The sequence below is a fragment of the Chelonoidis abingdonii genome, chromosome 2 (assembly GCF_003597395.2).
Source record: "Chelonoidis abingdonii isolate Lonesome George chromosome 2, CheloAbing_2.0, whole genome shotgun sequence".
Taxonomy (NCBI): Eukaryota; Metazoa; Chordata; order Testudines; family Testudinidae; genus Chelonoidis; species Chelonoidis abingdonii.
Genome location: NC_133770.1, coordinates 90,702,658 through 90,846,836, shown reverse-complemented (window position 1 = coordinate 90,846,836; position 144,179 = coordinate 90,702,658). Strand labels below are relative to the sequence as shown.

Here is a 144,179-nt window from a genome sequence, read left to right as displayed (position 1 = left end):
CTGCAATTTCATTTCTCGCCAGGGAAAGAAGATAACTTTAACTCAATTAAACAAGTGTAAAATTTCTCTTGTCCCCTGCTGGATTTGTAAAAAGATCTCTAAATGACTAGATGCAGAAGAGAGGAATTTGCATCCCAGAACAGACCAATGGTCCATATAATCCAGTAGTCTGGCTTTGAAAGTGACCACTGCTGGATGCATCAGAGGAAGGTATAAAACCTCATGAGGATTTAATTGATGTGGACGTTAAATATATTTTAGACAGAGAAAGTTCCTTTCTGATCCATGGATGGAGGTCAATTTATGTTCTGATTATAAGGATTGTTAGCCTGTGTAATTGTATTTTACTGGAAACAAAAATCCTCTCCTCTGAGAAATTTGCATGTGTTACTGTTGAGTCAGAAGCTGGAAGTAGGAAAAAGAAGTATACATTTGAATGGAGATTGTACGAGGAATATATATTCACCTTCCTGTTAGAGGAATATTGTATTTTCATTCTGGGTAAATCAAGAGATCCACTACACTGTGCAGTCAATTTAGTCTCACCCCAAAGGTTCCTGCAACAGGGATCTAGCACTAACAAAGGCAGGATTTTGGGCCAGGTACTGAAAATACCATCAATCCAGTATCAGAGGGGTAACCGTGTTAGTCTGGATCTGTAAAAGCAGCAAAAAGTCCTGTGGCATCTTATAGACTAAGGGCTGGTCTACACTACGGGAGAAAATTGATCTTAGATACGCAACTTCAGCTATGTGAATAACGTAGCTGAAGTCGAAGTATCTAAGATCAAATTACTGACCGTCCTCCCAGCACAGGATCGATGTCCGCGGCTCCCCCTGTCGATTCCGCAACTCCGTTCGGGTTGGTGGAGTTCCGGAATCGATATAAGCGCGTTTGGTGATCGATATATCGCGTCTAGATGAGATGCGATATATCAATCCCCGAGCAATCGATTGTTACCCATCGATACGGCAGGTAGTGAAGACGTAGCCTAACAGACGTATTGGAGCATGAGCTTTCATGGGTGAATACCCACTTCGCTGGATGCATCAATCCAGCTCACTGATATTAAAACATGGGGACTTTTGAGTCCTTGAATGTTACTCTGATTTTGCATTTTGTCTGCTTTAGCTTTGTTTTTTTGCTATTGCTTGGGGCAGGGGGAGACTGTGAAGGCAGCAGACTTGCTTCCCAGTGCATCACTGTGCATCTGGCATTCTCTGGAGATGCAAATAAGCCGTGCGGCTCTGTTCTCCTTTGAGCCATATCTCCTGTGTTCAACTTTGTGTAACACTCCCTCTTTGTTGGTCTTTCAGTCCTGTGTGGCCACAGCTGCAGTCTGTGAAGACAAGGTTTTCACATTCATTAATTTGCTTGTTCTTGTTACCATGGAGTATTTTACTTGGCCGGCATGAAGTGCTGTTAGCAAGTGCATTGAAGTCAAATTGATCAGAATGCCTGGGACAGTGTCCCTGAAAAGTAATTTTCATTTTTTTTCACAAATGAAAGAGCACTAGGGAAAGATTATTTCCTGTTGTGCATTACCTGCTGTCATCTCAGTAAGCAAAAGTTTGCACCTAACCCACCTCTAGAGGCTGGACTGTGGAGGGAGCAGAAGCTCTAAGATGGTGTTTTGAATCAGAGTTGGCCCAAGCTTGCTCAAAGCCGCAATGACAATCTAAACCCATTAGTATAAATGGGCTTAATTCTATGACATCACTCCTCAGTTTATGAGCACATTAATAGGGAAGATGAGTAGGAAAGGAGATGACTTGTCATGCTGTGACACTGTAGGGTTTGGATACCACCTGAATTAACAAATGTTAAAGGTCACAGAAGTTGACAAAGCTGCAATCTGATGTTTAGTGCAAACTCCAGCTAGCTTCAGACAGTTTTAAAATAAACCTATTAAATTATTAACATTGCTAAAAGCAGAATTCCTGTTATAGCTTTCTCTCCCACGCTGCCACATTCTCTCTTTGATCAGTTTGAGAAGAGCCATAATGTTTCTTTCTATTTATTATGCATGACTGTAGACAAAGAACAGTCATGTCCTCTCAGGCTGAATTACTTGTCTTTCGATTTAGTGGAAATCAACAAACTATGAGAGAACAGAAGTAAAGGCTCTAGGTGAGAGCACGGTGCATGTGTCTCTTCTCTTGCAGGCTACACTCAAACTGAATGCAAAATGGCAACCACCTGCAGGAGAATTCTAGGAAGATAAGAAGTGAGGGATACCACCTCTTTATGTAACCTGTTCACTAGCTTTCAGAGGGGACCATACTAAGGGACTCAACCACATATGGATCCTGACTTTTTTTTCCAGTGGATTACAAAATGTGGTGTGTGTGTAATGTCTGGTGCATATGACCAGTACTCTGTATGAATGGAATATTCCTTCCCAAATTAGGAAAAGTTTCCACCAGGAAATATATTCTGGCTGTGTGTGAGTGCTGTGGGTTATGCCGGGAAGCTTTCACTTTCATGAGAGATTCCTGATTTTTACACTCAGGTTTTGAATTTCACTTAAATTAGGGCTATGAAACAGCAAATTTATGCAAACTGTCTATCTTAAATGGCCTGACTGGTGACTACTTTCTTGAACTTGATGGGTCAAATTTTCAAAAAGCCCCTAACCTCTAGCCCTCATTTATGGCTGCTCAAATTGCTTGTGTCTGCCATTTTAGTGAATGACCAAAATGACAGAGAGTATCAATGGGCCTGATTTTCCTTTCACTTACACCAGTTTCACACCAGTATGGTTGATTTCAGTGGAGTCACTCCTGGTTTGCACTGGTCTAAATGAGAAGACTCAAGTTCTATGTGCCTAAAACCTATTGGTGCTCAGTGGAACATATCCTAAACTTGGCGCCCACCTCAAGTAGCCAGGTACTGACTGGACAGTTGTGGGACAGGCAAGGAATCCTTGCACCAAGCCATCAAATAGCTGCCTTATGGAGGCTACTTGTAGCCCAATAGCAGGAATAGCTCTGCACTTCCTGTATAGGAGAGGACCAGAGGATTAGCACAGCAACTGATCTTGTGCTCTGCACTACCCCCTGCAAGTTGTTATGCAGACATTTCACTGGGTGCATGCCCCCATTCTCCTTGTAAAGTGGAATTGCATCAGTTCTTCCATCTGGGGGCCATTCACAGGCCTCGAGGCAAGGCTAGGATTTGCCCCTGTTTATGTATGTAACTGGGTATTGTGAATTGGTCTCTTGGTATTCTTTTGATGTCCTGGCTGGTGTCTGCAATTCCTCCTGATTTAGCATCATTTGCATTATTTTCTAATATGTCATTTACTCCCTTCCCTAAATCAATAACTATCTACTTATCCAACCAAACTTTTCAATCTACTTACATGGCTTCCATCGGTACAGCCCAGTATCTGAGTTCCTAACACTTCACCCAACAGGGATCATTGTGGTACCTCCCTAGGCACTTCCTCCCGCTCCCCCACTTCATATACTGCCTTTGTTGACCGGGTTTTAGTCTATGTGACAGTGTTCACATCCAAAGCAATTTGAATGAATTCTGAGAGTAAGATTTTGTGAGATGGTAATAAACGCTTTACGAAATCCTACTATATTAGAGCTACTTTCCTCCCTCCTTTGTCCACCCATTTTGTAAATCTATTTACCCTCGCGCCTACCCCATGTTTATCTGGCAAAGGCTTTTCTTTCTAAATCCATTCTCGTGGTTGTATTAACTTCTAGAAATGTAGTGATATTCTTTCTCTTCATGTTTATTCCAAGGCAGTGGAGTGTGAGGGCTGTTGTATATATACACATATTAATTTTTTAATAAATATGCAGACTATGTTGCTAAGCAAGCTCCCGATCCTGTAAAGCAGGGGTCAGCAACCTTTCAGAAGTGGTGAGCTGAGTCTTCATTTATTCACTTTAATTTCAGATTTCATGTGCCGGTAATATATTTTAATGTTTTTTAGAAGGTCTCTCTATAAGTCTACATGTTATATAACTAAACTAATGTTGTATTGTAAAATAAACAAGGTTTTCAAAATGTTTGAAAAGGTTCATTTAAAATTAAATTAAAATGGTGATCTTATGCTGCCAGCCCTCTCAGCTCGCTGCTGGTCTTAGGTTCTGTTCACCTAGGCCGGCCGCAGGCTGGCAAGGGTCCAGCAGCCAGAACTCCAGACCGGCAGCAAGCTGTGCAGAGCCGGGACCCCAGACCGGCAGTAGGCTGAGCGGCTCAGCCCACTGCTGCTCAGGGGTTCCATCCACCAGCTCCTGCCAGCCGGGATCCCGGCTGCCGGACCCGCTCAGCCCACTGCCAGTCTCGGGTCCCGGCCCTGCCCATATACAGTGGGTACTTATTTTCTCCCTGGTTCTGGCCCATTCTCTTCCTCTCACTGCACTGAGCTGAGGGTGGGAGTGCACTGAGCACAGGGCTGGGGGTGAAGGGTCTGGCCACGAGCTAGAATGAGGGAGGGGGCTCAGGGTTGGGGCAGGAGGTTTGGGTGTTGGGCACTTACCTGAGTAGCTCCCATTTTGTATGAGGGGTGCAGGTGGGAATGTGGGGGGAGGGTGCAGAAGTCACGATGTGGGGGTGCATGGGGTGTGGAGGGGAGCTGGGTAGGTTGGGGTGTGTGAAAGAGGCAGGATGGAGAGGCAGAGGAGGGACAGGATCCCAGCACACTATGGGAAGAGGCAGGGAAACTAGGGGCATGAGAGGGGGTGCAGGTGTCAGGGTGGGGGGGGAGCTGGGTATGTGATGGGGTGTGTGTGAAGGAGTCAAGCAGAGTGCTGGGTGTGTATGAGGTGGGTACAGGGCTCAGTGCAGGGGTCTGGAGGATTTGTGGAGAACAGGGCTCAGGACTCAGGGCACAGGCCTGGGGGGTGTGCGGGGCTGCGGAGCTCAGGGCAGAGGGCTGGGTGTGTGTGAGGAGGGGTCAGGGTAGGGGGCTGGAGGGGATATGCCCCTATTCCACCCATCCCTCCCTTCCCCAAGGCCTTGCCCCCACTTCTTCTCTGCCTCCGCTGGGAGCAGCGAGCATGTTGACTCTGCTCCTTCCTGACCTCCTCCCTTGCAAGGGCCATCAGCTGATCCACTGGCAGGGAGGGAGGGATGGAGAGGCAGAGGAGGGACAGGAATCCAGCACACTACAGAAAGAGGCAGGGGAGCTGGCAGGATCAAGCTTCTGTCCAAAGGCACGCACAGCACATTTCATTGGGTGTGCACCCAGGGAGCCCTGCCCTAGTCCTGCCCTCCATGCCCTAGCCCTGCCCCTGCCCTGCCATCCACTCCCTCCTACTTCCTTCACCCTGACTGCCCCCCTCAGAACTCCCAACCCCCCTGCTCCTTGTCCCTTGACTACCTCCTCCTGGATCCCCTGCCCCTAACTGCCCCCCAGAACCCCACCCCCCCATCTAAGCCTCCCTGCTCCTTGTCCCCTGACTGCCCCCCAGGACACAACCCCCTACCTGTCCCTGACTGCCCCAACCCTTATCCACACCCCCGCCCTCAGACAGATCCCCGGGATGCCCATGCCTATCCAACTGCTTCCCACCCCCTGACAGAACCCCCAGAACTTCTGACCCATACAACCCCCCCTGTCTGCCCCAACTCCCCTTCACACCCCTGCCTCCTGACCCTCCTTGCTCCCTGTCCCCTGACTGCCCTGACCCCTATCCACCCCCTACCCCCTGACAGACCCTGAGACTCCCATGCCCCATCCAACCCCCTGGCTCCCTGACTGCCCCCTCCAGAGCCCCCCCACCCTAACTGTCCCCCCAGGACCCTTCTTGCTCCCTGTCTCTGACTGCCCTGACCCCTATCCACCTCCCTGCCCCCTGACAGACCCCAGAACTCCCATGCCCCATCGAACTCCCTCTGCTCCCTGACTGCCCCCTCCAGAGACCCCCCCACTCCTAACCACCCTGCCCGGGATCCCACCCCCTATCCAACCCACCCTGCTCCCTGTCTCCTGACTGCCCCCACCCCTTATCCAACCACCTGGCACCGGACCCCTTACCAGGAGGCTCCTAGCAGCATGTTCTGCTCCGCGCAGAGCCAGACACATTGTCCCGCAGGAGCATGCAGCCCCACCCCTCAAAGTGCTTCATGCACAGTGGCATGGCTCCAGGGGAGTGGGGAGCATGTCTGCCTCCCCGCGGCGCCAAACACTGCCCTGCAGGAGCACGCAGCCCCGGCTCCCAGAGTGCTGCGTGCGCGGTGGCATGGCTCCAGGGAAGGGGGGAAGGGGGGGGAAAGGTCGGCAGCTTGCTGCGCTTGGCCAGGCACTCCGGCCCAGGAGCGCGGACCCCGTGGCTTGCTGCACTGGGAGAGTGGAGCCATTTGCCCACCCCTGCATTAGGGTGTGCCTGGGCACACCCAGCACACCCTGTGCACATGCCAAAGTTTCTGCCTTCTGCCCCCATGGGATAGGGGGAGCAAAGGGCAGAGAAGAGCGGGCCAGGCCGGGCTGGGCAGGATTTTTAAGGGCATGCTGCTGCCTGCCGGGCTTTGGCACGCATGCCATAGGTTTCTGACCTCTGCTGTAAAGCATCCATAGATTATGTTAATAATACATGCACAAACAATCCCATTGAAGCCAATAGGGGGTATTCATGTGAGAGAGGATTTCTCTTGTAAGTGTTTCGGGATTGGGCCCTAATGTGCAGGGTAGTGAACCTAAGTTATGACAACATTCAGTATTAGTAAGCAAGGTAAATTTGGAGAAGATAGTGGAGAGAGAATGCTGGATAGTCATCCAATTGATACCATTTAAAACAATTAGTCAGGGGTCTCACGAAGTCAAGTGGTCCTAAAATATATCCTGCAGCCCTCCTCTCTCAGCTGTTCAGCTATCCTGTGCCTACAAGCAATTTAGAGTATTCTGACATGGAAGGTATGGTACAACTACAAGCACCTCATATGATATTGTGCATTTACGTTTGATGTTTAAAAATCTGTAAATATATATGCAAACAGGGTGTTGATCTCAGGGCCCTGACAAGTTGCCAGCGTCGCCCTTGGAGCCCAATTCTGGAGTCCCTTTTTTGGGACAAATTCTTTTGGAAGCGAACTGTGGTAGGCTGCTGAATCAGGCCCTGAAGAACTCCTTCAGTTTTTCATGAAAAGCCAATTTGCAAATATTTCAAGTCATGCTCATACCTGGTGTAATTCCTCTAATTTCAGTAAGGGTTATTTTGGCCTGTTATTTATCCAATAAAGCTGCAAATCTTTGTGAGAAGTAGCAGTGGGGAAATTTTCCATTTTAGGTGTTATTATTTTAAACACCATTTAAAGAAATCTACTGCTGGTGGAAAATATGAGCCTGGTAGCCCTGCAGATTGAAATCCTTAATTTATCCATTGGATGGGTTCAGTGTGGACAGTGGCAGTATAAACTTGCCCTCCTGATGTATCATAGAGACCTGGAAAGATGAATTTTAGGGGGCGAGGTCTTTCTTCATGCTCGTTCAGATCTTGGTTTCTCTGACTGTGTGGAAATTCCAGGTTAAATTTTTTTATTTGATTCCTGTTGGTTACTAGATTTAGAACATCGCATGGGTCTATTGATCTGCATGTTCTGGGGGCCACTGGGCCTTAACTGGAAGGCAATAAATGTGTGCAATGTATGTATGTGTACTATACATGCAGTTGTGCATGTGCAACTCAATTGAAGTCATTTGCATTGCACATAATTCAATGTAGAATTGTATACAAAATATATGTAGCAAATACATTTTATATAAAACCAATTTTTTTCTCAGTTATACCCGTATACTCCCATTGATTTTAATGGAGTTGTACTGGCATAACTGTGAAGAGAATTTGGCCTATATATATCTGTGTGCAGGATATAGGCCAAATTCTCTTTTCTCTTCTTGTGTGTATATATACACAAACCAAATTCTGCACTGATTTACTCTGTAATCCCATTCACTTCAAAGATTTTAAAGGGTGCAAGCACTTAATCTGCTTTATAGCTTGATTATAGTTGAATGACTCAAAATGATCAATTAAAGGTATTAAATCTTTTTGTAAAATGCCTAAAAATCCCCAGTCCTAGAGCGTTCCTTCCCAGAGACCTTGTATGTCAAGACTGAGTCTAGAACAAATATTTATGCCTCCATGATAATTTTAAACAACTGAAAATGTGCCTAACAGTAGGAATCCTGCCACTAAACAGTAGAAGACAGTATTGTTGTACTAAATAAGAGGAAACTGAGTTTAGTTCTCTGAAACGATCCATTGACTCAGACACTTAGGAATTTTTCAAGTTGAGTTGCTGGCTTTGAATGTTGTGGATATTTTGGTCATTTGAGATCTCATTTTAGCTGCATTAATTTTTCATTTCCCTTTGTACCCCTTTCTCTTTCTTTTGCGTAAAGGAGCCTAAAGAAAAGGTCACAAAAAGGCCTGACTTATATTTTCCAGGAGGTGGACTGGATTAGTGACAAAGCAACAAAAGGCTTCTACTAATTGACCATTCTATTTGGAAATATTTGAAAATTAGGAAAGGGGAAAGATATTCTTGCTTTTCAATAGCTGAATCCGAAATGATAGATTTCTGTCATGCCTGGATTGCTAGCATGAGTACGTACCATACTATACAGATGTCATGTTGCTAATACTCTTTGTTTTCAGAACTGAGGCATACTATATACTTGTTTTCTGTTTGCTGCTGATAGATGAAATTTAAGTCTTCAAATCAAGGTACGTCTTGCATTTCATATGACCTTACCCCTCGGATGGTTTCGTTTACGAATTTCAACAGGCTGTAGCTCTGATTATTATTATTTGAGACTGCCAAGACACTTAAACATTCAGGACTGCAATTGCTTATCACAATGAAAAAGGGCTGTGTTCAGCTTCCATTTCTTTAGTGCTGTGCTGTGTATCACAATGACAGGTGTTTGAATATGAGACTCAGGGGAACAAAAGGCAGTGTTTACTTGTGGTAGGTCACTGAGAATGGGAAATGGGACACTGAGAATACACAGTGCTGGAGGGATGAAGAGATCTTGCTATGTTGTCCTATGAGTATGTGGAAAATTCAAGTGTATTTTAGGAGTTGATGGGGGCACAAATGTTTTCTAAAACTGAAAATTTAACCATCAGCATAAACAAGGTCATAAAAATGCTCTTCAGATTGAAGGCCATATTTTCAACTGCTAGCCACCATTTTCTTGCATGCAAATCATTTGTATATGTTATTTTTGTGCATATAAATCATAGAACATACCTGTGCAAAACCAATTTGCCCTCAAGTTATACACACAAATGTTTTTTTTGCATGCAAAAGTGACAGTGCACACAAATGATTTGCACATGCATAGTTGTGTGAACACAAACTCAGGCCATATTACTGGTTTACAGAGGTTCTGTTTGTTGCCAGACAGACTCCACTGGCTTAAATGAATCTACGCCTGATTTACATCAGGGTGACCGAGAGCATAATCTGGTTTATAGAATCTTTACTACTGATGATAATGCATGAACTAGAAAAGATGCAATTTAACTCTCAAAATCTAGGTTGATTGTGCAGTGATGATGGTAGGAGAAGTGGGGCTGGTTCTCCAGGGCTTCTTCACCATGTGTCATGCTTCACATCAGTTATAAGAGGGTGTAAAGTGCCACCACATCAGGACAATGATTTATAACCCATTGGCACAGGTGTAAATGAAAACGGATACTGCAAGTCAGTCGAAAATTAGCCCTGCTACATTTTTTAATTGAAATCTGATCTAGAATCTCAGAGAAGCAATAATTACGGAAGCCCCCACTGCAATTTTCATAGTCGCTTTTCAGAGGCACTGTACAGTAAGATGGAGTTTAAAGTAAAGAACTTTCTTTTCAATAACTTTAACAAGGTAAGATCATGATGGCAAGAATACACAGAGGTTACAATGAGCCAGGAAAATTCAGAGTACAGCCTTTAAAATAAAAATCTGTAAAATATGCAGGGCCTGATTCCCTCTTGCATTTGCCAGTGCAGTAGACCAGGACTAAGACCTCTAGAGTTAACAGAGCTCACCCATGTAAAACTGCTGTGCGCCAGAGGCCTGGCATTTTCTTATGATTCACGGTTTTGAAGCCTGGACAGTCCTATAATTCTCCAGCCTTTGCAAAGGCAAACAGCTTGCCCTTGCCCATCCTTTGATCTTCCAGCCTAATATTTGTTTGGAGTCTGTGCCCTATTATTTGATTTACTTTGGTATTAATCTAGCATAATTATTCAGAGCCATATCTGATGATAATAAATGGTAAGTGTTAAACAAGAGAATGCTTTTATAAACTACGGAACAGTTTTTCCCATTACATCAACAATGAAGTCAAATGGGGTGCTAGAAAAGCAATTTGCAGGATAACTGTAAAAGATATTGTTACCTAGAGAAGGGCAAACACCATTAATTAGACACTGATCTGGGAAGTTATGGATCATCTCCAGCGGACAACAAAGGTGCCTTCTACAATGCACTCATTTGAGACATATCAGTAGCTGCCTTAGTAGTGTATAGCTCAGCCCCCTCCATTGGGCTAGGTGGTTTGCACTGCAGTTCCCCAGAAGAAAGAGAAAAACATTCTGAGGGAAATGAATCAAAGTCACTGAACGTGCTAGTAGGAATGTTGGTGGCCCTTTCTTTTGAATTATACTGCTATGGGCACTAGTTTTTAAAATTTTCCCTCATTTTCAATGAGAGAAAATTATGAGGGATATAAATTGAAGATACTGTGCAATTTTTCCTGTCTGTCATATCCATCCAGGGCCTAATCCTGAAGTCGGCAAAGAATGGGAGTGGGAGAGACACATATGATGATAAGTGTCATGTTTACTCCCCATCCTGCTTGGCACAGGTCCATATTAACAGTTACCCTTGTCAGCATGCATACACAATGTTTTGTTTTTTTTATGAAAATGGTGGCTGTGGATCAGAGTTTAGCCCCAGGATTCGGTATCAGGAAGTTTGCTCATGTTCACAGCTGTTTTCTCCCACATCACACCAAGTTCTTACCTTTTGGGCAAAGGTGAGGTTGCTCGAGGACACAGATGGTGGCAGGATTTGTTACCCCCTGGCATCCACACCTTTCTTTCTGATTTCATACACCCTTGCTGGTGTGCAAAATCTCTAAGTGTGCCTCTGAGCATCCCTTTACATAGGCTAATGCACAGTCATTTTGATCCAAAATTTCCATGGGATTATGTTTTCCTATGAACTTTCCTTTTCCACCCAGCACAGTGACACTGATTTGATTCCCGGGGGCTGATTCTGCTTTTGCAGGCTTTTTAATTCCACTTGGCCATTAACCTTGGCTAACAAAAAGAGGCTGGAGGCTGACCATCACACATGGCTTAGGAAAATACTACACAAAGATGAAATAATAAATGGAAGAGGAAGGGAGCTGACAGAACAGCATGTGTTAGAAAATATCATAAAAGAAAGAAGACTCAGGTGGTTGGGACATGTATCCTGTATGGCAGATGGGAGACACGCTAAGCAAACATCAAATTGGGTACATGAGGGAGGAAAGAAAAAGTAAGGAAGGCCAAAAAAGAACTGGTAGTAGCCATTGGCACAGGATATAGAATGTGCTGCATCATGTGGGAAGAAGTAGCACAAATAGTTGGCTAATAATGGGTTTCAAGGTTAGGATTAACTTTGTTTAGACAATTGAAAACTGTAACTAACACTGCAAACACTCTGGCAAAGTTTTTTTTAAAAAAAATAAATGTCACTTCTATAGCTAGGAAACATTTCCGCCTTTTGTTCCTGGATAGCACAATTGTTCCCTTTTGTTTCTCTGTATGCTCAGTAACGTTAGTACATAGGTATTTGCAATGAGAGTTTTCCCAAAGATTTTCTGTGATTTTTATTTTTCAGGTTAATAACAATGATTTTCAGTAATGGTTTAACTTTCGTATCTGAAGGATACTCAGAAGGATGCCGTGTTGCCTTTGTCATTTTGGATCTTTTATTTGAGTAACCGAGATGGGGACGGGCCTTGAATAACTTTTTGAAGAAAGAAAATTTGTATATCTCTGTTTGAGTGTGTGTGTGTGTGTGTGTTTAAAACTCCTAAAAATATTGGTTGACTTTGACGTAATGCTCCTGGAATGCAGCTTTCACCAACACAAATTGTAAAAAGCAAGGAAACAAGCAATTAAGACCTGCTCCAGAGCCCAATGATCTTTGGATTAGGCCCTTCATGCCCATCATTCTCCATCTCATCTGCCCTCCACTTCTCAAATTCAGCTCCCTTCCACCACTCACAGGCCATGCATCATTTGTAAAGGGACTGTTCTGTTCACAAGAACACACTCTTTTACTGTACAGCAGGTTGGGAACATGGTGTTTTATTCAGCTACATAACAAACAGAGTGGGTGAACCCCCCCACTAACTAAACAGTGAGCTAGAGAGGGGTACAGAATGGCTCCAACCCATAATACTCCAAGTCACCCAGTAAGCCCTGGATGACTACTTTACTACAATATCTTCATCTTAATCCTATCAGTAAAGTATCTACTGGAGTAGGATTGGAAATGTTCGTGATTATTTGGTCATTTCCCCATGGAAAGTTGTGGGCCAAGAGCAGATGGGAAGGTCATGGGCCAAATCTTACTAATGCTATAGATTGAAGTCAAGAAAAGGGCTAGTAGAAATGTCGGTGTCCCTGTGATATAGTACTCTTTCTTTTGCATTATTCAGTTATGGGCACTAAATTTTAAAATTTCCCCTAATTGTAAATGGTTTCTGTCCAGGAATTTCTCCCATAAGTCTCCAGATGTTATCAGATTCTCTTCCATTCAGTTCAATCTCTCTTCCACCCCATCCTTTCTTTCTTCCTAATTCATGTTGCTTTGCCCTTTCCTTAATTCCTTTTTTGGACTCTTTTTTATTGATTCCATGTATTATAGGCCTGATTCTACTCACAATGGGAATCTTTCAATTGATTTTAATCAGAGCTGGATCACGGCCTATATAGCAAGGCCCTGATTATGTAGTAAGCTCTGTGTAGGAGGACCCCTCTGCCCACACAGAGCTTCACTGATTTAATTGGGACTCTGTTAATGTGCATCTAGTTGCAAGACTGAGGAAATAATTCATAAAATGTGGAATAATATTTGTTTGAGTCCTTTGTGTATATATATTTAGTTGAGATTTTGCGCTATATCCTGGGCAAATAATAACCTACTGCCAGTATTGTTATGCTCCCATCTGTTTCATTGGTGATGTTGGTGATCAATGCCTGGGTTCTGTTTAAGTCTGTATAAATAAAGCAGTGGCCTTTATGCTCAGCTTTGCTGTGGTTCTCCTTTAATGAAAGATATGTACCAAGGGGGAGGAGGTGGAGGTGGGCCAATACAAAAGTGCCTTTCATAGGCACACAAATTCTTCAGGTCTTTTTTGAGATGCAATTCAATAACTTAGCTTTAACCTTGGGAAAACAAAAGGCTCTGCCATGGCAGAACAGAATTGCTTCTCTGCATGTCCCTCACATAGCTGAGAAAACACATGAATGGAAAGCAGTATATTTTAATCCATTTTTTGGTTGCATTATTGTGTGTGTCAGAAGGCTTGTTTGTTCACTGATGGCTATTTTGGTGTAAAAAGAGTAATGTTGTACTCGATAAAAAGAGAAGTAAGACCAGATTAGCAAACCTTGTGCTTCTGAAAGGATATCTGCGCGATTTCTGTGTTCTGAAAGTCCATTATCAAGTCCTTTTCCTCTATGAATTTAAATTCAAACTATCCACTACTTTTTAATATCAAACTTTGCTGTATACTATTGAAAGACAATCTATTTGAAAAAAAATCGATTTATAGAGATCTATTAACTGTAAGCAACATTTAACATTAAACATCATTGTAAGCAGGGCCGGCTCTAGGCACCAGCAAAACAAGCAGGTTCTTGGGGCAGCACATTTCTAGGGAGTGTCATTTTGGCCATCTTTTTTAACTCACTTCCTCCCCTCTCACAACCCTGCAGAAGCAGAGCCATGAAGCAGCTGGGGATCCAGCATGGGAGCTGAGAACCCATGGGACCCTGGGAGCTATAGTTCCTTGCCTAGCTCCCTGCCTATAGAACCAGCCCTGGAGCAGGGAAAGAACTACACTTCCCAGCAATCCCTTGGGATCTAGCAACAGGAAAGGAAGGGGTAGGGAGTGAGGTAGCTGAGCCATTATGTGAGTCGGAAGGGGTGGCGCTGTGAATGGGGAACAAGTGTGTCCAAGGAGAAGAAGGCTTTACCCCAGATGTCCCCTTTAGAAGACTTCCCCAGACTGCATTAGGGACACTGGTCTGATCTCACCTTGCAGCCCATAAAGAAGGAATTGGGTGGACTAAATGGACAGTGCACCTCTCTATCTGAAGCCTAGCAAGGGAGGTATGTGGATCCCACTAGAATTTAAAATGAAAAGTAAGGGAGGGAAGGCTGTGCTAGGGGACTTTGGCAGCTTTAGATACAGTGCCAGGCAGGTAGGAGGATTTCCACTTCTGAGCCTTGGAAGCAGAAATTGACTTTTCCTTTCCAGATTTAGCTGATATTCAGAAAGGGAATCTGGCACCTGCCTTCCAAATTTGAACACCCTCAAAATTCAGGAGTGCTCCATCTCAATTTGGGCAGCTGTTTCTTCATTTCTCCCAAATCAAATATACTGATCCACTGTAACTTGCTGAAGAAAAAGTAGGATAAGAAATGAAGAAACAAAAAATGTTTCCCAGTGGTTTTTAGGACTGGAATTGCTATTTTCAAAAAGTATTGCCCCCCCCCCCTTTTTAAGTTTTATTTGTTTACAAGGAAGACAGTGATATTGCCTTGGCAAATTCCACATAGAAAAAAAGAATAATAAAGGCATCTCAACTTTTCCTCATTTATGTAGGACAGTCTTATAATATGCATCCAGATATCCTCAAACCACACAAGCTGAAAATTGTTCCACTTTACTGAAGTTCTGTAACCATATGGGAACCAATCCTGTCTGTGTTCTGTGCACATCCAAAATTCCTGCTGAATGATCCACCTGGGAGCGAGTTACCAGTGACCCAGGGCTGGGACAGCAGGAGAGTGCAGGTTGGGGGGAGAGCCCAGGCCTGGAGTGGCAAGGGAGTGCAGGTGGGGGGGAGGCACGGTTGGGGGGGAAAGGAGGGAACCCAGTGCTGGGGCAGCTGGGGATGTGGGGTGGGGCAGGGCTGGGGAGGGCAGCCAAAATTTTTTTTGCTTGGGGTGGCAAAAAACCTAGAACTGGCCCTGATTGTAAGAGAAAACACTTGAAAGAAGTGAAATTCAAAGTTAAGGCTATAAGGCATGTTTGAACATCAGAATTGGTCAGTAACTAAAATAAGTTAAAAAATCCTAAGTCTAAAAGTGTGGAAATGCAGCTCTTATGCAGCACTTTATCTCTTATAGAGCACTTTACAAAGGTGGCATCATTGTCCTCTTATTAGAGGTGAGAAAATGGAGGAATGGTTTAAGTGAATGACTCAAAGTGAGTCAGTGGCAGAGGCAGGAATATGACCGAGGTCTTCACTGGATGTCATGACCCTGGAAGGTGTAGCAGTCCCTCAGGTAATTTAGGTAAGTCCAATGGTGGGCTTTGAAAATCAGGCATGAAGTCTTGAATTTAACCCAGTATTCGACCGGGGCCTAGTGAAGAGACTGGTGCACTGAACTGATATGTTCTCAGTGGTCTGTATTAACAGAGCAGATAGGCTGCTGAGTCATGAACAAACTGTAGCTTTCATAGGACCATCAATTTCATATTTAAGGACAGAGAATTTCAGTAAGCAAGGCTGGCAGTCATGAATGTGTGTGTAAGCAGGGGGATTTGTCCCACCATAGTAGGAGAATTTCTATATGTACACAGTATCCTGGCTGAACTGAGTGAGAAAAGGATCTGAGTCCCCACCCTGATTCACTTCACCCTGGTACCGGCCTGGCTTGACTTTCCTTCCCAGCCTTATGTGAACAGGACTCGCATCACACAGGGAGGACTGAGCCCAGGGATTCCTGGGTGTAGGGCTGGCTTTAGGAATTGCGGGGCCCGATTCAAACAGTTTTGACGGGGCCCCGGCAGGGATGACTTAAGAAAAAAAACCCATGTAAAAAAACATGTGGGGCTTGCACTCACTGGGCGGCGCTCCTAGTCTTCGGCGGCAGGTCTTTCACTTGCTCCGAGTTTTCGGTGGCACTGAAGGACCTGCCGCCGAAGTGCTGCTGAAGACCTGGAGCAAGTGAAGGACCCAGAGCGCTGCCAGGTGAATAAAAATTAAAAAGAAGCCTCTAGCCAGGGAAGGGATTCTCAACCATTTGCCCCACCCCCTAGCGGCTCTGCCACTGGCTGCGGGGCCCTCATAGGCGCGGGGCCCGATTTGGGGGAATTGGTGGAATTGGCCTAAAGCTGGCCCTGCCTGGGTGTTTACTACAGTCTTTCCGTGGGCATCTCTGGGCAAGGACGAGGGTGCCCCTACTGCAGGAGATGCCTAACTTACTCGTTCCCCTTTTAACTTGTGATCACTGCAGGGCCTCCCAGAGGATTCAGGGGGCCTGGGGCAAAGCAATTTTTGGAAGACCCTTCCATAAAAAAAAGTTGCAATACTATAGAATACTATATTCTCGTGGGGGCCCCTGTGGGGCCCAGGGCCTGGGGCAAATTTCCCCAGTTGCCCCCACCTCCGGGCAGCCCTGGATCACTGCAATTCACTTAAACACATATACAGTTTATTTACACCAAAACCTGTTTCTTTGCAGATCAAAGAGCACTTCACAGCGTAAGCACTGGGAGGAAATGGCTTGGGTGAGGTTCAATGCAGCTATCTCCACAGTGCAATAAACTTTTACAGTTACAACAAATTTACAAATCTGGTGTCTTCTTCTTGGACTTGGATGTGCTGCTGTGAGGGTGCTGGCATGACACTGCCCCAGGATAGGTCTGAGCTCTATGTGACAGAATCCATTCGCCACCTTCCAAATGGTTTGAACCCCACAGGTGACTCACCACTGGATGCCTATAGATCTGTGCATTGTGGTAACAAGCCCGAATGCTTCACTTCTTGACAACCCAGAAACAAAATGGGCTGGGGAACCTACTGCACTAACTAACTCTGGAGAGATATCTCTGTCTACCATATTAATTATTTCTGAAAGCTGTGACTTCTTTCCCTTTAACTTTAGTTTCCTGAAGTTCAAATTTCTTTAGCTAATAATGTGTGAGTCATATCTCTTATGCTGCACAATAATATCACACATGAATGCAATATTATAGGCTGGCATATCTGAAAAAGACATCATTTTCTGAAAGTTAATTCTGCCCCGTTGCAGCAGAGCGTTCCTTATCTTAATGTGGTAGGTATCTTCAGAGATGTACTCTGAACATATGTTGCCACAACAGACTGAGTATTTTGAATGATAACAGAATATTTTTTCCTTGAGGCCAGCAGGATTGTAATTATTTTAGTGTCTACTAAATGGCAGCCAGTGTCTGAACTAATCACTAATTGCTTAGCAACTTTGGATGCTTTAGGGCTTGGACTGTACCAAATCATGCGGAAATGGTGTTATTTAATTTTGCATTGCAAATATGGGTGTGAGTTTATTATGAACTCCTCCAGTTGCCTCATGATTGATGCTTCACCTCAACGCAGCTATGTGTGCTCCAGATAACAGCTAAGTAGTGTAATTATGCAAAAAAATTATTGTGCCAAATATTGAACTTTGATTAGAATGCAAAAAAAGATGTATTAAAAATGGCCTTTATTTAACAGAAATTGAAAAAAGAAAAGCCATATCTGAAAGCGTCACACACATTGTGTGGGGATCACTTGTCGGGTCTGGGAGGTAAATGGTATTTTATATCTCCAGCTTTGAAAGCATACTCTTTAGACTGTGTAAAGGTGCTTTGTTGGGAGCAGCAGGGCAGGGTTAATTAATCCGCAAGTCTCATGGCTAAGTCAGACCTGCTGATTTGAAAATATATTGTAAATTGTAGATTCTAATAGGACCAGTTCTGCAGCTGCTCACTGTGCTGAATGCCAATTGAAGTGAATGGAAGTTCTGTGCATGGAGAAGCAGCAGATTTAGTCCTTATAGGTTCTTCCCCCAGAAGTCCAACATCAACAAATATATAAGAATAGACCTGGGAGGCACTGTGACTTGAGGACACATCTTTCTGAGGCACAATTCTGCTCCTTCTTCTTCTTTGCTTCCAGGTGCTAATGATTTACTGCTAGGCTTTATCAGCAATTAATTACTGAGGTCCCCCACTGTCCTTGCTCAGCTGCTCTGAACAGCCCTGTGGGTGGTAGAGCCAAGATTCTACCCGCTCTCACAGTGTGGGAAGTATCAAGAAAGCAGAAACTCAGCTTTGCACTAGACGTGGGTCCAGGTAGGCTCAACAAGGGCATATAGAGGCCTCTACCGAGTAAGACAAGACACAGTCTAGCCCAAAGTGCACTGCAGTATTCCCGAACCCTAGCCTGGTGGTGTATGGATAAAGAGTGGTATCCCTTTAAATTGTGTGTGAGCCCTTTTATGGTGCTCACTGCATTCTGTGTGTTAGACACGGCCAGAAAACAGCCATAGCAATGGGTAGGCCTTTCATGTTTGCATATATTTAGTAAATGTGGTTATTTATTTGGAACCTTACTGTGTGAGTTCGTCACTTGATTTTCCTTCTGCAAGGAACAAAAGACACAATAGGTGAAGAGACTGGGGTTCTAATCCAGAAATACAGTGTGGGAGAGAGTGCTTGGAAAGGCCTAGTGAAAATAAACTGCATCGTGCACCCACTGGGTCTGTGGGTAAACTGCTCATTTAAAAAGAAAACAATAATACCTTATTCCTGCTCTACAGAGGTCCTGTGGAGCCCTTGCTGTGTCCTGTATGCGTCATCATCGGTAACCTTTGTGCATGTATGTGCACTTCCTTTGCTATGAAGTTTTTGAGCTTAGCAAAATATAAAGACAGCCCATATAAAATATATTGTGCAAGGATCATATTTTGGCCAAATCAAAATGCAAAAGACTCTGAATTAGGGCTATTTTAGAGCCAAATCTCAGTGTTCCATCATTGGAGAGCTATTCCAAAGGAAAGTTTCACAGTTCCTTTTATTTGTGAACAGTTTTCTTTTTCTTCTCCTCCCCAAGTGACTTGGCTATTTCATTTGTCTGGGGACAGTTTCAGAAATTTCTGCCTGACTGAAAGGGGATGGTGGGAATAGATGCTGTGAGGCAATGTATAGTGGAGTCTGCTGCTCCTTTTGTAATAATACTGAGTGCTTAGGGCCTGATCCAAAGCCCAAAGAAGCTGACGAAAAGTATTGGGAGGAAGTCGTTTGTTTAAAGTGTGTGTGGAGCAAGGCTTATTGGATGGGAGGGAAGTTAAGGCTATGGTATGTGGCATATGGCAGTCGTGGTAATGCTAAGGACTGGTGATTGATGGGAATGGAGATGTTAGGTGGCTTAATTGTCCATTTCCTCACTTTATGTCATGTACATTATGTGTGCAGCTTCATCACTTCCCAACAAAGATTTTGTGTAATATCATTTTAAATTTAGCTTTGAGCATTTCTTTGAGGTGTATTGGGAAAACACTGTTTACAGCTGGTTCAAAACTTCCCAGGAACCACTTTTTTTTAAAAAAAAAATTGGAACATAGCTTTTCAATGAACTAGAAAACTTCATGGAAGGCTTTCATTGTTGTTGAAAATGTTCAGGCTTTAACTGAAAACTTGAAAGGTTAATATTTTCAGTTTAAAGCTCACAAACAATTTTCTTCATATTTTGATTATAAACACAACATTTGAAGAAAAATTAAAATGAAAAAGCCATTTTTGTTGAAATTTTCCACGTAGGTAAAAAAAAACTTCTTTCTCAGCTGGCTTTAGAATTTCTAGACCCATTTTACAGATGAAAAATCTGAAGCAGAAAGAAAATTGCTTGCCCAAGATAAGAGAAAGTCTGTAGCAAGGCCAGGTATGGAACTTTCCAGACTAATTCTCCCAAGTGAAGGTTAAGAGGACTTCCCAGTGAGTTCCTTATATTCTGTGGCTGCAGAATAGTGCCCCAGAATGCCTAACTCCCAGTCTGATCCCTTAACCACAAGACCAATATTGAGTGTATATACATGGTGCTTTAAAAACACATTAAAGAATGGTATAGCATTGCCCATGTTATTCTTTATCATGCTAATATATACATCAATGGTACACCCTCAGCTCAAATTCTGCATTGCATTTTGGTTGCCTGTTCTCCAAGAGGATGGAATCAACATAGAAAAGGTCCAGCCAGAATGCATGACGGTGCTTAAGAGCATGATGGGAAGACTGGGTTTCCATATAAGGAGGTGGGAAAGGAAACTGCCATATGAGGAGAGATTAAACAAACTGGTATATTTTAGTTCGGTGAGAGGGGATGAGACGGGGTGCATAAAAGCAACAGAGTTTAGTGACAGCTAATGCATCTTTGAACCTGGCAGAGTTGGAGGCTGCAAATAAACAGCCTCAAAAAGTATGTCGGCTTTTCCAAAGTCTAGCTGGGGTAGAGACGTCTCTTCACATACCTGCATAGAGTTATGACTGACAGGTCTGGTAGCTGTCTCCAGCATTCTTCTCAAGAAACCTTGCAGATGATAGGTGCTTGTTTATTACACCTCTGTTTGCTTCGTATTGATATAAATAATGTGATGAAGAAGGAATACATAGCTAGAGGTTTCTGACTAAATGTTTTAAGACAATAAAGAAGACGGGATTATTTATGTAAACCTTCCTCTTCTCCTCATCTGTTCTTTCATTTTATCTTGTAACTCATTTGCTGCTCCTTTTCTTCTAGTCAACTGCGATTTCCCCCTCAATTTTTCTTAATATTAGAAATGTTACCTGTCACCTACTACTTAGTGTTGAATGAGGCTCCTGACACTGTTTTACCCCTTTCAATAAATCACCATGCTTTGATGATCCTTTTTAATCCCTGCTAACCCCAAGGCAATTTCAATCTGCTGTTTTGAGAGGTGATTAATGACTTTCTGTTCCTTCAGCCAGCAGGATGGACAAAAGAGAAATGAAGCAACCCAGCACACATTTTCCTTCTGACTTTCCTTACACTTCAGTCATTTCAAGAGGAAAGAGAAAAGTAATGGATTTTTCGCTGTTCTTCAAGGAACACTAACCATGTTGGTGCCCAGTGTTAATTACATGAAATATGTAAATGAACGAATAGCATCAAAAGAGGCTTTTTCTGTTGTCAAGTGGGCTGCTGGCAAGACTAGATTCCTTTAGTAACTGCTCACGGTGCTGAATATCCTCTTCTTTCCTTTAAAGGCTGGCATTTTCCCTGACTTTAATTTGATCGCATCACAGAGTTGCATCACTGCAATGGTGTGAGCATTTGCCTATAGATGTGTGGCTGTGGATATAATCTAATCTATGGTATTTTATAGGCTGCTAATCACTGCAACATGTCAGTGCTGATAGTAATACTTTGTACTTCCATGATGCCTTATATCCGAGATTCTCAAAGCACTTTACAGACTTAATTGAATTTAGCCTTTACATACATTAATGAATTTTATTACTCTCATTCATCCACTCCCAGCACTCAATGGCTTGTATGAATCTGGTTCTACACTGCAGTAATATACAGTGATTATGACATTCTGTTTTATTCATATGCAATGTGATTGATTCACATGTTCTTCCTCCTCCTTGGGACAAAATCAAGATTCCACATTCCTCTTGTCTTCCCTTCTTGAGTAATGATCTGCCAGACTTTATTGCTCACACTTGACTGCGATTTGACACATCATTTTGCCTTTTATGTGTCCCAAGTTGCTGCATACATTTTCTACCACAATTTGAGCCACATCCATTCATCATTGTTTGTTTGATCAGGTAAATGTCAACCGTGCCTTCCTTCTCATTACAACCCACAAGCCCAGGGTCTATTAATTCAACTCATTCTGTAGACCTGCAGGGAGCCCTCATTCTTTTCCTGGTCCTTGTAAAGTTGGGTCCCTTCCTTGAATATTCACCATTTAGTTATGAAATGTGCTGCAGTGTCCTGACTTATGAGTATTGCACACATATAGCAGTGTGCACTATTTATAGTCCTTGTATTTTGTGGGCCAGTAAACCAAATCTGCCTGTTTTCTTTTAATGTCAGTACTCATTTGACAACATATGAGATTTCCAAATAATCCACTAATGAAATTCCAGGTTTGTTTATGTGCCTCTAATCAATACATTTATTGCTGTGGTATGTATTTACAAGTAAGTATACTGTAGTCTCGGCTACATGTTATAAGTAAGAAAACAGCCTGAGTAAGGATCTCGGAGTTTTTGTGTGTCTGTATGATCTTGCAATACTGTCTATGGAATCTTGATTACATACATACCTGATTTCTGTATCTGACTGTGTCTAGCATTGCTAGAGGTATTGTGTGTGATGGTCAGCAGTGTGACTTTAATAAAGGAGTGAACCATGCGGGAAGCACTGTCAACCTCACTTTACTCTAGCTCTCAGACCGTAATTGTATAATTCACTCTGCATCCCAGTACTCTGACTGCTTCACCTTTCCCCACTCCCCACAGGAAGGGAAGGTGCATATCTTAGTTGTGTCTGCACTGTAGTAATTTGGCTGGTATAATTCCATGATATGTCCCAGAAGCTACCACCCCATGTCAGGTGTTACTCTAGCCCAGTGGTTCTCAAACTTTTGTACCGGTGACCCCTTTCACATAGCTAGCCTCTGAGTGTGACCACCCTTATATATTAAAACCACTTTTATATATATGTATTTAATACCATTATAAATGCTGGAAGCAAAGTGGGTTCTGGGATGGAGGCTGACAGCTTGCGACCTCCCCATGTAATAACCTCACAACCCCCTGAGGGGTCCTGACCTGCAGTTTGAGAACCTCTGCTCTGGCCACTCTGTCAGACATGCCTGTGATTGGAATTCTGCCTGGGGCTGATCAGGACAATGCACAAACAAGGTGACACTGGGTGGAAGGAAGCAATTTTTGAAGAACTAGCTGGGATTCTCCCCTCCCATCTACAGCTTGCTAGGGAGCCCTGCACCCCAGATCCGGTTCTGGACATAATTAGCCTCATTCATATTTACAAAAAGAGCCTCTTTTACACCACTGAGGCACTGCAAATGGACTTGAAAGTAAATGTAGCATGACGCCCATTATAAAGCCCCTTTATAATGAAGTGTAAAGGGGTCCTAGTGTAAATGAGAATTTGGCCCAATGGGCTGTGCATTCATCATGTCTGTACTTGGTTACTGTGGTTGTGGGATGCTGGGACTGAAATGTGGGTGCAACACTGAATCTCCAGCTTGCCGCAGAATGCAGCTTTCTGCCTTGTCATGCACGTCACCTCTCTGTTATGCTCCCTCCACAGACTCTCAGATCGGTTTCACTGTCAGTCAGCTTTGGTCCTGTTCTTCTTAGCCATCAGTGGGTCAGGACCTAGCCAAATCAATTACCACCTCTCCATCCACAACTTGCCTAGCCAGCCAAAGTTTCTCTCAGAAAGCTTGCAAACTCCTGAATGACACACATGAGAGTCAAAGATAGATTATTCTCAGTCAAAGGGTTGTGGAACAAGCTTCCAGAAGAGATCAGGCCAGTCCAGAACCTGGCTGCTTTCAGACTGCAAGGCCCTCTTCTTCAACAGAGCAATTCCACCAGAAACAGCATGATGAAGATTGATGGGTGCTACAGAAAAGCCCGAGATGGACAAATATAATGTCCTGGAAAGATTCTCTTTTAATGGGCCATGTCTTTGGAACAATCATACATCAGAAAGCATTTGAAGGACAAAGTCTAGGTTTTGCCTGCGCATGGTGTTCTTTGGAAGCACAACCTATAGCCCTTACTATGACCTCTGTGCACTTTGCTGTTTGAGTAATGTGGCCATACTACTGCTCCAAAAGGGCCACTGAGGAGTACCCCAGTTTGGGTGAGTATCCAGCAGGTATAGCTGGATCTATAGCAGGGGTCAGAAACCTTTCAGAAGTGCTCTGCTGAGTCTTCATTTATTCACTCTAATTTAAGGTTTCACGTGCCAGTGATACATTTTAACATTTTTAGAAGGTCTCTTTCTATAAGTCTATAATATATAACTAAACTACTGTTGTATGTAAAGTAAATAAGGTTTTAAAAATGTTAAAGAAGCTTCATTTAAAATTAAATTAAAATGCAGACCCCCCCGGACTGGTGGCCAGGACCCGGGCTGTATGAATGCCACTGAAAATCAGTTCGTGTGCCGCCTTTGGCACCCGTGCCATAGGTTGTCTACCCCTGATCTATAGAGTCTCTTCTGACTATGGTGGCAAAAGCAGCATGCTTGAGCACATGAGGCCAGAGCACACTGCTGTAGAGTAATGCCTGTCTGGCATAATGGCACTGTGGGCCCTGAGGCTGCTCTAAGTTACCCTGGAAGCCAAACCAGCTGACCACAGACCTAGGGATTGGGGCATGTGATCGGGGAGCCCCTCTTTCTCCCTGTCACCCTCAGATATACTGTGCAGAGCTCTGGCATGGAGCAAGATCTAGTTCAAAGGAAAATGTGTTGCAACAGTAGGCTACTTAGACACATTTCGCTGCTAAGGACTGCTTGGTCAACTGCATAAAAAATGAAAAGTGAGGGGAAGGGTGCCACCTTCAATAGTTATGTAATCTCAAGACATGGATTTGTTGAGCTCCAATTTGCAAGCATTGTACAACATTGCCTGCTAGTGAATGAATTTGAATGGTTCAGTAACTGCAGAATTGGCTTGCCAAGACCTGGGCATCTGCTCTGGCATCTGGTCTGACAGCTGATGCGTTACAGTCACCTGTGGAGCGTGCTGGTGGTGGGGCAGACAGCTTTTCAAGGAAGAATAAACCTAGTGGGCTAGAGTGTGCAACTCTTCCTGATGTCAGTGGGGCTAAGTGTGTGAATAAATACTCTCCAATGTGAGTTAGGATAATTCAGCCCAACCCACTGAGAGCTGAGACAAAATATCAGTGCTGTACAGCATGGCTTTGCTTGTAGGTGGCTCTGACTGGGAACAGGAGCAGTATATGTGGATTTATTTCTGCACGAGTAGGTGCCATTAAAAAGCAGCCCATATCACATGCTAGTGTTGGACTTTGCCATGGTTTTGTTGGCTTATTTCCAATCCTGAACCCAGGAAATCCTGCAGAAAAGTCACATACCAGAGGGTAGCAAAGGCTGCACTGTTTTTTAATGGCCTGCAGTCTTGGTCGGCCTTTTAGGTGCAGCCCTGGAACTTGCTGTAGTGGCAAAGGTGCTCATTACAGGCCAGATTTTGCCCATTGCTGACAGTTACATGAGGCATTGGGGGCCTGGAGTGTGCAAAGCGCTTCCCGCTCTGGCATGGCCTGCACAACAGCCTGTCTCAGTTGCAGTCTCTGTACTTGAACGGCATGCAAGGACTGCGCTTCTGTGTCCCCTTGTGGTTTCCCATCACCTCCATGAGGAGGGGAGAGGAGCCTGACCTTACCCTGCCCTGGCACTGGCTCATAGAACAGGCCAGGCATGCTCACAAGGTGTTGTGGTAGCAGGAGCACTCCTCTGGGTTCCTCAGGGATTTGAGCAGAATTCTCCCCCTCCCGCTGTGTGCCTGGAAACCTCATTCCTTTCCCTCCTGGGCTGAATGATTTGCCTGAACCCGAATGAAGGGCTGTTCACTTTGGCTGTTCAGCTCTTCATTCAAGTGACTGTCTGCAGGGTGTAAAGTAATGGGTAGTTGTGGGAGTGCAGTGTCTTCTTCTTTGTACTGCAGTATGATGGGCTTGGCAAACCCTGTACGAACCCCTGTGGGGGGTGTTAAGCCAGAAGGAAAGGGCTAAAAAGAAGCTGGCTAGGAAGAGATGTACAGTAATGGCCCTCATGTGGCAAGAGAAACTGGGCAGGAATACAGAGATGAGTAGGTCTGCTGCCTGATCAAACCTCCCTGCAGGGGGAAGGTAGGACCTGACAGGGCACTATGTGGCTGGACCTAGGACATGCTGATGGTCGTGTGTCAGGCCACTGTAGAAGGTTTGTCACCTGACAAGCCAGAATGGGGATGGAGAACTAAATCCAGGCAGATGGACAAATAATTCTCAGCCCCTCTGGGCTTAACCCAATCTGGGGCAAAAAGTCCTTTACAGTGTGTGTTTTGGACTGAGATGCCAGTCTCTGCTAGAGAATGAATTTTTATGGTGGTCTGGCTGGAGGTCTGAGCACCATAAATCACCAGAGTGGGTGGAAACACTCAGTAGGAGAAACTGAGGCAGATAGCCTGCAGCACTGTGTCTCAAAGCCAGGAGACATACAGAGGGTGGTGGTCTGATCCTAATACCAAGATACCACAACGCTGTAGAGAGTCATTATAAGAGGCAGTCCTGCTCTAAAGAGTTTAAAAGCTAAATCAACAGGACAATGCAAAAGAGAAAGGGGATAGTTTTTATTCCCATTTAGAAGAGGGGCACAGGGGTTAAGGGCAAGATTTGTAAAAGTATTTACGTGCCTAATGCTGGAGATAGCTGCTTAGGCCCCAGTGGAAACAATGGTAGATGGGTGCCTAGGTGCTTTGGAAAATTCCATTAGGCACCTAGCTGTATCTTTAGGTGCCTAAAACCTTTTTTTCAAAATCTGGTCCTAACTGAGTGGCGCAAGGTCACACAGAGAGTCTGACAGAGCTGGAAATTGCACCCAGATCTCCTGGGCCCTAGCCCAGTGGCTAAACCCCAGGCCCATCCTTCCCCATTTATGAGCAATCTTATAAGGTAAGGGCCCTATTCTGCCAGCTGCCAGGGAATTGGTGGGAGGGAGAAGAGAGATAGAATCATTTCTGTTTCCTTGTATTTGGTTGTCTCTTTGTGGAAGTGAGGAGACATGCTTCTTGGTATTGTGATGTAAAGAGGTGGCATCAGTAACTCTCAGGTTAGCCCAGAGAGGAAATTCTGGGTGGGAGAGAGAGGGGGAAAGGAAGTGGGTTATTTCCCTTTGTGGTAAGACTCAGGGCTTCTGAGTCTTGGGGTTCCCCAGGGAAGGGTTTGGGGAGACCAGAGGGAGCCAAAACCCTGGAATTTTTGGCTGGTGGCGCGAGATATCAGATCTAAGCTGGTAATTAAGCTTAGAGGGTTTATGCTAGGCACTCAGATATTTGAACGCTAAGGTTCAGATTGAGGAAATACTATTAAATAAACTGGTTTGACTAGTTAATTTGCATGTCAAAGGTTAGCTAGCAGAGAAGTTAAACAAAAGGAGTTGCTAGGCAGACTCCAGGAGACAACAGAGAGCCAGCAGTTCAGACAAAAACACCAGAGGGCACCCCAACACAAGAAGGAACAAAACCATGGACCTGAAACCAAAAACCATGAAGACAAATCAGAACATGCAGCCACAAGCAAGGACAGGAAACAAACTACAAGAACTAGAAATAAACAAAAGGAACAACGAGATGGCAACAGACACAGGCAGCCATAAAACAAACAAAAGATGGAAAGGCTACAAAAAGAGAAAGATGGCAGCCCATAAGATGCAGATGCATCCTTCCAACGAGAGATGGAAAAACACCAACAAGAGATGGAAAAAACAGAGGGAGGCCCACGGCAGGCCCTGGAATTTAGAACCCCTGGAATTGTAGACGCAGCCAATCTTAATCACCCGTCGCAGTTCGTTGTTCAACCGCACAAAAAATTCCAAACTATACAAGGCAGGTGATGACACTGAGGCCTTCTTAAAAATTTTAAAGGCTGCCATTGGGTTACAGCATCTCTGAAGACCAGTATCATGGTAGATGTGAGGTCACCATTCTCAGGGACCCTTAGCGACCGGTGGCGGCTGAAATGGCCAAAGGACAAAATGAACGATTATAAAACTGTTTCAAACCAAAGGCCAGATGCCAGAATGGGGATAACCTGGATCATTGCCGTCGGCGTTTTCAGAACCCAAAAGTGGAAATCAGAGTGGGTCATTTCCCAAACACGCCTACACGTTTGGAAAGAATATAAGGGCCTGTATCAGGAACAATGTTCATCCATTGACGAACTTGCACCTCCTCATACAAATGGAGCAGTTCTTGGATGGTGTTTCTGAGGACATAAACACGGTACATACAAGATGAAAACCCAAAATCTCACCAAGGCTGTGGAATGAAGCCAGTGGATGGGAAGTGGCAGAAAGCAAGAAAGCTACTGTAAAGGCAGCGCAATGAAAACCCCAGGGGGTACCTGCACATAAACCCTGCAACCGGGGCAACCCAAAACCCACCTACCAACCCAAGGAAAGCCACAGCACACCCTATTCTTGCCACCTCACCAGTGCTCAGTACTCACCTACGAACCAGTGACACGTCAGCCTGGGAAGATGTTATAGTGTAAATGAACTGGACATATAAGGCCAACTGCCCAAAAACCCACCGGGTGCAAAGTCTTTACAACCCCATCACACCAAAGATCCCCAGTCCGGATACTCTCAAATCCCCTTGTGAGCGAAGGGAAAATTGAGGTGGGCCGAAATAAGGTTACCGTGTGAAAGACACAGGCACATAGCGTCATCTATCCACCAATCCTTTGTGGATCCCAACTCGTCAACCAAAGGCCCAAAGTCCATTTACCACTTACTGTCACGAAGCTGTTAGACTTGCCTACAGCTGAACTGCCTGTCCAGATTAAAGGCTTGGTCAGGATGTGACTTTTGCAGTCTTATGACAAATTTTCCATCCCCCATGCTACTGGGGGAAGACTGCCAACCAGCGTGAAGCGGGCCAAGAGAGTGGATGGTTACACGCAGCAAGGCCATGCAAGCTTCCAGACCCATTTCTGTTACTAAGCAGTCCACAGGGAACCATCTGTGTTACCAGAGACCCAGACAAGGTAGTGGACCGATCCCATGGCCAACACGCTGAACAAGCCACAGCACTCCAGTTCCAGGACCAGAACTGGAACAGCAACCAGCACCAGCAGTTTTGCAACCACATCTTACACTCAACGCCAGGGGGCCAACGAGCCTTAAATGGCAGAAAGCAACAGCAACCATACCGAGAGGCTCAGCAGAGCCTGAAATCCCAGGTGCACCAGCGGAGAGTGATTTCACCGCAACAGAACAACCCACACCTACATCGCTTCAGAGGGAACCAAGGCCCAAGTCCACAGTCATGAGGAAGAAACTGGTGTCCCCAGGCCTCAAGGGAACAGTTCCAGGTCTGAGCAGAAGCAAGATGACAGCCTTCAAAAAGCTTGAGTGGCGGCACGAGCACCCCACCGCCTTCAGCTCTTCTAACCGATCCCGGTTTGTTATAGACCAAGGACTTTTATACAAGGAAATTCTTTCTGGTGGACACCAGGAAGAATGGCAGCCGCACAAACGGTTGGTGGTTCCAACTAAGTACCGGGGGAAGCTCTTAAGCTTAGCCCATGATCATCCCAGTGGCCATGCTAGTCTAGTTAGCACTATATTAATTTGGATGGCTGTTTATAAGATGCATACCATGTGTAATATTTATGTCCTTATAGTGTCACCCTAGCCTTTCCCACCTTGGTATAAAATGACATACCTTGTGGCTATTTCTAAGCATCAAGGGGTGTCACGTGACGCCAGTATTTGTGAATAACAGCCTGCTTGTATCTAATTTTACACACTAGCCACTCTGGTCAAAGAATTCTGCTTCGTTGGTGTCCATGTGGGCCAGCCAGGTCTGATTAACCTCACCGTATGCGATTAAAAACCAAACACAACACCTCCCACATACCCCTTCCAAATGAATGTAAAGTAGTGAATGCTAGTACATCACATCACTCTCCCGCTTTGCAAACATGTTCTTCAACCAATGCTCATTGCTCTTGTGCAGGAATTTAGTCATTGCACATTGTAATCTGATGAGGCACCACCCAGAAAATTAAGGAGCGAAAAACAAAATTCCCGCCCTTTCTACTTGGGCATTTCTTGTCATTTCACATTGTGCTGCACTAATGGGGCCCAGGACATTCTCAGGGTACTTCAACGGAGCCATTGCAGTGACACAGTATTCGCCAAAGGAGATGCAACATCATTAGCCTAAAAAAAAACCCACAAAGAGGAATTCCTCGCAGTGACTTGGTTACCATCCACAAGGAGCACAGCCCTTGGTAAGGGGGCAAGAGGAACATGTACTGGTCAGGCCTTCGAAATGTGGGCTGTTTCCAAAGTGCAACAAATCATCACAGTTTTTTGCTCAGACATGCAACCCTCTCCTGCTGCTTGGCCCCCTCATCTCAGATCAGCCCTATGCCCCTACTGAGCTTTCTGGCCAGGGGCTGGTAGGGAAAGCATGCAGGACCTGTGTTTCAGAGAAACTGAGATTCAATTGATTCGGTTTAGGGACGAGGCTGAGTATTTAACAGGGCAGCTGCGATGCAGGCTTGCATAAGTGAAAGGACACGCCATCAAGAGAGAAGCGAGAGAGTCAATGCAACCAAAGCACGAATGGATGGTGGGCTAAAGGTGAATCAGGGCAGGCTCAGATATTTAATAATAATCATGACAAACGGACCATGGCAGACAGACACAAGAACTGGCGGGTCTGCATATGGCTGTGTAATGTGTCATTAAGAAGGCCACACTTTGGTGTGGCCTGCCTGCCATTTTAACTGTCAGTTTTATTTGACTGTTGTTCCTGTGGGGAAAACTTTAGCGCTTTCTCCAGTGGGTGCAGCCGACCCCAGCAGCAGAACTGTCATGCATTCATTGCCGGTGGGGAGGACAGACAGGATTTGGTGGAGCCATTCAGCAATAGGCATTGCCTGCATGGCACATAGCTCAGAGCTAGGGTGTATCTGGCACGCTAACATAGCAGAGGGGGGTAGGTGGGTGGGAAATTACTACTGTGATGGGGATAGTAGGGGAAGAGTGGGTGCCAAAGAACTGATGTTACATCTGTGTGTGTGTATGTGTGCACACAAACGAGGGGTGGGGTGTTGTCACTTCATCATCAGTGCTGTGTCGGAGGCTTTGGAGCCTTGATTAATTTAATGTTGGCAACTGAGGGTACGTCTACACTGCACGATTATTTCGAATTAGCTTAAACCGATATTACAAAACAGATCTAATAAAATCAGTTTAGCGCGTCCACAGTGGGATCCCGAAATCGATTGTTTGCGTCCATGGTCCAAAGCTACCATCGATTTCGAGGAGCGGTGCACTGTGGGAGCTGTTCCTCAGCTATCCATAGTTCCCCTCCGGTGGAGAGCACAGTGCCTGATGGTGCAGAAAACACTGCCCGGGTGGTGCTGGCGTACAGCCTCCCCCTCCCTTTGTGAAGGCAGCAGACAACCCTTTGGCGCCTTTTTCGCGGAGTGCATTAGCAAACGCCATATCCACAGCAATCTTTCCCTTTTTTTTTCACGTGGTGGTGGGGGAAATAAACTGAGGAGCTGTTCCCTGAACCACGCCAGACACTGTGTTGAACCTACAGACATTGGAGCTCAGCCAAGGAATGCAAATAATTTCAAGAGACTAGCTGGAGTGGACTGTGGGATAGCTGGAGTCCTCAAGTACCCCTCCCTCCCTTCATGGAGCGTCCATTTGAGTCTCTGGGCTTCCCGTTTACCTTGTCACGCAGCGCTTGTGTATCCTGGAGTTTTTTATTCAAAAGCTTTGGCATTTCCTGTTCTGTAACGGAGCTGGAGTACAACAGATTTGTCTCCCCATACAGCGATCCAGACCGAGTATCTCCCGTATGTCTTGTGGAGCGCTCTTTTCGATTTCAAAAACTGCATCGCAGCACTGGCTGATCAGAGCTCCACGCTGGGCAAGCAAGAAATTGTTAAATTCAAAAGTTCGCGGGGCTTTTCTGTTTACCTGGCCCGCGCCATTCGATCAGATGCTGTCCAGAGCAGTCAAGTGCTGCACTCTGGGATGGCCGCCGCGGAGGCCAATAACGTCGATTTCCGTTCCACATGAACCCTAATCCGAGTTATCACTATCGAATTTAGCGCTACTCCTCTGTTTTGGAGGAGTTCCGAACATCGATTTTTAAGAGGAGCCGTTTAATTCGATATTAATGACGACGTCGTGTGAACGGATACAGCGTTAAATCGGTATATCGGCCATTAAACCGATTTAAAGTCGCAGTGTAGACCTGGCCTGAGATATATATTTAGGCAGGCTATCCCGATTGTTTGTTATGGCCTCTCATTGTTGGAGCTCATTGCAGTTTGTTTCAATGCTAAAATAACCCTTGTTTATTTATGTGCCACGTTCCTTTGATCATCAGGTATCAGTGGCCTGGCAGGATACTTAGCTAGCTGTACCAATGGGCTGTTTCTGTCTCATTTATATAGATTTTCATATTGTGCCCTTACCATAGCATCTGTGCATTGGACACCTTTTTAAAAAAAATATATGTCTAGCCCCAAGTGAAGAGAGATATTTTGAGTATCTTGTTATAGTGAGAAAGCTCAGTTCAAGAGGTGAGTTTTACATATCGATCTGACTGTGGTTCTAGGGTTGGGGTACAATACTTTTTATATGGTAAAATAACCTAATTGTGATTAGCTAGGGGCATGTATTTTGGAAATGGAGAGTGTTTTGTTATGAACATGCCTACAATATTGTATGTTTGCAGCGCAGATGTGCATTTATATGGTAGACATTTTGTCTAATGCAAATAGCACCCTATATCTATTTATCTTGCCATCTCAGGGTGCCACTTACCTGAGGCTCTAGGTGCCAAAAACATTAAGAAAACCAGTCAATAAGGCTGGACGATAAAGGGCCTATGCACTTGCCATCCATTTGATGCTTGTGCCTACGAAGGACTAATGGCGTAAGACATGTAGCTACATGCTGACTTGCAGCAACGCTGCTGTTCCAGGGCTGGGCCTCTTGTGAGCAAAATCTGCCAAATGTTTGTTCCCCAAGCATACTACCAATTTCTATATAAAGAGTGGCTTTAAAAATAACACTTGTGTGCCTCTTAACTTAGATTATTTTATTTTTGCCATGGAAAAAACTAAATGTGAGGAATTTGTTGACATATGGTCCCACTGGAAAACATTTAGAAGCCAGGCACTATGTGCTTTACAAAACATATTGCACACATCTGGATGATGATTTGTAACTTCATACAAAATATATAAAATGAACTGGTTTGATTGGTTTATGGTTATAAATAAGCTAGTGAACTATAGAATAATATACGTGGTAATATCTTTCATACCATGATCTATTCCAGATAGAATGAAAACTGACTTTTTGTGCATTTTAAATATTTTCTTCACTTTCATGATGTGCAAAAACATTTGTTTAAGCATGAGACAAACTTATGGAAAATATCTAACTACTATGTGTTTCTATCTTGCATATGTGAATAAGCATACAGACAACCACAGTGTATCAGACCTGTGGTCCAGCCAATCCGGTATGCTGTCTCTGATGGTGGCCAGGACCAGCTGCTTCAGAAAGTGTTGCAAGAAACCCTGCTGTAGTCAGACTGATGGGTTTGGACTGTAAAAGAGCGGTCTGAAAGAGAGGTAATTTCGACTATCTCAAAGCCGCATGGATAAAACAAAACCTTTATTCTACACTGCACCATTCTGTATATACTACTATTTTACAGAAAAACTGTTTTAGAAATGTTTCAAAGGAGAAACTCTAGTTGGGGCAGGAGCAAGCCCTATGGGTTTAAATGAAAGTATTCAACAACTCCTGTTGCTGATGCCTGCAGTAAGTGCTCCGATAACGTCTCCGTAATGATAAAATACCCAATGCAATGAAGAGATTGATACACGTGTTCTCCATTCTCTTTCCAGCCAGCTGCTGCATGTTCTTTATTAAGCAAAATATAAAATTAGATATGAACAACCCTTATCTCTTAAAATACAATTTATCTGAGCAAGTGCCAGATAGGCAGCCGCAGTGATGATCTGGACTTTATCTGTTTATTAATGCAAATATCTATGATGAACTGCACATGGTAGAAAAAACTATGGAATGCCAATCTGAAATCAAAGTAAGGCATCCAAAATTGATGAGTAATGTGTTTAAGCAAGTGCCTGGCTTCAGTTACTCTTCTGCTTAAAGCTAGGCACGTGCATAAACAACTTGCTGAATCAGGGACAAAATATACATCAACCAGTGACAGAAAAGGAAAAAGTAAAAATAACCATGAAAGCTTTTATTTAGAAAGTAATGCTTGCTTCACCATGATGTAATCCACTTACATTACATCATGGTGAAGCAAGCATTACTTTTAAAGGGCTTTTCAGTCACTTTATTATTTATTGCTTGGTATCAAAAGAAATCAAACTGACATTGATTAAAGGCCATTGTGAATTGTAGTTAATGTTCATATTATTCTTTGAATAGTACGATACATGTTTTAGGGAGAAACTGAAATAATAGGAGGAGAGTGACATAGGAGGGAATCACAGTATGATGCAATCATGTAAACAAGAGCATATATGTAGAGATTCAAGCAGATTTCCCTAGTCTTATGCATAACAGGCTGGACCAAAGTAAGCAATAATTTTAGTTGTAACAGGCATTCGAGGTTTGTTAAAAATTGGTGAATATCAAATAAAATAATGTTATAAAGCAGGATGGATTAATAGCATTTTTGCTGCTTTTCCTCTTGGTCTCTAAGCCATATCAGCATCTTCAGTCTCCCCACCCCCACAGAAGTTTTCTGATTACCTTGGAAAATAAGTTGAGTTAAAGTAGTTCATTGTTTACACTGAAAAAGGCCATTTATATATCTTTGATCTCCCCACTGAGCAATGTCTGAAATGAAATGACGTGATTTGTTTAGATTACATTAGCTGTGAAGAAAAAAGGTTCATCAGCTGACACTACCACAATAATGAGAGCCAGACGAGAGCTACAATATATGGCTCTGACCTTGCATTTTGAGGCTGAATGGAACCCCATTGTCCTCAGGAAGCCTCGGCATGGACAGTTCATATAGGCCAATCTAGCTGCAGGACCTGGGCTTATGGATACAGATTCATAATTCTGCAGTGCTTGATTGCAGGATTGTGGTTCAGCCCATTTTAAAGAATGTGACCACATGTGAAGTTCAGATGCAGATCTGAAACCTCTCTCTGTGTGGGAATATATGGATTTAGGATTTTGAGTTGGGTCTATCTCTAGTAGTAATCATAGGTGCTGGAACCAGGAGTGTGCTGCACCTGCTGTCTTGAAGTGGGTTCCATTATATACAGGGTTTACAGTTTGGTTCAGTGGCTCTCAGCACCCCCACTATAAAAACTATTCCAGCACCCCTGGTAGTAATATAGACTAGAGTTCTGTCACAGACTGGACAACAAAGGCAAGAACTCAAGTGGGAAATGTTATGAGACCAATAGGCCAAGGCCTCGATGCTGCAATCTGATCTGCACCGGCAGACTCTTATGCCTGCACAGAGACCATTGCAGGGCTTCATATGCACCGAACAGATTACAAGATGGGCCTACATGATGCAGACAACAGGCTAAACATTGCCCTGACAGACACCTCTTGTAACCTCATTGGCATCAATAGGGTTTGCATGTGTGTGTGAAGGCAGAATTTAGCTTAGTCTGATTCCTAAAAGCTCCCCTCTAGTGAATGAAGCAAGAGACTTTGTGTTAATACAATTAAATGATATTCTAGTTTCTCTCTCTCTCTCTCATTGGGATCCTGGATCGGGAGGCTTCCTGGCTTTACCAACAATTACTGCAATTCTTTACTAGTGTTTTCACTCTAGAAGGAGCTTGGTTGATTATCTACTACTTATAAACAGGATCAATATATAAAATCTCTTCAAACTTAATACTCATGGAAAAATAGAAAACTTTTCAAGCATGGGGCTCTCACTCAGCTCTGTATTTCTGACACTTCCTCTGCCACCAGATAAAGGAGTTAGGAATCACAGAGGAATACTTCTAGCCTGGCCTTCGGAACAGGAGGGACTCTAAGTTTGTCAGCTACCAGAGCAGCTGTTACAACCAACATGTGCCAAGAGTTTTGTTTGTATTCAGAGAAAGCAAAGGACGTAGAAGTTGGCTGCTCTTTTGTACAGTCTGAGCACAGAGAAAGAGAAAGCCATTGGCATCCAGACAATGGTGCATTAACTTCTCAGACTGACGTTTACACAGTTCTGCCAAACTGCTTTTGTTATAAGACTCGACATCAGGATTAAACGCTATGCTGATTGCTAATACTGTGGACAAAACTCTACAATCACAGTCACACTTTACTACAAGATCAGACTGTGCTACAAGGACAGTTTGAACCTCCCCCCCTGAAATCACACTTCAAACAAAAACGCACTCCAACAGCTTTTTTTTAAGACAGATGAGCAGGTATGAGGTTAGTCCTTCAGAACAGCTGTCTGTCTGTCTGTCTCCATCCGGATAATTAATAGCCATCTTGCACTGGAAATGAGCTAGTCCAGCCATTCCTTACCTTATTCCTTTTACTTTCCTTGGCCCCTTTTCCCCTTAAAGGTTTCCTTATATATATTATTTTAATCAACACTCGTCTTTTTCTTTCTTGTTGCTGTAACAGTCTAAGTGTCTTTTTTTTGTTGCTGCGGTCGTCTCACTAGTCCCTGATCATCTGCAAGACGGCCCTGCCAGGTTGACACAGTGTGAGATGAGGCAGACAGGCATTGCCAGCAAAGCTTTCCTACTGCAGCAAATGCAGTGCTGAAATCAGATGATTTCTAAGACATCTAGGGGGACAAATCCTTTCTTCTTCCCACAGTAAACTTTGATAAAGCCATCATGTTCCTTTTCAGAAGTCACGCAGATCTGAAGTTAAAAGAGTGGGAAAAATATTCAGATAAACAGCCACTTTATTCCATGAGCGAGTACTTACTGTGTTGGGGAGACTGTGATTATAAAGCCTGTATATAGAGCCGTCCCCTTTATATTTCAACTCCAAATGTAAGAAACTCCACCTCCATATATAAAGTGATCAAGGGTTTCCTTTTGAAATGCCAGTATACACTTGCAGTTTTCCCTGACATCAGTGAGAAGTGTCTTCTGTCAACAGTTTTGAAGCAGGGACTCTCACTTTGAGTTTGATTGTATAGTGTCTTTGACAATCGGAGTCAATCATGAGTGAAGCATCTGGACTCTACTACAATACTAAGGTTAAATAATATATTCTCTGAAGTGACTCGTGATTTGAGGTAGTGTAGTTTTAGAGGGCCCAGCTTGAGACACCATTAAGAGACCTGCCTTTTACATGTTACTGAGCAGCTTTCTTCTAAAAATCTGGCCCTGTAAAGTTTATCAGTTGGGCAAGCAACAAACAAACAAAATATCCCAAATCACTTTAATAAATGTAAGTCAACATGGAATCATAGAATATCAGGGTTGGAAGGAACCTCAGGAGGTCATCTAGTCCAACCCCCTGCTCAAAGCAGGACCAATCCCCAACTAAATCATCCCAGCCAGGGCTTTGCGCTTTGTCAAGCCTGACCTTAAAAACCCTCTAAGAAGGAGAGTTCCACCACCTCCCTAGGTAACCCATTGCCAGTGCTTCCCACCCACATCCTAGTGAAAAAGTTTTTCCTAATATCCAACCTAAACCTCCCCCACTGCAACTTGAGACCATTGCTCCTTGATCTGTCATCTGGTACCACTGAGAACAGTCTAGATCCATCCTCTTTGGAACCCCCTATGTGGTGCTAAGGATCCGTACACTTCCAGCAAACAAGCTATTTAAATCAAACAGCATTCCAAAGTTAAGCATAAAACAGATGCATCCACAGCAGTGATGTGGGGCACTGAATGGTCTCTCTGATGGACTCTTGCATCCTTGACATCATGCCAGCCGAACTATCACTTCATGGTGTTATCTCTGAACAGGGGAGAATATGCTACCAGTATGGGCAATACTTAAGTTACTCAGAGGACATGCAACTAACACACGGCCCTAAAATATATCTAATTGCATAATTTTCAGCTGGATGATGATTTATATTTATTACATTAGTACCTAAATGCTTCATCTTAGATTACAGGCCAATTCTAGTAGGTATTGTACATATGTATAGGCTCAGATCCTCCAAGACATTTAGATGCCTAACCACTAATGGGCATAATTCTTCATGACTCAAAGAAAATCACATAGTCACAAAAGTCTCGTTTCATCCCCCTCTGCAATAACTGAACGACGGCAGGCTGGGCTTTCAAAGGGTTTTTGATCTTGCTGCTGATTCCCTTCAGAGCTCCCACCGCTGTCAGTGGTAACATCCTCTGTGAAACTGCGGCCTAATTAGGTAGGAGGATATGGTTTCATAGAAGTAAAGGGAGCATTAGGCCACCTACTCTGGCCTCCTGTATATAACAGGCCATTACATTTCATCCAGTTACCCCTGTGTTGAACCCGGTAACTGGGATTAGACTAAAGCATTTTAGTCCTCAGACTAAAATGTTCTGTGCCAGACTGAGATGTCACCAGCAACCCAAGCCCCCTTAGGGGCGAAGAAATGATTAGGTAGGATAGACTCAAATGATCCTAGCAGGTGATCCACACTCCGTGCCACAGAGAAAGGTGAAAACAATCCAAGGTCCCTGAAAATCTGACTTGGGGGAAAAATTCCTTTCCAACCCCAGATCTGGTGATCAGTTGGACCCTCAGCCCATGAACAAGATTTACCAGCCAGGCCTCTAAGAAAGCGCCTCTAGCACCTCAGAACACCAGTCCACCCTGTCCAGTGGCCTGTCTTCAGCTGTGGTCAATCCCTAATGCTTCAGAGGAAGGCAAAAAACCCAAAGACAGAATACATCTGGCTAATTGTGCATTGGGTAGAAATATTCCTTCCTGATCCCTGTAAGGGACTGCCTGTCCCAATATATTTCTCTTGCAAGCTAGTAATACTCTAGTCCTTGCCTGTGGGAACCTCCAGCTGGCACTCTGCCAGACATCAGGTCTTAGGAGGCTGTAACAGCTGCCAGAACTTAGATCAGGTGCTCCAAGTTGTTCAGCGGGCCAGATCAGCCCCTAGCAACCTCAGGGATTGGGGGAATGCAAAGGTGGCTTTTAGCAGTTTTTTCCTTCCTTCACCTCTCGGGCGTCCTGCATTGACCAGAGCTTGGCCAGCTTCAAGCATTGGCCGCAAGCTGTAATCCTTGGATCTGATTCTTATCTTGCTCAGGGGTAAATCAGAAGTAACTGTTAAAGCACTGTAAAAGACATCTAAGTTAATGGAGACTGAAACCCCTTATAGCTAACTGTTGTCACATTAGATTGGGACCCTGCATAGTGCCTCAGCTGCTAGGTGGATGCAGTGCTGCTGATAAATGCAAAACAATATTGTGGTGGGTGGGGGGGAGTGAGAGAGACTACTGCTGTTGGGCATTTACAGCTTGCTGTATCAAATTGGAATCTGCTTAAAATGGAGCCTACTCATGCTGACATGTTCATGCATGGGAGGCTGCCATACTGCCAAAGCAAGTGAGCAGCTGGGAAGCAACTCCCCAATAAATTAGCAACACAGACACTGAAACACTGCTGCTGATTCATGAGGTTAGAAATGGTGTAAGTGACCATTTCTCAGGCTATTTCTAAGATAGTGGGTGGTCCGAGGAGAGAACTGGAGGCAGAAAACATGATCTAATATTAGAAAGTCACTTCCCAATTCTTTGTTTCCATTCTATTTTTTTTAAAAATTGCTGGGATCCTGACTGTTCCCTGAACTTGGCAACACATTCTGACCCTGAAGAATTCTTGTCCGTCACATTTCCCTTAACAGACGGGCAAGATGAATGATTAGGAAATGATCTTTTAAACTGCACAGTTATTAATAGTCTTCAGCTCACATCAGTCCTATACTTTGCATTTTGCCATGAGAGCAAAAGGCTCAAGTGGAAAATGCCCTTTGTCAAACAGCAATTCTGAGCTTTCGCTGATTTTCACTGCTATCTCTTATTTTCACCCCAGAATGTTCCCCGGGCTCCTGCATGTCTTAAAACACCATTTCTCATTGCCATGCCATGCCTTGGTTTCCATCAAATCGTAATTTGGATACAAACTCACTACAGTTTCTAGCGGGAATTTAGAACTTTAGAAAGGTATCAGATTGACAGTCCTGGAGGCTGATGTCCTCTATATATCTGTAAAACTGGTGTGGCCAGGTAAGCGTCCCTAGGTTGTCTTGCCAATTCATTTCAATCCTCCCCTGAAATCACCATTCATTTTTTTTGCTTCTCGATCAAAACTGCCAGTTGTGATAATGTATTTTGTGCCCACTAGTGCCCTAGCATTTGGACTGATAGCACCAGCTTGTTTCACACGGGTTACCAAAGAACGTTCAGATGGTGATGACTACCAACAGGGCTGGATGTGAATCACTAACAGACTAATGCAAGGCTCCAGAGTCCATTCCCACTCCATTGTGTTAGCCAGTCCCTTTAATACAACAGGGATACAGATTTCAAGTTGCCAAGACATTGATAACTTAGGCTCCAAGAATGGCCTGGAGGAAGATCTACACTCCACCAATCTGAGGGAAGTTAGTTTGGCCCAAATTTTCAAACATAATTAGTGTTTTGGGGGGGGGGGGGGAGACATCAATTTTAGGTTCTTGAGATACCTTAAAGGGGCCTGGTTTTCAGACAGAGCTAAGCAACTATTCAGGGAAAATCAGGGCCCTTTACAGTATTTCAGGATGGGAACTCAGAAACTTGCTAGGCTGGGAGCATGAGTTTCAGTGTGCTTAGAGACAGCAAAGTCTAAAGCTGTGTTAGTACAAAGCCCTGAGGTTCTACCCAGTTATTGGGCTTGGGTGTTCTAACAGCATGTCAGTACAATATTGCTATGTAGCAGTGTCAAGTTATAAGGACAGACGCTAGTTCTGTAGTTGTAGCAATGTCTCTTTCCTGGGAGGTTCTTTATGTAATAGAAACAATTTACATTGCCATGTTTTGATAAATGTGTTGATCCTTCTGCTTAGTTTTTCAGGTCTCTCAAGTCACTCCTCTATGATTTGCTGCACTGTACACTATGGAAAATTACAACTCCCCTTTTTGAAGGCATCTGCTTATCCAAGAAGCAAAGGACTGGATTAAAGGACTGACTGTTAGCTTTGGGTATGAATTTCTTTGCCACCTTGGACCTTTTGGATTATAGTAGTTCAACTTTTTGGAAGAACAGGGGACCAGATCCTCAGCTCATATAAAATGGTGTAGCTCTATAGACTTCAATGGAGCTACCCCAATTTACAGGAGCTGTCGATCTGGCTCAAGCTTTTTTTTTTCCAGTGTTCATGTCCTTTGTTTTAAATAGGAAATTAGTGAGAATAATAAGCAGAGGTTCAAGCAGTAGATTATTTTGAGTCCTATAAAGGCCATTATGGTCAAAATGCTAATTTTATTGTTAATGTTATTTTTCAAACATAGATCGCATAATGATATCTATTTAGATACGTTTCAAAATGCAGATTTCTTTTTTGGAGCAGAGGTTCACTTAAGACCTGCTAATGTATAAAGGGAAGGCTGCAGAATCTGTGTTATTGAACTGATATGCTGGGTCAGATGTTTCAGGCTAGAGAAAGATTTTCACATCCAGGTGAGGACACAATCTCAAATGGGAAAGTTTATACAACTAGTGTCATGCAAGAGTTTTGTTTCAAAATCTGAAAACCTGCAAAAATTGGCTAGCTTTGGTTTCAGACTCAAAAACAAGGACCCGCTCTTACTCTCCTGAAATCAACAGCAAAACTCACGTTTTTTTTTCTAGAAGGTAATATCTTTTATTGGACCAGCTTCTCTCACCAGCAGAAGTTAGTCCAATAAAAGATGTTACCTCACTCACCTTGTCTCTTTAATATCCTGGGCTACAACACTGCATACAATTTTTTTTTCTAGGAGGTGCAGAATTGAGCCCTATAGAGAAATTTTTCTTCTGAACCAGTTTCAACCTGCACAAGTCTGTCACTGAAGCCTAGCATGAAAAATGTTGATGTCTTTGAAGAATGCTTTTTTCACACGCTGAGTTTCATTTTTCATAATGAATTTTTCAAGAGCTCTTATGTGAAGTGGAATCCTTACATAATGCAAGAGAGGGAGGAGCAAAATGTGCTGTTTCCCTTCTCTTCTTTAGCATCTGTCTACACAGCCCACAGAAGCAGGCCTCCCAGCCCAAAGTAACAGACTCCAGCTAGAATGGCTTGTCCTAGACTCTAAAAAATAGTGATGTAGACAGCACTTTGCATTTGTGTCTTGGGCTGGGGCTCAGGCTCTAATGCCCACCCCACTCCCTAGGTTTCAGAGCTCAAACTCCAGCTCAAGCTGCAATGTCAACGTGCTGTCTATACAGCTATTTTTAGAGTACTAGCATGAGTCCTGCTAGCCTGAGTCTACTGATCTAAGATCAGAGGCCTGCTTCTGCAAGCTGTGTAGACATACACTCAGCATCAGCTTTACCATAAAGGTTTGGATAAACCTGAAACTCAAAGTGTTTGAAACTGTGCAAAGCAAAGACACAGGAAGACATGCCCAGGATGCCTAGGATGCTGAAAATCTCTTTGCCTGTATTTGACATAGCCTGTATTTTTGCCTGTCTATGATTATGAACTTTGCTGCTGATTTGATATAATATACCTCTACCACGATATAACGCGACCCGATATAACACAAATTCCGATATAACGTGGTAAAGCAGTGCTCTGGAGGGGCAGGGCTGCACACTCTGGTGGATCAAAGCAAGTTTGATATAACGCAGTTTCACCTATAACATGGTAGGATTTTTTGGCTCCAGAGGACAGCATTGTATTGGGGTAGAGGTATTTTATGTATACAAAAATTTCCTCATTTTCTGCACCGAGCACTTTATGGTTTGTATATTCTCTTCCTAATGTGCATATATAACCCACTAACATGTCAGAGAATTATGTTCAAGCATAAGGAGGAGCATCCTGCGGTATGAAAGCCCTTGGTGACAAGCACTGTATTTGAAAATGAGAAGCTCATATTAAACTCAATGGGCCAGGTCTCTGTTGGTGTAACCCCACTGACTTCATTGTCACAAATGCTTTTCGTATGACTTCTGGGCCAGCACAGATTTTGATCCAGTCAATTTACATGAATGTAAAATGAGGAGAATCTGTGCTAATATAATTTACATTCATTTGTTAAATGAATTATGCAGATTTTCTAGCTAAAGAGAATCTGAGCTCTATGTTTGGGACTGAAGAATCTCTCCTTTTCCTTCAAAAGCTAGGCTGGCATGAGTGGTGCACTGTGTATAGCATGTATTTTGGCCTCACTTGTGTCCAGAGCTGACAAATGTTAAGTATTTTCAAAAAAATATGTCAAAAGGAATGAACATTTTTCATTTCATTCAAAATTTTCCACTGAAATTTTTGGGTTTTTGATTAAACCAATCTTCCTACATGAATCTTTCTTGTTTTTCATTTTTCTTCTCCTTTTTTCCTTTCCCATTTTCCATTTTCAGTGGCAAAACAGAAAAAAGGAATGGAGAAAAAGAGAGACAAACATACATTTAAAAAATTGATTTTTGAAAAGTAAACCTTTTAATGAAAAATCATAGCAAAAACATAGTTTTTGGGGAGGAAAAATTGTAATGGTCAAAAAACCATTTTTTGTTTTTTTTCAAAAGTTCAATGATCTAGACTTGTGCCAGTTAAGTACAGCCCTGTGTGGGGGTCAGACCACTTCAGTGATATGCCTAGGATGATGAGAGGGATTCCTGGAGGAATTGTGACAGAATGACCTTTTTCTGAAGTTGTGCTAAGTGGCATGGAGGTTCCTTGCATCTCCCCTCCTGCATCTCCCTGAAGTGGCTGGTCATAATTTGACCTCCTAGATTTTGTTCTCAGTCTCTACATCTTTTCCCCAGATCCCTCTGCATTTACTTGTTCATTCTGCCTGATCTCTGTGCTCTATTTTCCATTGAACACATTTTCTCCCTCTTCACTCCCTTTCCCTCAGCTTCTCCTAAGTGAACAGCATTCAGGTTGAACTTCAGTGTTTGCATGGGTTTGGAATTAAGCAAGAGAAGTTTGCTCGTCCTTACTAAAAGGGAACAAAGAGGTTGACAGATGGGATGAATTAGTCCACCTCTATTCATCTCATATACTGAATTGAAACAATGAGCTGCTCCTGATGATAGCTCCCATGCAATCCTATTATGAAAAAAGGACAGTAGGATGGTTTCATGTTTAGAGACAAGTGCCATACTTTGTATCTGATCTTTTAGAAATTATAGTTTTATGGGAAATGATACAAGAAAACTGATCCATAGCATTTACAACGTTAGTCATGTTAACTGACAGGATATCACATACTTAACATTATAATCTGATATAATCGTGCAAATCATCTCTCAATCTACCTTCATGTTGACACATCACATTCACAGGGCTAGATTCCCCACTCCCTTCCCCCTTACTTAGACAGTCATGCCAGCGCAAAGCAGTGTAAACCCCAACTATCCTGATTGGATCATGTTTTTCCCATCCCTTTGCACAGATGAAAATAACCACACAAGGTGCAGGGCAGTGGAAAATCAGCCTCACAGTGAAGACATTTGTGCATTAATTTACTATGCTGGTAAAATACTTCATGCAGCTTATCTCACTTTAACAGCTTCAGTGCTGCCTAATGTCCTTGCGGAAGGAAGGCAGTCAAACTATATAATCCAAGTTCTGCTCTTCCAATGTCTTATTTACAGGGCTGATGTTGCCACAAAATATTAGCACTTAGACATTCTTCTACATCAAAGGGGTGAAATATGCTAACCCACTATCAAACTGAAGTGCTAACAAATGTCACAAGCAAATGCTACATTAAAGAAACATTAGGGCCCAAATTCTATGCTGACCTAGACCTCCCCCCACCTCTATTCAACCGCATTAAGGTCAGTGGCATTGCGGAGAGTGCAAGTTAGCACACAATTTGGCCCCTAGGAATATGAGATGTGATGCAAATCTCCAAAGGAAAGAAAAAGCCCCATGAAGAGGGGAAAATAATTAGTTCTAATAGGATGCACTGAGGAAGATTACGAGGTGATGTCCCTTTGTATCATAGAACCTAGGTTGTATTTTTTCCATTAGTTGTTCGTTTCCTTAGTTATGTTACTGTGTTTGTCACAGTGTTGATGTTCTTTTAATGTAGAATGGGCCAATTCTGCTTTCATTTACACCAGTGCAGTCCCATAGAAGCCCTCCACTGATGTCAGTTGGATCCAGTCAGTGTTCAGGAAAAGTAGTTATAAAATCAAATTTGAAATAAGAGCACACCAAGGCATATCCACAGATGAAAGATATGTCCATCATTTTCTGTGCACATTTAAAAACAATATTAAAGAGGAGGATTTGATCAAAGACCTTCAGCGTGAATAGACTGTGTGAGTCCAGTGAAAAAATATTATACAGGGGTGATTTTAATTTTTTTTTAAAAGATCAGTGTGTAGGAATGAGGGGGAAAGGGAGGAACAAGGAGTTATGGAATGACCAGGCATTTAAAAATGATAATTAAAAGAGATCTAAGGATGCTGTTTTCTTAACTCTGCTCCCTTTGAAGTCAAGCCTTTGGGAATTGGCATTGGTGGGAGCAAGGTCAGGCCCAATGCAAAGCAGTTTTGAAAATCCCATCCTGAATTATTTGGATGCCTCCAGTTGTTCACATATTGCCCCATGTATCAGCAATCCCATCACTATTACCATTAACCTCCTCTTCCCTCCTATTGTCTGTTAAACACATCTGTTGAGTCTTGTCTTAAATGAGGCCCCAGTTCTGCAACAAACTTATATAAGTACTTAACTTTACGCATTGTTATTTGTCCCATCTGAAGTCACTAGGACAATTCAGTCTGTAAAATTAACCATGTCCCTAAATCTTTGTGGGATTGAGGATTTAGACTATAAACTCTTTGAGGCACAGTCTGTCTTCCCAGTGTTTGGTACAGCTGGTCAGAATTTTCTGACAAAACATTTTTTCAGTGGAAAATGTTGATTTGTCAAAACCAAAACTGTTTGTGGGAAAGAGTTCTTTTCACGAATATCTTGATTTAAAAAAAAAAGTTTATAAACGGTTGAAAAATCTTGTTTTGAAAATTTCAAAACAAAAAATTTCATTTTCTGGTCCAAAATGACTTTGTTTTGAAATTTGAGTTAGTTTATATTAAATTAAGGTTTAAAAAGCCAATAGAAATGAAATGCATCAAAACTGTTGAAAGGAAACATTTAGATTGGCCTGATCTGAATTTTTTTCAGATATGTTCATGATCATTTTTGATATTTTGATTTTTCAGCCTGAGTTGGCATATGAAGAAATTTTAAAATCTTGAAAACTATCAGGGGATGAAAAAAACAGTTTCCTACACAGGTCTAGTGTACCTACAATGAGGCCATGATCCTGACTGGGCGCTAGGTATTACCACAATATCAATAATATTTACTGAAAAAAAATTATATTTGCTGTGAAAGTCTGCTCATGGTCTTTTTGCACACCCAAAACTTCTTATGAAACCAAGCAGATTACTGGATACACTAGGAATGCAGAACTGTGTCCTTAATGTACAGTAAATGGTGCACTTCACTTACTTGGTTCTCTTTCAGAGTAATCTGTCCTTGCTCCTTGCATCCGATAAATGTTCTGACGCACTTGAAAATCTTTTCGTCTTGTTGCACTCTCTGAACAAAATTAGCGGGAAAAAATCCTATCCTGTCCTCAATTCTCCCCTATGGAGCAAGCACATTGACAGAAGAATGACCTTCATACTCATTATAAATACCACTAATTTATTTAATTAAAGGATATAGGAGTATTTGGCATGTACCTTCCACCAGTCTTCATTAGAATCCTCCAGCAGTGTGATCATATCACCTGGTCTATAATTAGAAAAGACAGATGTCAGGAATTTCGATTAAGATCTGTCTTAATTGCAACAGAACACCAGCATTCATAGTGAAATTCTCTTAGAAGGGTAACCCAGCCTTGATGGTTATATCTCATTAAACACTACACATAAAGCCATGAAGCAGTGAGAACTTCCTAAGTCAGATACGAGCACAGAAGCAAAATCTTCATCTGCCAGGTGAGAGAGGATCAAACTCTGCTCTCAGTTATACAAGTACAAAGCTCAGTGATGCCAACATGGTTGGACCATTGTAACTGGGTGCAAAATTTGTCCCGTTGAATTTTCCTGTACATGTTGATGCCGAGTAGAACAATCAGGCCCTGCATGGCTCTGCTGATACACCCACAAGCTGTAACATTTTTTACCTGCAGCTGAGTGGGGACAGAATGAAGTCAGTAGCGCTGTGCCTGTAAATACCAGGTGAGGATTGGCCCTGTATTCTTTGCACTGGCTCATGTTAGAGGCAGTTTGGCAAGATACAATACCAGGGTGAATACTCTGAGGGATTTTTGTCTCACAAGCATAATCTCTGGCCCAGCAACCTGACACATGGAAGGGGAGAGTACATATGACATCATTCTATAGAATGGAACAGTCTTCTCCTTTCTGTGTTCTGGCCAGTGAGCCATGGACTGGTGAGGGTTGCATTAGGTGGAAGTTGAGGGACACATGGCCATGACCCCCATTTTTCCCCATCCCCTTTGATGTGATCCTGTGCTTCCTAGAGTGGAAGGACTACTATTGTGCCTGGCTAATGCAGGCACTGGGCAGAGAGAAGGTGCCTTCAACCCTCCCCCAACTCCATCCATTCTAGGGCCAGACACAATATGGCCCCTAAGTTTGATCCACACAGAGCCTGGGTCCTACTCCCATTCAGTTTTGCTACTGACTTCAACAGGAGCAGTAAAGGGCTGTGAAAGTGGTGGGTGATATATTAAACCAAATTTCACTGTACCTCAGCAATTAGAACCTGATATCCCAGTTTAGAATACACAATCTCCTCCCCTCCTTTTTATAGAAAGACCTTTGTAGTAAGATGGCAAATCCTGTGTGATGTACTTTGCTTCCAATTTAGTCTGAAACTGATTAGAAATACCTATTTGTAACAGGGATTGCCATGTTACATAAAGGCATTAAATATTGTTGGGACACAGAATCTTATCAGCCAGGTTCTCGTGCTGTTACTGCTAAAGGAAGGCAGCAGGAAAACAGTTTTATTTAACTGACAAATATAATTAATCAGCAGGGATGTAATTCTACACAGAAATGTCTTTTTGATTCAAATGGGACATATTTACCTTCATAATGTGTGGAGTCATGCTGTAATTGCTGAGTATCATAAGGAAGCTGACTAGTTACAGCCTCAGGCTGGGAGAATAATTTGGCCAGAAATATTAGCCTACTCCAACTTGCCATATTTGAGACTACTGGGCTCATCCCTAATATTGCAGCATTAGTGCAGCAGATATCTGAAGACCCACTTTGATGCTGCAACAAGTTGTTATACAAACATGACACACTGTGCTGTTGGAAGTAAGTTCTGCCCACTTCCCAATGTGACCAGCTCCAAGAGCTCTGTTCTGCTGGCTGTGAGCCTTTCCTTGAGGGCAACGAGGGTTTTGAATTCACTGAAATTAATGGGCAATAGCTGAACCCTAATTTCTCCAGCTTTCCCCACATCCTGTCTTGAACTCCTTGTACAAGAGTGATGACATCACTGAACCATAAAGCTTTCAGTCTTCTTGGAACATGCCAGGAACTGATTGGACAGTGCGCGCCAGTGACAGCGCATCAGACCTGTGTTTGATTCCTAGCTATGCCACTTAAAAGCCAGACCCTCTCCCATCAAAGTCAATTGACTAAGTTTTTATTTTCTCTGTCTCTGTTTTCACCTTTATCAAATGGGGATAATAATGCTTGCCAACGTTTTTAAAGTGCTTTGGGCCAGCATTCAAAAGGTATTTAGGCATCTAAAGATTCACACAGGTGCCTAGTGGAATTTTCAAAACCACCTAGGTGTCTTACTCCCATTGGTTTAAACAAAAATCTAACCCATAGTGACCAGTGTGAATCTAGCCCAGGTCTGTAACAATCAAACAGCATTGCTATCTGGTGGCTATTTGATGCTCCTCATTGTGATGGCTTTGGGCTACACAAAAAAAATCTACCACCATAACAAGTGGCACTAATCAAAAACTTAGCTGGCATCTCAACAGAGAAGGCAAGTCAATCCAACGCAGTCCTCATTTATCAAGCATCAGCATGGACTGCAAGGCACATTTTTATACCTTGTTGTAAGGGTGTGGGAGGACTCTGGCAGGGGATGGTAAGATCTTGAGTACATGGTTCAGCTGCTGGGTTATTAGATATCCTTGGGAAGTGTGGTTACATTACATTTTAAGATGGTGCTCCTTTTTAATCGAATGAGTGAGTGCATAAACGAAAATAAATCAATAATGCAAAATGAGAGTCCAACATGCGGAGCATTTAGACATGGAGGCTCTGGATTCCTAGCAAATATCCCGCATGTGGCTATTTTCTACACAGTTATCACACTTGAAACAAAGCAATCATGGAAAAATGCCAGCCATGCAAAATGGTAGCTCTATCTTGAGCAAGGAGAGGGCACAGCTGAAAAGGGAAATAGAGAGATGCTGAAGAGTGGGACTTTTCTTGAGTGACTTTGTAAGCAGTCAGAATGAGCTCTACTCTGACATCTTGTGGTCAGCTGTGGAAAAGACTTCAGGGGCTGATCTCATTTGCATGGGCACACCCACACTGCCTAGCATGATGGACTGCTGGCCCAAATGGTCATTTTGGCTGCTGTGGAATCCCCAGTCTCTTTGTTATTGGGGCAGGATTAATAAAGTTTTGTTATCCTGGCTATGTGAATCACGGACAGTAGAACTGTACTTGGCATTTTATGATGGAGGGACTCGCCCTCAACTCAGTAGCACTTGCCAGGGTTCCAAAGCCCAGTGAATTGAGAGCAGCTGGGGATAGCCATGTGTACCTAGTAGTATGGGCCCCTAAACAGCATTTTGACACTCCTTGCCATGGTGTAATAATACAGTTAATTTTGACTCAGTTAGAGTCTTGTTAGGTGCTGCAGAGCTGTAATTACTGATTCCTAGGTCTAAGCATTAGACCTACTTTGGGCTAGTGGTTCTGAGTGTGCCTGCACTGAGAGCTGAAAAATACTAAAGGGCTGAAGTTACTAAGAGCTGAAATCACTGAGAGCTGTGTTAAGTAAAGGGGGGGGGCCTGAAGACAAGTTGGTGAGTGGCTAGCAGAGAGAAGTGGCTAGGAGAGAGGCGTGGCTAGCAGAGAGGCGTGGCTAGCAGGCTGGCTGGTGGAGAGGTGCAGCTGTCAGTGAAGACTGCATCAGAATCCCATGGAGAGGCGTGGCAATTGGCCATCAACCCAAGCAGTGGAGCATGTAAGATGTCACCATACCTTTCTCTGACTTCCACCCAGGCTGGGAGATAAACTCTGCAGATGAACTTCTGAACTCTGGGGGCTGCACTGACCAAGGATAGAAACTGTTGAGTTGCTGGACTTAAGACCCTGAGGGGAAAAGGACACTGCCAAACATACTTGGGGGTGGGTCTTTTGCTCATGGTTTGTGTTATGAATCCTGTTCGTGGTGTTTCCCTCCTTTATTAAAAGGCTTTTGCTACACCCAGCATCTGTGCTTGCGAGAGAGGAAATATCGTCTCTTAGAGGCACCAAGCGTTGGTATATAATTGCCCAGGTCAATGGGTGGGGGCTCGAGCCAGTTTTGCATTGTGTCATTAAAACGGAACCCTTAGATACTGAACCTGGCCCTCATTGCTGCCAGCTCTGATGGGCAGAAGGGTTACATATATTTTATTGGAGTCAGCATCTGACTGGTTTGACCTTGGGTAAATCATGAAGAGAGCTGATGTGTTTTGTGAACTGTGCCCAAAGCAGCCAGTATTCCTAGAGCCTATTAAACTCTCTGCAACAAACTACTCACTGTGGGCCTCTGTCAAAGCCCATGGTAGTCAATGGAAAGATTCCCTTTGACTTCAGTGGGGCTTTGGACAGGTCCTGTTAGACTGGATAAGGCAGCACTAGCGCAGGGTTACATGAAAAAGTGCTAAAGAAAAGATATTTGAACCAGAAAATTTTGCAATTGAAACCAACCTTCCATATATTGTACATGAAAACACACTAGCCGTCATTCACCATCTTGAGATCCTCCTCATTCCCCTTTTCGGAGACAAAATCCCTGGGGGCGTGGGTGAAGGGAAGGAGGGGTGGGAGCAATCAGTTAAATATCACTGCTAAAAGTTCTGATATTGTCACTAGATCTGGTTAGAAAATGGGATTCTTTTTCCTGTGGACTCTTTTTTGTCAAACCCCCCCCAATTAAAAACCTGATATTTTTTCAGTTTTTTGGTTGCTGAAAATTGAATTATTTTTGGCCAAAACAAAACAAAATTTGTCGTTTTCTGATTTAAAAAAAAAATCTAAAATTTCAAGGAAAGCAGATACTTGCTGCAAAAATATGTATTTGGTTGAAAATCCAATTTTCTGTCAAAAAATTGTCAACCATCCCAAAAGAGACTTCAGCATTTAGGAACCTAAATCTCACTGAAAGTCACTGAATGGGACTTAAAACATAATTTTCAAAAGCGCCTAACTCACTGGACTTTGGCACCAAAATGACTTGAACGTTTTAGCCATTATTTTCCTTGTAAAAAACTTGTCCTCAACTCTGTAGCATTTTCATAAGTGGAAGGAGGGAAAGAATACATAATTAAATAGCTGTGAGACCATGTCTATATAAATAATAAAATACAAATATGCATAGCAAAAATTAGAATTAAAAGTATACTACTAATTTAAGTCTGCACCATTCTCAGTTTTCCTGGGTCAAATCAATGAGTAAATATGTCAGTACTTTACCTCATCTCCAAGTCTTCATTCTCTTGTGGTACAAATTTGTACAAGGCAACGTAGGTGTGCATTTGTAATGTGTCTTTAAAAAGAGGTCCCTTTAAGGGGGGAAAAAAACAGATAAGAAATCTTGTAAGTTTCTGGCTGCTAGAATTGCCATGCCCTCGTTAGAGATGGGTCTGAGATGTAATATTTGGCTCCAGATCTGAACTTTATTGAACTCTGGGGCCTTTCAGGCCAGGATTTTGGTTCATCTCATTACAGACATAGGGACAAGATGCACAGTTGGCTCTAAATCAAAGAAATGTTTGAGTTTTAAGAGGGTATTAGGGGATAAACATGACTTCTGAAGTTTGCAACAATTAGACCTTCTAGAACCAAAGGGTCAAGTTCTGGCAGAGCTGACTCAGCTTTTCATCCTCCAGAAGCAGATAAAGAGTGCTTTGTGCATATTTTCAGTGAGATTTTAAAAAGCCCATGCTCTCCACTGTATGTTAAGGGCTGTATGATATGTGCCTGGCAGTTTATTACTGTCACATAGAATCATTATAATGTAGGACTAGAAGGGACCTCAAGAAGTTATCGAGTCCAGCCCTCTGGATTGAGGCAGGACCAAGTAAACCTAGACCATCCCGACAGGTGTTTGTCCAACCTATTCTCAAAAATCTCCAATGATGGGGATTCCAGAACCCCCTTGGAAGAACAGGAAGCTTTTCCAAATAGTTAACCTAAAGCTCCCATGCTGCAGATGAAGGAAGCAATGGGCTTAAATAAACATGGAGAACAATTGATCAGAGTCCTCTTTATAACAACTCTTAACATATTTGAAGACTACTGTCAGGGCCCCCATCAGTTTTCTTTTTCTTTTCTCAAGACTAAACATCCCCAGTTTTTAACCTTTCCTCATAGGTCAGGTTTTCTGTACTGTTATGATTTTTGTTACTCTCCTCTGGATTCTCTCCAATTTGTCCAGATCTTTGTTGTGCCCAGAACTGGACACAGTACTCAGCTCTGGCCTCACCAGTGCTGAGTAAAGCAGGACAATTACCTCCTGTGTCTTACATACAACACTCCTGTTCTTACACCCTGAAAATATCAGTCTGTTTTGCAACAGTAGCACATCACTGACTCGTATTCAAGTTGTGATCCACTGTAACCCTCAGATCCTTTAGGCCAGTCCTACCACTTAGCCAGATATTTCCCATTTTGTAGTTGTGGATTTGATTTTTCCTTCCTAAATGAAGTATTTTGCACTTATCTTTACTACATTTTATCTTGTTGAATTCAGACCAATTCAACATTTCGTCAAAGTTCCTTTGAATTTTAATCTTGCCCTCCAAAGTGCCTGCAACCCCGCCCAGTTTGGTGTCATCTACAAATTTTCTAAGCAAATTATCTACTCCATTATCTAAGTTATTAATGAAACCACTAGATACACCTTCCCAGTATGACAGTGAACCGTTAATAACTACTATTTGAATACTGTTTTTCAACCAGTGGTGCCCCCACCTTATTGTAAATTCATCTAGATCGCATTTCCTAGTTATGAGACTGTCATGTGGGACTGTGTCAACAGCCTTACTAAAATCAAGATATAGCATATTGTGATGGGGCAAGGCCAGATGGCTACAGTAAAGTACTGAGAAACAGGTATGTTAGCCCCAGGCTAAACAAATCCCTAGTACCCTGGTAACCAAATGGCAGTTGCTCCAGGTTAATCAAGGTCCCACCTGGCAGCCAATAGTAAGATCTTTCTAGAAGGCAGCAGAGATAGTTACTTTAATTAGAACACCTGCAACGAATCAAGGCAGGCTAATCAGGGCTCCTGGCTTAAAAAGGAGCTCACTCCAGTCAGGCAGGGAGGACCAGAGGAAGGAGTGTGTGAGGAGCTGGGAGCCAAGAAGGCAAGGAGCTGAGAGTGAGAGTGAGAGTGAGAGAAAGCGGAGGTGAGAGAGTGAGAGCGAGAGCGTGTACTGCTGGAGATTGAGGAGGCAAGCAGTGTCAGACAGCAGGAGGAAGGCCTGTGGTGAGGATAAAGTGTTTGGAGGAGGGCCATGGGGAAGTAGCCCAGGGAGTTGTAGCTGTCATGCAGCTGTATACAAGAGCCGTATAGACAGCGCGATCCACAGGCCTGGGCTGGAACCCGGAGTAGAGGGCGGGCCCGGGTTCCCCCCAAACCTCCCAACTCTGGACCAGGCACAGGAGGAGTGCCGACCCAGATGTGGGTTCCAACAGAGGGGAAGATCACTGAGGTGAACAAATCTGCCAATAACGCAGACCACCAAGTAGAGGAGGAACTTTGTCACAACTGGTGTCAGAGTGGATCTTGTGTGTGTGCACAGCACGGCAAGGAAAAAAAAAGGAGAGGGTTTATTTTTTTTTCTCACCACAATGGATGACATAGTTCAGGCACTGTTATACAAGCCACAGCAGCGCAGCAGGAGGCTACTCGTGTCCAGGCAGCCGCCCAACAGGAGGCAGTGTGGCTGCAGCAAGAAAACTAACGCCTGCTGATGGACCAGGCTTCTCAAGACCTGAGCATGTTGCGGGAACTAGTGAACCATGTAAAAGACTACTTACAGAGCTGAACCGTGGCCCGTGAGGGATGCGGCTCATACGGGCCAGCCACTGGCTGCAGAAAATGACACGGAGGATGATGCAGAAGCATACCTTCTGGCTTTGAGAGGACAGCCCCACGGGAGGCCTGGCCTAGAGATCAGTGGTCTGGCATCCTTGCCCATCCTGTGTGGGGAGGCCCAGAAGACCTACCATGATCTGCCTGAAGAGGCTGCAGCAGACTACCCCCAGCTGAAAGCAGAGATCCTGCCAGATCTGGGGTCACAACTGCAGTGCGGCCCAGCAGTATCACGATGGAGGTACCAGAAACAAAACCCGCGCGGTCCAACTGTATGACCTCATGCATCTTGCACGAAAGTGGTTGCAAACAGAGTCCCGAGTCCGGAAGAGATACTAGAGGTCTGGTCATCGACCGATACATGAAGGGCACTGCCACCAGATCTCCGCAAATGGGTAGGTCAGAACGATTCATCCACCTATGATGAGAGATCACGCTGGTAGAAAGACGCAATGACAGCCAGGGAATGTGACCCGCTACCCAAGGAAAGCCCCCTTCGTAGCAAACACCCAACCCCAGCCCTGGAAGTGGACAGCCAAACCCTGGGAATCCTAGGTGAGGAAGAGAGGGGGCCGAAACAGCGGAACCCCAGAAGGAAGGGATTGGCCTGAGTGGGGAAAACCTGAGACTAAACCCCCTAACCCACATGAATAGGGGAATGATAGAAACAATTATAGATGTTATGCATGTGGGGAGTGGGACACATAGCAGCACAGTGTCCCAGCCACCGAGGAGCCTATGCAATGCAACTTAGGGGACTGGCAAGTCCCATGCTCCCTTATCCACCTTGCGGGCGTCGCGTTAGCCCGCATAACTACACCAGGCTCGTGAAGATAAATGGAGTAGAGACTACAGCTCTTGTGGACTCGGGGAGTGCTATCACCTTATATTGGGGTAAGCTGGTAAAAGTAGCCAGCTGCTACAAAGCCAAACGTGTAGCAGTGACATGCGTGCATGGGGCCGTGAGTCATTACCCCACCATCCCAGGGAGACAGAGGTTCAGGGGAACCCCACTGAGGTGACAGTGGGCGTAGTTCTAAACCCATATCCTGTAGTCATTGGGAGGGACTATCCAGGTTTGAGAATTTACTCCCCCAGAGAGGCTGGAGGGAGTGGGGACCCTGTTGGCAGCGACTCATCGTTGGGGAATGTCAACCCCCAATGTTTCAGAGTTTTCTCAGGATCTATTCTCGCAGCCCCCAAAAGGCCGGAAGACAAAAAAGGAAAGGAAGGCCGCGAAGGCCTTGGGAACCCGGATCCTGACCCAGGGCCAGAAGACCGTGCTAGTAGCAGATGGACATGAGCAGCCATCAAGAAACTACCAACACGGAAGGTGAGCCGGAGGCTGGCCCCGGCAGAGGCCACTGGCACAGCGCTCCCTCTCCGGTGTAGGAAGGTATAGTGAAGCCCCAACTAAATAAGCTAGAGGCGATTCAAAACTGGCCCGGCCGCCCGAAAGAAGCAGGTCCATGCGTTCCTAGTGTGGTAGGCTACTACCGACGTTTTATTCCCCACTTCGCCAGTAGGGCAAGTCTCTAACGGAACTGGTGAAGGCCGAGGTCCAGACATGTTGTGAAGTGGACCGACGCAGCAGAGAGGGCATTGATGACCTTCAGACAGCTCTCTGTAATGACCCATCCTCATAGCCCCGGACTTGCCAAGGAATTTATTTGGCAAACAGATGCTTCTGAGGTGGGGTGGGGGCGGTTCTGTCGCAAATGATTGGAGAAGAAGAACACCCAATCCTCTACCTAAGCAGAAAGCTGCTCCAAGAGAACAAAGTATGCAGTAGTCAAGAGAGATTCCGTTGCTGTAATGGGCCATGGAGACGCTGCGTTATACCTCTCTAGGCCGGCGATTTACTTTGTGACTGACCATGCACCCCTTCAGAGGATGCAGAGAAATAAGGAAAAGAATGCAGGGTCACCAGGTGGTTCTTGTTCCTCCAACCATTCCAGTTCTGCATACGGCACCGGGCTAGATGCCCAACCACGGCAACGCAGATGGTCTTTCACGAGCACACTGCCTGGCGTCCCAAGTTGCCCAACCCTATGATGTTGAGCAGACGGGGGGATATGTGATGGGGCAAGGCCAGATGGCTACAGTAAAGTACTGAGAAACAGGTATGTTAGCCCCAAGCTAAAAAAATCCCTAGTACCCTGGTAACCAAATGGCAGTTGCTCCAGGTTAATCAAGGCACCTGGAGCCAATAAGATCTTTCTAGAAGGCAGTAGAGAGAGCTACTTTAATTAGACACCTGCAGCCAATCAAGGCAGGCTAATCAGGGCAACCTGGCTTTAAAAAGGAGCTCACTCCAGTCAGGTAGGGAGGAGCCAGAGGAGAAGGAGTGTGTGAGGAGCTGGGAGCAAGAAGCTGAGAGTGAACTGCTAGAGGATTGAGGAGGACAAAGCATTTGTCAGACAGCAGGAGGAAGTCCTGTGGTGAGGATAAGAGGTGTTTGGAGGAGGCCATGGGAAGTAGCCCAGAGATTGTAGCTGTCATGCAGTTGTGCTACAGGAGGCACTATAAAGCCTGCAATCCACAGGCCCTGGGCTGGAACCGGATAGAGGGCGGGCCGAGGTTTCCCCCAAACTCCCGAACTCCTGATCAGACACAGGAGGAGCTGACCCAGACTGTGGGTTCCACAAGAGGGGAAGATCACTGAGGTGAACAAATCTGCCAATAAGCGCAGGACCCACCAAGGTAGAGGAGGAACTTTGTCACAATATCTATTGTCTTCTTTCTCTCCATTAGGTCAGTGATCCCATCAAAGAAGGAAGTTAGGTTGGTTTGGCATGATTTGTTCTTGAGAAATCCATGCTGGTTGCTCCTTATAACCCTATTATCCTCTAAGTGTTTACAAATTGCTTATTTAATTTGTTCCAGTATCATTCCAGGTATTAAAGCTAGACTGACTGGTCTGTAATTCCCGGGGTCCTCTTTGTTCCCATTTTTAAGACAGGTACTATATTTGCTATTTTCCAGCCTTCTAGAAACTCCTCTGTGAATTCTTGACTATAATTGGAAATAGTTCTCAGATTGCTTCAGCTACTTCCTTAAGTACCCTAAGGTGAATTTCATCACATTGTGCTGACTTGAATAATCTAAATATCCTTTAACTTGTACTTTTTGGCTTGTGTTCCTTCCCCCTTGTTGTTCATATTAATTGTATTAAGTAGCTGGTCACCATTAGCCTTTTTAGTGAAGACTGAAGAAAAATAGGCATTAAACACCACAGTCTTCTTACTATTGTCAGTTATTAACACTCCTTCCCTTCTAAGTATAGTACCTATGCTTTTCTTTGTCTTTCTCTTGATTTTAATGTATTAAAGAACCTCTTCTCATTCCCTTTTCTGTTCCTTGCTAAGTATAACTCATTTTGTGCCTTAGTCCCTCTGCTGTTGTCCTTACCTGCGTGTGCTGTTTTTATACTCCTCCTTAGCAATTTGTCCATGTTTCCCCTTTTTGTAGCATTCCTTGTTGATTTTCAGGTCATTAAGGAACTCCTGAGGGAGTCATATTGGCCTCTTACTATTCTTCTTATCTTTCCTTTGCATCAGGATAGTTTACAGTTGTGCCTTTAATACTGTCTCCTTGAGAAACTGTCAGCCCTCCTGAACTCCTTTTTCCCTTAGATAAGGTCCTATGGGAAGAGAATCTATCAGCTCTCTGAGCCTGTTAACATCTGCTTTTTTGAAGTCCATTGCCCCTATTCTGCTGCTCCCATTCCTTCCTTTCCTTAGAATCATGAAATCTATAATTTCATGGTCACTTTCACCCAAATTGCCTTCCTGCTTCAGATTCACTACCAATTCCTCCCTGTTGGTCAGAATCAAATCTAAAATGGCTGTCCTCCTGGTTCCTTCCTCCATTTTTTTTGAAACAAAAAGTTGTCCTCAATACAGTCCAAGCACTTATTAGAAAATCTGAGTTTTGTCATGCTACTTTTCTAACAGGTGTCTGGGTAAAGTCCCCCCATCACTAACAGGCCTTTTGTTTTGGATATTTCTGTTATTTGTTCTTGAAATGCTTCATCCACCTCCTTGTCCTGATTTGGTGATTTATAATGGATCCCTACCATGATGTCACCCCCATTTTTTACCCTTTTGATCTTTATCCAGACACTTTCAACTGGTCTGCCTTTTACCTCCTCCTGAACTTTAAAACAGGTGTATATATTCTTGATGTATAATGGAACACTTTCTTCTTTTTTATTCTGCCTGTCCTTCCCTAAGCCATCATCTAGCTTACAGACTAATAATTCCAGTTCTTTCTGTTTATTCCCCATACTCCCTGCATTTGTGTATAGACATCTAAAATTTTGAGCAGATTCCTTGTTATTACTCCTATGGCCCTCCTGTAATTTTCCATGTCTCCTCTCCACCATCCTTCCCCGCAAACATCTAGCCCTCTGTTAAAGCCCTCTGCTGATCATCCACAGTGCTGAGGAGGGTGGTGCATAACCATGAAAGTCAGAGCTCAAGGAAGGATTGGGCACTCTCCCACCTCAGGAACGTTTGCACAGTGTGCTCAATGAGGGAGACCACTCCTTGTATTCCTCCTCTCCATATATGCCCTCATGCAAGGACCAGGGACAATTTGACCAAAAGAAACGGCAAAAAAACCAAGCTCCTTTTCAAATTGTCAGACTCTGGATTGTGCAGTGTCATTCTTATGCTGTCACAGGTGTAAGACTGCTCCATTCACATTGCTCTGGCTCACCTCTCATAAAGTTTGTGTTCACCAGGCCAATTTATAAAACTCGCCCAAGTGTGTTTCTTTAAAAACAAGCCTCTTAAACCAATTAACATTTTCACTATATGCTCACTAAATCTTTGCCCATACCAGGGAGTTAATCCTTTTTGATTCTTCTCCAAAGTCTTCTGTTCCATTTTCTGAGTAGGTAAACACTGAAATAAAACAAAACACAGGACATTTTAGGGACAGCTGAAGGCCATTCACCTCCCGAGGCCCATCTTATATATCTCACGCCTAATCCCCCCTCTCTAACTGTTCCCTACTGCTCTCAGTAATTGCAATAGCACTTATAGCCCCCAATCAAGTCAGGCGCCCCATTGTGCTAAGCACCGTACAAACAAGTAGTGCAAGACAGTCCCTGCTTGAAGAATTAACAACCAGAATACACAAAATAAAAGGTGGGAAGGGAAACAGGAGAAATACCTAAGGTCATGCAGCAGGTCAGTGGTGGAGTTGAGAATAGAGCCCAGGTCTCTTGACTCCTGGGCAATGAAATTCTGGCAGCCTTACTCACACTGAGTAACACCTCACTTTGTGGGTAACTCCATTGAAATCAATGGGCCCTATAAGGAAGGATAGCTCAGTAGTTTGAGCATTGGCCTGCTAAACTCAGGGTTCTGAGCCCAAACCTGGAGGGGGCTACTTAGGGATCTGGGGTAAAATCAGTATTTGATCCTGCTAATGAAGGCAGGGGGCTGGACTTGATGACTTTTCAGGGTCCCTTCCAGATCTATGAGATAGGTATACTCAAGATGTAAGGTCCCATTCAGGGTTAATAAGGGTATCAGAATTTAGCTTAATCTACTGTAATTGTTTCACTAGCTGATTTATACAGCATTGCTTCAGGTGCCTTCCCTGCTAACATCAATTGCTTTATTACACTATGTTCATTCTCTAAGAACAGTTTCATAATTTTTAGAGAATAGTGTCCCCTACTTTTGGACAAAGCCCAGCCATGATTTCAGTAGTTGGAAGCCATCAACTGTTCTGGGCCTAAGTCACCTTTAAAAAAAGTTTAGTCCCAGCATTGGCTTACATTTGTTAGAAAAATAAGAAATACAAGTCAGAAGTCTCCACAAGCAGTCCGAGCCAGTCATTAGTGATTGTTCTGTATATTATTGTCTCCTTTCTCTGTGATTTAGTTTCATACTTTCAGAATAATAAAAGCCAAGAAGTCAGTGCACTCCTGCTGAATCTCTCTCTGCCTCCCCAGTGGTGCAGTGAGACAAGGTCAGTAAGCTAATATCTGTTATTGGGCCAGCTTCTGTTGGTGAGAGAGACAAGCTTTTGAGCTCACACAGAGCCCTTCAGTTCTGGGGAAGAGCTCTGTTTAAGTTCAAAAGCTTGTCTCTGTCACCAACAGAATTTGGTCCAATAACAGAAAACATGAGTGAGGTAATATCTATCTAGACTTCCACCATCCATAACGTGAAAAGGCTTTACAAAATTTTAGAGTGCATTTCTGACCTGAAAACTGGACTATCTAAATATAACCCTCCTGTTCATCAGATTGGCTACCTCTGCGTATTCAGGGTAATTTCTGACTTCTCCATTACAAAAATAAAATCTTACTACTATATTTTACACTGGTTAGCAATGCAGAATCAACTGAGTGCAGGAGCTGGGTTCTGTTCCTGGTGCGTTGACAGAACTGAATACTAAGTGTGTTCCTACCTGAAGGGTTTCCTATACCTGAATCAGTTACATCTACACAAACTCACTGATGACAATGGGACTGAACAGATGTCTTTTACAGAGTAATTTGACCTGCATAACTTTTATTATTGGTAATAATGCATGCAAAGTAATGAGCCCAATTGACTGGTGGAGACCAGGGTAAGTTTACAGAGCTGGCAGTTGGAAAAGCCATCCTTTTGTTTGTAAACTAAGCACATTTGATATTGTGTGTGCTTTAGCACTGTAGAGAATTAATTTTCCCTTGAAATTATCTCAATCCTAGAGAAATGTATAAACCAGCCTGTGTTAGCTGTGCATCCTAGACGTCTCCATACTGTGTTCCTCTTGCTGTTTCACTATTCCACAAACAGACACACAAATCTGCATTTTTCTAAAACATTCCTTGAGGAAGTCAGGTTTCTCTGGGGAAAAATAAAACACAAGGGGCCTGATTCATTGCTGTGTTGTTCTAGCTTTATGGTGTAGTAACACCACTTAGAATCACTGGAGTTATCCCGTGTAAAGCTGGAGCAATGCAATGGAGAATAACGCCCCAAGAATATTTTTAAATGAGTTCATGAAACTTTTAATCTCTGTTTAGCTCATGCTCTCTGAATATTACTGGGAGACATATAAAAGTAAAGATCATAGCAACTATGGGGTTCATCTCTGCACAAATCCATCTGTTTGCTCTTGCAGCTGCAGGAAAACCATGTGGGAACTCTGACAGCACGAAAGGGTCTTAGCATTTCCATCGTTAGTACAAACAACACAGGCAGTTTATTAAAATCTACCAAGAGGAAATAGTTGGAGCAAGTGCTGCATAATTTATACACTAGGCCTCTGAAGGATGGATCGAGAAAGAAAGCCAATGCCGATCAAAGGAATCATTAATGTGCTGAGGAAGTTATCTGGAGGTTTGGCATATGCTGAGTTCTTTAAACTGATCTCTTTGAGCAAGCCTCTTGATGCCACTAAGTCATACAGATCCCATAGAAAAGTTTCTTACAGGCTGAAGGGAAAAAAAAAAGATGAGGTAAGTGATGGGGGGGCGGGGAAAGCGATCTGAAAACCTCAGGGGAAAAATGAAACTCAGGTTGACCGGATGCTTTTCCACTGGCCAGGTTGAGTTACAGTTCCAAGTGCTCAACTGAGGTTGAAAATTCCTTCTCAGCATGTAGCCCACCCATCAGGAGGAGGTCGGTGCCACTGATGGGTGGGTCATATGCTGAGAGGGAGGAAAAGGACTGAAAACAGAGATATGAAATGAAAGGGTCAGAGTGAGGAGCAGGGAGGAGTCTGAGAAGGAGGTAAAATGGGGTTGGGGGTGGGAAAAGACAACTACAGTTAACACCTGACCACTATAAAAATTACTAGCCATATGCCAAGACCAATGGGGATTTCCACTGTGGAAGAAGTGGATGTTGGGGTTCAAAGAAGGAAGGTCTATTCACTATGGTATGTGTTTGCCTCAGATTCGGCCAGTCTGCCCCTACTTGAAGTTTGGGAATACTAATGTTTCTTGGTGGTATTGGTGAGCCTTGGTGCAACAACAACTCCACTCCTGGCTTAGAAGTTTATTGGGTGCCCCAAAGTTCTTTCTACACACAATCCTTCTATCACCAGGACTGAACTGGAACCCAGTGGACACTGCAATTTCGCTACTCAGAAAAGTCAACATTGGGCCAAATTCACCCATCATGGATTCCACTTGTGTGGGCCAAGGTAGTGGAATAATTACACCACTCATTTAGAAGACTATTTTTGTGCATCTGAAAATACTAGATGGTCCAGAACTCACCACTGTTGCTGCGTTTCCTGTTTATATCAAACACACGTCCTGAACCATCCGCTTCCTCAGGAACTTCTGCTAGGTCTGAAGTCTATGAGGAAAGAGAGGATGAAATGGACTGAATAAGGAAGAAAGTGGGTAATGAGGTGAAATAAAATCACACAAGAGCATTAAGTGAAAGCAGCAGCTTGGTGTTTTGAAAGTGGAGGAAGTCAACATGAAGAGATTTGCTGATAACATGCTATCCAATGGGGCAGTTCAAATTCTTAATGGGAAGCAGCAGGAAAGCCAAATGAATGCCAGTTCTAGTGTACAACAGGTTTCTGGGCAGCAGATGAAGTTGGGGGTTAGGAGTTAATAAAGAATGGTTGGTATCTGTACAGAGTAGCTGTTTTTGGTACTTGTAAATGTCTATTTGCAGTTATACTTCATAACCCTCTAACAATTCATTAATGGTTTATTAAAACATATAATTTATTAAAAAACACATCCTTAATATAAAGTGTGACTTTAATTTCTCCAATTTGCTATGGACGCAAGCTCAGGAGTGTGAAAGACCTACTGAAATTAGTCACGTAATTACTGCACCTAATTTCTTCACTGGTATCATTAAAAAATTAAAAGCTAAATATCTTTGTTATGCTTATTTTATGCACTAGTTGTACTGCAGTAGTGCCTAGATGCTTCAATCAGGATTAGTGCCCCCATGGTACTAGGTGCTGTACAAACACAGAGGACAACACAGTTCCAGGCCTCAAAAGTATATAGTCTAAGGGCCAGAGTTACTTGTGTTGAGTAGCACCTTTCTCCATGAGTCATTACATTGGAGTAAGGAGCTGCTCCAGATAAGGTTATCAGAATGTGACCCGCTGAACCCTCAGATTCTGAGTTCACACCCTGCTCTACTTTTGGGATTATTTTTAAAACATCTCTATAAACTCTGGAGTTTTCTGACACATTTTCTAGTCTGAAAACCTATTTCCTTTTGTATATTCCCAAGATTTGTTTATTTCCTGTTAATACCTTTTTATAGTGCTTTTGAGGATTTCATCCTAGCATTTAATGTCTTCATGATACGGTGTAATGATACTGTAAACACAAGTAAACCAACTGCTTTGCAGGCCTATGCTTGCATCATGAAGAAAAGATTAAAAAAAAATTACTCCAGCTATGTTTAAAGGTCACCATCAGTGATGTGGCTTTCTTTAACAATGTTCTAAAATCTGGTTTTCTGCTTGCTCATAGACTAAGGCCAGAAGGTACCACTGTGATCATCTAGTATGACCTACACATTGCAGGCCACAGAATCTCACTCACCCTCTCCTGTAGTAGAACCATAACCTCTGGCTAAGTTACTGAAGGTCTCAAATAATGTTTTAAAGACTTTAAGTTAAATAGAATCCACCATTTACTTTAGTTCAAACCAGCAAGTGACCCATGCCCCATACTGCAGAGGAAGGCAACAAGTACGCAGGGTCTTTGCAAATCTGACCTAGGGAAAATTCTTCCTGACCTCAAATATGGTGATCAGTTAGACCCTGAGCATATGGGCAAGACCCACCAGTCAGACACCTGGTAAAGAATTCTCTGTGGTGGCTCAGAGCCCTCCCTAGCTAGTCTTCTGTCTCCAGCCGCTGGGGCTACTTGCTACTAGCAGTCACAGATGGGCCATATGCCATTGTAAACAGTCTCATCATGTCAACTTAACAAGCTCAGTAGTGAAGACTACTAGGTTTCTTTTTTGCCTCCACTGCTCCCTTAGGGAGACTGTTCCAGAACTTCATTCCTCTGATGGTTAGAAATGTTCAACTAATTTCAAGTCTAAACTTGTTGATGGTCAGTTTATATCCATTTGTTCTTGTGTCAACATTGGTCCATAACAAATAACTCCTCCCCACTCCAAAACCAATGGGAGTTATGCATGAAGACAACGAAGTGGTTGCCCAAATAGTGCAAGACTGGACCTGAAATACATTTCTTGGTTTTTAAAAGTTAGTAGTGTCATGAGCAGTATTTCCTCATAGGACAAGCATTTGACAAATAATTTTTAGGATCATTGTCTTTTTAAAAGATGTTTCTTTAATTTCTTTTAGCAGAAATTTATAGTAAAAGTTGGGCATTCATATTTGAAAAGTCAGGCCTTTGCTTTTTTGGTCTTCAGTTTTCTAAATTGTATTTAAGGATAATACTGCTTACTTTTCCTACCTACAGCTCTGTATATGTCAAATCCAGTATATTTTCACATTTTGCCTGAGGAAAAATGTGCTCCTATTTTCCTAACTTCCCCCTTCCCCAAGGATATTGCCATGGGAATTAACAGGAAGCTGGCGGGACTCAAAATCATTTTGTTATCTTGTCTCCCCCACCACCACCCTACCCTCCTGTTTGTCCCATTCACCTCTTACGGTTTGTCTTTTACACTGCAAGCAGTTCCGGGCAGGAGCTGTCATTTATTATATATTTGTACTGTGCCTTGCACAATGGGGTCCCAACCTGGCTGAGGCCTTTAGGTTCTATCACAATATAAACATTAAGTGATGATAATGCTGTGTAAAGCAGGGCAAACTAGGGGGAATATCACAGGCTGAACATGGACTTCCTAGCTCCTAGGTGGAAAACAGACACCGTTGAAAGAAACCCCAGGTCACAGTTATTTTTCTACAGTTTGCAAAGGCCGGGTCCCTGGATTTCCCACCAACTAGCTTCAAGACTTAACCTCCAGTAAATGTAACGCTTCATTTTGGCTCCCTTAACACCAGACTCCTGCATCTCTGTAATGATTAAAAAGTAAAAAGCCTTTGGCTCCAAACCTCAAGTACAACACAGTCAAAGTGTGAGGCTATCCTGCTATAGCAAAATGTTTTGCTGAATATTGTGTCAGTATCATAACAATCTCTGCATTATGGGCCTGATCCAGAGCCTGCTGAAGTTAGTGTGTGTCTTTCCACTGACTTCAATGAGCTTTGGATCAGGCCCTATAGGACAAATAGTCTCATTTTGAAATACAAAGCGTCACTCTGAAAGAATTGATCCATCAAACCCTGAAGGAAAACTGGTGCCATGTTTGCATTACTTCAAACAATTTTCCCATATAAACATGGGCTAGAGGGTTACATTCTGAGGAAGCAGTGAAGTGGCAGGTGCTCTGTTTGGAGCATATACCTACCTTCCATTTATGGTCATTCAAGAAACCAGGCTAAAATCACATAGAGGGACATGCAGATTCTAGATGGTATTGTGACATTGGTCTCAATAAGGTCATAAAGGGCGTATTCCTTCCTGCTTTGCATCTATTACCCACTTCACTGCAGCATAAACACACCTGGAACATTGGGCAAACCAGGTACATCATTCACAACCTCCATTGTGATTGTAATGAAACAATGGCTCAGAGAATGTGAGATGGAAGGACCAACAGTGAAGAAGTTTAGTTTCTGTATTTCTGTAACTGCTCACCCATTGCTGGCTCAGGATTTAACTGTGAGAAGTTTGAATTTCCCATATCTGTCTCATGCTTTTCTATATTATCTAAGCACAGACATGCTACGTTTAGTCACACTCTGACTCACTGGGAGACTAGCTCATGACAAACTGGCATTCTATACTTTACACCCACTCCCCATGTTGTTATGATCAAAAGTCCAGGGCAAGCTGACAATCCATTTGTGTTTTCTATGCCTGAGTAATCATTCATAATTTAACATAATGCCTTATTGATTTAGCAGGTAATAATTACATTTGTAGAACTCCTCCTGTTCCAGTATAAATTAAATAAGCCAAAGAAAGAGCTGTAATCACAAACCATAAGGTGTTAAAACTGGTTTTGAATTTAAAAAAAGGTGGAAAATTATTAAATTTCTTTTAAAAGAGAAAACATTGGATGAAGGGCATGTCCTTTACTATCTCCTGTGCAGCTTTCACTTAGGAATTGTAAGTCTCTGGTTTGAATTTCTCTGTGTTTGCCTTTTTGAGTTACATTAACATCTGTTTAAAAGTCCATCTGTACCATTTAAGGCCCTGATTCAACACAGCAATTAAGCACCTGTTTATGTCCCAAATGAAATAATGGCTTAAGTGCTGTGCTGAACAGGGATGGATTGAAACACCAGTTTAAAATTAAGCATGTGTTTAAGTGCTGTGCCCAAATCCTATGAGTGCTTTCTTACAGTGATGGCTTCACTCTAAGGCAGGAGTTCCCTTTTTCAAGTGTAGACAACACCTTAGAGAGATTGTCTATTGACCACCTTCCTTCTCATTCGTGATGGAGGATCATTCCCCTCACATGCGTAATGTATTGTTTCCAGCCATCTTTAATGAAATAAGGACCCCAGCTAGCACCATGTGATCAGCCAGGGCTTAAATTCAGCTGGCATGTCTCCACAGGGCTAAAGCCGTGAGCCCAAGCACCTCCCTATGGGGCTAATGCCCTGCAGCTGAAGCCTGGAGCCCCAAATGAGGCAGGGGAGTTGGGGAGCTCTGGGGAGTAGTGTCTGAAAATTTAAGCCCTGCAGCCAACTATTCCTAGACTACTACTACTACTATCTAGGTCCTGATTTTCAGAGATGCCAATCACCTGCAATTTCCACTGAATTCAGTTAGAGTTGTGGGCATTCAGCACCCCTGAAAAAACAGCCTTCTGCTGCTTCAGTCATGGACTGGCCGACATGCCCTGGAATGAAAATAAGGGGATGTAAGGTGCTACCTTAATCACTTGCATGGTCTACTCAGATCATGGATCCCCAGTGCCATTGGGCTGCTACTCCCTCTCCTGTGCACATGGGCAAAGAGTAGGTGGTGGAGGCAGAATTCAGTACCTGTCCTGCCCCTAGAACATTGTGACTACGCACTGCCGGCTAGTCACAGCTAATTGCAAGATACCAATGCATCTTTTAAAGCCCGTGCAGGTCACTTTTCAAATTTAAACATTTTTGTTTATGTTTTTACTTCCCCTCCTCTCCCTCCCAAATGATTCTGGCCTACACGGTTTGTTGAATTTCAGCATTTTCAGATCAAAGTGAAACAGGAACACTCACCTGTTCAATGTCTATTTTTTCTTCTTTTTAAGGTTATTTACAAGATTTAAAAAAACTGAGTTTATAAAAAAGAGTTTATAGGCCCTGTTCTAGTCTGGAATGTATTTTTTTAACAGCCTGAAATTTGGGCTTTCTGATGGAAACTGATAGAACTATTGTGTAGAGATGTGCTGTGATCCTGCAAAAGGAAAAAGGAAGACAAAACAGGAGGATTACAGAGTTCTGTTTGGGTGAATCAGATCCACTTCCAGAGCTGCCCCTCTTGGTCTTCTGTGCTAAGGAGGTTCCAAAGCGGAGGGTTTCATACACGGGGTCGACTTTGTTGCCACAGGCTGCAACAGAAGAGATAAACACGTGAAAGAAAGTACCCACCATTATGTCTCCTTCACTTAGAGACTTAACTGCCCATCCCATCATTCCACTCATTCTTTGCTCCCCTTCCTATCGACTGACCCCTCTCCCCCAAATCATCTCCCATTGCAACTAAAATCACCTCATCTGTGAGAAACTACATGAGCTACACCCATTCCCACTGTCTCACCACCTCTCCCTTCTCCCACTTAGGATAAGTCTATACTGCAATTGAGGTGGCCCGTGTAGGCATATCCATATTAGCTTTGATGCTATAAGTGACAGTGTAGGCACGGTGGCATGGGCTAGCTGCTCGAATTCGTACCTGGGGTCCCAGGTGGGACTGTATTTGGGCAGTTAGCCTGTGCCACTGCCTGTACTGATGCAACTTCCCTGCTATTTTTAGCAAGCCTGCTTGGTATGCTGATGTGTGCTGCAATTGCATCATCTGTTGCTGTGTAGACATACCCTTAGGCCATCGATCTCGCTCGCAGACTCCTTTTCTATGCTTTCTTGATCCCTCCTACCCACACGCTCTATGACTGGCTCTTATTTCCTTTGCAAAAGAGAGATGGGCCTTATCTCAACATCCAGCAAATTGTGGTCTTTTTTTGAATGGAAGATATTTATAATATATGTAAAAGGACAAAAGTTATTAGCAGTTCACGAAGGAAACTGGATCTTCTCATATGAGCTGAGCTCTGCTTTGTGTCTTTGTGGGTATTTAAGGACCTAGCTGAAGCAATCTCGGAACCATTACCAATTATCTTCATGAACTCATGGAGAATGAACTGGTTAAAGATGACTGGAGAAGGGAAAACATGCTAATTACTTTAAATGGGGAATGAAGAGGACCTGGTGAATTATAGACCAGTCAGCTTAACTTTAATACTTGGAAAGGTACTAGAACAACGATCAAATAATCAGTTGGTAGAGGATAATAGGATGATAAGTAATAGCTAACATGAATTTGTCAGGAATAAATCATGCAAAACCAACCAAATTTCCGTCCCTGATAGGGTTACTGGCCTAGTGGATAAGGAGAAAGCAGTAGGCATGATATAACTTAATTTTAGTAAGGCCAGTGCCATATGACATTCTCATAAGCAAACTAGGGAAATGCAGTCTGGATGAATTTACTATAAGGTGGGTGCACAACTTGTTGAAAGACCATGCTGAAGGAGTCATTATCAGTGGTTCGCTGTCAAACTAAGAGGGTGTATCTAGTGGGATCCCATAGAGGTCAGTCCTGGGTCTGGTACTATTTAGCATTTTCATTAATGGACAATGGAGTGGCAACTATGCTTATAAAATTTGCAGATGACATCAAGCTGGGAGGGATTGTAAGTACTTTGGAGGACAGAATGATAAATCAAAAAGACCTTGATAAATTGGAGAACTGATCTGAAATCAACAAGATGAAATTCAATAAATACAAATGCAAAGTACTTCATTTAGGAAGGAAAAAGCAAATGCACAACTACAAAATTGGAAATAACTGGAATAAAGGATCTCGGGGTTATAGTGGATCACAAATGGGATATAAGCCAAAAATGTGATGCACGAGAAAAAGGCAAATATCATTCTTGGCCGTATTAAGAGGAATGTTGTATGTAAGAGACTCTACTGAGCACTGGTGAAGTCTCAGCTGGAGAAAGATGTGGAAAATCTGGAGAGAATTCAGAGGTAAGCAACAAAAATGATAAAAGGTTTAGAAAACCTGACCTGTGAGGAAAGGTTAAAAAATTGGGCATGTTTAGTTTTGAGAAAAGAAAACGGGGGCGGGGGGGAGAATCTGATAACAATCTTCAAATATGTTAAGGGTTGTTATTAAGAGGTCTGTGATCAATTGTTCTCCATGTCCACTGAAGGTAGTACAAGAAGTAATGGGATTAATCTACAACTAGGGAGGTTTAGGTTAGATATAGGAAAAACTATCTAACCATAAGCATTGAAACAGGTTACCACAGGAGGTTGTGGAATCCCCATCATTGGAGGTTTTTGAGAATAGGTTGGACAAACACCTGTCAGGGATGGTCTAGGTATGCTTGGTCCCACTTCAGAGCAGGGAAATGGACTATATGACCTCTTGAGGTCCCATCTAGCCCTACATAGCTATCATTTTATAAGAACTGAGCACTTCTCCCGTATCTCAAAAAGGCAAAAGTTTCAGTCGAGGAAAGAGAAAAATGATGCAAGATAATGAATATGGAACTCCAATTCTACATTAAGAACCACAGGAAAGGACCATTGTCCCCAAGCAGAGCCCCAGTTAAGTCAGTAAGGTCTGTCCACACAGTTCTCACTGTAGGATCAGGGTCTTACATTACCAAGTACTCTTCATCCCAAAGCACATTCAAGAACTGTGGACCTGATTTTCTATCACTAGAAATGTTAAAACCAAGACTGGATGTTTTCCTAAAAGGTACCATTTAGTTCAAAGAAGAATTATAAGGGGCAAGTTCTGCAGCTTGTATTATACAGGAGGTCAGTCTGGTTGATCACCGTTGTTCCTTCCGGCTTTGGACTCTCTGAACGTATGCTCCAACTTACACTGGTGTAAATCAAGGTAAGTCAGTCAAAGTCTACAAATTTACAGCAGTATGACTGAGACCAGATTCAGGCTCTATATAACACATAGCATCATGGAAATGAAGCCTCCTCTGGGGCGGAGGGTGGTAACCAGCTAACCTATCTAGTGGGGAGGTGAAAGATACTGGGGTCATTAATGTTACAGAGAGCAAGACAAACCTTGTTTTTACAGAAGAGCTGCTCAGAATATTTTGAACAGAAACAATTCTCATATTAAAAGGGTCTTTTTTTGAAAATGGAAATTTACACCCTGCCATTTAATTAAAAAAAATTTGATGGAAACTACAGGCAAAAATATTAGCCCATTGGCTGTTCTCAGACACATTCTTTCCTGTTAGTTATTTTCTTGGTTTGCAGTTTTTGCATTGCCAGTTTTAAATGGTCAACTTAATCACATGGAGGAAGTTTTTCAAAATTGAATATTTTTTGGGGTTCAGAATTTTCATTTTCAGGACAGGGTGTAACAGAGAGCAAAATATGGCCCAAGTAGCTGAAGAAATAATAACTAAATCAGTAACAATAAAAAGAGAAGAGAAAGGAAGGTGAACAAGAGAGAATGGAAGCATAATTCATTCAAGATCCTGATCAGCGTTGAGCATAGTTCACTGTTACTTTAACATACAACTCTTGTGGTGCTTCTTCCCAAATCAGGCCTGGCTAGCAGCAATGCATGGGCTCCTCCCACTTTGAGCACAGGCATTGGTTTGATGAACTTGATAACAGTGAGCATCTTATTTGTATTGTGCCTTTGAATCATGTAATATTGAAAATAAAAATAAACACATTTCTTTTGGTTACAATTTTGAAGGACTACTACTCTGAGATGGTGGAAGAACACCTGGCCCCTCACTGGCAAAGGAGTTGAAGGGCTGCTGAGAATAAACATCACTTCTGAAAGCATAATGCAGACCAAGAGAGATTGAAAGATTAAAACTCACCAATAGGCATCACTTCTTTGATGCAGCCAAACTGTTCATGAATGAGTAGCGGGGAACTGTAATAACGCCGAAACCCCTTTGGCTAGAGAGAGGAAACATGTGAAGTGTTGCAGCGTGACATGACTGATGTAGCATCACGGAGCATCAGAAATAATCTCAGCTGTTCTGCTAGTCTGATTTCCCATTAAAAAAAGTCTCGAGAGCAGGAATATACTCTCTGTTACAGACCAGCAATTTACCTCCTTCACTGCAGGGTGCTGAGAATAGGTTTTTTTTTGTTTTTTTTTTTGGCCTGCTGGAAACATCTCATTTCTGTTTCTTAATATTATCTGGAATGATGGCCTTCATTTTCAAACTCTATTTTATCTTCAACCTTACACAAATTTAGTGTTAATAAGTTTAAATTAATTACAGCAGAAATGCTGGATCATAAAATAGAGGTTTAGCAATATTGGATGCTAAGGAAGCTATTGCCACACTATTTAAAGTTTTGGGAATTGCTGATTTTCTTGTGGCTCTCAGTTTGGGTCTTTATCTCATATTGGTGTGACCCACTTCAGATCCTTGGGAGGTAGAGACACATGCCCATAAATATGGCTTTAAGGGTGAATCATCTTTCCTTATACAACGCCAGAGTAAATGGGCTTTGCTCAGCAGTTCTCCCCAGGAATCATCCCAAGAGGATGCAATGCTGCTCCATAGCCTGTACTACAGCCCATTGGTTGCAGTAGCATTCAGGGTGGCTCAATCCTTCCTCTCCTATGCAGTGAGGAATCCAGTGGCACCTTAAAGACTAAGTGATTTATTTGGGCATAAGCTTTTGTGGGTAAAAACCCCACTTCCTCAGATGCATGGAGTGAAAATTACATATATAGGCATAAATATACTGACACATGAAGAGAAGGGAGGTGTAGACAATGCTAGGTTGCTGGAAAAATTCTTCCATCAACCTAGCTACCAGCTCTCAGAGAGATGGATATATTACAGCAACAGGAGGACTCCTCTTTTCAGTGCCGTTAGCATCTACACTCAAGCACTGCAGTAACTGCCAGACTGGATCAGACCCAGGGTCCAGCTAGTCCAGTATTCCGTGTCTCCAACAGTGGCTAGTCGAAGACGCTTTAGAGGAAGGGGCAAGATCCCTGCATAAGCATATGTGGGGTAATCCACCCCTCCTTACTAGGTCTTATCCTCAGGGACGGCTCTAGGTATTTTGCCGCCCCAAGCACGGCAGGTAGGCTGCCCTCGGCGGCTTGCCTGTGGAAGGTCCCCGGTCTCGCGGCTTCGGCAGTACGGCTTCGGCGAACCTCCCGCAGGCACGAGACCAGCAGACCCTCCCCAGGCATGCCGCCGAAGGCAACCTGCCTGCAGGACCGGCGTTAGTGTTTTTAGTGCCCTAGGTGCACGACCATTTCGCCGCCCTGCGCTGGTCCCGCGCCTCTGGTGGACCTGCAGCAGACATTCTTGTGGAGGGTCAGCTGGTCTGTGGCTCTGGTGGAGCTGCCGCAGGCGTGCCTGCGGGAGGTCCACCGGAGCCGCGGGAGCAGTGGACCGTCCGCAGCGCAGGTCCACTGGAGCTGCGAGACCAGGGGACCCTCCCCAGGCACGCCTGCGGCAGGTCCACTGGAGCCGCCTACCTCCCCCCCAGCAAAATGCCGCCCCCCAATAATCCTGGTGCCCTAGGCGATTGCCTAGGCTGCCTAAATGGAAGCGCTGGCCCTGCCTGCCTGCTGCCCTCACGGCAACCGGCAGAGCGCTCCCGGCGGCTTGCTGCCCCAGGCCAGTGCTTGGCATGCTGGTGCCTGGAGCCGCCCCTGCTTATCCTGATCTCTAATAGTCAGTGTTCAGCTTAAGCTCTGAAGCATGATATTTAATATCGCTGTAAAGTGGTTTTGTTTTTGCTAAATTATTGTTTTCCAAAAATTTTGAGGGCAGCAATCAGTCAAATGAAATTTACAGGATATTTATCAACAGATTTTTCAACTGTTTAAACCAGCCCTAATTTTAACAGTTTTATTAATTCTGTGCAGAGATCCTTACTATATAGCATATTCAATTAAAAATAACTAATATTTAGATTAATTTGACTCATGTGAAACCATATACCCACATCCCTACAACAGTACAGAAACTGTATGTGTCTCCTCAGATCTCGAGTCATAATTGTCATAATCTAAATGAAAGGAACTTGATTCCAGATTAGCGAACACACCAATCGGCTACATTCTGGAAGTAACCGCTAACAGGGCAGAGTGTAAAGAGTTAATGGATGAAATGCGAGCTGTGTAGCATTCTGTTCAATTTGTACTGAGTAGCTTGCTTACCAGTTTGCCCATGCAATGCTGTTGTCCAATATTGTCTGTACACTTGTGGTGGATGCTCATCTTACAAGCCTTACAGCGCAGTCCGTGTTTAGCATTTGTCCCTGTCAAATGCACAGAGATAATTTAGTTAAGCAAAATCAATACTTTCCACGCATTTAACAAGTGACCTAAATGCATCACAGAGAAGGTCAGTTACCGTTTTGTAGGTATTTGTAATAGCCTTTTTCCCATTCTTATTTGTGTACAAACGCCCTTTGGCTTTTCTGGGTTTCTCCTGTTTAGGATAGTCTCTCCCAGGCTTCTCTCTGTTTTCCAGGATAATACTGACCTTGGTTATAAATTGGATTATTCTTTGGTCTACCATGATTCCTTTCCATGACCTCATAACCCCATAAATGCTATCACACTGGCCAAATCCAGGAACCTAGTACCCAGACCAGTGAGGGACTCCAAGCCCCAGGCTATGGGAGCTGCTCCACAGAAGCTGCTTTAGTCTAGTGGCTGAAGTTAGGCTTTGTGTCCCAAATGTGCCTCCAAAGAAGTGATGGGTGGTTGTTTGAGGATCCATAAAAAGACAGATCCTATGGACTGTCCTGGTCAGATTCCAGGGCACTCAACAGGCCCCCACCTGCCTCAGCACGCGGAAGCAAGAAGCTACCTCCCCGTGTCTTTGTGCAGTTGCTGGGTACATTTGTTGTCACTGGTCTCCTGATACATGCAGAGAATTTTCTCACCATCTTGATGTTATGGACCAAATTCTTCCCTGGATCACATACTGTATCTCCACTGGAGTTGAACAAGGCTGAAGAGAATAGGACTGCACAGGGCATGGGTCAGGATAGAATTAGGTCCAATGTAATGTCTGACAGGGAAGGCATTTGCTGGTATTTGGAGGTTGACTAGAGAAGCCGAGGGCTGCAGTTAATCCAGGTGTTTATAAACTGCTAGGTAATGCCCAATCCTGAGATAGTTATTTTCATTAAAATCATATAGAAAAAAATTCTTTTTCCTGTCTATAGTTTTTTGAGTACTGTTTGCGTGACTATGGATTTTTTTAAAATTTACACATTGAGCCAATTTCAATCACACATGTACAAACCAATTTTGACTTCCAGCTTGTTTTACTGAGAACAGAATGTTGACTCACTTTTTCTAGGAGTGAATGACTGGCGTAATCAATACAAAACCAGGACTTTGTCCTCACTATTCTATTAGATTTATTGGGTGGAATAAAAGTTTCAAAATGACAAGCTATTGTACTTGCAAAGAATAACTACCATGCATATTTGATACAGTGTCTACACAGGGTCTGATTTTCCTTTCACTTACATTGATATAAAACCAGAATATTTTTACTTGTGCCTGATTTTCACCAATGTGACAGGAGAATCAGCTCCCTTGTCTTTATTTTTCATTTGCTTTGATAGTCCCATCATTTTAATGTTGATGTTTATTTGAATGTTGGTATTTTAAATGTTTTTCTGATTATAAAAGCCTCGTAATAAAATATGTGATCTTAGACATCTATTGCTCTTACATATAATTATACACCTAAAAGATGTGCTGAATACATGCACTGTAGCTACATACACTTTTTTCAAAACCAGAAGCATTTTCTCTTCTGGAATACACATCTGTGAGCATTGCCTGCAATCAATTCAACAGAACAAATTATAGAAGGGCAAGCATTTTATATTTTTATTAGTTAGTGTCATCTGTCACCGATATGCAGGTAACAGCTTGAAAGAGAGGAAAGTTATTTCAGGTGCAGATTGGCATATAAAGAGAATCTGTAAATTAAAATGGAATTTCCTTTAGCCACCCAAAACTTCAATTTCTATTTTGCTGTATTTTCTAACTGTACAATTTATTGTGTGAATTAAGCAACCTGGGAACAATTTTGCATGTGTCTACCAGGCTTTCTTTGTGCAATAGCTGATGGATTTAGGAAAGAAGAGTTTACTTTGTGTCTAATTGACATTTCATTGTGTGACAAAGCTTTGTCTTGTTTCAGTGGGTCCCGCGCTTCCTGGCGGATTTCACTAGCCTCAGAAGCTCACTGTGACCCTCCACGTAGCCCTTCTCTCTCTAGAGACAAGGATCACAGCTTACTGAGCCATTTTCATCATAAGCCAGCAAGGGAGGTGAGGAGAAGTAACCCTCCCTTGCACAGTCTCTGTTGTCTCCCAATCTCAGTAATTAATCAGGGAGGGGAGAGGGGAGCCCGGGCCCACCATCTACTCCGGGCTCCAGCCCAGGGACCCTAATAATAGCCGCTATGGTAGCTGACTTTTTGGAAATAGGATGTGTACAATTCCCTAGGCCACTTTCCCCACAGCAGTCCCCACTCAATATTTCCTTCACTGTTACCTCACGGCCTCCTTCCTTGCACCTGATATGGATATGTATTGCTTAGTTTCTCCAACAGCGTGGCTTCCTCCTACAGCTCTTGACATGCACACCTCACTGACTAAGGGTACGACTACTGATCTATCAGGGATCAATTTATCGCATCTAGTGTAGATGCGATAAATCGATCCCCTGATTGCTCTGCCGTCGACTCCTGAACTCCACCGCAGCGAGAGGCGGAAGTGGAGTCAATAGGGGAGCTGCGGTAAGGTAAGTCGAGGTAAATGGACCTAAGGTACGTTGACTTCAGCTACACTATTTTCGTAGCTGAAGTTGCATATCTTAGGTTGATCTCCCTCCCCTCCCACCCCAGTGTAGAGCAGGCCTAACTGGGAGGCTTTTAACTAATTTCAGCCAGCCCTTGATTGGCTTCAGGTGTCCCAATCAACCTAGCTATCTTCATTGCTTTCTAGAAGGATCTTAATGGGCCCCAGGTGTCTTGATTAACCTGAAGCAACTGCTATTTAGTTACATGGTACCAGGGATTTGTTTAGCCTGGGGCTAACATACCTGTTCCTCACTACTTTACTGTAGCCATCTGGCCTTGCCCCATCATAATTGCCATAGCTCAATCTTTGAAAATGGAAGTGCTGTATCATACATTTGACCCAGAATAAAGCCTTCTACTCTGATTTCTCATTGGTCATGTTCCAAATCCAATTTGGTCTTGAAACCCTGGCCAAAAAGGTCACATTTGTGTCTCCAAAATTAAGTCCATATTTAGACCCAGATAAGTAGTCATTTGAAAGCACTGAACAACCAGTTTCCAATTAGCTCAACAAAATCACATTACATTTTTTACAGGTGTAAATGAGAGCAGAGTTTGGGTCTTTCGATCAAATTTTACTCTTATGCTTGTGCAATCTCATTGACTTAGGTGTTACAAGAGTGTAAGTGGCAGGGCAGATTTTGGAACACTGTTTGGTAGACTGCAATATAAAAGAAAAAGGGCTATGGACCAAATTTTGATGCCAGCTACATTACATAAATCTGGAGTAATTCTATTCACTTCAGTTGAATTACTCTGAATTTACACCTGTGTACCCACATTATGTCTAAAGAAATGTCATTGGGTATAAATGGTGCGTTTCAGTGTTAATTACAGCTAATAGGATCTGCCTATCTAAATCCCCCAGACATCAAGAGGAGACTATGGATCTATCTCAGCAGAAAGCTCTTTCTAAAAGGCAGCTAATGACAAAATGACTGGAAAACAGTTTACGAGAAAGTGTTTGTACATTTGAAGCATTCTCTGCACTGAAGACGGTGCTTTGTATATTTTAACTCTGCTGAGCCAGCGGAAAGATGATGATGATGTAGAACCAACTCTTAAGGAAAGATAAAGGATGCATACACCAGTTTCCTTTGGAGATTTTCCTAAAATCTTCTGGGAGGCTGCAGTAAACAAATTACTAACGACAACATGTTTGGTTCCTGGAGATGATTTTTCCCTTGCAATCATGTGCGTCTCTTGGCAAGGCTCCTGTGTTTGACGAGAGAAGAATCAGGCTCATTGTGGGCAGACTCTGGGCAAGCATTTCCATACAGCTGTGTCATTGTGCACCTCACACCTGACCACCAATATCTGTGTGAATTCAGTTTTGGGTCCTTCGAGAATGGCGCCTGCTAATGGTATCAGACAATACCAGATTCCGATGTACTTTTATGATGTGGCCTAGCTCACACTCAGTTACAGTATGACTTAAGTCAGACATTGTACGCAGATTTTCTGATGTGAGAGGCTCGTGTGCAACCTTTTGACCATACTACCTTTTTTCCCTCTCTTTAGAACTCTTTTGAAGCATAATTTTCTTTTTATCTTGACAAGATTATATTTTGCAGATTTCCTGGGCACAATTTGCACCAGCGAAACTGGCATGCACATTTTCATATTGCAGTTCAATTGCAGATGCAAATCAGCCAAGTAGAGGGGCAAGTGCTCTTATTTGTAAATCAATTTGCAGATTGAAAACTGCAAGCGCATAATTCACACACGCAGAAAGGGAGAGACTGTATCTCATCCTTTTGAACATTAAGTCACTGTGTAACCCCCTTGCTTCAGTGAGAGAGAGATTTGCTGGTGCTAAACCACGTGACAGGGAGCTGTCACCCCTCTGGTAGATATCCCAGACAAACTTCTCTGGATTCTGACAGCCCTTAGTCTGCCTTGCAGGTAGCACTTGGTTCACCCCAGTTCCTGAGCCTGCTAGAGGTGTGCTCCTCCGGAGTTTCTAGCCACTGTCACTGGACACTCACAGAAATTGCCAAGTGTACTATCTCCAAAGAGAAAGTGTGGACACCAACTTGTTTGATTCAGCTAAGAATTCACACTTTGTTTAATATTACAGCACTGAGATCTACTTATGATAAAACAAAGAGAAGTGTATTAACAAAGAGAAAATCAAGTGACACAGAGTAAGGACATTGGAAACAGAATTGGTTACAAATAAAACAAAAATATGACATGTGTCTAACAGATGAAACATAAAACTTTAGCAACCTACAATTGTTTAGCTAAAGCAGTTCTCTTACCCTTAAAGTTATTCTGTAGAATTTATTGATTTTCAGTCAAATTAGGATCCAGGTTTTCATGATTCCCCCATGCACTGCTAGGGGTCTCGTCAGCAAGTGGATAACAAAGTGTCTTTTCGTTTTACCTTATATTTCCACAAAACTCATTGTTTTGATCCCAGAGACAAGACAACACCTGTGGCATTTGGTCTCCTATGCTGATTTCAACCTGTTTTCCTGTCAACTTAATATGCAGTTAGAGCTTCTTTTATGTTGGTTTATTGGCTTACTTTACACCAGAGATTTAGGAAGATAGCTAGATCAACATTCCTGTGTCTGGGAAAAACTTGTTGATCAATGCTACCTGGTTACATGATTTAAACATATTTTTAGTGCAAATTTGCAACTTCTTGCATGATACCCCTACATACCTCTCACAATGCTTATGATGACCAGTGTGATATAAGCTTGTGTTTGATACCTTATATCATAGCCTTTATAGATGAGATCACTGGTCCTTCTAGTTCAGTGTCCTGCCTCCTGCAGTGCCTAACCTGGTGCTTCAAAAAAAGATAAATTGCACACCCACCCCATGATGTTCCTGTCCAATTGTACAATGCTGTATATGGAGGAGAGCAGTTCTCCTTATCCCCCATGCAGGTCATTTTATGTCCTGCATGCATTCTGTATACACCCTTAGAACCATTCTCATGGCTCAGTGTCTTAGTGCATATGGGTCATGTGTCAAAAACAACTCAGGTTCATGAGTCCATCCCTTGAAGAACAAGCAACAGTCCTCTAGTCCCTCAGCCCTGGCTAAGCTTAACCGCACATACACACATAGCTCACAGAGCTTTAGTCAGCTGATTAGTTCACAGCGAGAGTGATTGCGAGAAATGCTCAGCATGCCAATTTCTGCCTTTAGCTATTTCCCTGCAGCTTCAGTGATATCACTGGCATCCAGTGTATAGTTAAATTCTCCCCGCAACTTCCTGTCCTGCATAAACAGCCCACAGGCTCTAGCAGCTGACTAAAACATTACTTAGGGTCAGGTTGTCTCTTACTCTTGTGCAGGAGCACAGGGTCTCCTCTCTCTCCATGCACATCTAGGCACTCAACTCACCCCAAGGATGGTGCAAACTAGGTGTGGCCATGGTGCCTCTCTACCAAGCTGGCTCAGCCTGCCAGGGGAAATCAGATTGTGCCATCCTATCCCAGAAGGAATTGTCCCCTGAACGGCACAATGTGACCCCACAATAGGTACATAGGTTAAAGGAATTGCAATCAAATCTGGGTTTCTCTCTTCCTTATTCTGTGGACTAACTGAAGGTTAGAGGGACATCTTCACCTGTCTCCCACCGCTCATGTGGATGTGTTTGGAGCACCTGTTTGAAATGAAGACTCCACCTCTGTGCTCGTTCCCATTAGAATGAACTTTCTGAACAGCAAGGGAAGAGGTGAATATTATCCTTCAACATTCATATCTGCGATGGCCATCTCATGGCCTGGAAGATGCTGCTCCCAACAGAAGTGGAAAAGGCCTACATGTGAGCCTGGCCATCTCTCTGTTGACTTCCTTCTGTCTCTGACCTCTAAGTAGCTGACAGTCTGACTGCAGCCTACAATTCATCCCCATCAGCAGATGTTCCACTACACCAGACTCAAAGCACAGCTGGAAGTAATCACAGTAAAGTGCTAAATAAAATGTTCTTGCCAGTCAGGATTGTGACAGTAACTTCCATTTAGGAATGATCAGCAACGTAGTAACTACTGCCCTTGCAATTAGCTGTCAAATACTTCAGGTGACTTCAGATACAGACATATTGATCTGGGTTTCTAGAGACAGCAATAGTACAATTAACCATCTTGTTGGCCTATTTACTATTACATTATAAAAGCTTCATTAAAAGAATGTTATCAAGGTTGCAAAGTCAAGCATGTGAAAGTTAGGAAAAGTTAGATTTAAGGTTGAATGTGTAGCCTTAATTCAGCCTCCTATTACATATGCATTATGATAGTCTTTAATTAAATGATCACATATTACTTTTTCCACATTAAGTATGTAGGATGGACAGTGCTTACTGAATAGATAGCTCTTCAATATTTTTCATCTTCATCACTCCATAGGTGGTCCCACACATTATTTATTGCACATTATCCAAAACTTACTCTTCAGATAGAATTATTAATTCCTTCCTGGGCTTTCCTGTGGTGCACTCATCATGTTATTTTAGTGCTTTACAAACGTTAGTAAAGTTCACAATTAGTAAAGTTCACTCCTGTGAAGTAAAAGTGGTATTATCCTTATGTCATACATGGAGAACTGAGGGAGATTACAGCCAACATGTCAGAAAAGTCAACTAATTTCAGGATCCTAAATGAGAATAGTAGGGCCTGATTTTTCAGAGGGGGCCAACCAACAAGTCTCCATGCACTACAAAACTTGGATTCATTCCCAGAGCACCGCTCCATACCACTTGCTCTCCTCAGCTCCTAGCCACTCCTCTTCCTCCCACCCATTCTTGTTCCTATCTCCCCATCTTCTGTCCCCTTTGCTCCAACCCAGTCCCCGCTGCAAGCATTTGCTCCTAACTCCCCTTCCCCACTCCCCTCCTTGAGTTCCTACCCCTATCCTTCATCTTGCATCTCTTTCCCCGGTTCCTGATCCCTCTGCATTCTAGTCAGGTAGATTCCTCCTCCTTGCTGTCTGGGTGTCAGCAGGGAGATCACAAGGGAGAGAGAGTGTCTCCTTGCACTCAGTTCCTGTGCCAGGCACCACAGAGGCTGGGAGCAGAAGCTGGAGAGAAAGTCCTTCTCCTTCTCTCAGCTCCTGCTTCTCTGGGATGGAGCATGCTCAGTGCAAAGGGAATCTTCAGAGAATTTAGCTGCCAGATTCCAACACATCTTGAACTAAGCATGTGTAAACTAAGATTTTTTTCAGAGGCTTTTAACTTGGCCAGATTTGGGTGCATTTTCATGTAGATGGAAAAAAGCACATCCCTGACACCAGGCTGAGCCCTATGCCACATTTCAAGCTCCAAAGTATGAGGTATTAGATCTTGGTGAAATGGTGGTAATTTTTTTAACATGAGCAAAACTACATGCTTTCCTCTTAATACCATTCTTTGAAACAGAAGAACCCTTTTAGCTGAAACTTCCCCAAAACACTTAGCCTGAGGCAGACACTTGGCATGGGAAATGTGAACCATTTAAGTCTGGAAAAGTTATAAGCAACTGGAAACAGGGTCTTATAATGGAAAGTGTTAGGCAGCCTTCACTACCTGTGACATATCTGTCAGTTCAGAAAGTGGTTGAAAAGATACCTGGTTTTAATGTCCTTTAATTATGATAACACAGACACATAGACATGCATATAGTATCTCTCTCTCTCTCTCACACACACATCGTGAGGGAGAATGGTCATTTCACATCTATTAACAGGAAGGCCATGTTGTCTCCAGTGCACGAAATACTACATCCTTGCAATGTCATTTTGCTGAGGGGAATGAAAGGAACAATCATAGACCATTATATTCCATGTGACTGTTCTGATGAAAACAACACATGGCATTCCATGTCAAAGTTCCAAGTAGCTTTTAATAAATTATTTAAAAATGAGATTATGCATGGTTTCCTGTCCTTCAGTCACTTTCCTCAAGCTCCAGCAACTGCATCTACAAGTTTGGGGCTGGAAGGATGTAGTTTTTTAAGAAGCAGGTAAAGTTTACAATGCCTTGGTAGAAGTACTCCAGAGCTGGAAATTTTAGCACCCATGACAGAAGACAGAACTGAATTGAAAAGAGTACAGCTCCTGTTTAAACACTCAAGTAGATGGCCAGATCTTCACAAGAGCTCAGCAGATTGGGTGCTGAGACCAGATCCTCAGATGTATTTAGGTGCTTAACTCCCACTGATTCTATGAGAGTTAGAAGCCTAAAGATCTTTAAGGGCCTGGGCTTGTGCCATTTTGAAAATCTGGCCATAGATGTTACAACTGGAGGTGCTGCAGCATTTATTTTAGCCCTAATTTAGAAGACTAGATGGGAACAGAACATCTAACCATAGCTGCGTAACAAGTTTGGGAGAAGAGGCAATATTTGATTAATCCTAGATCTCTGGCCCTGGCCTCTCTCTCAGTCTCTCCTATATGTAACATACGGATAAACACTGTGCTGCAGTGAAATAATCTGCAGCCCAGAGGATGAAAATGCATGTCATCAAACAACCTCATCCCACCATTGTTTGCTCAGTCAGTAAAGCCATGAACAGAGCTATCCACGACAGGGTAGCTTGGATTTTTGTAGCTGTTGTTTCAAGACTGTTATCAGCTTGGGAGCCACTGAGAAAGAGCAAGTGTTTTCCAACCTGAAGAACAAACAAATCAGAGGAGAAAAGGAGAAAGATCTATTGTTGGGGATCCTTAAACAAGTGATAAATGGTGGCCTGAAGAAATAAGCAGTTGCCATCCAAGTATAAGAGACTATTGGAACGGCAGACATGAACTTACTGTGAAAGATGGGTGATTTGCAAGTGCAGGAAGGTTGTAATTCCAATAAGTCTCCCCCCCAAAAAATACTACAGAAGATCCATGAGGGTCATTTAGGAATTGAGAAGTGCAAACAAAGAGCATGAGACGATCAATCACGACATCACTAATGTGGTAAGAAACTGTTTTTTATGCTTGAAATACAAGCCATGTCACTAGGCTTGTCTACACGGCAATTTACAATGCTGCAACTTTCTTGATCAGGGGTGTGAAAAAACACCCCCCCCCCCGAGCACAGCAAGTTTCAGTGCTGTAAACCTAGACCTTCCCCACTGCAATTTGAGACCATTGCTCCTTGTTCTGTTATCTGCCACCACTGAGAGCAGCAGAGCTCCATCCTCTTTGGAACCCCCCCTTCACGTAGCTGAAGGCTGTTATCAAATCGCCCTTCACTCTTCTCTTCTGCAGACTGAATAAGGCCAGTTCCCTCAGCTCCTCCTCATAAGTCATGTGCCCCAGCCACCTAATAATTTTTGTTGCTCTCCGCTGGACTCTTTCCAATTTCTCCACATCCTTTCTGTAGTGGGGGCCCCAAAACTGGATGCCATATTCCAAATGTGGCCTCACCAGTGGCGAATAGAGGGGAATAATCACTTCCCTCGATCTGCTGGCAATGCTCCCACTAATGCAGCCCAACATGCTGTTAGCCTTCTTGGCAACAAGGCCACACTGTTGACTTATATTCAGCTTCTTGTCCACTGCAGTCCCCAGGTCCTTTTCCACAGAACTGCCGCTTAGCCAGTCGGTCTCCAGCTTGTAGCAGTGAATGGGATTCTTCCATCTTAAGTGCAGGACTCTGCACTTGTCCTTGTTGAACCTCGTCAGATTTCTTTTGGTCCAATACTCCAATTTGTCTAGGTCACTCTGGATCCTATCCCTACTCTCCAGCGTATTTACCTCTCCCCCCAGTTTAGCTTCATCTGTGAACTTGCTGAGGGTGCAATTCATCCCATCATCCAGGTCATTAATGAAGATGTTGAATTAAACTAGCCTCAGGACTAACACCTGGGGCACTCCGCTTGATACCAGCTGCCAACTAGACATCGAGTCATTGATCACTACCTGTTGATCCTGAACATCTAGCCAGCTTTCTATCCACCTTATAGTCCATTCATCCAATCCATACTTTTTTTAACTTGCTGGCAAGAATACTGTGGGAGACCATATCAAAAGCTTTGCTAAAATCAAGATATATTGGTTTCTCCTTTGTCTAGTGATGATGGTGTTGGTTAATTTCCTTGCTGTTGTCTCTGGGGAGCTAATATCTGGCTGAATCCCCAATTTACAGTATGTTTTAGTGACAACCATACAACACAATTCTCATAACTTCATATGTATTAATGATATACATATATGGATAGAAAAATGACTTTCAGCGGATCATAACCTTTCCCCTGATATCTTCCAAGTCATGCTTTATATGCAAGATCACAATCATATATAAATGAGGAAAATGGGGGTTACAGGGTTCTTCCCCAAGGCATAGAATGTCACACCTCCCTCCTTAGTTTACTGCAAGAGGGTTAGTCACTGACCAACTCAAAGGCAGTTTGTGTTATAGTTCTTCTGGCATTCAGCCATCAAGGCCATGAGGAGGTGTGCCTCAGTTTCCCCATTCATATACAGAAAACCAGGTTTGTTATGATTTCTCTGCTGTGATAAGCTTTAAATCTGTTTACATGTATTAACTAAGAACTAGTGTTTCCATAAGTTTTAACATTAATACCAATGTTTTTTTTTTTATCACAGATGGGCGTTTACAAGTATCTTTATGATACCACGCTCTCTGTTCAAATAGTCTCCTTTGAGGTTGATTTGTTCATTACCCGTGGTGTCATTTGACTCCTTCCTATGTAATCAGTCACTGGCTTTTCTTTCCTTCCAGTTTTCCCCTCTGCCTTGGTTCTTATTTTAAGCATGTTTCGGGGATTTTGGTACCTGAAGATCTGGCAAGATAGGGGTCTAGGGGGATTCTGCATATTGACTGACCCGTTGGGAAGATGTCTCCCAACCCCAGGACTGTATACATAAATCTAGCTCCCTTTTTGAGGTTACCCCGGTGTTTCCCCCTCCCCACACTGAAACCTTCCCTGTCCCATAGAGGGCTGTGATCTGTGCTTTCTGGGCTAGGTGTGTCTACTCTTTGATCAGATCCACCTTTTCCCAGCCGCTTTCCCATAACTTATCTCTGTGGGTACGTCTACACTACCCGCCGAATTGGCAGGTAGCGATCGATCTATCGGGGTTCGATTTATTGCGTCTAGTGTAGACATGATAAAATTGATCCCCAGTCGCTCTGCTACTGACTCTGGAACTCCACCGCAGCGAGAGGAGGAAGCGGAGTTGACGGGGGGGCAGCAGCGGTCGACTCGCTGCCATCCTCATGGCCAGGTAAATCGACCTAAGATACGCTGCCTTCAGCTATGCTATTCGGATAACTGCAATTACGTATCTTAGGTTGACCCTCCTCACCCCCCTCAGTGTATACCTAGCCTAAGTCTCACCAGCCTGGGGGAAGACACACCCTTCTCTGTCAGTTGGGTCATTCGCACTCTCACAAACTACAATGTTCTGATCTCAACTTCTCTACTATCACAGGCATTGGAGCTGCATCTTGATTTAAAGAGACACAGTTACTTTCCAAAAACTTATCAGAAATAGCATCCTGGAAAACTGGGACCTGTGTCGGAGTACCCTCCACCACCTCTTTCTCTGTCCCTGAGAAGTCAGCTGTGTGACTGCTCTCCTCCAGAAGGTCAGTTACACCATTCCATCTCAAAACCTGTGTCACAGGCTGATTGCCTGGGTGCATGGATTCTGACGTAGCCATTTGTTCCTGAGCATCCTCTCCCAAGTGAGAACATATTCTTGTAACTCCACTATTCCTTCCCTAGTTTCCGCCTCTGGGCCCTCTGCTAAGAGACATTTCTCTGTTCTCCCTAGGATGGGGTCTGCCCCTTGTTCAGCTGCAAAACTGTGCCAGCGAACAACTCGGACAATTTCCTTGGTCATACTTTCCTTCCCATACTTGGAAACACCCTGCTTCCCTGTGTGACAAAGTCACAGGAATCCTCATCCACCTCAGTGGTTTCCGAGATTCCCTCCCCCTTCTCTGGGCTTCCCTCTGGGACACATTTCCCTATGCTTCCTAGAGCTGGGTTTGTCTGGTTCATCTGCAACTTTCTGGCAGCAAACAACCTCAACAATTCTCTCCCTGGCAGGCATTACACCCCTGTCCCTTGCTGAGGTGTGTTGCCTCCAGATGCAGTGCAGGAGTTGGTTTCAACCACTCTCCCACCTGGAAGCATTTGGCTTCCTCTTACTGCAGAAGAATCAAGGAGACTCTCTCCCATTCTCTCAGGAGTTCCTGAGACCTTACCCTTTCCCTCGGGGGTCCCAACATGAAACTCCTCCCTGTGCAGGCAAATACTTTAACTCTAACCTGAGCTACACATTAAAAATCATTGCAAAGAAGCAGGTCAGCTAAGCGGTGTTCCATTATCCCCACAGTCAAAACACTTTCCAAACCTTCCCACACCACTTGGATTTTAGCTAGTGGTACAAGGAATCTGCTTTCATGCACCCCCACAATCTCCGCCCTTTGCCCAGGTAATATGCTGGCCTTTGGGACCACATTCTGCTTAAACAGAAAGATCTGGGCCACTGTACTCCTTTGCCCCAAGCGTTTCCTGCCATTAATTTGGAAAACCTTAACATGCTCCATATCTGGTTCTGCAAACGTTAATCTCACAAAACCAATAGGACAGGTTTCAATTGCCTGGGGGTGGAGAGTCTGTGTTGAGGACAGCAGAACTAACATGAGCTATTGGTTGTCTGCTTCCTCCTACCACAGGGCATTTATTCCTCAGATGATCAGTGGAATTGCACCTATAGCACCTTTTAGGCTTTTCTGTTTTTACAGGAGGCTTAGAATGAGGGTTAGAGGAGTGGTTTTGGGGAGGTGACTGCCCAGCCTCCCAGCCACCCTCCTTGTTAGAGATAAAATGGGTTCCTCCCTTCCCACCAGCTTTAAACCCTGGTTTTGGCAGTTTGCTTTCAATAGATGCTTCGGTCTGTTGAAAAGCATCAGCCAGAGATGCCATCTCATCCACAGACTGTACATCTTTGTCCCACAGACACTGCTTTACATCAGCCTTGCATATGCCTAGGAAATGCTCTTGCGCAATAAGATCAAACAGTCCCTCAAAGCTTGCAACACCTTTGCCCCTCACCCACTTTCCCATCAAATCTTTCATTTTGTTCACATATTCCCCATTATTCATACCAATATCCCTCTTAAGAGTCCTAAATTTAACTCTGTGTGTTTCAGGGGTAATCTGAAACCTTTGTAAAGCAGAGTTTTTAAATTTGCAATAGTCTAAAGCATCCTCAATGAGCATTTCACTGAGTACACTTAGAGCGTTACCAGTTAATTTTGCAATCAGGGTAGGAACTTCCTTGGCATCAAGGATTTCATGCACTGCACGCAGACTTTCAGAGGTAGTCAGATATTCAGCAATCCCATCTGCCTCATTGTGTGCAGGATATACACGGTCCCAATTGTGGATTTTTGGCATGATGGGAATCGCTGGGGTTGGTGGGTTCTGGTTCTGCTTCTCTAGCAGGTCCAGTTGGTATTTCACTCTCTTTCTCTTTCCTCCCACTTCTCCATTATCTCCAGTTCTTTCACTTGCAATCTTGGATATTCTCTCTCTTTTTCTGCCACCTATAGTTTAAAAAACTTCAACTTTGTAATCGCTCTATTGCTTTCATTCGTTTTCCTGCTTTTCTGTTCCCACATTCCTTTCCCGAAATAAGCAAACAGAAAATAACAAACCGGTAGCCTCCTCCTGAGTGTCCTTGGCCACCACACTCAAAGTGTTTACATCAGTGTATGAACTGCAAATCTTGCTCAGTACAACAAGTTGTGTATTTTACCCTGCTTGCTGTGCCACCGTGACGGAATACCTGGAGTGCAGCCTGGGACCACGGGACCACTGTGTCCTCTGAACTCTCTCCAGCCTGGGCTGTCTCTCACAATGCCTTGCTAGTGACCAGCAGCAAACCCTTCCAGGTGCTGTTATCGCTCAACACAACCACAGGTGGAGCCCCACACCCAGCTATATTGCATAAATGCTCCCTTCCAGAGCCACTCATAAATCAGACAGAGAAAGGCACGAGCCAGATCCCTCCCACCTCCCAGTGCTGATATCTGGCTGAATCCCCATTTTACAGTATGTTTTAGTGACAAACATACAACACAATTCTTGTAATTTCTCTAAGGTACAGAATGTTACAGGGAAGATGTCGAGATATGTTTGTGGACGTTTATAATTTAGAGACATTCCCTCATACGGGCCAGTATTTTGAATGTAGGAATTTAGATGTGTGTCCTAGAAGCTGGGGTTAAGAATACGGTGTAGTAGCTGTGTACAGCAGTTCACCACAGAAGCGCTTTAGTTTGTTTATTAAAAGTGTTCTGGTTTTGTTGTTTAATGAACCCCAAAATCATTAAAAGTACCCTGGAGGATCTTGCAGTTCACATGCTTATAAAACCTTCCCTTGGAGTTTGAAAAATGCAGACAGACTTCTGCGGGTGTTTTCAAAATTTTACACTAAATTTTCAGCCAAATTTAAAATTTTCCAAAAATTCTCATATTTTTATAAGCTGGTTGATAAAACACACATTTTTTGGGGGGAAAAAATCCATTGAAATTTTAAAAATTCAGAAATTTCCCACCAGCTCTACCTGTATTGTTTCTGAAATCTGGTTCAATACCAAAGATAAATCAGATGATTCAACCTGAATAAAATGGACACTGAAAATATTTAAAGTCATCTACATTGAGCAAGCACATTTCCTTCCATAGATTTTTAATAACAATCCACTGTATTTTTCATCTTCTCTGCCATTTGTTTGCTTTTTGCATTTCTCTCGGTTTGGTCAATGACTGGAGCCCTATTATGTTGGACCCTGCTCCTGGGGATGTTTCTGAGGGATGGAATTAACATAAATACATAATATTTGAAGACACAAAGCCAAAAGGGCCATATTCTGTCAACTTACATCCAGTGCAACCCCATTACATCGAACATGGGCTGTAATGCAGGACCTAATGTAACCTCTCTCTCCTGAAGGTGTCGTTTCCATTCTCCTATCAACAAGAAAGGAGCCTGTTGCATGCACCTAAGCTGATTTCAGCCTAGACATTAGGTTTATTGTCATTCCCATGCAAAGGATCATGCTACTCAGAAGTTAGATTTTTTTTCTCCTTTTGCTAAAAACACCCAATCCACATACTTTCTGTCAGACTTGAACTTCTGCTGGGGACAGCTGATGAAAGCAACGTATGCTCCCTCCCCTCCTTCCCCAAGCGCATTTGGAATTGTTGCAGGTGAGCTGCCTGTGAGCTGGAGTTGGAGAGTTGAAGTTGGCGGGGCCAATAATTTGTCAGCAAGAGATTTCCAATGTCACCTTGAAGCATAAAGAAAAGTCCATCAGATGACCTCATTGGCTTCTCCTCATTCCTCAACCTCTCACCCACTCTTTGCTTGCATTGTTTACTTTTTGCTTAGTTTTAAAAATAATATTCATTATTTCTAAATTTCTCTGTGACCACTTCCTCATTCTGCTGCTGTCCATCAGTGGATAAATTCCCTCCCGCTTCAGTGCTTTAGCTGTAGGACTGGATGGCTCCAGGGCTGGTTTTTTGTAGGTGGCATTGCCAAGCCCAAAAGTTCAAAAATCCCGAGTCAGATCCTTTCCCCCAAAATCATGAAATGGACTCAAAAATCACGGTATGTTCAAATAGATACATGTGGGTTTTGGTCTGTGTTTGGTTTTTGCAGACCTCCAATGTGCCTGATGGTGCACAGCCTCCAGCTTCTTCCCAAACCCAAACACTTATTTATTTATTCTGTGTCTACTCCATCCCCACATCTGCCCCTCTCTCCCTCAGACCAGCGCCTAGGCACATCCAGCCACTTACATTAATTCTGCTCCCCTCAGCTGCATAGCTGTTCCCTTGCCCACAGCACACCTCTGCTCCTCCCACAGGTTGTGGAGCAGGATTTTCTTCTCACCCTTTCCAGGCCTTGGGGAGAGCTTCAGGGGTTTTTCACCCCCTCTCCTACTTCCTCTCAGGCTTGATGTTGCAGCGAGGGAAAGGTGTGGGGGAGGAGCAGGAAGCAAACTGACTCTTTTCATAGGAGCAAAGAAGAGACTGGAACAGCTGTTACCCTTTAAGTTTCCCCTCCCCAGTTCCCCTCCCTAACCCCCAAATTCTTTTGGCTGATGAGGGGAGGGTGGAAAGGAGATCTCTGCATTCCTACTTTAGCACTTTTGATCAGTGGTTCCTTCCCAGGGCTGACAATCATGCGACAGATGGAGCTTCTTGCTCCATCCCAGATTGGCTGCAGCAAGGGCTAGAATTGCCCTACTTGCCAACTGGGCAACACCCTCTCTCCCCCACAGCTGGAGTAAATAGGCATAATCCTATTGAAGCCATTTGCACCAGCTGAAGATCAAACTCCAAGCCTTTCCCATCTAAGTCGAGAGTTCCTGTAGTCCTGCTTCAGTTGGTTGCAAATGAAAGTAGTGATGAGATGACCACAGAGTGGCCTATGGAAAATGAATGGTTCCCAGTCAGATATCCACATCACATAAAATCATGAGCAAAATCGGCAACCCCACGGGCATCCTCAGCACAAGGGGCCAGGACTGAATGGGCTGATGAAATATCGTCTCCCAAGCAGAGATAGTCTCTCGGTGTTGGGAGCAAGCTACATTGGTGGGCAGGTGAAGGGCCAACTTGTATTGCTCCTCCCTGTGCTGTAGATAAATAGTCTGGCATAGTTCATAAGGATCAATTTCCCTTTTCTTTGTTAAGAAAGGAAATAGCACATCACAAACAGCCCTCTCTGTCAAAGGTTCTGCTACTGCCTGAACTCAGTGGAACAGACGTTCCAGAAGTGAGGGGCAGATATGTAGGATAGAGGATTTAAAAACCTCTACATATAATTTAAAAACTGACAGAGTAATGAAAAGAGGCAAAGAATTTATTTATAGTGATCTGCCTTAAAAAGTGACAGTATTGGTCTGACTTTGATGTGTTGTGAAGTTTACACCTTTACTTTTTTTTTTAAAACACATTTTTGTTGGTTGTTAAGGATAGAGAACTTCAGCATAGCCTTGAAATCACACTTTTCCATGAATCATGAAATATAGTGTCAAAATGTGTACAAACCTCCCTGAGCATAATATATTAGCAATGTATCAATCAGCAGAAGATAGGACGTTAACGTATTAGGGCAGGAAATTCATTTCTACTTAAGTCACCTTTAGTTCCCAGCCATCCAGAGCTGCTTAAGAGTTTCAGATGGCTTTTTTTAACATGTAGAAATAGAATGAAAAAAAAAAGTTCCTTTGTATGCAGGCAGGCTGGAAAACAGAGCATAAAATTAGAACTGACTTCCCAGTGATAGAGCTTTCTTTAGAAATATTGTGCTAGGACAAAATTAATGAACAGGCAAGTTTTTCTTCGGGGATTGGTCCAGAAAAAAAACCTTCACCATTAAAAGTGTCACTCGTAAGTTTATTTTTCTCTCTCCAACGTGCATTGGTGAAAACACACTTGTTCCATCTGTAATTCAGCTGTGTAATGTCTACATCAGTAACACCATTGCTCAGACATTAGGTCATGAATCGATCCTTGAAACAGGGCTTAAGTGGCACACTGGCTTTCTGTACAAGGACGAATTTCACTCTAGATCTTTTAATGTTATGAAGATGATGTGCTGATTGCCTCACAGTGAACACATAAAGCCACAGTTCTCCCAGCATTCACTTATCAATTATTCAGCAGCTTTGCTAACTATTTCTGTCCTTGAAAGGAACTATCCACCACCACATTTCTTAAAATATCACCTCTTGTTGATGATTATCTAAATGTTGGTTACGATGCAAGAGCAACATGATAAATAAATTAACAGCAAAATGTATTATTAAAGCCAAAAAACAAATGCAATAAATCATCTCTAATTTACTGTATTTTGAAAAAAGTGGCACTGATGTCTTAACAACAACCACTCCTCTGCAAAACAATGATTGCTGGTGTCAGGTGAGCTCTTTGCAAGCCATATACAACAGAACTTTGTAGAGGGTTGTTTTGTCTGAAGGGCAGATAAAAATTGCCTAAAGAAGCACAGTACTAACATTCAGATTTATCACCACTGCTGGAACTTGCTAAACGGCAAGAAGCAATAGGTATGAGACAATATTTTTAACAAAAAAAAGTGGTTCAGATAAAATAACCAACCCAAACACATCTTTAAAAAGACTACAGGATACTACAGTAGAAGCCAGATTTAGGCCAACATTTTCAAGCTGGGTTTCCTCAACAGGTACAACCTAAGTTTGTGGCCTGATTTCCAGAGTCTGAGCACCTGAATTGCTCATGAAAATCAGGCAACATTGGATGCCTAACTATGGATTTCAGTGTCTTTACTTCAGTCACGACTGTACATATTACAGCAGACAAATAATTAAATGTTTAAAAAAATCTTCCTATCGAAGATTTCCCGTGGAGGGTAAAGGGCAGAAAAGGGGAGGACTACTTCTGGAAAGTATTCAGATACTCTGACGATGAGGGTAGTATAAGAACCTGACCAGAATAGAATAAAGAACAGGAGAAGCAGCAACCTGGACCAGTGGCTGAAGTAAGTACCAGTACAAGCCAAGGGTTTGGCCTTAGTTTGGGCAGATAAACTTGCAAGGAAGTCCAATCAAATGAGATTTACAGTTCAATTCCTAGATCAAAAAGAGATTTTTGATTCGGGAAATCAGATTTTTGATTCGGGAAATCAGATTTTCCGATAATGGCCTCTCTTTGTATAGGCACAAGTTATTTGCACCTGTCTTTACAAACGTGAAAAAACGGACACCTGATTTAAAAAAAAACTGGCTTTTGAGTGTTTTATGAGATAAGCTTCTCAAAAGTTCAGATGCTTATATGTACTAACCCTGCAATCTTCTGAGGTCTACAGCCCATGATTAGGAACCTGGAAGGTGAGAAAATACTATCAGACCAAAGCACTGGCTGCAAAATGTAGAGTGGTGCATTCGCTATGCAAAGAAGGGGGAAAGGAACCCTACACTGGGAAATAGAAGAACAATCTGTTCTGAGTTCATCACAGCTAGGGGATTTTTCATCCCCTCTGTTCTGCTAATAACTGTTTAACATTTTTGTTGCTTGTGGCACTCCATTACCAATTAATCTGAAGTGAAAGAGAATGCGATGTGCCAAAGGATTAAGACAATTTGACTTAAAAAGACCCCACCTTGATATGTAAACAGTTGATTGGCCTCTGTGCTTCTGCTGTGCCAAACTTCTTAAAGCTTTGGCTATTTCCTCTTGTGGTACGAACACTAATTTGTCAAACCAACTTCTCTGTTGTGTACCTGGACTTTGTCAATGCAGACAGAGCAGCAGAGCTGATTCTGGAGCCAGCCAAATGAAAAGACAGACATCTGACTTACTTTTGCAACCCCTCCCTCCCTCCATCTTCTCCCCATGTCACAGAAGCTGCGCAGGAGGCAGCAGCAGAGGATAACTACACACACATGCCTAATACTTAGTCTGCTCTCAGAATCTGGCTACATGCAATTTTCTAATCTGAAGCCAAATTCTGCTCTTGGAAGCACATTCAGCTCTAATTGATTTGAGCTGAAGCCACAGGTGTGCGTGGGTGGGCATAATTTGGCCCTGAGTGGGGATAACCCCAAGGATCATATTTTGTAGAACTCTACAGGAACCATTTCACAGGAAATTCAGCGATTTCAAATTTTCAAGTTTTCAAAACATTTGTTTGGGGTCAGTTGAAGCATTTTGAAATGTTTCATTTTGATTTTGCCTTTTTTTTAGGGCTGTCAAGCAATTAAAAAATTAATTGCAATGTTAAACAATAATAGGATACCATTTATTTAAATAGTTTTGGATATTTTCTACATTTTCAAATATATTGATTTCACTTACAATACAGAATACAAAGTGTACAGGGCTTGCTGTATACTTATTTAGATTACAAATATTTGCACTAAAAAAAACAAAAGAAATAACACTCTCCAATTCACCTAATACAAGTACAGTAGCGCAATCTCTTTATCATGAAAATTGAACTTACAAATGTAGAATTATGTACAACTCCCCCCTGCATTCAAAAATAAAACAATGTAAAACTTTAGAGTCTACAAGTCCACTCAGTCCTACCTCTTGTTCAGCCAATTGCTCTGTCATAAATAGATAGCTAAGGGTTAATGGTTCTTTTACCTGTAAGGGTTACAAAGGGAACCAAAATACCTCACCAGAAACCATCAGGAAACGATTTTTCAAAGTGGAGGGGATATGTTGGGGTTAGTCTTTTGTGTCTCAGCTATAGAAGTTTTCTACTTTAATCTTCGTTTCAATGAGGAACAGTAAAAAACAATATACTTTTATTGTGTTGGTTGATTACATGTATATGCTAATGTTTAATTGTACTCTTTGATAAGTGTGTTAGTTCATTTTTTCTTTTAAGCAATGTCCTTATATTTCTGATACAAGAATTTGTCTTTTTCTTCTTTTAAGATTTGAGTTCTCCTGGTAGCTAAGGAACAAAGGGGGGATATTCTTTTGTGTAGATCTACAAGGGTAAGTCGTGCAGACCAGTGGAGTGGTGGCGGGGAAGAGAATAGGTCTCTCTATTCCGTTGATTTGGGTTTGTTCTTTGTGGATGAGGAGAGATGCTTCTTGTTATTGTGTGTAAAGAAATTGCATCAATACTATCAGGTTAGCCAGAGAGGAAAGTCTGGGTGTGAGGAGAGGGGAAGGGAAGTGGGTTATTCCCTTGCTGGTAAGACTCGGAGCTTCTGGGTCTTGGGGTCCTAGGGAAAGTTTGGGGACAGCAAGGCAGGGGCTCGTAATTCCTGTCCCTGCGTGCGCAAAGATCCACTGTAATAAGATCCAAGCTGGTAATTAAGCTTGGAAGTTCATGCTAGGCACCCACATTTTGGACGCTAAGGTCCAGATTTGGGAAAGATGCTTATGATATGCTCAGACAAACAAGTTTGTTTACTTTTGCAGGAGATAATGCTGCCCACTTCTTGTTCACGTCACCTGAAAATGAGAACAGGTGTTCGCATGGCACTGTTGTAACCAGCGTCACAAGATATTTACGTGCTAGACACACTAAAGATTCACATATCCCTTCATGCTTCAACCACCATTTGAGAGGACATGTATCCATGCTGATAATGGGTTCTATTTGATAACCATCCAAAGCAGTGTGGACCAATGCATGTTCATTTTCATTATCTGAGTCAATCAGATATCACCAGCAGAAGGCTGATTTTCTTTTTTGGTGGTTTGGGTTCTCTAGTTTCTGCATCAGAGTGTTGCTCTTTTAAGACTTCGAAAGCATAATCTACACCTCATCCCTCTCAGATTTTGGAAGGCACTTCAGATTCTTAAATCTTGGGTCAAGTGCTGTATCTATCCTTAGAAATTTCACATTGGTACCTTCTTTGCGTTTTGTCAAAACTGCAGTGAAAGTGTTATTGAAACAAGCAACATGTGCTAGGTCACCATTTGAGACTGCTATAACATGAAATATATGACAGCAAGCAGGTAAAACAGAGTAGGAGACATTAAACTTCTTGGGGGAGAATTGGATCACAAATTTAGTTAATGCATTATTTTTTTAATGAGCATCATCAACATGGAAGCATGTCCTCTCATATGGTGGTCAAAGGATGAAGGAGCATACAAATGTTTAGTGCATCTGGCACATAAATACCTTGCAATGTCGTCTACAGAAGTGCCATGCAAACACCTGTTCTCACTGTGAAGTGTCACTGTAAACAAGAAGTGGGCAGCATTATCTCCCTTAAATGTAAACAAATGTGTTTTTCTTAGCAATTGGCTGAACAAGAAATAGGACTGAGTGGACTTGTAGACTCTAAAGTTTTACATTGTTTTGTTTTTGAGTGCAGTTATGTAACAAAAAAATCTACATTTGTAAGTTGCACTTTCACAACAAAGATTGCACTACAGTACTTGTATGAGGTGAATTGAAAAATACAATTTCTTTTCTTTGCCATTTTACAGTGCAAACATTTGTAATAAGATTAACAATATAAAGTATACTTTGTATACAGTGTTGTAACTGAAATCACTAAATTTGAAAATGTAGAAAAACATCCAAAATATTTAATAAATTTCAATTGATGTTCTATTGTTTAACAGTGCAATTAAAACTGTGATTAATTGTGATTAATTTTTTAATCACAATTTGTTTTTTTAGTTAGTCGCGTGAGTTAATTGTGATCAACCACCCTACTTTTTTATAATATGAAATAAATTTTGAAGCAAAAAGTCATTTTAAAATGAAAAATCATTTGACTTGAAGTAGTCATTATCAAGACGCTTCATTTCAATTTTTTTTTAAATAAAATTTTATTGAAATTGATACTTCCCGCAGAAAGTTTTGGTTTTGATGAAATAGTGTTTTCCAACAGAAAAACATTTCATTAGAAAATTTCTGACCCTCTCTCATATTAAGTGTTCGACACAGAAATAGGTAAACTCTGCCATCAGTTACAACCTTTGAACAGAATTTGGTCCTGGGTCTATGATTTATTCAGCACAGCAGTGATAGCTTAAAAACAATTCTACACAGTAGCAGCAAAGGACATGAATTTTTTAAAAAAGAAGAAAGCCTCTCATTTGCTGGAAAGATCTCTTTCACATGATCAATACAGGATTTCACTCCATCTCTGCAATGCATGTAAAAGGAACTTTTCTTTCATGGGGTCTATCTTTGGAGCAAGATAATTTGAATGGTAAATAAAAATTTCATTTTATGTCATAGGCTTTGGTCATTAGTTCAGACAGATGAATAAGGCCTTGTATATATTTGGGAATAGTCTTCATTCAGTGTTCAGTAGCTACCCTGCTGCAAACTCCAGATGTAGATTTCAAAAGCTATGATTTGCATTGGTTGAGTTTACCCTAGATTTAAGCTGGAGTAAGTTGAACCAGTGCAAATTTTGGCTTTCCTTCTCTACACTTGGGGTTTGCATGAGAGCAAATATACCAGTTTCTGGTCTGACAGCTAAATCCCAAACCTAGACAAGGTCTAAGTGTACCATAGACAGGGAAGGAAATTGGGAGAGTTGTAATCTAGTGGTTTGTATTTAGGATCCAGTGGAGCCAATCAGATGAGCTAGTCCCCAACAGCATAACTTCAAATGTAAGAGGACTTGTGTGTATGTTTCAGAAAGGGACTTGTTGAGGGGCTGGCTTTTGGAAATCAGCAAAGGGTTTTATCTGAACCAATCAGAAGCTTACAAAAATTCAGGTTTGGTTATAGAAACGGTGAAGTTTGGGCTCTATCCATTCCCAATGATAAATGCTATATCAAAAACAAGCTCAAGTTCAAGGTCCCACAAGTACTCCTGTTCTTTTTAAGCTCAAGACTGGTTGTTTCAAAAGAAACAAAAGGAGCTAGGTACCCAAATCCCACTCAAATTCAGTTAATTCCCATAGGCTCCTTCAAAATTCCCAGTCCTAGACAATAAATGGATTTGGTGCTTAGTCTCTCAAAGGTGCCCCAGGGGGCTAGCTGCAATGGTGTTTCAAAGGGAGTTAACCAAAAGGGCCTGCAGGAGCAGGAAGGATCTCGCTGTTGGATGCAAAGCACCCCTAAATAGTGTAGTCTTCTTGGAGCCAGACAACAAATGTTTTTCACAGGATGACTCAAATCTGCTGCACCTTCAGATGCAGCCTTCCTGTGCCCTCTTTTCTGGTGCCCTTTCAGATGCGTTACCCTCAGTGGTTGCCAGTATCACCTATGGCTACAGCTAGATCAGAACAGGGTAAATATGAACTTTCATGCTGAACAAACCAGAAGATGATTGCTGACTATTGCCAGTAACTTTAAGCATGCAGCACCTCAGTATTCACCTGTAAGCATGTATACAGCTTGCATCCCAAACTGCTGCTAACAATACCCTCTCTCTTCCCGGCAAGCTCCAGGGAACTATTCTGTGTGCGTGCTTAAAGAAGAATGCAAGGTGTTCTCCTTTATGCAAATATCTGATGATTCTTAAAAATCTAGGGCAGCACAGGATCTATTTTGAGCTTTCCATGTGTCATAGTCCTTGGTGTGTGTGAGAGACACATTAGTGCTGGTGAAAGGTGCCACATCAAGAGCCCTAGATACAGAAGTTTGCTGTATTCTATGCTGGCCAATGAATATGCCTCAACCCTGGCCTGGAACTAAGGACCAGCTGGCATCTTCACATACATTCAGTCCATAACCTCGCTACTGAGTTTATCAACAAGGGAGCCAGTTACATTTATTATGGAAACACTGGTCGTGGCTTTAAAGTTGAGTCTTGCACACTGCTTCATAGATGCTACTGGGGGAAGATGATGTCCAGGCCCTTTTTCTTCCTGATCCCCCACATTAATGGGCCTGGTCAGAGCTCCACGACTCCACTATGTACTCTGTGGCATGCAACAAGGATTAAATGGGGGTGCAAGTGAGTCCTTTTAAAAAGAGTGAAGTAAGGTGTGTTCCACCACATGTCCCCACCCACTACCTTCAAGCCAACCTTCACTATGCTAGCTGCATGGCTCTGGCATCCACTACACAGCTACCACTAGGGTGACCAGACAGCAAGAGTGAAAAATCAGGACAGGGGGTGGGGTGTAATAGGAACCTATACAAGAAAAAGACCTAAAAATCGGGACTGTCCCTATAAAATCACGACATCCAGTCATCCTAGCTGCCACTGCTCTGCTCCCAGCACAGTTTCACATAAAAAAGTCAAAATCGCGGTCTAGTGTGGTTCCTAATGAATTATTTACTTGATGAATTTTGCTTTTCTTTTCATGAATTGGCTGCAAACAGATCGGTTAACTCCTTATTCAGAATTTTTTGATTAATACTTTCTGCAAATAATTCCTGGCAAATAATTCTGCAAATGTTTTGTATCGCGTACACTGGAAAGATGTCACTTGCTTTGTTACTTTCTCTTGACCAAATGAGCATAACTCTACCAAAGGCACCTCAAAGAGGATCTCAGTGAAACCTGAAGCCTTACCTGAGTTCTCCCAGATAAAAGTCATTTACAGGGACTTAAATTTATACGGTTCTTTTTACAATAATTGGTCTCAATGAAATGAAATGTCATAGCACAAAATGTCATGAGACAGAACTGTAGTTAGAGCTGAGATAAGAAACACAGGGTATGTCTACAGTGTAATTAGACACCCACAGCTGGCCCATGCCAGCTGACTTGGGCTTGAGGGGCTCAGGCTAAGGGGCTGTTTAATTGCAGTGTAGATGTTTGGGCTTGGACTGCAGCCCAGCATCTGGGACCCTCCCACCTCACAAGGTCCTAAAGTCCAGGCTCCAGCCTGAGCCCAAATCTCTACACTACAATTGAACAACCCCTTAGCCAAGCCCATGAGCTTGAGTCAGCTGGCACAGGCCAGCCATGGGTGTTTAATTGCAATGTAGACGTACGCCTAGAGTATGCTCTTCAGGTAGTGACCAAATATTTTGTTTGCAAGTTACCTCATGCAGATAACGAGGGAACCTCCCAGCCATAGACAAGTTGTAATCAGTCACTGTTTGCAGGAAAAAGAGATTTATAATCTAGTGGTAAGCATCAACTATCTGGTGTGTCCGCACGAGTGTCAGGCTGGAGTGTCAGCAGGTGTGTAATATCCTCTGCACCCAAACATATAAAATAGGCTTGTGCCAAAGAAGGCAAAGACTTCATCATTTGTTTATACTGGGGCACCTCAACTTCATCCAACACAGGATCCATATGGACCAGTTGTCAGAAACACAATGGTCACAAAACAAAGCTGCTGGCATTCACTTCCATTTCTAATATGAAAGTATGGCCAAGAGTAGAAATGGGTCACATCATGCAATGCTGCATGTTGGCTACTAGGGTCATCACATCTCTAAACCATGCTGCTGTTTTAACGATAATGATAGCCACAAGCTACACTGTAGCTTCCTGTGTGGGGCACTTTTAACATCCTGGCTATATGCAGCATTTTACTTTCTTGAAAAAGCAGTTCCATTAATTGCCTTACTTTATGGTTCCTGCAGTCCTTAAGGTGAACTTCTCATTGATTTTGCCCAACATCATACTTACCAAGCAATTGGCAACTGCAGTCATCTATATAACTGAAATATATACGTGCCTACAAAGACAGGTCTAGAGGTAGAAAAATAAAGTGCTTCCTAAAAAGGTCAGTTAGGAAAGAGTCATGCTTGACAGCAGCATTAACCTCAGAAAAGTACTTAACAGTACTTTTGAAAATGGTTGCCCCCCTCCCCCAACCCTGTTCGGTGGTGCATTTGAAGTCTAGGTTCTCCCCACATTCTTCTACTGTATTGCTCGATGCAGCAATGTTGCTACTGAGCGATCATGGGGACATCACAAACACATTTAGTGAGAATTGTTTCAGCGGTAGTGGTGTTTTCACAAGTCATCTGGGTTCGAGGTGCCTTGACAATGTACTTTTGAAAGTTTTGCCCACCTTTCTATCTGCTAGGCAACAAACTTTACCCAGCTGCTTGAAAGTGTCTAACTGGAGATTGAACACACTAATTTTTCTAAAATTTACAGTCAATTAAAAATAATAAAGTAAGAAATGTGAACTATGCTTCATGCCTTGCAAGGACAAATTAGAATTTGAAGCGGGCTTCCAAGCTCTTTTCTAGGCGATTTAAAGATAAAATTCTAACCTCATCTCAGAGGAGCAAGTCCTCCCCAAGGATAAACAGACCCAATATTTGCTTTTCAATATTCACTTTAAAGTATGCTTAGATCCCTACTACCAAAGAGAAATATTAATTTCACACAGAGGTGCTGTACATTCCTCTGTTTCTTTACAGATTTATGGCTGGATATCACTGGGCACTCTTAAATCCAACAGGAAAGAAAGCTACGGAGCTGGAATCAATTATTGCTCTTTCGTGGCTATATTACAAAAGGCCCAGCTGGTTGCCTATGGACTACTCCAGTATAACTAGTGCTACATTTAACTGTCTTACATTATCAGTGGTAGGAGTTAAGTACTTATCGATAGCCAATTTTAACAAAAAAAATTAAAGCCTGTTACAATATTAATTTCAAGCTAACAGGTATTTTTAAGTTAAGGTTTTACACCAAGTGTTGCCGCTGCCTTTTATGAATGCTTAATGTCTGTTTCCCACTAACTCTTCACAGAAGAGACTAGATGAAGCTAAAGTAAACATTAGGCTGGGATTTTTAAGAGTGCCTCAAGGAAGAAAGTGCCAAACTCCCATCAGAGTCAGTCAGAGTGAGCACCTAATTCTCTCAGGTGCTTTTGAAAACATACCTAAAGGGATAAGAGAATTACTCTGTCCTCTTGCACAGAAGAATATGGCTCAATCCTCCAAGCCCTTACTCACACAAGGAGATCCACTGGACCTGATCATGCCCCCTACACCCACACAGAGCAGAACCATCATATGTAGATCTTCCCCATCCTGTACAGAAACGGGTTTATCAACTTCTGTCACAGTATTCCTCCCACTCCCCTAGACAGAGTCTGTGCCGGGGGATAGTTGGAGACTGGGAAGAAGGCCATGTGTACACTTACAAGCTTACAGCAGCACAGATGTACCGATATAGCTGCACTGCTGTAAGATTGCTCACGTAGCTGTGTTATGCTGATGGGAGCGAGCTCTCCCATCAACGTAATAAAACCAGCTCAATGAGCGGTGGTAGCTACGTTGGGATGCTCTTCCAACGACATAGCACTGTGCACACAAGAACTTATGTTGGCAAAACTTATGTCACTCGGGGGGAGTGTTTTTTCCACACCCCTGAGCAACAAAAGTTTTGCTGATATAAATGCTAGTGTAGACCTGGCTGAAGAGAGACTGGGGGTGAGCACAGAAGGAGGGCAGTGCACATCATCTTCCCTCTGATCCTGAAAGATCTAGTGAAAAAGTTAACACAGTCACAAGCAGTATTATTCTTTGCACTGAGTCTTACAGGAGCCTTAGGAACTATCACAGCCAGGAAGTGGCCCTGGAAGGGAGCCAGCTGGGACTTCTGGTTGGGCCCAATCCTCATGTGATGGCACAAAGATTCTCTGTGGATGGCCTGGTCTCATTCGGATTCTCGTGGACCTGCCAGGTTTCAGTCCTGTTCCTGTAAACTTTCCCCACAAAGATCTCCTCCACCAGAATCCACTCCTGCAGGTTCCTCCTCAAAAGGGAACAATCTTGGCCATTGGCTTTAGGGGACGATCATGTCAATAAAGACTACTCAGGCACGTAAACAGTTTGCCACATCGGGCCTTCAATTAGGAAGGTTAAATTCAGCAGAGATAAAACTCAGTACTTTACCCTAATTCTGAAGCATGAACCCTAGTGCACATGAATCCTGTGATTGATTTTTCCATGTGCACACTTTTGGTTACAAAAGTACTTCAGTTTCAGAAAAAGCAGTCAAAGGTACTACAGATAATGCATATAGCTTAGGAGTTTCTCATCAGCGATGGATCCTTCAGGTCAATTACTTAAACAGAAAAAAACAACCCAAACAACTGAACAGATACTATATGTAGCAAAAATCCCCCTGTCCTACTAAAAAACCAAACCCATGTCATTTCAAATGAAGGCCTCATATCAAAGCCTTGGCAATGGAGGCCACATTCAGCTTTGGTGTAAATGGCCACAGTTCCATTAACCTCAGTGCAATTGAGTTATCCTTGCTGTGACAGACCCAGGCCAGTTGGGAAAAGCAGAATAGCAGAAGGCAGATATACTGGATAAGCAGTTTTCTGTTCCCTGAGTGACCAGAGCAGGGGCTGCTCCTGGCTAATGAGAACACCTGACTCCAATTAACCTGCTAAGAGTCAGGTGAGGCTGTTAAGCACCTGACTCTAATTAAGGCCCCCTGATGCTATAAAAGGGCTCACTCCAGTCAGGCCAGAGAGAGCCAGGAAGCCAAAGGAGAGGAAGTGTGTACAAGGAAGTGGGAGCAATAGGTGTGCAAGAACCTGAGAGTGAGTAGACATACTGTTGGAGGACTGAGAAGTACAAGCTTTATCAGACATCAGGAGGAAGGTCCGGTGGTGAGGACAAAGAAGGTGTTTGGAGGAGGCTATCATAAGCCTAACTCTCAGTTCTGAACCTTAGCGTCCAAAATGTGGGTGCCTAACATGAACTTCCAAGCTTAATTACCAGCTTGGATCTTATCTCGCTGCCACCAGACCAGAATTCAGCGGCAGAATGCCCCAGCTTTCTGGTTTCCCCTCACGACTTTCCTCTGGGGGACCCCAAACTTCAGAGACTCTGAGTCTCACAACAAAGGGAAAATAACCCTACTTCACCTTCCCCTCTCTCTCGCACCCGACTTTCCTCTTCTGGTAGCTACACTGGGAGTACTGATGTCTGCCAATCTCTATCGATACATCAACAATACCAAGAGATTTCCTCTATTCCCATCACGCCTCCCTCTCACCAACATAACAAAGAGACAACAGAACCTGCCAAATTCTACATACGTGTTCACCCGCAATATGCACCTTCCACCAATCTCTCTCTTCTTTCCCTGCCTACCAATTTGCACGACCGTGGTTGACCCCTCTGTGAATCAACACAAAGAAGAATTCTTCCTCCCTCCCCACGATCTCGTATCCCTCGAACGTAGACATATCCACGTACACCTATTCTCAAATTCCAAGCTCTCTAAACACTAGCACACAGAGAGACTTAGTCTAAAAAAAAAAACATGCAGAAACAAAGAAAAAGGTACCTCAATATAATATATCATCATGTATCGCTCTTAGTAATAGACATTACAGGGAACATATTAGCTAATATGAAGAAAATTAAAAAATGAGAAACAGCACGTCTGATTCTCAAACGCATATACACAAATTTTGATTAACTCTTTCCAGGGTCAAATAGCATCCCACATGGTTAGGATCACAACAATATAACACGGAGCCTATATAAAGCTTATTAAGCTATATGTGATTATATGTATACACCATCGGGTCCTACATTTGTGTAAAACAGAAGAAAGTAATAGTAGACTGCACAAGAATCTGAACTTTCTTCCATACGACCGCCACATAGGCGAACAGAAACATAAAGATTACAGGAACCACACACAAGCCACAATTATTATGTCATCCCCCTTGCTTAAACTTCAGCCACTGGTATGACAAGAAAATGCTTTTATATGATCGAAGACTGAGAATACCTGTTCTATTCAGCCTTGACGTAGCAGAGCAATCAAGGATCAATAGCTCTCCTGAGAAAATTCTCCCCTTTCGCTTTACACTCGCATTTTAGACACAGAGTGCCTCAGAAATTTCGTAACATAATTTGGTACCTCTTAATGGCTATCTACTTTATGACAGATGGCATGGAATAGTCCAGTGGGAAGTTGTAGCTTATCATGCAGCTATTCTCCCGGCGTAGTGGCGCGGTGCCTTCCCTTCGGCGCGATATCGGCCAGAAGTCACGGTGTATAATGGGCCCGTGCCACTAGATGTGGCCCCACGCCTTACACCGTTATGTTAAGTTGTGTCCTGTGTTATTTAGACTTTGACTCCTAGATGGCCTCCTAACCTGCAGGGCTCTCGCGGCTCGTCGTCTGCTCCCATCGGATCCCCACCCTCCTTTGAGAGAGCGCCACTGCTGGGGCATGCGCTGCGGGCCTCCGCTCTACCCAGCTAGGAGCTCCAGGCTAAGAGTGAGCGAGTCGTGCGGCTTGCCACACTCTCTGAGCTATGGAGCTCGCGCGAGAGCGTAGTCCTGCCGGCGCTTTGCCGCGCTCTGGGCCGTGGAGCTCCACGCCAGGGACGGGCGCGAGTCGCGGGCTTGTGCCCGCGCTCTGTCTGGGCTCCAGCCGGAGTAGAGGAGAGGCATCGCGGGCTATTGCGCGCTGCTGCCGGAGCTTCTCAGCCAGGCAGGGAGCGGAGGCGCGCGGCTTTGCCAGCTCTACTTGGCCAGGGAGTGCGGCAACAGGGCCGGGGCGGGCTCGCGAGGCTGGAGCCGGAAGCGCCAGCTCTTCTTGCTGGAGCTCTGGCTCAGAGCCGCAGTCAAGCCCCTTGAGCCCAGGCTGGACTCTGGGCCTTTAAAAGCCCCCGAGCCCTGGACAGTGAGGGGCTCGGGGAGGGGCTATTTAAAGGGCCTGGGGCTCAGCTGCCTCTGCCACCCCGGTCCTTCAAATAGCCGCCAAAGAGCCCCGCTTCCCCCATGCATTCCCCAGCGCTCCGCGGCTATTTAAAAGGTCCCTGGAGTAAAAGGGGGTTTGGGGCTACTAAAGGGCTGGGGTTCCAGCTGCCTCTGCTGCCACCCGTGACCTGTCCACACCAGTCCGGCCCTGCTGCTGCAGCCAGCTGCACCCTGTGCCACAGCCACCCCTGCCAAACCCCTGTCCTGATTCCAGCCAACCCCTGCCAACACCCCTGCAGCCCTGCCCAAAGCCAGCCAGCCCCCACACACTGCTGCCCGCTCCAGCCCTGCACCTCTGCCACCGCACCCCCTGCCTTGTCTCAGCCACCCCTGCCTGAAGCGAGCCAGTCCCACACTCCTCTGTCTCCAGCCCTGCAAACCCTGCAAACCCTCTGCGGCCCTGCCTGAAGCTAGCCCGCCCACACCCTTGTCTCCAACCAGGCCCACATCCCTTGGCCCTGCCTGCAGTCCAGACCCTAACCTCCAGTCAGACCCTGCCCTGCCTCCAGCAGCCCCATGTCCACTACTGCCTGCAGTTTCCAGGCATTAACCCTGCAGACCTGCTTCAATGAGGGCAGGGAGCAGCTGGGACCAACACATGTGCACACCCCCAGGGAGTGGCGGGGACCCATACATGTGAAACGGCAGTTATTAACAGCCAATCAACAGCATATATGATGCAATGTATATAATTTTATTATTCATATAGTTATGGAAAGTAAATAATACATGAAAGAAATGAGAGGCTTTTTTTTCCACTTTTTTTTTTTTAAGTCATCCCTGCCAGGGCCCCACCGAAAATGTTCGAATTGGGCCCCGCACTTCCTAAAGCCGGCCCTGTCCAGGAGACACTCTAGACAGCTGCAATCCACAGGGCCCTGGGCTGGAACCCAGAGTAGAGGACGGGCCCGGGTTCCCCCAAAACCTCCCAACTCCTGATCAAAGACAGGAGGAATTGACCTGGATTGTGGCTTCTACCAGAGGGGAAGGTCTCTGGGCTGTTTCCTGACCCACAGGGTGAATCTGTGAGGCGAGCAAATCCACCAATAAGCACAGGACTCACCAAGACAGAGGAGGAACTTTGTCACACTGCTTACACTGAACCTGAGTTTGGCTTGTCAGTGTGTGCTGTTTTATCATTGGAGGGATAAATAAGATTACTAATGCATGAATTTTGTATTGCACTTTATTAAAACTTTGTGATTTTTTTCTGTCTCTCCTCTTCCAACCCCCTCCAGTTTTCTTCTTTTTTTAAAAACTTTCCCACAGGAAAAATAAAATAAAGTGTGTTTTTTCCAGATTGGAGAAAGTTACAATAACTCTGCAAGGAGAGTATATTGTAGTAATCTCTCTCTCAGGTAAAATCTACATAAGATTAGGACTGTTGCAGTCAAAGGATCATTCGTGAATGGATATGTCACAGATGATCAGCATCTAGACAGTCAGAGATCAGTTGCCTTGTCCACTTCCCATTTTTGAAAGTTCTGAATTCATTATCTATTACCTGGGCTGCTGAGCCCAGAATACCCATTAAATCCTCACAGTGGCTTTATGAAGGCCAGAGTGAACTTACATCTATCCAGAAGGTATTATTGCTTTAATTTATATTCAATGATTTAATGAAAGTTAGTTATTCATGGATTTATAGCAGTTGTAATATACATATCACCATAAGGTGGGTAGTCGTTATGGGTCAGAGTTAAGGTGAGTAGTGAAACTCAACTGCTGTGTTTTCAGTTAAAGAAAATAACTAACTTTATAAGGTTGTTTTAAACAGATGGCTATTTACTGACTGGGAACACTGAAAATACATTTCTAAACAGATTTATTTTCATTTCAGATATTTTTAAAACCAAGTTGGGTTAATTTCTTGATATGCCACTTATATTTGCCTTAGACAGGAAGTATTAAATACACCCAGTCTGTGTGGAATGTGTGGAAAATAAGACTTTTTTTTTCCCATCTGAGTCATTACGGGAAATGAACCATAAATGAGTAAAATGTTTAGAAGAGGGCCACAGATGGAGCAGGTTTTTTTAAATACACAATGTTTTCTTCTAAGTGTGAATACTGACAATGTTTTCTGCTGAGCGCAAAGTACTATAATGATGAGTGATGACACACCATAGATTGGGAGAAAAGTGAGAACATGTGGTTTTGATCACCCTATCTTTTTTAAGATTCTTTTTTCTGACGTGGCATTACATTTACTGTTCCTGTCTTTGCTGGTGCTTAGATATTAAACGTTGACAGACTTTTTCCTTCACCTCATATTGAACTGAGTTATCCTATTCTGCCTAAAACAAGTGAAATCTTACATAAGAAAACAAAAAATGGGAAGAAGCATCTGAAGTTGGGTGTAGAACAGGTCCTTGGTAATAGTGACTATAATATAATTAAATTTCACATCCCTGTGGCAGGGAAAACACCACAGCAGCCCAACACTGTAGCATTTAATTTCAGAAATGGGAACTAAACAAAAAGGAGGAGGTTAGTTAAACAGAAATTAAAAGGTACAGTGACTAGAGTGAAATCCCTGCAAGCTGCATGGACACTTTTTAAAGACACCATAATAGAAGCTCAACTTAAATATATACCCCCAAAAAGTGTCACCGGGGCTAAACAACAAAGTAAAAGAAGCAGTGAGAGGCAAAAAGGAATCCTTAAAAAAATGGAAGTTAAATCTTAGTGAGGAAAATAGAATGGAGCATAAACTCTGGCAAATGAAATGTAAAAACATAATTAGGAAGGCCAAAAGAGAATTTGAAGAACAGCTAGCCAAAGACTCAAAAAGTAATAACATTTTTTTTAAGTACATCAGAAGCAGGAAGCTTGCTAAACAACCAGTGGGGCCAGTGGACGATCCAGATGCTAAAGGAGCACTCAAGGACAATAAAGCCATTGAGGAGAAACGAAATGAATTCTTTGCATTGATCTTCATGGTTCAGGATGTGACAGAGATTCCCAATCCTGAGCCATCCTTTTTAGGTGACAAATCTGAGGAAGACAGGATACTGGGCTAGATGGACCTTTGGTCTGACCCAATATGCCCGTTCTTACGTTCTTAACGTGGCCTGGAGTTCATCTTATTTTACTCCTGTTCTTTTATTTCAGTTTTCTGCTATAGCTTCTGATAAATTGGAACTCAATTCAGTAAAATCAAACATACTCAAACACATATGCTCATAAAAGTCTTATGTGCTCTGGAAACCTCTTCAAACCTACAGATATTTGATTTTCAACCTTCCCCACTGCTGCCGTTAGAGAGAGAGAGAAATTCTCTCTCTTTTTTAAAATTCAACTGGTCTCTAAGGGTGCATATACACTGCCATTAAACACTCACGACTGGCCAGTGTCAACTGACTTGGGCTCGGGCTACAGTGCTATAAAATGGCAGTGTAGACATTTGTGTGCAGGCTGGAGCCTGGGGTCTGGGAGCCCATGAAGGGGGAGAGTCCCAGAATGCAGTCTTCAGCCTGAGCCCAAACATCTACACTGCAACTTCATGGCTCTGCAGCCTAAGATCAGCAAGCCCAAGTCAGCTGACATGGGTCAGCTGGGGGTGTTTTATTGCAGTGTAGACATACCCAAAGCACTACTGCAAGAAACTGCCTTCAGATGGGAGCTCCCTTTATTCTGTAGTGCTCCCCTGAATGTGGAAGGCTCTCCCTTGTTTGGTAACAACTGCCTCTATGCCAAATACTCATTTTGCCACTCTAGCACAAGGGAATTGCACCCCAAAAAACTGAGAGCAACACTTGGCCTGCCATCTTCAAGGCCAAGCATAAAGCATATTATTGTCTATTGTCCTGGTCATTTCCACAGGAATTTTACCTTGTGAGTGCTTTTGAATGGGTTGTAATGCATTTTGGGATGCACTATACAAAAAGCACTAGAGTAGCTTTTCATTGTACCCATCCTATTCTGTATATTGAAACTAGTTATATGTATTTGACCTTTATTCCCCGACTCTACATCTATAAACGGAACAAACTGAGACAACGAGGGAGCCCACACTGAAAGGCAGAATTGGGCTCATTGTACTGGATGACAAAGAGGGATGTGATGCGCACATTTTCTGTAGGATGATGATGTTTCATGTTCCATTACTCTAATTTTGTCTTCAGTGAAAAGAGCAGCATAGACAGCCTGCTGTCTGCGTTGTAAGTTTCTTGTTAGCTCTTAAGCTACAGTAAGATTTTGACATACTGGCAGGATAGAAGATCATGCTGTGCAGAGCTCAACATTCAGCGCCATACCCAACTGTGCTGCTCAGTTCACAGATCAGTGCTCCATCTAAAGTGAGCCTGGAATCCTTCTGGATGACAAAAAAATCAAACCATCTGAAGCCAAGCGGAGATTTTCCTGGACTCTCTCTCAGTGACCTTTACAAAACTTCAAAACATATTTCAGCCTTTCCCTTCACTCCAATCAGTAAAGAATTTTGAGCCATACACTCATTACTCTTAAATATCACAGCTGATGGAAAATATGAATGGAAAGAATGAAAGGTGTTACGTTATTACAATGAAAATTCAGAATCACAACTGACCAGGGCAGAAGTGGCTTGGTACAAGCTTTTTCATTTGGAAGCAGGAAATATGATGAGATTTCCTGGAAAAGTGCCTGTTTTGTTTCAACAGCCCTATGGCTCATAGTATCAGAGGGGTAGCCGTGTTAGTCTGGATCTGTAAAAGCTGCAAAGAGTCCTGTGGCACCTTATAGACTAACAGACGTATTGGAGCATGAGCTTTCGTGGGTGAATACCCACTTGGTCGAATGCCCATAGTTACACAGCTTACCTGGAGTAATTGAGCTATATCAAATATTACTATTCAGTTCCCACATGCAGTCCGTAATACAATGCTATAAAATCAGACATGGCTATGGGAAGAAGAGACGGAGAGGACTGCTGTAATAGAAGCAGCTCCATATGTCACTTTACAGGCTGTCTAGAGTGTAGAGTATCATGTGGTAAAATAAACTCGAAACACCTTTTCCTTGCACCAACAGCTGCATAGCAGAGGTCTGAGAATTCACCTGACTCATCCAGGCAGCCAGATAAAGTAGGTCACATTAGCTTCCACTCAGTAGGGATAAAAGGTTTCTTTCTGTAGCAAAAGGGCTAAAGTGAGGGGTGGGAAGCCCTTCAAGGGGAAGCCCTGGGGACAGCCAGCTCAGGATGCAGGTAGGCCCAAACTGATGTTTTGTAGTATGCCCTGCTTCAGGCCTTGCCTGTTTAAACTGTGTCATGGAGGAAGCTGAACAAAGGCAAAGGGTGTATAAGAACTGGACTTGCAGGAGCTGTGCTTGCTGCAGGGAGGAGGCCCTACCTACCTATAGCAAAAGAGCAATAATATTCTGGAATTGTATTGGTTTGCAGTCTTACTAATCTACATCATTCACAGCAATAGCGAGAGACAGTTAAAAATGTGAACAGTGGGAAGCAAAGTTGGTCTGAGCTTATATTCTCAGTTGTATACATTTTTGAAAATAATATTTGACATCAAATCCACATCAGACTGTTTGGTTTAAATAACCTGTTGTCCTCTGTCAGACCCACACCAGCCATACTTCTTTTGCTCTGGGCCTCTAGTATTCCATGGTGTTAATATTCTGTCTCATCCTCCTGGCTCTGATCTCAAATAGGAAACTATTCTCCTCTCAAGATTTTTTAAGGCTATCAACCTTATACATAATAGTACTTAATGACATGTGCCCAGGTAAGACTTAGTCCTGTATGCCCAAGATCAGCAAGCAGCACTGTTTTCAACTCCCACATTACATTTAAACTTTATTTAAAATACATTTTAATTTCAAAGGCTTCCTTTTTAGCACAAGTGTGACCCCAGCACCTCTTCTGCAAGGAGGTGCAGAAGGCTTACAGGGACCTCCTGATTCTAGTACGTATAGTCTAGTTCACCAAGAAAATGTCATGTGAGGTCTCAGATGAAAGCCGGTGTCACATTGCTCAGCAATATCACAAAATACATGTATGGATGTTGTGCAAGGAGTTATGCATATACATTGAAAATCTGTTGAGTCCGTATCAAGGGACTGGTCACCAGTGAAGGTGAAAAACAGGGTCTGTCAGTCCAGAGATGTTAATCCATCTGTTTAAACATAAATTGGTTACTGCCTCCTTCAAAGTGGGTCTCCTATCATCAGTCTGAACTGAATGCAAATGAAGAATTGTAAGAACTTCAGAAAGAAACTAACAGTAAGAAAAAGACAGCTGCTGGAGAGAACCATATCTTGAGATGCACATCAAAAGTTTGCTTGAGAATATTTGGGGGAGCAGGAAGACAAACGAGATGCCTGGGCATCCCTCACCAAGGAGGTAAATGCACAGCAAATTTCTTTTCTGAAAAAGGGATCACAACCAGGCTTGTTTGAAAATGCTGGAGTAGACTTTAGAGAGAAGGTTAATCTGTTATTTCACTGCAGTCTCTAGAAAGCATGTCATGATTTTGTTTTGTATGTAGCATGTGTTTCCAATATTCTTACTCTCCATCATTGGAATCTCTGTTCTTTGATAATAAACTTATTCTTATTTTCAGCATAAATACATCTCAGTGCTGTGGTGTTAAGCAAAATGAATGGCCTGAGTTGAATCTTACAAACTGGTGTGCGCTGTTCCTTTGGGAACAGCAGGCCTAGGTAAGTCAGTGGGTGTTCATTGGAGAAAGGGCTAGACACTACAGGTAATGCTCTGAGGACTTGGGAGGTGGTGTGTGCCTATCGTTACCTGTACAAAGAGAGCAAGACCTACAGAGGCCCGGAAGGCAGTGCTTGTGCTGCTAGAGGTTGGTGGTTTCAGAAAACTGACCCACAGCAAATGCAGACAAGACTCCTTCATGCTAAGGGCACAATATTCCTATTGTGATGCTCTCCAAGGGTACTCAGGGTTGTCCTGAGTACCCTTGGAGAGCATCACAATAGGAATATCACTAAATACAGCTGAAGTCCTGGGCAATGTAGTCTTCTGTTGGCCCACCATCCATTTAAAAATTCTGCAGAAGGTCCCCGGGCCCCAGAAACACTGGAAAAGTTAGCTAAAACAGGACACCACCAATGCCGCAAACTGAAAAAATCAACATACTAGCATCTTCAGATAAGGGAGCCAGAGAACCTCACAACAGACAGGGGGCACATCCTCAGCCCCCCAGAACTCCATGGAGTTACACTAGTTTGCACTGGTCCAATGTACAGCTCAGAAAACAAACGTATTTTCTCACATCAAACCTGGCATTTTGAAGTCTGCCACCATGCTGAAGAATATGCGCTGCTGCAGGTTTCTGTCTAATACTTGAGCCAAGGAAGTGTGTCACTTTTTCCACATGAAAGTATTCACTGCCTCACTCTAATTTTTCCTGAGGAATAACATGGGCCCGGTTCTCCTCCCACTTACTCACTTTTACAGTGGTATAACTCCATTGATTTCAATGGAATTGCTCCTGCTTTATGTCATTGTATGTGAGAGGATAATCATCACTGAGTGTGTCAGCCAACATTCTCAAGTAACAGCCTCCCTGTTGGCCTATTGATGACTGTCATGGACCCCCACCCTCCATGACATGTAGAGGATGCAGCCTCTGTGCCGCCATCCTGCCTGCACCCTCTCTCTGCCTCTTCTTCTGCAGTACTATTGCAAAGCTGGTGTGGCAAGCCTCCACACTTGGGAGAATTTACACATAATCTCTGTAGGGTGAATCAGAATAGTAATTAACACTTTGGAATGCAGTGAAACAGTGTGGGACTTTCATTCTATTTGATTCATTATAATGAATGACATTTACCGTATTTTCTAGCAATACAGCCAATAGGTCAAAACCCAACAGGGCAAAATTTGGCTTCATAGATTCTGAGTTGTGATACCTACGTGTCATCATGGGGAGATATCTGTTATTTGGGTCAAGCTGCAACCCATGTTAACTACACTTTATGATCTCACACTTTAACAGCTTAACATGATCACATTGACATGATCATGGGCTCCTTGATCTCATACTTTAACAGCTTAAAGTGTGAGATCAAGGAGCCCATGATCATGTCAATGTGCTGGTTGGTGTGGATCAACAGTCCAAGTTGCTTTGGACTAGTACTATCAAGAACATCTCTGTGGTCATGTATGGTCTGGGAAGGCCACTCTGCATATTCTCTCTCACACGCAAACAAAATAATTCTTACCAACAATCATGTGGTTGCAGACATCACAGAAAGTGGGTTTTTTGAAGATGTGCTCCTGGAAAACATGAACCTGGTTGCTTTCTGACTGCTGTTGGAGTTTGATGGGTGTGGAGGTCTGGCTCTCTGAGTTGGGGAGCTGGCCGATGTTGGTGCTCATCTCAGGCAGCAAATCAACTTGTAATTTCACATCATTGTTAGTCCTCTGGAAAAAGTTGTCTGCGCTTTTACTCCGTAAGCTTTTGGTCTTGAAAGAGAGTGATCTTTTCAGTTTCTGGAGCTGCAATCCAATAACAGTAGAGTTGGTCACTTTTTTTTTTTTAAACACACAGCAGGTCAGGGTTATGTTGTGAGGTGTATTGTTGACTTTGTGCATACATGTAAATTCCCACTGATATTAACAGTATGTTGGGAATGGATTATCCCAGTAATGGGACTGCAATGTAATGACTCCACTCCAGTGAGCTACATAATCCACTCCAAAATCCAACTAGCACCTTGAGAGTTAAGACAAGAGCTTGCAAGGAGAAACTCATTACTCCTGTAGGCTCTAACAAACAACTCTATCGCTGCCTTCTTAATAGGTGCAACAACAAAGTCATTACGGAGTATGATGCACATACATCCTGGGGAGAATATATGCTCCTTTTTGTTCAAGCCTGACAGAAATTAAAGTGCCATACACCTATGTACAGTCCTTGAGTAGCAGGTAAAGCTATTTCGAGAACAACTGTTAAAGGATGCTGGAAGAGGAATGAATTCAGTGAGGTAGATTATGTATTTTTTTAAACGTCTTAATTTACAGTTCAGTGCAAACAGATACAATATTTACTGGTTTTTTGTCCTAGAAATCCTGGTTTTAAAAAGAAAAATTAGTGAAGATGAAGAGTTACAGCACTATACATTTTATCAGAATGACTGTGTCATTTTCCTGTAATTCAGGGTGGATTTGGTACTGCGCCCGGGCTCCCCCCAAAGAATTAGCAGTGCTATCAAAGGTAGTGGGTGAGGTCTGGTACCTATCATGGTGTGAGTTACAGAAGTTGGCAGATGTGACAGGCTCTGAAGTCTAAAGACGGCAGTTAGGGGAAAGAAAAGCATGCTGGGAAAACATAAGCTGCATCTCCTTTCACGTTCACTTATCTCTGACATACAGCATGTCCATTTTGCCTATCACACAGTATTATTTCAACTACAGCAACGCTGGGCGTTATTTTCTTGGCCAATGTGGTGTAGCATGAAATTTTCCATGCCACATAGAGTCTGTCTGTGCTAACTAGGAGCATTTGTTTAGACTAGAAACTATTTACACTGGAAACAAGGCGATTGGAAGTGATCATTCAAATTAATGGAAGGGAATGAGCTTACATACTTTCCTGAAAGTGCGTGGTACAGGTCTGTAATCCTGGCATGAGATCTGATGTAGTGGCCTTGCGGCTCTTTTATAACCACTTTTCATCTCTGATCCTCCTTGTTTTTTACTTATTATGAAGTCTATAGCAGATATTAGTGGCCAGGGGCTTCATAAAATGGTGTGTCTCCCTGTTGTGAATGGGAGGCAGCCTCTACTCCACACCAGGCAACCACATGAACTGGCACAAGGGATACTCAGGCCCTTTTCCTATATTTCTTCACAGTAAATTCCACTGGTCCAATGAACATGCAAGGAGATTCTGCTGCTTTAGCTCAGCTCTCCAGGTTAACAACAGTCCAGGTTGTTGTGTTGTAAAATTCCTGTTTTACACTCTTCAGTTTAGTTAACTTTTTCTCACTAATGACTTGTACATGGAGGCTTCGTGCGTGGCAAGTCCAGGTGTGAACATACAGCACACTAGCCTGCCGCTCACTCTGCAACTGCATACTAACAGTTCTGGAGAGTGCTTTGATGTTAGAGTCTCCATATAGATATGTCCTTCCTGGGAGAGATCCTGACAATCCTTAAAGTGAGTTGTCAGATACATTTTCTTTCTTGGCATGCAGAAAGAGCCCTGAGGAGATGTTCAAAGCAAACGCTAAAGTGTTTGCTAAAGACTCACTTACTTCCATGACTCTCCAGGAGAATCATTACCAAACAGAGATCAAATGGTTAACTATCAGGTACAAGGACAAAGTAGCTGCCGATTTCCACAGCTACATCAACTGAAGCTTAATACTTAGAATTTCTCAGCCTGAGAAACACTGTACAACAGCACCAGCAAAATGGGTTATATCTCCCCTCTTGGGTCTTAAACCATTGGCCCCCACTAATAGAGTCTCAGCTGAGGTTACTTCATATCCCCAGTGACAGACATGAGATCAGCAATTAAAAAAAATAATCTTCTGGTTGCTATTGAAGTGGTTCTCAAAGAAACAAGACCTCATTAGTGCAACCAAACACAGAGAATTATAGCAGCATAAGGTGACTGTAATAACATTCATTATTGATTTGCTACTCATTTCTATGGTGCCACATGAAGTTAATTAAATCTCAAACATTACTATGCTTCCGCCATGGGCAGAAGACTAAGCTATACAATAAAGTGTTTTAGTACAAAAAACCAAAACAATCCCCTCACAAAAAACTCTGTCTAGTTCGACAGATTAAGATTCATTGAATATTACTTGCTCAGTCTCAGATACAGTATCGTTTACCAGAGAAGAGCTCCACTGAAACCAAGACAGAGAGGTCCAAAGTTTTCAAAAAAGCCAGAACTTGAGTGCCACTTGTGTGTGTGCAAATTTATGCGTGCAAATTCTCAACTGTGCAATTTGTGCACACTGTTACCAAAATGATAGAATTTGCACATTCTGATCCCATTTGAAATTGCACTTGATGAAACAGATGAATCGTGCACATCTAAATCCTGTAACTTTATACACAAGTAAATGTGCAAAAATTGTAGCCTGACTGGTTATATACGCATAGTAATGAACATATTTGGAAGCCCTAGATCCGATTCTCTATAGTTTTGCGCCTTGTGTAGTTAACTACACATGTGCAACTTAAGTGCAAAACCTGATACTGCAGTGTTGGGTTTTTTTACCCACTATGCGCAGATATAAATGACAGCACAAGATGCATATGTAACACTGACAGACCCCAGTCGTTGACAGTAGAATCAAACCTGGGCCCTCTGTTGCTTCGTACATGAGCTAAAAGCCATGTGGCTCTAAGCTAAGGCTTTAGACAAAACTCACTAATCTCTAAGTGGTCTTGGTGCCACTACATGGGACAGAGCACCACATCCAGGAGGTGTGTGGGTTACACATAGGCAATGGAGAATTAGGCCCCATGTTTTGAAAGTTTGACTGAAGCTGTTATCTGTAACTACATTGTGAGGAGAAATTGGCCCATTAAAGAACCCTAAGTATGCTATTGGATGTGAATACATCTCTTTGCTTTCGGTTTATCTTAATCTACTAGAGCAGGGGTTTCAAACACGCAGCCCGCAGGATTATTTCCTGCAGCCCGCCAAGCTCCGCCTGCCAAGCTTTCCATGCCCCCCCGGAGTTATTTCCTGTGGCTACCAAGCTCCCCTTCCTCGCTGCGCCCCCTCCTCTCCAGCGCGCCACGTCCCCACTCCTCTGCCTACCTCCAAGCATTTCCCACCACCAAACAGCTGTTTGGTGGTGCTTAGCACTTTCCAGAAGGGATGGGGGAGGAGCGGGGATCTGCACGCTTAGGGGAGGAGGCAGAGAACAGACAGTGATTTGGGGAAGGGGTTGGAATAGGGGCAGGGAGTGGGCAAAGTTTTGGTGGGGACTTTGGGGAAGGGTTTGGAATGGGGGTGAGGAAGGCACGGGAAAAGGTGTGGCGGGGGTGGGGCCTCTTAGAAGGGGTGGACTGGGGGATCTTTTGTACCTTTATATGAAAAAGTGTCAGTAATGCGGCACTCGGGCCAATGTACTAGTCCCCATGTGGCCCTCATGGTGATTTGAGTTTGAGATCCCTGTACTAGAGGGAGGATGATGCAAGCAACCAGCTAATTGGGGAGAGCTGAAGACTTTTGTGAAAATGTAAATGGCAAAAGATGTAAAATACAATCACATATCTGATTACGCTGCAGTCAAAAGAACACTGATTCTTTAAACAAAGATTTCTGTTTTCCATATCTTTGCAATTGTTTAAGCTAATTCATTTTGTCAAACACTGAAAGAGATCTTAAAATATATGTCATGAAACATTTACATACACAGTTTGCCTGCTTATTATCTCTTTTATACGAATTTAATGCTGCTGTGAGGCTACTGACTTGCCAAAGCTAATACGTTTAGCTGGTGTAAGTCAGATCAGAATCAGGCTCTGTACATTTTCTCTCATCAGAGCAAAAACGTACAGTTTCAAGATTTTTAATCTCTCTCTAGAGACAAGCCCATAACAAATCCCCAGATCTGATCACCTACGAATTTTGTCTTAGAAATGCAAGTGGCCAGCTGTTTGTTACTTCTCTGGTTTAAGTCACACATGGAAAGAAATTTGAGCCACAAAGTTTAGACCTAGATCTTGATCCTAGCTCAGTGTTGCTTAGAGTGACCAGAGAGCAAGTATGAAAAATGAGGACGAGAGTAGGGGGTAATAGGAACCTATATAAGAAAAAGACCCCAAAATTGGGACTGTCCCTATAAAATCGGAACGGCTGGTCACCCTAGTGTTGCTTCTGCTGAAGACGGCAGCAACCCAAACTTCTAGTATTGCCAACCCCAACAATTTGTAAATAATGAGTCAAGGCCTGAACCCCCCCAACCCCCATTAGATTACTTAAAGACATCTCATGATTTTTAAGCTAATAAATGTGGGATACTTTTTTGGTTTTTGGCTTCAGGTTTACTTAGTATAAGAGGTAGAAACTTCCACTTATACATAAATTAAAAAGTAAGCTGAGATACTCATGCATTCAGAAACTGGGGTTTTAAGACACCCCCTTCCTCAAGCAAATATTGCAAGACTTACAATAAAATCATACATATGAACCCTAGAAGGCTTGAGTTCACTGTCTGATTTGAAACCTAGGATGTTTCTGTGCCTTTGAAAATAGGCACAAAAGTTTTCAAATCCTTAGTTAAAAGCATTATATCATCTAAACAAACTCTGACTGCACACACTGTACCCTGAGGGCAGGACTCAGATAACTGCAATAGCAACTTCTAAGAGCTGATTAACCTTTTCCTGGGTATCTTATACCACAATCTCTTCCTCCCCTACTGTCTCACTGAGTTTTCTCACCCCAAAGATTCTGGTAGCTCCACAGAAATAATATTCTCACATTGTTTCTTCTGTTCCTTATTCCCTATGGATTTACTGTGAGTGTCCCGATGTCTCTCTGGATTTACTGGTGATCTGTTAGAAATAGTGGCATCATTGTAAGCATATGGGTCCGCTTGGACATGCATCATACTTTGCTCTAACTCTGGGGCCCTAAAGTTGGCTCCTCTCAAACAGAGAAATAAGTGGTAGCAAAACCCCTGCGGGTGAAATTGTGCCCTAGTAGGAAAACGTGCAATTCCCACTGGTTTCAATGTGAGTTGTGCATGGCTGGACCAGGGCTGAATTTTGTCTTAGAAATGGAAGCAGCCAATTGTTAGTTACTTCTTTGGTTTAAGATACACATGGAAAGTGAGAGGGGCCCAGAGATTTTGGTTCCTTTTTAATTCTGGTTTCATGCAACTAAGAAATAATTTTGTCCTGTCTCACTTATTGTTACCACCACCTTCTCCTCCACCTCTCTAGCACCACCCACATCACCCTGTTCAGTCCACTTCAAAAATATCCCATGCTCAATTAACTGATGGTGTAGCCCCACTCTGAATCCCTCGGCTGGCTTCTCTGCCTCCACCACATCAGTTTTAAGCTTCTTGGGCTCACCGTCAAGGTCCTGCTTTACATTTCATTCACCCTCCTCTCCCGTGGAGTTTACTTTATTCCAAGTCAGATTGCTCCTTGGCTCTTGCTCTCCACCAGCAATGGCAGCAGATTGCACTCCTCTCTCTGGGGCCAGAGAGAGGGTTCTCCCTGGGAGAGGACTGTAATGCTTTCTGGGGAGTGCCCACGGGTTGCGAGGCACATGGCTACCACCTACCCTCAGTGCGAGGAACCCTTGTCTGTGTCTGCTGCAGGTCAGTTACTAGTCACAAACCTCTGGCAACAGAAGCCCTGCCTTGCAGGCCCCGCTCTCTCTTTACAGGTTACACCAACCTCTGAATCCTACAAGTGTCACTCTAGAGTGCCCAGCTTCCGTTCCACCGGCCATTCACAGAATTCCCAAAGGAACCATTCAATACAGCTTATCAGTTACACCACAGAACACGGCTCTGCTTAACACACAGCACTTAGATTGGTTTATAGGGAAACCAAGTCTACATTTATTTAACAAAGAACAGAGATTCACATGACAGCAAACAGAAGTACTGGAAACAACAGGTTACATTAAAAAAAACCCATAACAGACATACTGAAGCCTAAACTTAATGAATAAGACACTCCATGTCATAAGAGCAAAAAGCTCACCCAAAATCCTGCCAGCATATTACAGCCAGGCTTGACTGGGATCTTCTGTTCACGAATCAAGCACGTTGTCCTCTTGCCTCGTCTGTGGAAAAACCCAGAGTTTTCCTCTGTCCCTACAGGTATATTCCAAAAATCCCTGGCCTGCACTTGTACACAGGCTAACTCCTGCTGCTTGCACTTTCCTGTCTAGTGGCCTCCCTGGAGACTTTGCAATCGCTCCACTAGCATTCTGCTCAGACTGTAAATGGACTCCCATTGTGAACCAAACAGTGCTGAACTGACAGGTGTACAGGTAGACCACAATCTCTTGCCTGAGCCTAACCTGTTTCTCACCTTTTCTGATGACCAACCCTAAGTCACACCCCCTAAGTACAACATTTTCAGTGTGTACCCAACTCCTTACATATTATCTGTACATACATTTCACAATGAGTATGATGACCTGTGTGACACAGGCTTTCATCACAGACCTTGCCTGACACCCTTTGGTGAACAAGTATGTAGATACTAGTAGGGGGATCCCTGTAACCTTTATGTAACCATGTGCCCTCTGCCAGTTGTCACCAAGAGGTCCCTGGGTCACAAGGACAGGTAAAGGTACCAACGCTGCCCTCTCCTGGAAGTTCTGCTTTGCAATCTGGAGCAGCATTTGTGGAGATTACCCAAGAGACAGGGCAGCCCAGCACATTTCTCAGCCTGCCTAGCTCCATCCTCTACCCAACTGCCCCCACTGTCAGTTTTGGAGGCTGGCTCTGCACCTTCCCGTGCAGGGAACCCAGTAAACGCCTTGTGACACTATGTTCCCACTAGAAGAGGGCAGTGAGTGAATTCACTGCATGAATCTCCAAGGCTAAATGGTTTAGCCCTTAGCTCTAGTCATCTCCTCTCCCATTACACTGCCAAAAATAAACCAACAAGAAAAAGAAAGCACACTTCCTTTCCTTTTCCCTTTCTTTAGTCAAGGGCTACTGATAGCATGGTGTGAATTACAAATAATGAGGGATATTGAGGAAATTGGACTGAATCGCCTACACTTATTTTTTCCTCTGCAAATTTTACAAAAATGCACCAGTTTTGCTTAATGCTGTTCACTGACAATGCAGAGAATAAAAATGCAGCACGGACAGACCACCAGGTAAATACCCACCCTGCCCTTCCTGACAGAGCCAATTTTTTCCTCCAGCTTTTCAGAGTCATATCAAAAACATTAGACTCTTGCTTTGCAGCAAGGGGAGACTTCAGTGCACGAGGCTCAGGCAGCATTCTCCAGACTCACCAAACAACATGTCAGGTGCATTATCTGTTACCATGAGGACTATGACCAAAAGTACGTCAAATAAGGGGAAGAACAAATGGTTGACAAACAAACAGATGATCTTCTACTGAGTACACTTTGTTTTCTGGGCCAAGAAGCATTCAATTCACATTATCATCTTCTGGGATACATTAGTGTATGTTGATGTTAACAAGATTTGTTCAAGAACTGCATGTTACATATAGGGCCAGATTCCCAGCTGGTGCTGATTAGCCTACGTGAATTTGTATGCTGATCTACAGCAAGTGAGGATCTGGTCCATGATATCAGTGAAGTGCTTATGGGACGTAAGCATCAAACATGCTTATCTTGTTCAAATTGAAAAAAAACACAAAGACAACTGATTTCTTAAGCCTGGATACATTATTTTTCTGGCTTTGATTTAAAAAGGCATTGCATCAAGATTTCAATAGGCAAATTCATGATTAAAACTATCTCAAAGCCTACATCTCTTTTCAGTAATATTACAGATTTCTGACAGTTTAATGGGACACAATCTAGACCATTGGCCAGATAAAAAGATATTTAAAAAATTCAAGTTAGTTATTTTTGTGTGAGCAAAAGCTCCACGTTAAACCTGTGAGCAAAACAGATTTATTTTCAACATGTACGCACCATAGATATAAATAGGCCAGATTCTCGACTGATGTAAAGTGGTGTAGCTCAACTGACTTCAACTGATGCCAATTTACAGCCTCTGAGACCTCGCCCAACGCCTTTTTTCGAGGGTTACCTATCCAGCCTTCTTGGGAAGACACATCTGTATCCATCACAGTCAAAGGGAGTGACTATCCCTATAGAATCCATTATGGATTATATTTGTGTGGTTTCCCAGCAGATTAGATAGACAGCATTATAACTAATACATTTATTTTTGTTTAAGAAAGTCATCAAACTGCCTGCCTGGATACTGTACTGAACTAGTCAAAGGCAAAATCTTATACACCATGCCTAATGATAATGGCCAGGCAGGTGGCCTGTTAACTGAACAAGAGATGTAAATGAATTGCTATCTAATTTAACAAAGAACAGATGACTACAAAGCTTCCAAATTGTACCCTTTGCTATTACATGAAGCTCTGTGTTCATGTTACGGTCACCGTTAGCCTCCTGCTCTCTCCTGACTGTGTTCGACACAGCTTTTGAACTGTGTAAACTCTTTGGGGCAGGGCTTATCTTTTATTTAGTCTTTGCACAGTGCCCAACACAACAGAGGCCTGATCTGGATATTACTGTAATACAAATAGCCATAAGGGAAAAGCTTAAGGAACTCAGAGGGTCGAATCCTAATAGATGTTGAACACTTAACACTCCCACTGAAGTCAATGAGAGCTACAATGCTTAGCCCCATTCCAGGTTTGATATGCATATCTGATCAAAATATCCAAACTGAAGTATCCAAACCAAAATCTCGATAGGTATCCAAACTGTCCACTCATCCAAACCTTGACGGTACCATATGAACCTCTTGATAGCTCAGCATAACTAGGCTGGAAATCTCATGTTCCCTAGTACTTCCTGCTCCATTTGGGCTGGAAGCATTGGGGCACTGCAGTTTCTGAGCCTAAAAAGAACAAAGAAGTGCTGATGTATGTGAAAATGCAAAAGAAAGGGGGTGTGTGCATGACAATTTAGTGCCAGTGAAAGATGTCATTTTGATAGTCCTGGGGAATTAAATCTTTTGTCTATTCTGGGAACAAATTCAGCACAGAAATTGACAGCACAAGCGTCTTCACACTCCTGTATCAGTGTGCCTCAAACTTTGTCTTTAGGGGGAAAGGGTAGTTCATTCTTCATGCCCATTCAATCCTTGGCCTTTGCTGAGGTTGAGAACAAGGATGCTAACTGTGGTGGTGGTTAATGTGATGTGGACACGTACCCAGGGAGAGCTTGTAAGAGAATAATCAACATGCACATAGGCAACTGAACAACCTTGTGATTAGAGTCAGTCAGAAAAATAGGACTTTTTTTGCATGGAAAATTTTGAGTTTTCTGCGAAAAACAGAATTTAAAATATTTTAAAATGCCACTAAAGTGCCTCCTGGAAGCTGTAGTTCAGGTGCCTCCTGTTCTCATTCTCTCATATAGGCTGAACTCCCTGGCTGGACATCTCCCACGATGCACTACATGATCTCCCCTCTTGGAGGCAATGCATCATAAACAGTCACAGGGCCGTGGTGCATCTCAGGAGATGAAATCTATCTCAAGAGACCATTCCATAGTAGAATGGAAGCATGAGATACCCAAACTACAACTACATGGATATAAATTGGCCATCAACAAGTTTAGGCTTGAAATTAGATGAAAGTTTCTAACCATCAGAGGAGTGAAATTCTGGAACTGCCTTCCAAGGGGAGCAGTGGGGTCAAAAAACCTAACTGACTTCAAAACTGAGCTTGATACGTTTATAGAGGGAACGCTATGATGAGACTGCCTACAATGGTATGGAGCCAATCTGTGGCTGCTAGCAACAAACATCTCCAATGGCAAGTGTCTTCCCTAAGTGCTGCAGTAGAGCAGCTGCCCCAGTGCAGCTGTGTAAGCGTAAACAAGCCCTTCTTTCAATAGTCCTGCTAAAGCCCTGGTGTGCAACATTTCAACATACTGTAATCTCTCATCAGATTGTTGGTCAGAAAAGAATTCATCTATTTGATTCTATAGCTTGCCATCCAAATCATGAAAATTACATTAAAAGTCTGAAAATAAGTAACATCTGCTGAGCTCATAGCACTCTGTCCAGTGACTGTCAATTCTTCTTCCTTTGTAAACATGTGTATAAGTCACAACACATTACAGTTTAAACTAAACACAACCTCCATGACAAAAGCGTGCTGTTTGTGTTACAACAGGGCTCGTGAATGCATCACCCTCTTCTGCCTCTTTTCATGTATCACCTAATGAAAAGAGCTGCAGGCCTCAAGAACAGGGAGGGAGACTGTAAATTTTGTAGGCTGTTGAATGTCTTGTTTAACACACGTGGCAACAGTTGCAGCACATCTTCTGCAATTTAGCTTGTAAAAGATGCTCTATACCGGAACAAACTTAAAAAACCCTTTATGACTCATTTTGTTGTCACTGTGGGTCAGCTGACTCTTCTTTTTGCCCAGAAATCAAATATGAAAGCTGACACATTAAGTAGCAGAAGTTTAATAGTAACTCTCTCATTTTTTCCAAACATTCCTGCAACTTTGTTTAAAATACATATATTTGTTTACACCTTCTGGTTTTGTACTTTGGGTTTCACCTCAGTCATCTGGTTGCTAAGCAGTCAGTCTTTGCCACTGTTGGTCCTCATTACGACGGTGCACACGATTATTATGTCTTTTGCGTCTCAATATGACCTGAAGTTGGACTGTTATCTTTAAGGTCTTGTCTGTGAATTCATTATTTCACCGTCCCGCTTGGATTTCTCTTTTCTAAATGGTACAGTGATTTCCCAGTAGTAGAAACCTTGACAGTTATTTAATAGTTAATAAGTATTACTGTATAGGTATTGGTACAAGGTGGAGTTTTTTCTTTTCTTTTTGAGAATAAAGGGCCAGATCCCAGTCTGTTGTAAATCCATATAGATCTACTGAAGTCAACAGCACTATGTTGATTTACACTGGCTAAGGGTCTAGCCATTGAGAATTTTATAAAAAAAACAAAACTAAAAACAAACAAACAACAAACAAGTCGGGCTACATTCTGCTCACCTTACTCTCCTGAGTATGCTACTGGAGTCAAGATTCTACTAGTGTAAGGTGCCAAGCCTTTGACCCTACACAATACCTGTGTACTGATGATATGTGTGACATTACTTTCTACTTCAGGTGTACTTTGCCCATTATAAGTTAAAAATAAGTAATTAAACATAAGCCCCATACACACCTATGCTTCATGGCACCCTTCAGCTAAAGAGCTTTGGCCCAGCTACATCTGAAAACTTCCAGTGGATTTTATTTTGCTCATGAGTTGTTGTTTTTTTAATCTTAGCCATTTTATAATATTCAAATGTCAGCCTGTTGAATCAAGTATGAAAATATATTTAGCATACAGGCTGATACACATAACATCAGCACCAGATCCCACATATAATCTCATCTGTATTGTCTTAGAACATAAAAAGGAAGGTCCAGAAATCCCTGGGAACTGTTACAGCTAATATGTTATCAGTGTTTCCACTCTTTAAGGGGTTAAGAACTTGCCTGTTAAAATTGCTTCAAATAAAAACATAACTGCTCAGTTCTGCAACAACACTGTCACTAGGCCAAATCCTGAGACCTTTGCTCATGGCTTACTCCCACTAACATCAGCTGGGAGTTATGCCTGAGTAAGGACTTTAAGAAAAAAATAAACAGAACTAAACCCTAGAGTGAAAAAAAAATACTTTTAGTATCTTTCATTGTTCATAAAAATAAAATTTTTGCACCAGGAAAAGACCAGCTGGCTCAAAGTACTTTCCCTTATCTGGATGATCTTAATTCCAGTTCTTGATTTTTCACCATCTCAGTAAATCCTCTGCTTCTTCAGCACCAAATATAGGTGTATCTTGCATTTGTCTGTACTTCCTGCTTACTTTGCTTCTCACAGTCATTTGTTTTCATGTGTATTAGTTCTATCTAGGTTTCCTATTTACTTGCTGTGCGTTAAACTATGCTAGAGATGGACTTGAACCAAAATCTTGGAAACCCTAATACTATGCAGAAATTTGGAAACTGAGCCTGGATCTGCATTTTATGGGTGAATTATCCACCAGACCTCAGTATACAAATCTCTATTCCCCAGTCTACAACTGTTCTTTCCCACAAAACTGAAATCGCACATCCAAATACTGCAGCTTGTCTCCAGCACTTTGTTTTAAGCTCTTACCAATGTGAAAATCTCTCTTCATTTTTGTTATCCTTTTCATAATTTTAAATGTCTTTTAGGTGATCTCCATGTCTCAGCTTTGTTTGCTCCTTTATCCTTCCTTCATAACTAAAATTCTTCCAACTTGATGTCATATTTGCTGCTTTATGCCCTACCCTCTTGAGAGTAATATCTTTCCTGATGTACCATGGCGAATGCTGGGCAAAGAGTTTTGAGGTGTGGGGGAGAGAAGGAAGTCTAGTGCTTCTTTATGTAGCCCTTCTGCCCCTCTGAGTTGGCAGCAACAAGGGCTGGGTTCAGTATCAATAACACCATGCATAACCGGCTCAAGCCCCCACCCAGTGACCTGGGACACTTACATACCACACCCTCCTGGGTGCCTCTAGGAGGCAATATTTCCCCTCTCGCAAGCACGGAGCCTGAGTGTAGCAAAATCTTTTTAATAAAGGAAGGAATCAATGCGGCATCCCATTGGAGATACACCACAAACAGAGTTATAACACAAACCATAACCACCCCCGCCAAATACATTTGCCAATGTCCTTTCCCCCTTAGGGTCTTAAGTCCAATCACTCCAAAGTCCAACAACCCAAAAGTCTCTGGTCAATGCCACCCCAGAATTCAAGAGTCTATCTGTAGAGGTCCCTCCCCCCAGCCTGGGTGAAAGGGGCACCTTACGTGGTCCAGGGCCAACTGCCCTGCCTCTCCGTGGGTTCTGCTTCCGCCTTCTCCACGAACTGCTCCGCCTTACCAGCCGCTCCACTCTGCTCCTCCGGCCGTCCTCACAAACTGCTCCGCTCCACCAGCTGCCTCATGAGCTGCTCCAGTTGTCCCTGCAAACTGCTCGGCTCCGCTCGCTCTGTGGGCTGCTCCACACGCCCCACAGCTACTCCGCTCTGCCAGCCGCTCCACTCCACCAGCTGTCCTGTGGTCCGCTCCAGCCATCCCCATAAACTGCTCCACTCCGCCAGCTGCTCTGTTCCACAGTATAGCTTCAGGCTCCCCCACTAGTTAGCACAGTACTCAGTGCTCCCAGCTCAGTAATTTCAGCTCTTTTGTGATTTCAGCTCTTAGTGATCTCAGCACATAGTAGGGGAGCCCAGTGCTAGTGCACCATTAGCCCAAAGTGAGTTCAGCTCAGCAACCTGTATCTAGAGTCTTAAGGGAATAAAAAATCAACTCTGACATTCCACAGTGGAGAGAGGAGGAGGTGCAACTGATGCTTCTAGCTCCACAAGGAGCCTGCACCACCAGGCACAAATACCTGTCCCCAACCTCTCTCCCTTCACAGGGTTTTGGAACCCATGTCCCTTGTCTAGAAAGTACCACCCAACTGAGGCTGAGTCATTTCTGTCACAAAGCAGTCCCACAGCTCGACAGTCTGGGATGGGGTAGGCGTGCCTATGCAAATATTTGAGATTTCACATTCCGGTCATTCTTTCCACACTTCCCATAATTCACCACCAGATGTCAGGGTACAGCTCATCCTGACTCTGCTTACATTTATATAGCAAATGTAACACCTTCTTAGTTTTATATCTACTGCATGGCTAATACAACCCTGCATCCAGTTTGACTCTTTACTGCAGCTGAGCCTTATGCTGATGGTTTGAATGATTTTTCCACAAAAGCTCCTATATCTGGTTCAGTGAGCTAGATGATTGTTCTATTTAGCACATGCTCTCTAGCTTAGTTTCTTGTTCCTAGACCAGTTAGCAAATAATTGACAAATGCAGGGTCACCTGAACAATTCAAAACCTTTCCAATCTGATTGCATATTCCTCACTATCTCCCTGGTCTCCAATTTTAATATTGTCTGCCACTTGGAGATATCTGTTTTTCAATTCCTGCTTCAAAATGGTTCAGAAGTTTGGCGTAGAAGTGCTGAAAACAAATCTTAGGGTTCCCCACATCAACCTATTTCCACTGCAGAAAGTTTCCATCTAAATCTGTATTTTGGTTCAGACATATCAGTAATGTGCAGTGCTCTACAAACACAGCCAATGTTCCACCCACAGGGGCTTTCAATCTAACTTGGCAGAGAATTATTAAAATAATATAAATCCTGACACTTTATAGATATGTAAGAAGGCATAGTCTCTGAGCCAAGGAGCTTACAGTGTAAATATATACAGAAATATCTGATAAATTCACTTATCCCTTCACTGCAGTTTATCATATACCCTTGACTGCCTCACTTGCCCTCTGGCCACTAATTCATCTCTTTGGTGTTTATTCTAAGTAGAGCTGTCCAAAACTGGTTCATAGGAAACTGTGTTATTTCAAGATTTGTTTTTATTCTGATTTGGAACAAAAGCATTCTTTAGAAAATTTCCTTTGAACTGAAAGGTCTATACATTTTTCATTTGGGAAATTCTGATGTTTCTGAGAGCAAATCTGCTCTCTGGACCTAGTAGCTGCTGACTGAAATTAACAGGATTGTCAGTTTCACACTGCCCACCAGGGAATAGCAGGTGTGAAACTGACAAAATTCATATCAATTTCAGCCAGCTGATGCCAGGGCTTCCCAGGTTTGAGGGGCTGGGAGGGTCCCACCAGACTGACTGCCCTGGGGCCAAGGACCCCAAGGCTGCCAGACTGCTAGGCCTACTGCCTCTCCAGGCTCTGCGGTGCTTTGACCAGCTAGCTTACCATTTGGTGTCGGAGAGCCTGGGGAATCAGCCGGCATGGGAGTCTCAAAGCTCTGGGCTCCCCAGTCCCCGGGCAGGCTGCCATCACTCAGAAAATACATGTTTTTCTCCAGTGAAGACATAGCTCAAGTGTTAAACTAGTAATAACTTTTCTGTAAACATTTCACAGTTTCCATGTCCATTATCACACAGCTCTGCAGGGTTAAAAATGTGGAGTTTTACTTCACAGAGTGAGGAGATTCTGAGTTTCTTAGTGAGTCACATGTAAGAATAGGATAGGATGCTCAACCAGTGCACCAGAGACCTGACCAGAAAAGCAGTTAAGGACATGCATGACTTTAAGCATGAGTAATCCCACTGAAGTCAAGAGAACTACTCAAATCCTTAAAGTTACACACAAGCTTGAGCAATGCGCTGGGCCCGACGACAAGGAGGGAATACCAAGCACTCAGATTGTCATGGTTATAGATGCATAAATGAGTGAGAAATAAATCAATAGCAAAACACTCATTGACTTCAATGCGGAGAGGATTTTACCCAGGATATTCTAGAGCAGGGGTGGGCAAATCTTTTGGCCTGAGGGCCACGTCGGGGTATGGAAATGTATGGTGAGCTATGGATGATCACGAAATTGGGGGTGGGGGTGTGGGATGGGGTGAGGGCTCCAGCTCGAGGTACAGGCTGTGGGGTGGGGCCAGAAATGAGGAGTTATGGGTGCAGAAAGGGGCTCTGGGTTGGGGTGGGGCTGAGGATGAGGTATTTGGGGTGCAGGAGGGGGCTCCAGGCTGGGACCAATGAGCAAGAGGGGGATGACGGATGGGGCAGGCTGTTGGGGCACAGATGGGGTGAGGGTCTAGGGCGGGGCTGGAGATGAGAGGTTTGGGGCACAAGAGGGGGCTCTGGGCTGGGATTGAGGGGTTTGCAGGGCAGGGGGTATCAGGGCTGTGGCAGGGGATTGGGGCATGGGGGGGATAAGGGGTGCTTACCTGCAGGGATGGCGCCTATGGATGGGGGAAGCTCACAGAACTGCCTAGCCGCACCTCCACATACTATGTAGGAGCCAGAGGGAGGTCATGCCGGCTGCTTCCTGGGAGCCACGTGGAGCAGGGCAAGCCTCCAACCTCACTCCCTGGCTGGAGCGCCGGAGTGGGGCAAACCTCTGACCTCACTTCCTGGCAGGAGCTGAGGGCCGGATTAAATGGTCTGATGGGCCCCTGTGCCATAGTTTGCCCACCCCTGTTCTAGAGGGTTGCATAGAAGGAACCTAGGCAGCCAGAGGAAGAAATGAAAGAGAGACGAGTTCAGGGAAGAGCTATGTACTGACCCTCAAGGTGCTGAAAGAGTTCAAACTTGATGTGAGTGAGGATTCTGCTCCTCTGCCAGTTTGCTATGAAGCACCTTACTCGACCCTCCTCCTATTCCATGACCCTTTCCCCTTAACCATTAATCGCCATCTCTGCTGAAATCTTTTTGGAATATTTAAATAAACAACAGCCCTTAAATTTCATTTATCTATCATGGCAGAAACAGCTTCAAAGACCTCCAGCTGAGGAATTAAGCATGAACTCCCTGCTAGCTGTCTTTCAAACTACACTGTACCATTGTCCAATCCTCTGGAATCCTTTGTGAATCTAGTCAGCTTTTAAAAAATCCATATTGAGGGCTCCCAAGATTTTTGCACCCTCTTCTTTTAGGCTTTGTGCTATCTTCACCTGGTCCTTTCTCTTCAGAACAAATAATAAGCTATTGTATGGTACCTAGCTGCAGTGGAATAATTTAACAAATAACAATGTTGACAGCAAGATTGTCAAAACTGGACTTCTAAAGTCAGGTTCTTGCATTCGCAACTACGCACTGTAACAAGTGGCTTGATCTTCAAGAGTGCTTGGCCCCCAGTAGCTCCCAGTGACTCCAGCACAGGCATTGACAATACAATGCTGTGTGCTCAGGACTTGAAAAATCGTGCCGATCACGTAGACCTGGGAAGAGCACAGGAACTGCTGTCCTCTGAAGAGACCAGAGGTAAGGATAAAGGCAACCAGCACTTCCACCCCGAAGGCAACAGAACAGTACAAGGGAGGAGGAGAGGAAACAAAAAGTTGATATGGAATGATACACAAATTCCCCCTAGACTGAATCCAGGTTTATAGCAGGGCTTGTGCCAGGGTCTCAGGTTGGTTATGATCCTGAGATGGCACTTTTCTGAGCTTAACACAATATGGTCATGGAGCCAAATTCTCTGCCGACATAAAGTGGCATAGATCCATAAACAGATCTGTGCCAACTGCTCTTGGGAGTCAAATGATGGTTAACAAGTGAAATGTTTATTACTTTGTGTTGTATCAATTATTTCCTAACGGAAGTCTTGCTTTTCATATACTGGAGAGGCTACCAGTTTTATTGAGCATGAGGTATGATACCTTGGGGGAAGGGGAGCTTTTCAGGGGCTCAGCAGTTGTTGGTGGCGAATAAACTGTGTGCCCCCATGGTTATTGCTTTTGGTGGAGTATATTTGTTATACATTGCTTACATTCCCAGAAAGAGTTAGCTTAATTTTAGTACCTTCTTCTTGCAAGAGGTCTGAACTTCTACAGTCTTGTATGGATTGTGGGACTAGCTAACTCCTGTGGACTGAGTCCCCAAAACTGCATTCTCTGCATAGTGCAGTTCTGAGAAGGATGGGACTGTTCCATTTTTAAAAACTTGCCATCGGTTCCCGAGTCTTTTGTGGAAAGACCTTCATTTGTCTATATTAGAGCAGCTCTGGTGGAGCTGTTGCCATCAGTTCCCCCTTTGCTGATCTCTAAATAATAATTTGTCAGAGGTCTGTGCCATGTGTCACTTAGACCAGGTGGGAATCACTGCAAAAATAATAATTATAGTCTACACGCTAGTGAATTTGCTGACACAATAAGTCTGAAAGAAAATCCCACCCAACAACTACACTAGCCAGCTCCCCACTGGATGGGGTCCCTCCTGGCCAGCTTGGGAGCACATCAGAAAGCTTGTATGGCTGCTGTCCATACTGTACCTATTCTGTTAACATACAAATAACTTTGGTTCTGAGGGTTGCAAATTTGGAAAGCTTTCGCAATCACAACGGTCACGTAAATAAATTAATGCGCAGGGATTCCTGGCCTGTAGTTGGAGCACTCTGCCCTATCTTGGGGAGACTTGGGTTTGATTTCTGGTTTTTTGATTCCTGTGCTTGAACAGGCAGGGGCTGTGAGTCCCTGGGTGGGCAGTGCATTTAAACTCAAAGGGAGGAAACATTCCCTTCACTCCCATTACTTACTGCCTACCAAGGCCCAAATGCCAGGAAGACACCCCACATGAGGAGGAAAGAGATCCATTTTGTTAGCATACCTAACATTTTCTATGACCTGATTGCCCAAGTTCCATTTTCCTGGTGAAAATAAGGTATAATACAAAAAAGAAAACAACATGAAGTTATACCAAGAGAGAAACAAATTTACATCCAAACACGGTGGACAATGCTTAACATTTCAGGGCAAATACAAGAGAGCACACAGCAGGCCGTAGAGGAGCAGCAGCAATGTATTTCTGGAAAAGAAAGCAGTCATGACTCATTTATAAAGGAAATGGAGGGTCAAGCCTCTGGAGTTTGCTTTACAGCGGCAATACTTATGACTTGGGCTCCACAGTTCTAGCAGCACTTATAAACCAGCTCGCTCCCACGCTAAAGGATTATCATCCATTTTCATTATAGGCAACTTTTAACTTGACTAGGCTTGACCCTGGATTTTTTGTATGTATAGAAAATCTGAGGTCTGGCTCTGGCTTCTGTGATGAAAGCACTTGGGTGAGCTGAGGAACAGAGAGGAGAGAGAAGAAGACTGGAAGGCAGAGATTAAGTGAATGACTGTTCACCTAGACCTGTGCAACACCTATGAGAAATAAGTATATTTGTCATTAGGACCAACTACTGAAGATAGACTTAACTGCTGGGTACCTGCCAAAGTGTCGTCTATGCCCCTATTTCATTAAACTGTTGTAGGATTCATCAAGCACCTTGGATAGAGTCACATTTCTTTCTGTTTTTGTCATCAATGCATCACTTTCCACTCGGGCTGGCCAGAAAACAACAATTCTGTTTTGTGAAAAATTCTGGGATTTCAAACTTTGTTTTCATTGTGATGTGAAATGAAGCCAGAACCTTTCACAAAAATGCCAAGTTCAAGAGATCGGCTTTATAGCTTGCTCGTTAAGGCATTCAGTTAGGATGTTAGAATCACAGAATCATAGAGCTGTAAGAGACCTTGAGAGGTCATCTAGTCCAGTCCCCTGCACTCAAGGTTCAAGTCCATGCTCTGAATCAGGCAGAGTCAGGACTTCAGTCTTGATCTCTCACATTCCAGGTGAGTGCCTAAAAGACGAGGGAGACCAGAATTGCACGCAATGTTCCAGCTGAGATCTCACCAGCACCTTGTACAAAGGTAATAATATGTCCTTATCTCTATTGGAAATACCTCACCTAATGCATCCTAGGATTGCATTAGCCTTTTCCCTGGCTGCATCACATTGGCAGCTCATAGTCATCCTGTGATCAGCCAATATACCCAGGTCTTTTCCCACCTCTGTTGTTTCCAAACGGTAAGTCCCCAGCTTATAGGAAAATTCATTGTTAGTCCTTAAGTGCATGATCTTGTCCTTTGCGCTATTAAATTTCATCCCACTTCTATTACTCTAGAAATGGATGAACCCTTGAAAACTGGGGTAATACAAACGGGATGAAATTTAGATTTCCGAATCTCTCACAATAAAGACCAGATTCTGTCTCAGCTAGACCACGTAATTCTATTGAAGTGAATGGAATATCACTAGAGTAACTGAGATGAGAACCTGGCCCTAAAACCCTATTCATCATCATTTGCTATAGGTACACCTACTGGAGTTTGCTCTTTCCAATAAACCATAGCTCTATATTTCTTTGTCCTACTCTGAGAGATGGCTGAAAAAAAGGATTATTTTCTGTATGTGGAATTTATGTCTAAAGTGTGCCACTGTGTAGCATTTTGCTCCTATCTGAACCAAATCTAATTGGCATGTACTGAAGGTCAGCTGTATTTTGCTTTCTATTCCCAACAGTTGACTGCTAAAATGATCCTCATTAATAAAGCAGTGCGTGTGTGGTGTTTTAATAATGCTCCTTTTCTAAATGCCATTTAGAAACTTATCTGCATCAAGAAAACTTACTGAGCTGTCACTGACACTCATCTACAGGACTCACTTAGGAATTCCATTGAGAAGTCAAGCTCCCATGGCTGGGAAACAGCCCCATTATTACAATCGTTAATGAAACAGCTACAGTGTGACTGATCAATGACAAAAGCCTAAATGATAGGAATTCAATTTGATAAGGTCTGGCACAGCACTACAGTTGGTTAAAAAGCAGATCAACTGTGAAATGACCTATATACAATAAGAAAACTTTGCAGCCTAAACAGGGGGAATGATTGCACATGAATTTAGACACAGTAGCTTTTCTTCTCTAAACAGATTTGCAAACTGTTTACAGTGTCTGAGCGCTCAATGCCAACATCACAAGAACTTCATTTTATATTCATCACAGATATGGATTGGAGGTTTTCAGAGTTGAATACCCAGCCAAGGGTCCGTCTCTCCTATTACACTAGTGTAAGTATTGAGGCTCAGTGGTCCGATATCTGAAGTACATCTGGGCAAACCAACCAAATTTTGCTCTATGAGCATTCATATGAAAAAAATGATAGCTTTCTACCTGCAAAAACTGCTCAGTTTGTTTCAGTAAACTATTGCTTCTCTTTTGGTGAATCTGCTGTTATTGCTGGCATTGAGATTTTTTTCACACAAGGCTAGAGTCAAGTCATTACTAGCCGGTGCTAAGTCAGATGTGCATCAAGAGACAGTAGGCATTTTTCTTTACTCTGGATTTCAGAGTGGGTAGGTGAAAGGAGAACAAACAGATTGACTTCCCATTTTACTTCAGATATTCTGATGCCCCAGAACGAGCCATAAACCTAATTACATAGACAGAAAATAGTGCAGTCCCTGACTATTTGGTCAGCAGGTGAATAGGTGAGATGTAAGAAAGAAAAGGACAAAGACAAAAGAAAAAAAATATATGTATATCAGTAGAGGGAAACCAAAAATGTAGTTATTGATAGAAATAGTACACCACCGTCTTGCCTGCAATTAAAATGTCTTCTGTATTCTTTTATTAAAATACTCCCCCAAATAAATGTGTTAGCCCAATACCTTAGCTCATTTTCTTCCCCTTAGCACTACCAACTTTAATTCCTTCACAATTTGTACTCACCATTTTATGAAGTGGCATGTAAAGCACCTGTGGGGAAGAACAGGAAGTGACTTTTTTTCCCCTTAGGTTTTCTTTTTGTTTTTTATGTTCCCTTGAAGACAATCATAGCAGCAGTTTGCATATTAGATATTTATTCAGTAGTGTGGAGGGGGGAACAATAACTGTATGCTATATTACCTGCCCTTTTAAAATATTCATTGACCAGTAACCTAGCCCTCATCTATGAAGCTTTATAAAGTATTAACTCTTTATGCAGGAGAGATCTCCATTAAACACTGTAGACCAAATCCTGCAAGATTAAAACCATGCGCTATCCTATTAATATCAATAAGGTTGTAAGCCATTTAAGTCAGCTCAGAATTTGTTACTGACATTTTTGTTTAGAAATGTTATTTAGTCATATTATTACTTGTATGTGGCCTTCAGTGTGGTAGGTAGTAGGTTCTAGATTGCTGTTGTAGAAACCAGTACAAAGATCAGATCCCGCTCTGGAAGATTCATTATACTAAAAAGGTAGATTTTTAGTATCTTCCATTACATGTTAGTTGTGCTGATACATAGACAGTTCATAAATGTGCTGTGTATCTTTAATTACTGTCACTAACCTGGGAGAGAATTGTCTTTATTTACCTGTGAGCTAGTCACTGGCTACGCTTGCCTGTGTAAATCACTTGTACTTCTCTGACTCTTTAGCCTAATGCCAAATTGATTTAAAGCGCTGGCTATTCAATGCAACAATTCTTAGATATTCCAAACACCTAGATCTCCACAGTGCCAGCAGTTCAATGTGCAAGTCACTTTGGGGTTGTTATGCAAATATTTCAGCTACGGAGCACATTCAAAGGTGTGTAACTCTTTGTAAAGTACACAGACCTCTACTTTACAAAAGTGGATGGAAATGGGCATACCTATGAAAGACTGAAACTTGAACAGTGTAGAAAACTTGGTTAATGATAGTAGAAGTCAAGATGTGGATTCATAGGGACCTCAGGAGGTCATCTAGTCCAACCCCCTGCTCAAAGCAGGACTAATCCCCAGACAGATCTTTACCCTAGTTCCCTAAATGGCCCCCTCAACAATTAAGCTTACAATCCTCCGTTTAGCAGGCCAATGCTCAAACCACTGAGCTATCCATCCCCAAATTCAGTTTTCTACATTTGTAGATGTAGGATTCAGTTAGGAAAGTTCCACTGAATTCAGTAAGGACAGAACTAATCAGTGTCTATACCAATAACTTTAAAAAATCTATAGCATTTAATGGAGAATTATCTCCTTCTCACAGGCTTTTTAATCACCCTATCAAACATTATAGCAGGGATTAGAATTCTTTATTGAATTCAATAACATGGTGCAAAAATTGAAATGTTATAATTTTCTATTACCTTCTATAGGATTTATCCAAAGGGGCCTAAAAGGCAAAAGTAACCATAAGGGCTGGAATGAGAGATGCTGGGGGTGCTGCCACACCCCGTCTTGAAGTGGTTTCCATCATATGAAGGGTCTACAGTTTGGTTAAATGACTCTCAGCATCACCACTATACAAATTGTTCCAGCAGCCCTGAAAGTTACAAGATCCCAGAGAAATAAATTCTTGTATGTAGGGATATTAGCTTCCATTTTGAAGCTGAGGCCGTTCCCCCCGACTGGAACATCGCGTTTCTGGCCTTGGATCGTGGCACACCCGATCCTCCTTGACCGAGACGCGACCTTCCTTTCTCAAAGGGAAGTTGTCTCCCCTTTGATCTATTTAGCATCAATCAAATATTGTTTTGCTCGTCTATTTGGCGATGTGCCTTATAGCCCTTGAGCTGACAAGTTCATAATAATTAGCTGATTGAGCCATGTAACCGTAACATAATATGGCTTTGTAACCTTATATGTAGTGGAAAGATTTACTCTCTGAGTGTAGTAAACATGTAATTGCGCATGTGTAAGGAGGGAGAAAAGGAGATAATAAAGGAGGGAAGTGGGCTCGAAAAAGCAGCTTTTCACCCCCTCAGTTATCCTGCAACCTGGTGTCGCGTCTTTCCTTCACTTGTACAGAATACATTAGCCAATTCCGTCCTTTTTTTTAGGTGTGGAACTAGAGGACCCTACAAAAACTGGCCTTCTCCTTCTCACTAGATCTGCGGTGTCAAATACACAGGAGCCATAATTTACAAACATATGTACATAGTATAATTTATAATTATTACAAATTATTATTAATTTTGAACCCATATAAGGTTCTTATTATATATCTAAAGCACCCATTTCCATTGTACTTAGGTGGTAAATAAATGCTTGTAATACCTAATAAATTATTGTTATTATCACAGTATTTCTAACCATTCAAGCTGCAGACTTTTGAACACAGCAGGAATTTATATTCTGTTACAAGCAGGCCTAGTTATATTTATTGTCCTTTGAATACACATCTGAAATAACAATATCTACAGTATACTATTCCCTCAGGTAGCTCATACATTAAATTAAGGGCAGATAATCTGAAAACTTGTGTTTATATAGAGTAAAGCAAACCTATTAGGGAATTCCTTAACATAAAGTCATATGTTCTATGCACATGTTTATTGGTTTATATTACGGGCTATACAATGTTTCATGTATTAAAATGCAATGACCCAAACCATAAAGGATCATTGACAGCATGGTTGAGGGGAATAAGGCCTGATTTACACTTAAAATTTAGGTTGACATAGCTATACCACTTAGGGGTGGGAGAGATAGCTTGGTGGTTTGAACGTTGCTTTGCTAAACCCAGGGTTAGGAGTTTAATCCTTGAGGGGGTTAGGGAACTGGGGTAAAAAAATCTGTCAGGGGGTTGAACTAGATGATCTCCTGAGGTCCCTTTCAACCCTAATAATATTCTATGAAAAATCCAACAGGTATAAATGCAGTTAAATCAATGGATCTAACAAGCATAGATGCAGCAAAATCAATGGAGGAATATTTGCGTTGACCTAGCTACCATTGCTCGTGATGGTGGTGTTCTTATACCAACAGAAAAACCCTCTCTGTCAGCGTAGACTGTATCTGCACTATGGGCTTATACAATGCCATAGCTATGCCTCTATAGTCCCTAAAATGTAGAGGTGGCCTGAGTGTGGTGCTGGGAGTTAGATTCTCCTGAATGTACCTGATTCTCCTGGGCAAAATTCAGACCTTATTTGAGTGCGTCTCCAGCTGTGTGTCCCTGAACATATCATTTAGGGTTTGATTCAAATACACTTACCTGTGCTGAATTGTACCTTACTCTGTGAGCAATTCCACTGAAACTAATCATTAAGGTGCTAGTCAGTATGAGTAAGGATATCAGAATCTTGTACTTACTCTTTCTGTGTATCAGTTTCCTCATCTGTAAAATGGAGTTCACACTACTTACCCAGCCAATGCAGGGTTTGTGAGGATTACTTGATATTTGCACATGGCATTGCAGTTTACTATTAATTGGGATATACTTCCATATAAGGAATGTGATTCAATTATGAGAGACTGTCCAATTAGAAAAGTCTGATAAGCATCTTTGAAGACACTTGCACAAATCTGCATGGCAACAAAGTTAGATTTTCACCAACCACTCACTTCCTGCCTGCTAGATCACTCCAAATTTCAGCTATTTTCTAGTAGCCTGAAATTGTGCATCTCAAAACATGCTAGTCAGGTACTGCAGTATTGCTTGGCTGTCATCTTTTTTAATACAACAGTTTGTGTATGCACATTTCAAGACAGCTTTCTGAAATATGGCCCCATGAGTCTTTATTCCTCAGAAATTTTTATAGTGCTGAAGAGCTCCTGGTTCATTTTAAAGTGGCTTTTTCTATACAATGGAGAATACAATGTCCTTTCAGATCGCATATAAAATAAATACTCAAAACATAAATATACACATTGCATGTGCTGAAGTCTTTATAGGCAAATAATAGCATTGACTGATAAAAACTTCACAGACATCCAGGCCTTTTCCTGGTTCAAGTGTGGTGTGAGACTATCAAAGCTAATGATTATTATTCCACTATAAGTCATTTAGCAGTATCATGACCTCTTGCCAGATGAGCCTAACTCCCATTGCCATTACTAGAGGTAGTATGGATGTATGGCCAGGAGAAGAATAATTTTACAGGTAATATTTTTCTTGATCTGATTTTAGGATTAAAATTAGTCCATTTTTGTTGTGCAGAACTAGGGCTAGCTCAGTGGTTTGAGCATTGGCCTGCTAAATCTAAAGTTGTGAGTTCAATCCTTGGGGGGAGGGGCAATTTGGGGCTTTAGCTGGGGATTGGTCCTGCTTTAAGCAGGGGGTTTGACTAGATAACCTCCTGAGGTCCTGTCCAACCCTGATATTCTGAGAGAGCATTTTTAACTTATCTAAGAAGCACTTCATGCACACAGAAGTAGCAAAGTCTGATTAGATGAACAGAACCTAAAGCTTTATATAAGTTTTTGCTTGGCCCTGCCTGAGGACAGTATCATACAGCACCAAGGAGCCATGGCCCAGCACACACCTTCATGCACCTCATTTGTACATGGGGTAGAGTGCTGAGTGTCTCCTGTGAGGCACCTTCAATTCACACAGACTTCTCTGGGAGACAAGGTTGCTCAATACCTACCAGGTAGGTCCTGGTGGAGCTGGGCCCTCAGTGAATAACTGTCTCTTTTTTCATCTCCTCTAAAAATGCTTCTGTTCTACAGTGATGTACCAAAGCCCTACAGTTCACAATAGTATTGGGTCATTATTGCAGTATTGCAGAATATTGATGGTGCAGGATTTTTTCTTTTAAATATAAAGGTGCGCCTTCACTTAAAGAATTCTCTAATTCTCTTTCTTGTGGCACCAAAGAACACTCTCAGCATAGCCTAAAGCATAGGTGCTGACTTTATGGGTGCACCCACGCAAAAAAAATAGTGGGTGTTTAGCACCCATCAGCAGCCAACCCCCCGGCATCTCCCATCCACTGGTGGCCCCACTGATTAACTCCCCCCTTCCCTCCCAGCACCTCCCCCCCACTGCAATCAGCTGTTCTGCGGCATACAGGAGGCACTGGGAAGGAGGGGGAGGAGCAGGAATGGGGAGCTCTCAGGGGAGGAGGTGGAACTGGGTGGGAAGAGGCAGGGTGGGGGTGAAGTGGGGACAGTACATGGATGGGAAGAGGTGGGGTGGGGGTGAGAGTTTGGGGGGAGGGGAGAGATGGGGTGGAGCCTGGTGTGGAGCAGGGGGTTGAGCATTCCTGGGGCCAGGAGGAAGCCGGTACCTGTGAAAGAACTGTGGCTTACTATACTGTTACTACAGTGCTTAAGTGTTATGGTGGAATTCTGTGATATACTAGAATATATGTATACCGTGGGCTAAAGAAGCCATTTGACTTAAATCCAGATAAAATGTGCCCCTTATCAGCTAAACCAGGGGTTGGCAAACTACAACCTTTGGGCTGCATCCAGCCCTTCAGACGTTTTAATCTGGCCCTCGAGCTCCCACCAGGGAGCGGGGTTGGGAGCTTGCCCTGCTCTGTGTGTGCTGTCGCTCCAAGCAGCATATCCTCCCTCCGGCTCTGACATATAGGGGCATCCAGGGGGCTCCACATGCTGCCCCGCCCCAAGCTCTGCCTCCACAGCTCCCATTGGCTGGGAACTGAGGCCAATAGGAGCAGCCTGGCTGCGCCTCCATGTAGTAGCCAGAGGGGGGACATGCCACTGCTTCCATGAGCTGTTTGAAGTAAGCACCTACTGGAGCCTGGCCCCGTCCTGTGTTCCAATGCCCTGTCCCAGCCCTGATCCCCCTCCTGCCCTCTGAACCCCTCGGTCTCAGCCTGGAACACACTCCTGCACCCCCAACTCATCATCCCCAGTCCCACTCCAGAGCCCACACCCCTAGCTGGAGTCACACCCCCATCTACACCCCAACACCCTGCCCCAGCCCGGAGCCTCCTCCCACACCCTGAACTCCTCATTTCTGGCTCCACTCCAGAGCCTTTCACCCCCAGCTGGAGCCCTCATCTTCTTCCATACCCCAATCCCCAATTTCATGAGCATTCATGGCTTGCCATACAATTTCTATACCCAGATGTGGCCATTAGGTCCTGTGGTTTCTAAATATCTATCCGGACATAAGTAGTTAGGGTCAGAGACCATCTTTTTGTGCTGTTTTTGTACAGCACCTAGCACAATGAGGCCATGCCCGAGGCTCCCAGGCACAACTGCAATACCAATAAAAAAAATGAATTGTGAGATAAATGGTGCAGAAGAGCACCATTTGGAAATCTGCTTTGTTTCATATACTTTTCATACAGGGTGAGGCAGAAACTTTTCGCAAGTAAATCCACGAAACATTTCAGAGCACAGAAATTAGAGACGAGTGGCTGTTTTCTTGTTTGTTTGTTTTTTTAGCAAGGTAAGTTGAGCGAGATAATTAAAAAGAGGCTGAGGGAAGAAAACCCTCTCTTATAGAGAGTGGGTGGGAATTCTTGCACCAAAATGACCACTCAGGCCCTATTTCAAATACTGATGTATTTAAAAGCGAATGCCCAAGTTCACTGAAGCATCTGTCAGGAAATAACCCACGACTTGTTTCCTGAACCTGCAACACATTCAGGTCATTCCAGCCATGAACAAGAGAAAACCTTGGACCTATTCTCATGCCAAATATTAAAAAGTCTATCGAAAGGCATTGATTCCCCCTCCCCCTTCAGAAAAAGAAACCTCAAAACCACTTCTCCCCCTCAATTCAAACTTTAGTGGTCACCCAAATGAATGGCAAGAGTTCTGAAGTCTGGCTATTACAAGCCATAACAATAATAAATCACTATTTTAAATCCTCGTTCAGAATTTCAACGTAAAAATATATAACTATACCCCCACCACAGGGTAAAATTTGCTTTTTTTATATACCAAATGGATTCAATACCTTTGATTCCTGGCTGGTAGTAGATGCCGGAGAGGGAGGTTGATCTGTGTTCTCCAGTTCATTCTCTTTCTCCACATTATCCACACTGACTTCACTAGCGTTGCTTGGAGGAATCATTTTACCTCTAAAATAATACTGTTGCTATCGAGAAGAGAGCTCCAGTCCTCTCCTGCTTTTATTTATTTAATTTGTTCTTTCTTCTCCGTTCCTGCAGAGCAAACACAGTCCTCTCATTCTCAGTTTGGCTGGAATTCTCTGGATTTTCTTTTTCTTCTCCTCTTCCTCCCTTCCTTCCCCTCCCACTGTAATTCTGTTGCAAGGGAAGTAAGTTATTGATGGTTCTGTGGGTCAGTTGTGTGTCTGCTTCTGTGTTTTTCTTGCTCCTTCTTCCCTCAGAGTGAAGCCTGGAGGTGTAGAACAGAGAGTCGTGACTGTCAGCCCAGTGATCAAATGAGAGTGAGCTGAAGCAGAAAGCCTGAGCTGCTCACACACATGGGGTACTGGGGGGGAGGAGTTGTATTTCTAATGCCTTGAACGGCTTTGTAGGAGCATGTGCTGTCATAGTAGTGAAATAAAGTAATATGCTCACACACGCACGCAACTGCACACGAGGCTTGGAGGAGCTGTTTTACCTTTTAGTAAGTCTCAAAATACGGGAGCGAGGCACCATTTGAAGAAGTGCAGCTGCTCATTTATGTTCTTCTAAATCGTATGATGTTCGCTGTAGGGGGATTCCAGAAACGAAGAGGAAAACATCCCCACCAAATAGGGACATTACAAACCAAAGCAAGCTGGCACTTTTAGACCAGGAAGCTTCCTCCCAAACTTCTTGCTAAAAGGGGACATGACAGGCACACAGAACCGCCCCCACACCCCCCAGTATCACATGCTCCTGTGTGACTAGAAAATGTAGGCAAAAGAACATTGCCCTGAGTGAGGCACATAGAATCGATCATGGCAGCAGCTGTTGAAAGGTCAAATGAAGCATCAGTGGGCTGCACAATTCCCACAGGTGGAGGTTGCCACGGTGATAATGTTAGGTGAGTAACTAAATAGTGGTGCCCAGTGAACCGGTGGGAAATCTCTCTCCACACAGCTGAGAATGGTGTTGCCACACCAGGACCTTTTGGGGGATGAGCTAGTGCTGGGGACTTTCCCTTAGTGGATCAGATCCTCAGGGTGTGTAAAAAAAAAAAAAAAGTGTTGCTTCATTGCCTTTCTGATTTACACCTGCTGAGGATTTGGCTCAGTACATTTACAAAGCTACTTACTCACTGGTTCATCCTCTGTGCCCTTGCACACAAGGCTGTGTGTATAGCATGTTCTTTAAAGGGGCTTCTATGGCGCATTTTTGCTTTTATTCAGGCAGCGTTATTGTGGGACATGTCTCACCTCCTTTCCACACTGATTTACGGGCTAAGTGCCTTACAATCAGTAGGATTTGAGAGTGCTCGGCTCCTGGCAGACAGGCTTACCATGTTCTGGGGTGAGCCCCTTCAACTATAGGGGGGCATATGACCCTTAAATATTAATAAAATACTTTGAAAAGTAGTTTCTGCTTTAATCTGGGGTTCTACCCTGATAAGTAGCAACTGGTAAAAGTGGTAAGAATGGTAATTTCTTACTTGGCTGATTTGCTACCCTGATATATTCAGAGGTGGATCCGCTGAACTTAGATAGATACATTTTGACTGCTTTCCACTCCGTCACTATGGGAGAGGGAACTGGATTCTGTGGTGTCCCATGCCTCAGCCACAGGATTGTTAACTCAGGTTCTGTTGCAGGGCCATATACTGCCCCAGGTAATTCACTGGGGGTTTCCACAGGTGTAAATGAAGGTGGAATTTGAAGACAATGGG

General features: G+C 43.2%; 1 protein-coding gene across 1 annotated transcript; it reads right to left on the bottom strand.

The window, feature by feature from the left end:
* Nucleotides 1-34,215: 34,215 nt before the first annotated feature.
* Nucleotides 34,216-142,754, bottom strand: STAC (SH3 and cysteine rich domain). The gene is made up of 11 exons (XM_032780206.2): nucleotides 142,321-142,754; nucleotides 113,806-114,082; nucleotides 73,857-73,957; nucleotides 71,533-71,614; nucleotides 67,868-67,983; nucleotides 62,628-62,709; nucleotides 59,237-59,301; nucleotides 51,766-51,854; nucleotides 46,750-46,801; nucleotides 46,514-46,651; nucleotides 34,216-36,746 (listed from the first exon to the last, which is right to left on the bottom strand). The coding sequence occupies exons 1-11, from the start codon at nucleotides 142,435-142,437 to the stop codon at nucleotides 36,648-36,650; spliced, it is 1,218 nt and encodes a 405-aa protein (XP_032636097.1). The 5' UTR covers nucleotides 142,438-142,754; the 3' UTR covers nucleotides 34,216-36,647.
* Between the last annotated feature and the right edge of the window lie 1,425 nt (nucleotides 142,755-144,179).

Coding starts and splice junctions, on each gene's coding strand:
- STAC (XM_032780206.2), bottom strand. CDS start 142,437: ATGATTCCTCCAAGCAACGCTAGTGAAGTCAGTGTGGATAATGTGGAG. Junction 62,710..67,867: donor ATTCACCCAAACAGAACTCT/GTAATCCTCCTG, acceptor CTTTCCTCATAG/ACTTCAGACCTAGCAGAAGT. Junction 46,802..51,765: donor AATGAAGACTTGGAGATGAG/GTAAAGTACTGA, acceptor TTCTAATTATAG/ACCAGGTGATATGATCACAC.